Genomic DNA, 143820 nt, shown 5'->3' with positions numbered 1-143820 from the left:
CTTTAGAGAGGTAAGATGCCACATATTATCAGTGGTATCTCACCTCTGTGTAAGGTAGCAGCTCTCAGCTCTCGCTGTGTTCAGAAGTCATCAGAGTAACGAGCCATGAGCTGCTGCAGCACCAAGCTCCTGGCCCGGTCTCTGCCCTGCTGCTTGGTATTTAAAATCCACCCATGCACTGTCTTGGGAACTCACGCTTCTGGCGCTAACCCCTGCTCTAGAGCAAATTTTCGAAGTAAATTGTTTCAACGTTGCTAGTATAATATAAGGATTTGGTAGGCTTTGATCTGAAAGAATGAGCCTGAAAAGATCCATAATCTCAAGAAATTTATTCAGGGTGATTGTCATGTTCTGAAAGATTTAGCACTGTCTCACTAGCAGCCCATGGGCCAGATCCTGCCTTCTGGACACTTGCAGCTACAGCCCTTGTGATGCAGAGGGGAAATAGCTACTTGGTCAGCCTTATCTTAAAAGCCAAATGCTTCTTCCAGTGCCTGGTCAAGTCATAGTGCTTAGTACTAGACCCAGGAGTCTCTTAGGAGGCAGGGGTTGAGCCTGCTTACACTGGCACGTGGCCAGAAAAACCATCACATCAAGGAAATCAGCAGGAGGGATTCCAGAACTGGGATCCAGCCCCATAGCTGATGAGGTTGAGCACCCTGAACTGGCCACTTGCAGTTCCCCACATACCAATGACACAAAAAAGTATACATTTAATTGCTGGAGGAAAGGTCTTAGGGAATGCATGTGGAAATTTGAACTGTACCACAGGGATCAAATAGGGAAACATGGAGAGAAAGTGATCCATGACTTGTCTAATACATAATGCTCTTACTGCACAAACTGCTTCAAGGAAATGGTTTGTAATAGTACAACTAATCCCTACTGCCAGTATGCATCCTTGCAAGTATTAACATAGCAAAACAGTAGCCAAAACATAAAGATCAAGGACACATCAATATTAAAAACTATTTTTAAAAGAGGTAAATTATATTCCCTGACATCATTTTTTATCTTAAATGTATTGCCCTATGTGAAGGAGTCACTGCAAAGAGAAAGGAGATTTATGGCTATATAGGAAAAAGTGCAGGACAAATTGTAGAGGTAAATGAAGAGATTATGTTACCAGAGATATTAGAGCTAAAAATCATACCTCATGAATCAGTGTGCAGGACTGTTGTTGAATTTTCATGTAGCCAGACTGACATCTTGTGGCTTGTGCAGAACATTTAAATGTGCACCTTGGGGGAATTAACCTGTAAATTCTTACGGCATGATAAGAAATAACTTTTTTCAGCAGAACAGTATGTGGCTCCCCCAGCATATTAGTGGTTGCAATCATGAAGTTTATATATAAACTTTCATTTCAGTTTCTGCTTTTGCAGGTACTTGTTAGCCCTAACTCTGTCTTAGCCTAATGGTAGAGCTGCATTTAAAGACAGTCGCTCAAAAAAGTGTTCAACAGTAAAAATTGTAAAATTGGCTCAGCATTCAGGAAATTATACAGATTACTAATAATTGTATGTCCTTGTTACCTTTATTCATTTTTAATATCAGGGTGAAAGTTTATGAAATACAAAAATGGCCCTTTTTGATCAGCTGACATGTACCCTTACATCAGTATTTAGTGACCAGCAGCAACTGCTTATTGAAGAATATGAATATAGTTTGGCCCAAATAAAATTAGAAGGTCTGACTAATCTTCACTTCTCCAGTCTTAATGAGACACCATCCTCACACCAGTTTTAATCCACCCTGACTGCCAAGAACATAAGCTCTTTTCTCTCTTCAGCCTGTAAGGCAAAGAGAGTGGGGAGATCAAGGATGATGTTGGAGCAAGGAAAGGAAGGATTGCTGGGGATCTGTAACAGAGAGGCTAGATAAAAGAATATGCAGGGACAATCAAAGGACACATCCACACTGTGCCAGGGTAGCTGGCACAGATCTTCAAGCTACTGGCAGCCAAGTCAGCAGCGCGTGAAGCCTCCTAACCCTGCTGATTTCAGGGCTGGGCAGCCTAGGCACAGTGCCGAGCTCACCCAGCTACTCGGCTCTGGGCTTGAAGCTATGTCCTCTCCAGCCAGTCACCCAATACCAGAGGGGCTCAAGATGAGTTCTGCGATCTTTGCACCACGCTTCACTTCATGGTGTAGGCTTACTCCAAGCCATCATTACAGGTCAAGCCCAGTAGATGTCTTCAAGGGAAAAGGGCAAGGAAGAGTTAGGAGATGGGATTAAATAAAACAGGGTGAAAATGGAAAGCAAATAAGACAAAACCTGCCAGAAGAAAAGCCAGCCATCCTCTCCTTCCTGCTTTTCATGGCTCCATGGAGGAAAAAAGAAGCTCTCAGGGCCACCCTGCAAAGCTCTGACACTCGACACAGCACTTAATGTCCCTTGTATCTGCCACGTGAATTCTTACAGAAGTGGAAAAAAACGGGGCCTCCCTGTTATGAATAGTTCACAGTTGCTAATACCATATAGACCATGTACTTTAGGAAAGGGTCCTCCAGAGAACAGTTCACAGCAAGACCGTACCTAAAGCTGTGAAGTATCCAGAGTCATCATCTCCCTCTCTTTCCATGGAGGCCGCAGAAGGAGCTGAGAAAGACCTGTCTCCTAACCCAGGACACTTGGGTGACTGCCCTGAACTAAGGGGCAAATGTTCCAACAGCACTTGCAAGACCTTGTAAGCCTGACCGCTGGGCACATACATCCACTGTACGTGCTCAGGCATCCCCCACACCTAGGAGCTGGAAGCTAGATGTGGGTGTAGTCCCCTGATGACAAGGGAAAGAAGCAGAATGCTCTGCCAATAAAAGCTGGATTTTTTTGTTCTTTATTTTTAATGTGAGAGAATAGAAAGGGAGGAATTAATGTCACCGTGCTAAGAGAGGTATTTCTGAGGGCAGAATGGAGCCACATGCCCAAGTAGATCAAATTACTTTGGCTGCAGTTACAGAAAAGCAGCAGCCCGAGCTGGCCTTGAGCAATAAACTCAGCCAAGCCTTTCCCACACAGCTCCACTCATGTACCTCAAACACAGCCTGGATGCAATGTCCTTGCTGTCCCAGCTGGGATCTGCTTTCCATCAACAGCTGACATTCACACCAAATTGTAGAGTTTAATATTTATCCCTAAACACATAAAGCCTGCTAATAAAAATGGACTGGGAACTATTTGGTTACAGTTACTAAGGCACCAATAGGCAAGAGTGGGAGTTCACATCTCTGAGCCTCAGGCTGTTCCCATCCTCCCCGACATGCTGCTCCCAAGCCATTTCTCAGCTTCTTTGCACTTTAAACAAATTCTGCCTCTAAAATGTCCAAAGTCCTCTCACAGGAAGGGCAATGGGTGGGAAAGATGCTCCCTCGACATATTCCCTTCTTTTCCCCACAAGGTGATTCCACCTTCTGGCCCCATAAGGGGGCAAATATTTAATAGCAGGCTATTTAAAAGCAGAGGTGGGGTGCTGTGGGGGTGAGGGGGTACCATGTCTGTATGACCTCTCCCAGCTTTGCCCCACCATTTCCACCATACTTGAGACCACGCCTGTCAGGCACTTGTTTTCCCACTGCCTTTAAAACCACATATAATAGAGGGAAGAAGACTAGCTCACTCCGTTTCTTACTTCCCATTTGTCTTGATATAGGCCCTTAAAATACAAGCATTATCTAAAGACTGAGAGATTCATTCGCCTGTTGGTATTGTTAGGCAGTCGGCAGCGTTTGCAACACAGACGCCCGCGTAGATGGGAAGTGTTCAGTCTTCCAGTCTGTTAAGTCAACACATTTCATGGCTGGTAACAACCACAGAAAATAATTATGAACAGTGACAATGTAATTAATAACTAATTTCAGGACCATTTGGTTCCAATAATGGCAGCTGGCACGCAGGTACGTGGTTACAGCAATCCTCCCCGCAGGCCTTCACAGCTCACCGTATCCAGAGGTATCAAATGACTGCAGACTGCATCAGCTCATCATTAACTATGGTTGCAAGAAATTCTTGAGACATTAACGAAGTTTAGGGACGTATGTATGGAGATCCCTAAACTTCTTTAAAATGAGAGGAGCCATCCCAGCCACAGCTGTCAGCACTGGCGCTGCTGAAGCGGAGACCAGGTCATGCACATGACACTTCACACTAGGGCTTGAAGCTGCATAGGTCAGTTTTAAATGGGATAAATACTCTTGAAGTATTACTGAAGACTCTAAGGACTATGGATGTAAGCACAGCGAAGTTTTCAGGGTGAAGCAATACCTTTTATTAGATCAACTGATAAAACTGGAATAAACAGGCAAGCTATGAAGCACCCTAGCTGAGACCCTTCTGAGCCAAAAGGGGGTTGTGTGCCCCAAAGCTTGTCCAGTTTTTCCCATGTGTATGAGCTAGCCCAACAAAGGGCCATACTTCTCTCTAGAAACCTTCCCTTACTTAGGGGAGACCATCACAGCAACACGATTACCGCTAGTGGCACCAACACAACAACTCAAGATCTTCCCCAGATCTGAAAAACCAGACAAGCTGGCAGACATGCAAGCTCTTTTTCAGAACGATGACTACAAAAAAGGCTTCTGCATGTCTTCCTCTTGCAATGTTTTGAGTTACTGTAACAGGCAATAGAACCTCTCACCACAGGCACCATCTTGCCTAACTAGGCCAGTTTGTGGTAAAGCTTTGTCTTCTTCAACTCCCTTGATAAATATTACAGCACCATGTGGTAGAGATCATAATTTTTAACTGTCCAAACCCATACTACAATTATCTGCAAAAAGACAATGCTATTGAGAACTGACCTCCTCAGCAAAGTCAGTGCCTGTACCTTCTCCAGGAGGCAAAACAGTCCAAGGAAGAGGACAAAGCCTGGTAAACCTGAATTTGGCAAATGCTGACTCTCAGGACTTCATGAAGATGTTTAGATAGGCTTTGCAGGCTCTGAGAAGTAAGCTTGTGGCTGCTGTGTCTAATACTTGTCATATCTAATTATTGTACAGTATTGCACAATTGCCTAAGTGAATTATGTGTTTCCTTTGAGATACCGTGAGCTGTACTGGTCAGCCTAAGGAACAGCGTGCTGGATTTTTGATCAATGAACCATCTGACCAGGTGAGGCTATCCTCTTTCTTGCACTATAAATGTGTACAGATTTTGCCTCACATGGACTTGCAGAACTTAATCTCACACTGGCTCTGGACAAGTGAAGAGGCACAATGAGGATCTTCAGCTTCCTCCAGCATCAAAATACTATGTGTTCTTGGGGAGATCTACCAGCAGTCAGCATCACCCCCATGCAGCTGAAGGAAATCCTTTCAGGGCTGTATCCTTTACAAGCAAAGCTCCGGGGGTCAGACCCAGCCTCCTTTATGTTCCCCAGGTAAGTGGCATTGGTATTTATTGGAGTAGGTTTTCAGCAGCATACACGTGGACTTAATTACGCAGCCCACATTGCCATTAATGACAGCCAAGCACCTAATCCTCCACATGCAGCATGCCGAATATGTTACCCTATGAAACTGCAGCTTCACAGTTATTGTACTTCAGTTTATGCAGTTTCCCTTATGCTGTGCTGATTGGATTTTCATTCTGTGTCCAGGAGCATTCCAGTCCCTCCAGTAGCAAACAATAAATGAATCTTAGGAGGCTCTGGTGTACTTAGGAGGCTCTGGTGAACCTATCAAAAGAGGCAATTTATTTCTGAACTTGGCACTAGGCATGGCGTGCCTTGTAAATGTCAATTTGTGTATGTGTGAGCATCTGACACTACTCAGCAGCACACAGCTGGGGCCAAGAATTTGACTGATTCTGGCTGATTTGCAAGCCTAAAAATATTCTCTTTTATCAATATCCATTTTTTCGCTTATTTGCATGCTAAGAAAATTCTAAGCAGGCAGTGGTTTCATGGATCAATCCACAACAGCTCTGCGGAGACCAAGTACGTGATGACCTGCCATAAACTGTGTGATGACACAGTTAGAACCATTGCATAAGAAGTGGCCCATATATAGGCATACTTTGATTTTCACTGTTTGTCTGTTCTAATGCTGCAGGAATCAGAGACATTTTAATCTCTTTTATTGTTTTGTATTCATTTACATGCAGTGCCCAAAGGCCTCTGGCAAGCAGAGAGAGGGCTATATAAGTCAAATGCATTGTTATTACTGCTGTAGTTCCTATCATGGGCCCAATTCTCTTCCCATTGACGTCAATGGCAAATCTTCCAATAATTTCAGTGAGAGCTAGATTAAGCCAAAAATCTATGATCACACCCTGTTATGTTTTATACCAACAGTACTGTGGGCTCCAGCTGAAAATTTTAGCATTCATTACAGTATGGGAGATACAGGGGGCTCTAAAAGAGGTTTTGATGATAAATGAGTGCATTTACATGGCAAGCTCCTCCATTCGTCATTGGAACATGACAAAGGTGGCTGCCAAAATAAAATCTTCAGAAATACCAAGAAAAAAAATGCAAACTTCTAACTTTTCTTAGAACAAATCAGGGGAGTTATGTAGGTTTATATGACAATTTTGAACCAATCAAGAATTAGCCTGATAAAGCAGTAGAATACTCAAATGACACCATAGGTTTACAGCTTGGGTGTACTATTTTTTCCATTTCAACAGTCCTCTTCATTTGGTGACTCTCAGTACTGCCCTGTCACTTTCAGTTTCACCCACTGAGCCCCTTCATTTCTCTCTTTAATGTTCATTTTCCTTCCTTTCCCTAGTCTTCTCACACTCTTTCCTTCATTTTCGTACTCTCATCTGCTCACTGCTTTCCTTCTGTTTGCTGTCTCTCAGAGGCCTCTCTCTGTGTTATGAAGGAATTCAGCCACTTACAGCCACCCAGCTCTTCACACCTGCAAAGCTTTTTCTCTCTGTTGCCAACTTTTCTCCTTTTTCAACACCAGAGCTGCATGCTGCTTCCAACTCCTACTTTCAGGACTGCTCCCCCTCCCTCCATCTTCTTGATTCAGCTTTTGTTCCTCTTTCTTAGCACTTCGATGTGTCCCCCCTAAATTCATTGTTTTTCACAGTCACCTTTTCCAACATGAAAGTTCAATCATCTGCCTTGTCTGATGGACTCTGCAGCCCATAGATCTGCACTGACACCATTATCCTCTCTTGAAATCCAAAAAATAGGTCAAACCAAGATGGGTAAAAACCCAGCTAAAAGCTCAACATGTGATGGTTAATTAATGGCTCAAAATCAAACCAACAGCCAGTCACAAATGGCATTCCTTGGGGGTTGATGTGAGGTCCAATACTTTTCAACATATTTTTCAATGGTCTGTATAATGGGACTGAATGCCCACACCAAGTTTGTGGATGACACCAAATTGGGAAAAAAGATATGCTGGAAGGAGATGAGCCACCACACAGAGAGACCTCAACAGGCTGGAAGACTGAGCCAGCAAGATTGCTGTTTAATATGAGGTTAAAACAGTAAATGTTTGAGGTTTAATGAAGACAAATGTAGAGTCCTGAAGCTGGGACGGAACAATCCCAAGCAGCAGTACAGGCTGGGGACTGGCTGGCTGGGGAGCAGCTCTGCTGAAAAGGCCCTGGGGGTCTGGGCAGACAGCAAGCTGAGCATGGGCCAGCAGCCTGCCTTGGCAGCAAAGGCAGCAAACTGTGTCCTGGGCTGCATCAACAAGAGTACAGCCAGCAAACCAAAAGATATGATTATTCCTCTCTACTTGGCACTTGTCAGGCCACACCGGGACTATTTCACCCAGTTTTGCTTTCTCTCTGCTCAAAAGAGACACTGAAAAATGGGAGACGGTCTGGTGGATGATAATCACCAGTGATTAGAGTGCTGGAGAACTTGATGTGGAAGGAAAGGTTGAAGGAGTTGAGTTTTTCAGCCAAAAGAAGGTCCATGGGAAATCTAATCACAGTCTTCTAATACCCAAAAGGTCGTTTTAGAGAGGTAGATAGAGGTACAGAGAAGTATTGCCTTCACAGGGATGCACAGCAACAGGACAAGAGGCAATGGGCACAAGTGACCAGGAGAAATGCCACCTAGATATAAGAAAATAATATTCCCTGTGAGAACAATTCAGTATTAGAAATGGTTGCTCAGAGAAGTAGTGGAATCTCCTTCACTGGGAATACTCCAGATTTGGCTTGGCAGGTCTCTGGATAACCAAACCTAAGGCCCCGCTTTCAGAGAAGGAAAGATGATGTCAAGTGGTCCCTTCCAATCTCAGCTTTTCTGTGATTCGGTAAAAGCATGGGCGAAGAGGCACATGTCAAATTCTGGATGTCTCCTCTCAAGGAGGCTTAGAAGCATTAAGAACAAGGCATGCAGGTGATGAGATAGACATAGGACAGGTTCAGTAGATGAAAGTATGTGAAAGCACATGAGGAAGTAACATGAAGGGCAAGGATCTTTGCAGGGTCTCCTCCCTGATGAAAGCAGAGCTGATCTCTGAAAGGAACAGATGAAAAATGGGTGAGCTGTTTTTCACCTTAGCACGGTGACCAGGAAATTCAGCCACAGAGCAAGACACTGCAGGGGTAGATGTTGCACAAGTGATGGTTCCTATCTGAAAGAATCTGTCCACATATAACACAGTAAATGAGACTTATGGACTCTCTGGAGAGTGCCAGAGACTAATATAGTATTAGTCAACACAACAGCACTGGTTGGGAACCAGCTCTGGGAAATGGTAGCTGAACAGTTGAGGGCAGGGATGTGAAGCCTTCAGTCAGTAGCATGTACCACTGGATGGAAACTGAAGCCATCGCACTCTGGAAGCTGTTAAGCTGCCGACAGCCTTTCAGCTCTCATTGTGCTGCTGAAATCTTTCTGGAGCCTGTGGTGATGAAGGCCTGAAGCTTCATCTCTGGTGGCCCTGAGACACCCCTACCACCTTACAGCCAGCAGAGTCATCGTGTGGATTATACATGGGTGTGGGTTAGTGCGGGCCATTTGCTGAAATTTCTAGAGCAGCAAAGGGGATGTGTGTGGGGGGGTCCTATCTGAGAAATGTACACAGGTGTTCAAGTTGTGTGAAATGTTATTCTTTAGGTGTTATTTGGTACTTTTTTACTGGTGGTGTTATGTCTGATTCATGCTGGGTTTTCTTCTCTCTCTCTCTCTCTTTTTTTTTTTTTTTATTCCTGGAAGGTCTGAGATCTGTCCATGCACCAGCAAAAACATCAGGCTGCAAGGCAGGGAAAAGGGAGATTGCATTAATGTTGCATAGTGATACCTCAGAACATGCCACAGGCTCCACACTGCTCTTTGCTCCTCACCACAGTCCTTCAAGGGATAACCTCAACAAGTAAACTAAGCCTACGGAAATGTTAGTTGCATCAAGAGATTTCAGACTGCTGATCAACGAGGACTAGGACTATATCGCATTCGTTGTGTTCAAACACAGGGAGTGCAAAGTGTAGGAGACGGTCAGCAAGGTGTAAGCACATCCCATACCCCATTTTCCTGGCAGACTGCTCGATTTGTGCCACTAAGGAGAACTTATGTCCCTCAAGGAGGAGCTGCAGGATCTGTCTTCACATGTGCTAAAAAGCTTCTGCAAATTTTGGCAGAAGGTTTAATGGCACCATCAGTGCAAGTCAGTGTTAAGTCCAGGCAGACTGCTCTTCCTAACTTTCTGTCTTATTGCTGTGATATGGCTCGTCTGAAATAATCATGCAACATCCACCAACACTGAACAACACAAACCGATCACCCCTGAGGTAATTCCAAAAGCCTGAGGTTTCAGGAAACACATCACTTAAGATACCATGCGATGTCCCTTGCTTTCAAATGAACTACCAAGCATAACTTACTGCACACATGGTCCCAAAATAATCTGTGGGCTTTGAGAAGCAACATCCTGCAGCTTAAGGAAAATTCATAATACCCACATAGACTAACCTGCTGGCTGGAAGAAAACATTTTCAGTACAAACAACTTCAAAACACTGTATTAATGAATTTTGCAATTTGTGCATGATCATCGTCATGCTTTTAACAGGTCCTTCTGGAAAATACAATAGAATAAAGATTATTTGGCATCATATAGGCATATAACAAGATTAACAAGCCTAGTCATTGCAATCCATTTAAGACGTATTTACCCCAAATATTGCTTGTGTTTGTTTTCATAACATTTCTGAGAAGCAGGGAAGTGAATCACAAAGAGTTCAAGTGACTTGCTTAAGTGAAATTACAGCAAAGGAGAGACTTGAACCCTCTTGAGTCCTCTGCTACCCATCCTATGGACCACCCTGCCTTAGCCTCTAAATTATACATGATGTCAACTCTAGCCCATAATAAGAGTCAGTTCCTGCTCTGGAACGCAGATCTGTAAAATTAATATATTTCTGCTGATATTAAGAATCATAAACTTTTTTGCTTCCTGAAGTAGGTATTTACTCTTATTTCTACCCCTTCTAAGTACTGCAAAGCCACATCCATTAAGGAAGAATGAGTAAGACTCTGCTCTGCATCATAGATTGATATGTTTTACTGTTCTGCATCATGAATTAACAGTTTTCTGCATCATGTATCAATATGTTCCAAATCCAAGGCCATAATCCTGTCTCTCCAGACAGCCTCTGGGAGACAGGGAATGAAAAAGATTAACTAGAAACAGAATCTGAAGAACGTGTGCTTGCATAAATACAACGCAAGACACAGTTTGGCTGGTGGAAAGTTATGGTGACAATGAAGAAGTCAAGGAGAATGCAGCTTGGATTTCAAGAAGACCGGAAGCCTGCAGAGCTGGCAGGTGGACAAATATGTCTTATAAACTCAACAAAATTCCATAAAAGCTGCTGTTACATAGATGTGAAACTATATCACACCGTATTTTCTGTGCTATTGTTCAGAGTATGACCTCAGTAGTGTAGAAGGCCTTTCAGCATGTATTTTGTACTCACTTTTTTTTTCTGAAGGAGGAAAAAAAATTCAGATTGCACATGTAAATTTTTAATTTGTCCTTTCAATGCTAGGGGATAAATTCACACTTTCACAGCTGCAGGTTTTGGCCCACAGCTTTTTTTTCTGCATGGCTGAGCTTTTAGGACAGCAGCACATCTGAAAACCCAGTGCAGATTGATAGCAACAGTGGGCAGAAGTGGTGACAACTGCATTTGAATGGGTCATGTACAGTCTTCCTACTGGCACAACAGCAGGCCCATGAGAAAGTCAGAAAAATAAACCAGAGTGTTAAAAAAAATGTATAAAAATTATAGGAGAAAGCACAAGCATTATCCCCCACTCTGTATTGACACTGAGGCCAGCTCCTCCATTAGGGGCACTTCAGTTTTATGTCAGTGAGGGCAGGGGAAGGATGGAAGAAATAAGTATTTATTTGTGTTAACATACAAAGTATGTTGATGACATTTATATCCTTTTTTCTTTATGCTCAATGAATGCAGACTCTTCAGCTTATGGTAATTCCAAGCAGGATATAAATTGCCATCCACATTAAGTTAGGGGCTTAGTCACGGGATTTTACAGCAGATGCTTAGAGCAAGAGACATTTTGAATACTTCATAAACAGTCTTGGAGACATGGAGTTTCCAGCTCCCATCCCAAGAGTAAAGATCTACTGTTCCGACAAGCTAATCAAGTCATGATATTTTTTAATAAAGGTAGCACAGCAATATGGTACATTATGTGGTGGTTTTCTTCTGTGAGTAACCACAAATTGCTACACACCGCCAGTAACCACAAATTGTAAGTACTGCTGCAAGTACTTGCAGTACTAATAGTTCCTTTTAGACTAAAGAACCCTGAAATATTGGGCCGTATAGGCTCAAAAGCCATCTATCTTTTGAGAAGAAGGAAAAGTAACCATCAGATTCAGCCTATAGACACTTAAAGTTTTATTGTACTTTAATCAAAGCTCAATTAGTCACAAGATATATTTAAACAGACTTCAGCAATAAAATGGTTGTCTCAGGCTTGTCTTACACAACCAAAGAGTAAAAGAATAATGTTTTTTTAATGGAAAACATTTTTGTTTGAGTTAAAGAACATTTACAAAATTAACTGCCAAATCACACTCTTTGCAAAGGAAAAATATTTTAATTGGCTTTCACATTTTTCCTGATGAGGCATATTTGTTATCTTTTCCATCCATGCACCTAAAACCGTCCTCTGACTGAAAGGAGTTCTTCAGGTACCATGTTAGTGCTGTCATTGTTATTCTTAGTGCAATATCTGGACTATTGTGGTAGCTCTATAAAATGTTTTCCTGATGGCACACAAATCTTGTCAGCAAATGTACTTCAGTCTGCTCATAGCTGGTGTGTACTACAGATAAATAACTAGTGAATTATACATGTGACTTCATTTAATATTCTTGGTAAACTGTTTATTATGTCTGTGGCTATACACTGCTCTCGCTCTGTCTCCCACTCTTTACTTTGCACAACTTAGTGATTAATGCTTAAAAAAGACAAAACCTCTGCCAGTTTGAACAAATAGTTCTGGGGACTCGATACATCTGGGCACGATTCCAAATTTGAGGAGGCGCCAGTAAACTAATGAAGAATGTTACTGATCTGCTCTAGCCATGCGAAATCAGGATTTCATGTTGTACAAACTATGCAGGGTCAAACACAGTTGACATTTAGCTTCGGAGTCCTCAGGATGTTCCTGGGTGTTGGTGATTCACCAGGTCTGATCCAGTGTCTCAGCTTGCTCCTAGGAAGCACCATGCTGCTAGGTGGGATACTGAAGTCGCAGGTTTTTGAGTCCTTGAGACCAGTAAAAATTCCTATGGTACATTTTTTGTGAGATGAGCTCTGTTAAAATCTGCTGTGCTGGACAAATTCCAGCTCTGAATAATTTATGCCTGCTTGAGCGACCTATAAAAAATTAAGTGTATATGGTTTTATTCTTTGCTTCCAGCACTGGGGCTGGATCCAGGAGCTCCAGACGACTGAGAGGCACAGAGACCTACCAACACAACTGCTAAATACAGTGTTTTGTGAATGAAAGTAAGAGATCTCTCCTGCAGCCTAGGGACAACCAAGTCTTGGTGGGTTTGCAAAGGTTAGGGATGCCAGTTTCTGCAGCCAACAGTACATCCACAAATGATAGTTACCTGGGCCTCTTCAGTCTGGAAAAGACACATCTGAAAGTGAATATGATAGAGGTCTGTGAAACCATGGTATGACACGGAGGGGTTACTTTCTCTTGCAGTATAAGAACTATAAGGCATTAAATGAACCTCATAGGATCCAAGTTCTGAGCAAACCAATGGATGTGTTTTGTCATGCTGTAGATCTGCTTCCCACAGGATGCAGATACTGTGGATGCTAAAATTTTACATGAACCAATGGGCAGCTACAGCAAATGCACAGGTTAAGGGTTTTCTGAATTATACAGAAACCTTATATGATTCAGAAAGCTGGAGGCTGGGAAAATATTAGGTAGAAGTACCATATGTGTAAGCTCTATTCCCATACTCTTCTCCAGTCTCTTTAGGCTCTCTCAGAGGCAGAAAAACTGAAAAAGCTTCATCTTTCGCTTGACAGTATTGCTACTGCCATGACAACCACTTCTGTTCTGGAAAAATAAAACACCCTTCTGCAGCTAGTGGTGCAAACCAGCTCTGTCTGGTTGCAATGTCTGGCACAGGTGAGCACAAGGTTCAAATTCCTCACTGCTACCCTACCTTGCTGATCTGAATTTAATAAAACTCCATGAAATCAGAAGCAGATAGTGAGGAATGGTACTAAAATCTTTCATATGATTATTCACAATGAAACATCAGACACCAGTAAAAGACAGTTTCACGGGAACAACGTGATATATTTCAACTACCTGCTGATCCTGGCATGTAATCTATTTTGCTTTCTATTAGATAGGGCACTTTGATAAGACCCTTCATCCATTTGGTAGCAAACATAGTTGGATATCTAAACAATTACTGGTACATATGCCTGCTTCCATTGATTGGCAGCTTGAGGCCTTCAGCAAGACCTGCCACATCACTTTTTACACATCATCAGTAGATCAGTAAAAACATGTTTTCCAAGTGCAGTGCTGGGTACCTCTGTTCTGTGAGAGCTGCTAGCTGCAGCTGCCAAGGGAGTATTTAGGATGGTAGGCTTTGCCTTAAAAATGTGCAGCTTAAATGCAATGGAAAAGGGGCTGTGAAAAGATATTAAAAATGAACATTGGCAATGGTGTATGGAAAGAGTAATCAAAGTTTATAGATGTCTTTTATTTAATGTGAAACTGAAACCTCTCCAAATCAAAATCATCATCAGAAGTTATTTTTTGAAGAAAAGATACTGTGGTCGGCATCATTTGCTGAGGCCCTAATTCAGCAAAAAGGCTTTCGCATGTGGTTGGTATGTGTTTGCTGACCTGGATCTTCTGTGCAACACCTAGGTTGGGATGGGCAATAAACCCTCCCTTCAGCAGGAGATATTGTAATAAACTGCAGGCAAAGTCTAGGACACTATTACCCTTGTAGGATACCATCACATGGTCTTTATTCAATCTACATCAGATGAATGCCTCATTCGCAAAACCAAATCCTCTTCTTTTGTACATATTAGTCACGCACTGTAAATGAGATGTGGGCCAGAATACTTGCAGAACTGAATCATAATTCAGAGGCATTGAGGTTGGCCAGAAAATCTTATGACTGGGACTTCCTAAATCAGGTGCTTAATTTTGCAACTTGGTGTCTTAGAACTTTTATGAATAACAGGAAATGCTTTAGGGAGTTTATTTAGTTGATTTGGACTTTTTGCCTTTTTCATAAGAAATATGGAATATAAGCTGCTTTCTTGTATCCCTGCACAAATTCCTGCCTGTGCAGCTACTGGTTTCAGATTGTTTCACTAATCAATCCTGAAACCATCCGTGCCTCTTTGTGCCAAATCTTGCATTATGGTACTGGGTGTGGGGAGCTGCAGTACCTTCACAGGGCAACTACAAGGGCAAAACACTGTTTCAGGCTTCTCTGGTGCATGTTCAGTATGTCTTAAGAGCTCTGTACTCTCACCACATCCCTACTGTACTTCATCAGGTGAAGTGGCCCACTCCACCTCAGCACAGCAAATGGGCAGCTCTGTTATCACAGCGTTGGAATGAATGCAGTGCAACGTGCAGGTAGAAACAGAGAGAACAGCAGTATGCAGATAACAAGAGAACAGGCATTTCTCCAACAACAGGACAAGGAATAACTGAAAAACACAAATGCAAGTACAATCTTTCCCAGATGACATAGATGATAAAAAAAAAAACCCAAAGGTCTTAGATGAGTTTGAATGCATGGCAGTGAAGCACTTCATGCTGGAAAATCCCAGTCTGTGTAATTTCTGTTGTGACTTTATGATCTGCTGTTCACCAGTTGTCATTCCCTTGTTTTGATGGGGTGACAAAAGCAAAGGAGGACAAGGATTAAACAAAGTAGAAGGGGAGCAGCAGTACTCAGAGGCAGGGGGAGAGGGAGTGAAATTAGAAGAAAGGGTAGGCTAGTCCAAAGAACAGGGTAGGTATGTGGGACTGCAGACATCAGCAAGCAAAGCAGCACAGGAGGAGTAGACCCGCAGATTGGAACCATTGATGCTGAGGCCCCCATTAGTGAGGTAATAATGACTTAAAAGGACTGTGAGATGGCTGAGCTTTGTTAACTAGGGAACTCATTTCCCAAGCAGCATGGTCTAAATTCAAGTCTCTCCATGGTACTTCTTGCAGGGGAGGTAAATTCAAACCCCATGAGGCAGAGAGGCAGGTCAAGCCTACGTTCACCCTGGTTATCAGATGCCTGGATGAAAGGGAGATGGCACTAGCACTGCCATCAAGCCCATCTCCACAAGTTCTGCAAGCTGGCTCCTTTGTTTCCTTCGTTCCTATTAGACGTGGTCCAGGCAGGAACACGTTGCTCCAATTCTGCTGAATTTTCCACAAAAACCTTTCAGAGATTTTTCAGGTTGGAAAACAAATCAAAGAACTTTGTATTCAGTGCAACCCAAATGACGTTTTCTTCTGACTTTTCAGTTTGCCTGGCTAAACTGTACACTGAGGTATAATCCCTCTAATATGGTATGAGACTCTTAGAACAAGGCCAGCTCTCTTTGTTGTCTGGCCACCCCAGTATCTAGTCGTGGAGGTAAGTTCACACTCCACCTGAAATGAACAGCTTCAGTTGTTCTTCTCTACATGCTTCAGGAGACTGTAATTTGCTTCCTGTGCATCTGCACGGAGATGGATGTGGTTTAGCCTTTATCAAGATCTGAACAGAACCTCCTCCCTTAGCAAAAACCCAGATCAGCTGTATTTAGAAATATGTGGATGAATCACTCTAAGGGCTGTATAAACAAAAGCATTCTTCTTGCAGATTTGAGGCAGGACAACTTGGTAACGTATTTTTGTAGGAATTTAAATCTTCAGTTATTTCTGGAATTCTTATAGCACTGACAATTAAATTCGCAATTCAATAAGTAGTGAATTGTGTCTATTAATTAAAGGCTACAGGTCACTCACTTTGTATCTGCAGTCTAAAGAGTTGCACAAAAACATTTTATTTGGATGTCTTTTTGAAACTTGTTTTCCAAGATAAGAGATCAACTGTTAACAAATCTGAACAGCATTTTTAAACAAAATTTAAGACAAGAAAATAAACTGTTTTTTAAAAAAATAATAGAAGGCCTGATCATAGAGAGGAAAGTCCCTACTTAAACTAGATACAGTAATTAAAATAACAAGCACAAATCCTAGCAATAGAGCAAAGATAAAAAACATTATTTCAGCATCCGCTTTGGAGTGGGCAAGAGAAGACAGTGCTACCTCCATTTTGCAGATGAGAACTATAATGCACAAGGCAGCTGTATGCATTTTCAAAATTCAAATGGAGCCATCTGAGTCGAGGTGAATGCCCAGAATTGCCTGCATCCTCATCATGGGCTGAGTTTGCCTAACTGTGCTACCATTTAAGATTCACGGTACTGACAGAGACCCCTGGGAAAGAGGCCCTCACTGTAACTAGAGGTAGGCACTTGTACCTACACTGCTGCCCACCAGTAGCCAAATCCTAAGCATGTCCTGGCACAGCACTCACTGTTTATTCAGCCAACGTGGCATCTTCCAAAACCACTGCAGAGCATCAAAGGCACGAGGGGAAGGTGCGGATGTAAGCACATGTCCCCCCAAGAACTAGAGTAACACTATCAAATTCTTTCCCATAAACGACTGAGAGCTACCAGAAGTTATAGCTGCTATTAAATATGCACTGATATGGGACCTAGAAATATGTATCAAACCTAACTATCTGTACATGTGATTTATCTGTACATGTGATCATGTATTTCATGTGATTTCAAAGACTGGGGGGGTGCCATTTTTGTCTCTCCTATGAAAGTTAATGCTAATTTATTACAGATTACATGTTGATGTTTACGTGGCAGCAGTCCCAGTATCTCTGCTGACTTTGTTTCACAGGATGACCAAAATATCACCAAATTATCATCCCTGCGGCCACAGAGTGGGCACCTGAAGACTGCAAATTATATTTTCCAAATGCCCCCTAAAAAGCAAGCACTCTTTTGAGTGCCTGCATATACAAAGACATGGCGTGGCAGTGCTGGGTTCCTCTGCCCATCCATGTGTGTCTGCACATCCATCACAGTGTGATTCTGTAGGCTTCATCATATTTAGTTAAATGTGTGTGTGCATTATAGATTTTGATTTATGATAACTACAATTCTGGTTTTAAAAAACTGAAGCATAATCTACCAAAAATTAGATGTTTTTAAGTTATCCATTCTGTTTTAACACCACATTTTTAAGACAAAGAAAACCACTAAATTTATTTTAAACTTAGATTACTACTTTAGCTTCTTTTAAATTCTTGGGGTTTTCTTCTGAGTTTAATGAGCTTAGCAGTGCTTTTACAGAGCAAGTGTTTAACATGTGTTGACCATACAACCAGCAGGATAAGTTCCACTGAAGAAAATTCTTTAAGGTTCCATAAATCAGAAGAGAATTTACAATGTTCTTCTCTAATTGCTGGGAACAGTTTGAATGCAAAAGGAGAACAAAAATATATTAAAACAAAAAGCATGTCTTAATATATTGCAAACAAAAATCTACTGTATTATTGTAGTGAGAACAATTCACTAATTCACTCTCTGTCCAATATCATGGGAGTCCTAAATTCAGATGTTATATGTGGTAGTTCCATGATGCTTTCTGCAAGCTGATTGAGCCAATTGTTTGGGTAAAAAGGAATAGGAAAATAAGGAGAAGCCTCTCACAGCACACTTGCACAACCTTTAATGTCCAGGTCAGAGATAAAATTACCAGACTCCTTACAGCCTCTCAGAAACTCTTTGCTATAAGATTGTATGTAAAAGATGTATATAGGAGAAGACTGCTGGGATTTCAAGAGATTCATGAAGAATGTTTCTTGTAATGCCAAGATAAACTACAAAAGAAATGCATACATGAGAATTAAAAATTTGCTGAAGCAGCACAGCCTAACTGGAATAGGTACAATCACCCATCTTAAAATAATTGTTGTTGTTGCATTAGCACCTGAAACTTAATCAGAAGTTAAACCCTAAACTCCAGATAAGCCTGTCTGCAATATGAGCAAAATACATCTGTGGCTTCAGGCTAGGAGTGTGGTGGAGAAATAAATCTCCATGTGCTTGCAGGTGTTAAAAATCAAAATAACATCCAACGCCCAGCACTTTTGTTTGGAAATCTGTCATGAGCCAAATTTTCACATTTTTTACAGGTTAATTTCTTACTCATTTTGCAGTCACTTGCTGCACGCCACATGCAGCGTTCTGTGAAATAAGCTAACTAATTACAAAGTCCTGAACTAGACTCATACCCATGTTCAGCGCAAAATAAACTTCCTCCTGTTCTGTTCACTTTAAAGCAAGATTTGGAGAACTGAGACAGGATACAGTGAATATGGATTTCTGCAAGACATCAGAGGACTTTCAAGCATACATCTAGTGCTTCCAGATGTGAAGGTTTAAAGCTTGCCCAGTTTTTGAGATATCTTAATTATGTCATCAGTGTCCTCAGAAGTCACCCTGCACACTGTAAACACACTGCCCAGTGGAACATGACTGGCAGGTTGTACTCAAAAGAAAGTTGAACATGAGGTCAAAGGGGGTGTTGGAGGTCAGGATCCGACTGTGACATAAACGTGTGTGGTGCTTACACAATGCCTGTATTCTCCTGACTCTTGTCTGCCTCTGACCAGTGCTATTAGTTACGTCTGTTCATAAAAAACATTGTGCTTGGTTTGCAAAGGCCAATGAATCTTCCTTAAACTCCTCTGTCTGGTGCTCCCTCTCCTCCCTTGTGCTGGTGCTAGAACAGGCTGCAGACTCAAAGCACCAGAACTACACTGGTCACCCAGATACCAGGATGATGAAAGTAATTTTCAAAAATAGGAGGAGGATGCTGGAAGCACAAGCAAAACGTATCAGCTGCAACATGGCAAAGATGGCAGTCTGAGTGACATGGCTCTAGAGGGGACAGACATCATGAGGTAGCTGCACCACAACCTCTGTATCAGACAGGGTTGAAAGGAGCAAGCTGATTAGGAAAAGGAAAATGCCTTGTGGCTTGGTAACTGCGTTTCACAGCATTTATGCTCTAAACTGTCTGTCCGTTTGCCAAAAATCCATCTAAGAAAAAAACCACACTGGCTATTTTCCCTTCGTGATGATCTGTCCTCTGACGGATATCTGTTGTGGGGAGAGAGATGGCTGGTGGAATGAGAGATCCATTTAAGGAGTGAATTGTGCAAAGAATACGCATGGAAAAAAGCAAATGGAAACTGTGCTGTAGGCGTGGGGATGTACTGGTCCCTACCAGTCCTGTGTTTAAAGCAGCAGAGGCCAAAGCCCTGTCTGTATTGCAGTGCATCATTTGCATAAGCTCAAGCTACTTTAAGCATGAACATAACTTCTAGAAGATGTTAGTGCAGTGACTATACCTGTAACGAGTGGGGTTGTCTTTTAGGAGACAGGAATGATTCTCCTAGTGAATTTATCATTTTAGCTGTCATGTTTTCTCTGTTCAAATGTCCTGCCAAACAAAGCACCTGAGGATGTCTGGTGGTACCGTTTGAGGATGTGTGGGTTACTGTGCCATCCTAAAGGCCAAAGCTATTGAAGGGATAATGTCTGTATATTGTGCAGAAGAACAGGGTAGTTCATTTAGGGAAATACCTGTTGAATCTGGAATTCTGTGCCTTGCAAAGCACCAATCTTTGCTTCAGTTAAGAAACAACTGACTAGACATGTGATCATGCAATTCTAAATTTCCTTTTCTTTTTATTTAAAAATTTTTATGGAAACTTGTTGGCACAGATTTTCAGTCTGTAATGCATACCATCATTAATGAGCACAACTGCAGTGGGCTGTAAATAAAGAATCACATTTAGAACATAAATGCAAACAGACTAGCTCTTCCTTCCTCCCTCAAAACCACAAAGTACGACTGGACCCCAAAGCCACTGCCATCTCCATTGATTCATCTGCAAGTGGCTTTGTGTGGATGGCAATAAACACAACAGCACTGGATGGGGATGAAAGCATGAAAGTGGATGCTCTCAGCTCCTCGCAAACCGGAGTGGGCATGCTGTTTGGCTGGCAATTTTTTCTCCCAAGGCATATTAAACAGTCAGGTTTTTTGAAAGCCTCTTTCTCATGTTTAACTGCCATGTCAGTGGCCTCCTCCTTAGCTTTGGCGATGGATCCAGACCTTTTCCAACATTGCAGGGTTCTTTTACAATCCCCAAAAGACATTTTTGTTGCCACACCAAATTGACAACGGAGCTGGTGCTTTGTTCAACTTTCTTGCAGCTTATGGGAGATAGAATTGGGTTACTGCAAAAGTATCTCCACAGTAAAGTTATGTATTGCGACGCATTTGCTTGTTACAGCTCTCAGGCAGTGTTCAAAGTGAACATGTATTATATGGAGAACTGACATTGTAATACATCACTATCAACAAAGGGAATAGACTATTTGGATCCTTGTGTAAACTGGTTATAGGAGACAAAAGCTACAAATAAAAGGATAGAGAACAGGCTTTAGACACCTTGGACAGAAAATTAGGTGGATCAGCACTGATGAGCTAAAATGTTGGATGCTGTTTTAATGAATTGTTTTGAACATCCCAACAGAGAATCCTATTTAATTTAGATGAGCTGAACTTTCAGTGTTTATAATGAAATACTGCTGCAAACATAGGATTTAAAGCAGTGCTTGAAACCAGGCTTTCCTATTCTTCCAGTTAATTCAAAGAGCAATAGTCTCAGGTGTGAAAAAGTAATGGTTTTAACAAGCTATAATCTGATCTTTTTGTGCAATTAATTACATGGCTTCTAGCATGGCACTATTCAGTGCTTTGACAACACAGCTGGCAGTACTTCCTAAAACTATATAATTGAAGAAAATCTGATTATTTCCTGTTTGCTAGCAATGGATGAGTTTAGCTCAAAGTTGTTTAGCAAATGCTTAGTTTCATCTTGTAGCTATAATGTAAAAGTCAGCATAGATTACTTTTTAAATGTAACCGATGCTGCATTTGCAATTGGCAATGACTTGCACATTCTGCACCAGAACATTTCAAAGTATTCACCTTATGGACTAAGCTTTTCAGTATATATTCTCACAGGTTTGGGGTAGGTTTTTTACTTTATTCCTAAGTAGGATGAAAATTCAATTGTTTCACAACTATAAGAAGGTAGGTAAAATTTTCTCCATTGTTAAAATATTCTTTCATATAGAAGTATGGGTTTGATATTTTCTTCTGATGTTTGCTTTTGTTATGTGAGAGGTACGTAGTAGGAGTGCACAGGAAGCTGAAAACATGAGACAAACTTAAGTGAATTTAGAAAGTAACCACATCTCCCTAACTATGTGTTGATCTGTGATCTGAAGTGATTTCGGTTCCCTGCTCTGTCACAGATGTCTTCAGCAACCTGAACTAAGGCCGATCACCTCTTTGGGCCTGAATTTCCCTATTGGTCTCACTGGGCAGTGGTCCTTCCCTGCCTTACCAGCACATGGATAACTCCTACACGCCACAGACTGGGAGAGGTCAAAGTACTATATTAATGAAGACTGTGTGAGTGCTTAAGGAAATGGAAGTACTTTGTATGCTTAGAATTACTGTTCCAAGTTCCCTGGCATAAAAAGGAAGTATGCCTTGAATGTTTTACCCTGCAGTACCCATCAGGATACTTTTTTCATTGCCCAGAAAAGATCCCCTTTTCAAATGAAATAGTGTCAATACAAAAAGCCAAGTTAATATTTTTCATTTAATTGTAGATAGTTACATTTATTATTTAAAATTAAATCCCTCATAAAATCATACAGAAAAGGATTTTAGAATTGTATTGATGCTTTCTCACTACATCTAGATATGATTCCGTTACTGAAATCAGGTTTTAAGATTACATTAGTTTCGAGTGGACAAACTGTGGCACTTTCAACAGTGTTTATTAGACAATTCCTGAAAATATTCTGTATTTAAACTGTCTCTAGTTGATAATGTGTGGAAACTGCAGCACCAAAATTGCTGATTATTTTTTTGAAATCTTGACTTCAAAACGTGAGTTTCCTTTTTGCTTTTAAAATATCATTGACAAGTTCTTATGTATTAATTAATACCTGCAATGTCTGGGGCTTCTTTAAGCATGTATCCTTTTGATTTGTCTTGCTACTAATATTGTAACTAATCAGGAGATACAGTTGTAGAAGATACCCAAAATACTTTGATCTCAGCTGTAAAGACAGCTGAGGCAAGGCAAGATTATTCCTGATCAAATAAGGGACCTTGAAATAGATTCTGTGATGGTGCTACTTAAATGGGAAAGAGCATCGGTTTAAAAAGTGTAACTTAGTGCCAGCTAAAATTATTTTTACGATTCGAAGAATATGTAGCTTTAAATTTCAGGAAAAAATAGACCAAGAATTGCTTCTGCAGTAACTCTTCTGTCACTTCTGCAAGGCTGTAAGACTGCTTTGAAGTTGCAAGAAAAGAAATTTGTATTACTTCATTCATGTTTAATAAGAGACAAAACCAAAAGCAAGCAAGGTAAGTAAGTAGAAATACAGGCAATAACAGTTACATGCAGCCTGGGTAAGAGACCAAAGGTCTACCACAGATTGCCAGCCCAGATTCAGTACTTCAGCATATATGATGCAGGTCCCTGGTACGACACTGCTCCAGCTGGCAGTGGCCACCAGCTCGGAGAGTCTGGGATTTCAGTACACACGATAAAATTTACCTATTGCCCACCTCCTCATTCAGATTTTTTCCAAACTGCTTTGACACATCCGTGCTGCTAATTGTGTGACTGTCTTTGATGGCCCATTTTCAAGTCTACAGCATTCAAGTGTCTTAATTTACAACAGAACAAGATAACAAGCCAATAAAGGATCACATTGTTAGTGTAATCTCACCAGCGCTTACTCGTATTACAATAAATTTAGGAGACTTTGTCCAAGATCATTAAAATATGGTAGGTAGATTATTCTACCTTTTTAAACCCATTTAATGGAAAAGGCTAGCTTCATTCTGCAGGTAGACATTGGTGTTAGTTAAAAAGTTATGTAAATAACCTTTTAACTAAACTGTTCCTAATTGATTGCATGCAAATAAGCACCTTGGGCCAAAAATGTAATGCAGGTTTTCATAGGCAATCTGCACTCACCATAAAATGGTCAGGTTTTCACTCTTACTGACCTCCTGCTGCTCCACCTCATTACGGATGCTCGAACACCCCTGAAAATGAGGCTGCATTTGTCTAGGTAGGCGAATAGAAATGTAGTTGCCCAAACTGATACACCTTAGTCCTAATAATCAGGGTCCTTTCACTACCTACTAAGCCCATAGAATTGCATTTACCAGCATTTTCTAACTTACTGTTACATCATTAGAAGGATGAGTTTTAATTTTAGCTTGGGTTTCATATATATCAAAACGACGCTAAAACCTTCTGGCAGACTGAAGCCTAGCAAAAAGGCACTGTGCTTTCTTCACACAGGGAAGCATCATGAACTATAAAAGTCCACAAAAGAGACTTACTTAGAGAATAATGATAGTAGTATTGGTATACTGATACTAAAATGCGAGTGAAAATATACCGGCGTTTCCAGTGCATAGTCAGAATTAAAATAGCGGAGGCATCTTCCTCCAGAAAGTAACAGCTGTAAGTTGTTTTAGATCTTGGAGGGATGAAGTTAAATTCATCCATTAATGTCTAAAGAAAATGTTAACTTTTTTTTTTTAAATGTTCTGGATAACTTAACATGTGTTACTTATCTCTTTCTCTTCCACGAACCTCATTCTCTGAATGCCGAGATCCACATCCCAACCATTGGAATCGGAAACCTTCAACAACTGTTCAGTTGCAAGCTCTTTTCTACAATTGCACGCTTTATTTTACCTAGGAACATAAAAGGGCTTGGAAAGCACCAGCCTTCTTGTAGAACTGCAGCAATGCTCAGATACAAACATATTCTCCACTACCAGTGTCGTGGTTTAACCCCAGCCAGCAACTAAACACCACGCAGCCGCTCACTCACTCCCCCCCACCCAGTGGGATGGGGGAGAAAATCGGGAGAAGAAGCAAAACCCGTGGGTTGAGATAAGAACGGTTTAATAGAACAGAAAAGAAGAAACTAATAATGATAATGATAACACTAATAAAATGACAACAGCAATAATGAAAGGATTGTAATGTACAAATGATACGCAGTGCAATTGCTCACCACCCGCCGACCGACACCCAGCCAGTCCCCCGAGCGGCGAATCCCTGCCCCCCATTTCCCCGTTTCTGTACTGGATGGGACGTCACATGGTATGGAATACACCGTTGGCCAGTTTGGGTCAGGTGCCCTGGCTGTGTCCTGTGCCAACTTCTTGTGCCCCTCCAGCTTTCTCACTGGCTGGGCATGAGAAGCTGAAAAATCCTTGACATTAGTCTAAACACTACTGAGCAACAACTGAAAACATCAGTGTTATCAACATTCTTCGCTCTGAACTCAAAACATAGCACTGTACCAGCTACTAGGAAGACAGTTAACTCTATCCCAGCTGAAACCAGGACAACCAGGTAGGGTGTTAAAACAACTAAAAAATGGTTGAGTTTTCCTCCATCACCGTTAACTAAGAAAACATAGCTCCAGTTCTTGAAGACTGCAAGCATAGATTTCCAAACAGCTGACACTGTGAAACAGCAAAAGTTGCTTCACACTGATCTATCCTAATGGATACATAGAAAAACCATACATAGTAGAAATTAGCTTTTGTACTCTATTTAAGAGAAATATTGTGCACCTTCTTAATTGTCAGAACTTGCAGGGGTGAGGGACAAGCCAACTGCCGGAGATAGAGGACTTGAGAAAGTGAGCAAAAGCAACAGAGTAAGTCCCCACATCACAAAAGTATCCTGCTGAAGAATTTATGAAAGGCTTGAACTTTTGGGAGAGTCAAGGCAAGGCGGAAAAGCCAGTAGTGTTTGTGTTTTAGAGGCAGATCTTATCAGGACATTGGGTAGTGCTTAAGAAGAAGGGCTGGGACAGTGTTTAAGCCCTATGGAAAGATCTAGGTGAGGTTAAGACCTGGAATAGACTTTAAAAAACTATTATCCAATAACTTCTTATCCCAGGCAATAGTGAGGAAATCCTACAAAACTTGCCTCTCATGTACTGAGACCATAGGGGCTATGCTAACACTAGTATTGCATGAAATACATCTATGATACCGACCTTTATTTCCGTACTCCCAGTCAAATCCCTCACACCATTCTTCATACATAAACCCAAATGCACTCCTAGTAACAATAGGATACATTTATACAATTTAGAAATCTTTGTCTGAAGATACCCGAGAGATCAACTGAAACTTTGAAAAGTATAGCTCTCTGTACACTTCAATGTAAGTAAAACTGGCCTTGCTTGATTAAAAACAATTAGGTTGCGCAATCATTTGGCTCCATGGCTTTTGAAATACACGATGCTGGGCTACATGAGGGGCAGGATGATTCTGAGCTCTAACTGGTCAATCAAGGAACATCGTTTGCTGTTACAAGAGCACCTTCTACTGCCTGCGTAATGGAATTGTGTTAGGAATGCTACATCTTAAAAGATGGGTCCCCCTGAAAACTCAGTCTCATCAGTGCCTTCCTAAGAACTTTTAAAGGGTGATCTCATGTATAATGTGGCAAAGAAAATTATGTAAAAATACAAGACTATTTGTATTTTTAGAAATCAAGATTCTTTGAGCTTTAATTCAAAATCCCTATATTCCCATACTTATACCCTGATTCATACAGATGCCTTCCCCACTTTGTAATAGATTGTACTTACATTGAATTTCTAGGCCCTGTTTCAGTTCATCAAGTACAGCTGTTTGTTAGTACTATTTCCAATTTTCCTGGAGTGGGGTATCACATAGCTCACAAACCACTTATTAATAAAGCAGTAATTTTAATTATGTTTCCAATATTTAGGCATATGAATTTTACGGTCTCAAGGAACAACAGTGTTCTGCCAACTATGCACTAAAGGAACTCCAAACATTGTTTAGCAAAATGCTACTACAACCATCAGATACATTTGGCTATCACAGATTTATCTGCCAGGGAATACTGGAGCTTTTCCTTTTTTCTCTTCTTCTGTTTTTTGTCCTGTATCCTCTTGACAAATCTGCCCAAGTTAATATTGAGTATCCTAGTATCCTCACCTAAATATCTCTTTCAGGGGAAAAATACCTATTCATGAGCTGCATGTTAACTACTACATTAAGCATTTCAATTGCAATATGACACCAGAAAGACGCTGTGATCTTAATAAATCTCCTGGACGCTAAAAGGGATGACTCGGCAATTGAATGCAAAACAATAGCCTACAAAAATCATCCATTAAATCATTCAGTGGTGACAATCTTTTGTGTCTTGCAAAAGACTTGTATACATCATGTTATCTCCAGCCTTTCCATGAGTTAGTTACCTATTTCTCCACCAATATCAGGAACCATTGCCACAAAAAACAGTGCACTGTATAGGCACTTGTGCTAATGGTTAACACTCTCACTGTTCCCTCAGTCACCAAATGATTGCCATTAGGTAAAAGAGAGGCTGTATCCTCTTCAAAATCTGTTCAAGTTTTCTACTGTACCTCATAACTCCCTTCAATTTCATCCTGATGTATTTCCACCTCTGCTCTTGACATTTCCTCTGCAAGATCTCTCTCACACACACCAAGCAATTTTCCCCAATTACACCTGCATTTCCCTTGTAATCTCTTCCTCCAGTGTCCCCTCGCCCACACAGTGTGACATTGTCCCAGGGGAGGCTGGTTTCACCCCCCAGGGACTTCAGGGGATGACTTGCTAAGGCTGCAGAGCCTGAGCTCCTTTCAGAAGGGGACTGGAGGCAACTGCCAGCCAACATTACTGAGCAGCAACTGTAGCAAGAAGAGGATGCTGACTTTTAGAAGGGCCCGGCATCCTGAATCAGTAGAAGACTTTATGGGCCATATCTTGAAGATAGACTTCCACTTACAGAAGATAATACTTTTAAAGACACTGAATTCCAAATGTTTCTTAAAAAAAAGCCACTCAATGTCAGATCCCCCTCTCTGCCAGTTTATATGTAGATAACTTACTCTTTTTAAGGATAAATCTAAGGAATCTTGAAAAATCTAACCCAGGACTCTGTTCCAAATGGCTCCTATTTCAGACACACTGCAAAAAAACAGCCTACACAAAAACTCAAAGAGCTAAAAACTAATACGCATGGCCACCTGCAAACAAGTGAAAAAAAGATTTTTGTTGTCTTAGAAAACCAGCTTGGGACTGGCACTGCAATACATCTATCTGATTCTGGCTTTATTCTGTCATCTTGGAAAGTAAGTCTTGCAGGAGCTGTTCCATGAATATTCTCCCTAACAATATGCATAAGCGCTTGGAGTTTATTGTATTGTTCAGTTAGGATGCAACAAGATAGCCTTGTGTATATACTACTGTCATCCCTTTGACTCACAGTGCCCCAGTGTACATAAGCACTAAATGAGAAGGCTAATGAAATAATTTTCAGGATGAATATTCAGCAGAAATCTTAGCACCTCAGTTTTGCATAATATTTTCCCCAATCAAAATTCAGCCCAGATTAGCTTTTCTCTCTTTTCTAAGACTGTCTGGATAATACCAAATGCTCGCAGTTAAGCTAATTCTGCTCTTGTGCAAGTTAATTCATTTTGACATCATGCTAGACTTGGCATCATTTTGGGGTACATACCACTGGGGACAGGTGGAATTTCAATAATAACTCTTGTCTCCTTGGTTGTGTTATAAAACTAACCTGTGGAATCCAAGCAGATGAAGCAAAAGTGTGCTGAGGTAAATTGTATTTTATAGAGATTGAACTTTTTTATTATTGAGTATATGTCTTAAATCCTATAGACAACAGTAGTTTTACCAATTTTCATGTCATGAATCATACAGAATAGTGATTTGCTTTTATAACACTTACTTCCTTTGCCAACTTCTAAAATTATGTTGTAAGAGCCTGGATATAACAAGAATTTTATAGAACATTTATGGAATAAAAAATTTGAGGAATTACTGCAGTTTGTTTATTTCTTTAAAATGAACTGCAGTATAAAGCTAGTTACACTGTACTTAAAATATTTCCCCATATGCTGTTAATAAGTGGTACTGCTGCATACTACAGTGGTATGAAATGGATGAGGGTGACCATCTGGGGCCATTTCTCACACAAAGGGAAATGGCTGAATAATTTCATTATTTAACATGACTGCCATAATTAGGCAAGATGTAACATAGTCATATAATTACTCCAAATATAGACTTTCTGAGACTTCGAAGAGCTTGGCTGGCTGTTTGTAAAAATAGTTTTATTCCCCCCTCCCACAAGCAGTTTAGCAATATGGGCTAGTGGCCACTACACCCGGTCTATTTTTGCCCCCGTGTGTTTGTGCATTGTGTGTTGACAACTGTAGCATGTTTGTACTACGAACCCTGCTTTGAATGGGGGCTTAAATCTGTTCACGTTTTCTAATGTGAAAGGAATGTTGGCATGGCTAGAGAGAAAAAGAAACCCTTTTAAAAATCTTCCTGCATGAAGAAAGAAACTTTCTCCGCAGCAAATGTGATGTGAATAGAACAGAAGGACTAATTGTTTTCCTCTTGTTCTGGCACGTATGTTGTGAATCGGGTGGGACCATATTTAACTGCAGCATCTATTCAAATTGGTAGCAAATAATTAAGCACTAAATAATAGTTTTATTTGGGAAGGAACTTTTGTACAGCCCTTGCTGTAGATTTCAGCACATACTCCTCAAGTGGAATGCTTTTTCAGAGATTATGCCTTAAAAGACATAATATACATATATACACACAGTGAGCAGACATCTCAAAGCTAGGTACCCTAAGTGACAGACATGGTAACAATCTGTTCCTGAAGGTTACTGCAAGGAGTGATCTTTTTTCTCTGTGTCTTTGGTAGAAACAACGAAAGGAGTCACAGGCTTGAACTGAAATGAAAGCTGTTGAGGATAGGCGTTCTGAAAAGTCCTTTCTAATTTTAAGGAAAATGCAGAAGTGTAGTAGATTTCCTAGAAAACTATGGAGCCTGCATCACAGATATCTTTAAGGACACACCATGTAGGTATGCATCAGGAATGACCACAGTGCTGTTGATCCCGCCTTGGACAGGGGGATGGACTGCCTAATCCCCTCAGGTGGATGGAAGTGGGCATAATGGTAGATTGTAAGCATTTTTCTACTCCCTCACCAGAAAACGGGTCAGAGAAGACCCCTGTACAGGCCTTAACTCTACAGGCCTGTCCAAGACTCGTCTGTGTCAAGTGTTCCACGTAGCTCTGAATCTGCTCAGCAGTATGTGTAGCCCTCCTTCACTACTCTACTCCCTCCACCCTCCACAGCTCTGGTGCACCCAAATTTGCACGTGGTCATCCAGAGAAAGCCCAAAGTTGTGCCACAGTGCTGATGGACCTGCTCTCCCACCATCAGGAGGGGAAGGCTGGGGTACCTATTCTGGATGGATGCTGCTCAGGCTTTTGGCAGGTAATTTTGAGCAAGAGCAGCTAGTCAGAAAATAAAACACATCCCATGTATGTACTGGAAGACAAGGCAATGTATTAGGAATATCCCTACATATCTGCCTCGTACAGGCATCTGCTCTTGTCCACAGCCGGAGGCAGGGATTTGATCCAGGGAGTTGACACTGCCTTCAAGCAAGGACAGGGGCATCTTACCTGGTAGCTGTGCCATGCTACTGCCATCCAGACTGAGCTGTGGTCTTACATGGCAGTGCACACCACGGGCTGCCTCCCCACATGCCGACATGCAGCCAGGGGAGGTTTAGACTGGATATTAGAAAAAAATTCTTTACTGAAAGGGTTGTCAGGCATTAGAACAGGCTGCCCAAGGAAGTGGTGGAGTCATCATCCCTGGAGATGTTAAAAAAATGCGTAGACATGGCACTTCAGGACATGGTTTAGTGGGCATGGTGGTGTTGGGTTGACGGTTGGACTCGATGATCTTAAAGGTCTTTTCCAACCTAAACGATTCTATGATTCTACCTGCAGCACCCGCACACCCATCCCACCACCGCAGTGCAGGAGACAGCATGGCCAGACAGGGCTCCACAGGCAGCAACGGCCCATCAGCGAACACAGCAGCTCTTCTCTACCCGCCCTGCTCGCTGGGAAGGTCCCCCTTGCAGATCCCATCTGTGGGGCACCTGCTGAAAGTGGGAAGGGAAGAAATCCTGCAGCCAGGCTGCTGAGCTCCTGCAAACCTCCAGTCCCTCAAAGCCGAGGGGCGAGCTCGGTGCCATGCTGGCTGTCCATGGCAGAGGACATGCAGGGGCAGGCCAGCACTCCTGCTGCACGTGGCACCAAAGGCGGGCAGCCATGTAACTTGCGCTGGTGGGAATGCAGAGGAGGGCGAGAAAAGAGTTACCATGACTGGCTGCTCTTCCTCAGCCAGCAACTACTGAATACTTGGAAACCCTTCAGCCTGAGCTCGCCTCTCATGTGACTGGCGACAGGGACAGTATCTGCACCGTGCTGCTGCTGGGCATGGCACCGTTCCCCTGGCCATCACCCACCACGTTTGGGGTGAGGAGGAGACTGCCAAGCAGCATCTGTGTAGAGATGTCTAGGGGGGGCTGTATGGGCTCAGTCCCCCAGGAGGGAGCTGGGCACCCAGGCTGGCTGGCCAACACATGGGCTGTCTTTGATGTACACAGCAGTTACGCAGAAAGGCTCTCCTGCAGCCCACATCTCCAGGGGGACTGGAGCCAGACTTGCCATATAGATCCCTGCTCCAGAGCTACAAGCCAAAGGACCCAACTCCTCCATAATCCTCAAGCACTCCCCTCCCACTCCACGTAAAAAAACCTGCACATCTACCAGGAGCACTGGCACAGGACAGTGGTGGATGTGAGTGGCAGGGAGCGGAGATCCTGGAGGATCTCCCAGAGGGATGCAGCCTACACCCTGATTCACACTATCCCCATCAAGGCCTGGCATGCAGCTGATGAGGAGCTTCCAGTTTGGTTTCCTCTAAAGCAATGCCCATTCACACATACTGAAACCACTCCACATGTTGGATCAATGAATGTTAAAACAGAGGCAAGCAGTTAATTTTAAAACTCCTCTACAGCTCCAGAATAAATTGGTAGCATAGATGCAGCAGCCTCAACACACAAATGTCAGGTGCGATTCTCTTTTACTCCTTTGAATATTGTTTCCTATCACACTTTTGCTTTTTCTTTCTGTGAATTCCTCACAGCAAAACATGTTAAGCAAGATGATAATAGCGATAATATGAAACTTACCTGTACTGTTTTGAGCAGGCTGTCAAAGGCTGTTAAACATTACCATTAACAATGAAGAAAAATATCAACATGAAGATTTCCAAACAAAATGTTTTTATTGCAGAGATATCCATTACTTTTATGGCAGGTTTTTGGTGATTTTAGAGCATATTGATGTAGTGCATCTTCTTCTTCTTCCTTTACATGTGCATTGTGCATTTTAACTACACAAAAATAAAATTTGCTTGTAAAGTGAGGCATTCAAAAGTTAAGGAGTATAAAATTTAAATTCACCTAGGCAATTTAATTCAATCCCCTCGTTAATCTATTACAAAGACAGTTATTCCGTCCTGCACCTTCTTCCTTCAATGTGTTTTTTAATTAAAATCATCAAATTGCTTCCATTAATACATAATTACGCATAAAAATCCTTTAAGTAAGGATTTGTAGGGACTTTGGAAAATCTCAGTTGGCATTAAGCTACTTCTGTCAGTACTAAACTTATGCATGTCATATATATTTTGTAACCTGAGCTCTTCACTAATATATTCCTTTTCTGCCAGGAGGAAAGAAAGAAATCTCTGTTGAGATACTGAAACTGTGTATTTCATTGTCTGTTTGTCAAAATAGCTCTCCATTTCTAGAAGTCTTTTCAAGCTAGCTGCTGTTAATCAATAACCAAGTATTTGAGGATGTTTGCTTCAGGTATGGGATAGTGAGACAGAGCTGGAAATGGGCTGAAAGTGTGATGAGCCATGCATAATTTTTTGCTTTTACTTAAATCATTAATGTTTATTACCTGTATTGCTGACATTTCTAAAAATATCACATATTCCAATGTCAGTGTGACACTAGAAAAAATATTTGAAAAAAGAATTTTTAGATAAAATTCATGTTAGTGAAACGTCATAAGGTCAAAAGAGATATGGAGAAAAACCCATTTCAGTTCATGTTACGGATTGGCCAAAACAATGAAGTTCTGTTACTTGCATATTTTCTTATTAAGTTCTTTCAGTCTCCCTGAAAATAAGTAAAAATCTGCATCTTAGCTGGTAATCCATGATGTACATTAAGCTGCCTGGTATATTAAAATGGTGTTGCAGGCTATTTGAGATGGAAAGCGCCTATTCCTTCCTTCATTATTCATCCACTCACTCTTCTTCTTTTCCCAGCAGCCAGGTTGGCTGACCCCTTGAAACTTTCAGCCTCTCATCCCTTGTTATGGCAACCAACTGCCACCTCCAGTGTCCACCACTGTCACCAGAAAACAAGTCCTTAGCTGAATTCAGGTGGTTTTCTGAGCATCCTGCTGCTGACTGAAGATTTCCACCTTTACCTTATCAGATCATGGGGCTTCAAAAGATAAAATCTGTGTCGGTTCCTCACCTGTTCTCTTCCTTCTTCCCCTCCATTACAAGATACTACATTTGCATTAAACCAGACTTTTGACTAACTTCTGAACTTGTCCTTGTTTTATCTCAGTAAAATCCTCTTCAATCTAGAGAAAAGTCAAATTTTTTGTACTTTCATATTATGAAAATGTAGTAGGGAAACTTTCAATATAATGTTAACTTTTTAAAGAGTTTCATGGAATTTTGGATGCAGTTTATGTTGCATGCAAATAGTTCAAAGGGAGGGTTTATAAAGTTATATATAGTGTGTGAAGAAAGATGACTCTTCTCCTTCTCGTTAAAAAGTGCTTTTGCCGTAACAACAGTCCTTATAAAGTAACTGCATTTTGATGCTTTTTCTTCTTTTGGGAAAACCACTCCTTTGCTTGCTCCATCCGCATCTGCACAGAGCCAGAAATTACACTGCAAATAAAACATTTAGTAGCTGTTTATTTCTGTTCCTGGGTTTTTTTGCCTCTCAGACTGGCAGACCTGGGAATGCTGGGAAGACATTGTGATCAATTGTTTAGGGGAAAAAAAAAGCTTGACATCTTTCACCGGTTATCTTCTTAGTTGGTTAAAATACAGCAATTCCACACCTTCTCATCCAATTTTCCTTAGCCAGAACACTGCTGGTAGGCAATGCAGGGCCTAGGTTGGTAGAAAACTGAAACAAGGAAGTCACAAAGAATGGAAGAGGATGGAGGACGCTGTGCAATTTTAAATTAAATAAGATCTTGTCTCCTAGCAAAACCATTTACAAACATGTAATGTTTGTAAACCCAATAATGACTAAGGGCTAAGAACACAGTGGGGTTTTTTGGGTTTGGTGGGGTTTTTTTTCCTATTCTGATGGGTGTCCCATCACTTCTGAGTGAAGAGCAGCCAGCTTCAGAAGACCTGCAGGGAGCCCACCACCATTCCAAGTGGAACAGTGGGTCCACAGTGAAGCAAACCATGCCAAGCCTAGCCTCTGATTGCTACCAGCATGATGCAGAGCCAGGCTGACATTATTCGTCTTGCTGATGACTGGGGAAGTCGTTTTTTCCCTACTCCCCCTGCTATGGCGTGCTGGAGATGCTCATAGACAGATGGAGAATAAGCACCCTTGACCAGGTACGACTTCTTATTGCAGCATTAGTAGCAGGATAAATTTCAAATTTATCTTTAAATAAGATGTGTCTCACATGGCTATCTATTTGTGAGTGGTTTTGGGAGGAGGAACACAGGCTAGGGCTCACTACCTTTTCTTTTTGCGCCAGCATACCCCCAGCGTGGCAGGAGCCCATGGGTCCGAGTGAGAGCACTAGCCCTTGTCCCACTAGTGTGCACCCAAGAGACCAAGCAGACTTCTTCAAAGAAAAGTGTAAACTTGTGCACTTTGTACCCTGCCAGTGTTGAGTTTCACCCAAGAAATGAGTCGTTTCATTCCCGCACCCCTCCTTAGGGCGTGCTGCTGTGCGCCATGCTTCTTTCCAAGTACCACATGCAAGGCAGGAAGTAGTCTGCCAATCAAATGGGTATTTTTATAAAGGATGTTCCATATACCCTATCTGAAGTTATATAGCTTCTGTTCTACAGGAGGGTGGTCTGCACTATAATTAGCCTCCTTGGTCTTTAAAGCCATTAATTTGCCAAGAAAAGTGTCTTTGCTTAAATAAGTTCCACAGACATGAAGTTACATGTCTGAAGTATTCTAGGATGTCTTTCTACTCAAACTCCTGGTTTCTTGTTTGTTCATTTTTGGAGGGAAAAGGAAGTTTAGTTAAGTCCAAATTTAACAGTAAGACCTTTGGCACCCTGAAGTATTTATGTCTGATTTCAGTCATGGGTTTTGTGTTGTTTGTTTGTTTTTCCAGAACTGCCAGTTGAAACAGTTGTAGAAAGGAATATCATATCACTTCTTTTTCTTCCTATTTGTTTCTGTATCTGGAACTCTGATGAAGTTCTTAGTGCTAAGAAAGACAACTCTGGTTTATATACCATCATCACGTGTATAAACATCACATCCTTAGCAGAGACAGAAAAGGGAAAATGGTCTTCAGGAATGAACACTAACATCAGCATTAACTAGAAAAATCTCACCGTCTAATTTTAACTCCATACATGGCTATTTGTACGGTCTTAGGCAAATCACACCTTCTCTCTGCCTTGTAATCTCTATCTATAAGATGTAGCTAAGTGCAAGAGTTAACTATGTGACAGGTGTGTAGGGAAAAATAATTGATGAGCAAAAACCTCCCCACTCATAGCTTCATAAAAGCATTGTTACGATTTGCACCATTTCCAGTGAAAGGAGAATGAATGGTACATTGAAGTATTACATCAAGGCAAAATATTGTATTTGGCATTTAAATTCAAAGTTGATAGCTGTATTAGATATGCCTGAACCAGATAGTCAATGCCAAATGCTACACTTTTTGTATTCTGTAATATTCTTCAATAATTGCTCCAAGACTCATACAGAGAAAACAGCGCACAATGAAGGCTGTTACTAATACTTTGATCAAAGTCGTATGATTTGCCTATCTGATTTTTTAAAGTTTCAAAGCTGGTTTTGCTTTGTTTTCTGTTGCAAGAGTTCTCGATGCAAAGTACCACTTATATATTCGCCACAGCTCCTGAGGTTTGTACATGGGCTATGTAAGTAATAACAATCAAGGTGCAGTAAATTTCCTGAGGATTAATGACCGGCTGGGAGGAGATGAAGGTCAGCAGCATAGCCACAGATCATTAACCCAAGCTGTCATTAATCTCAAGAATTTACCCCACACCAAGGTCAGTATTGTTATTTTAAGCTGGAAATGAAAAAATGATGGCCATATGAATTTTTATTTGATAGGTTTAACTGTAGCATCTAGCATATTTTAGAAAAAATTAATTTTATTTTGGACAATTACATTAGCTAGTCAGACCACCAGCCCACCTTTCAGTGTTTGATTAGTTTTGCTTTCTCTAATATATGTACCGCACTATGACAGGCAGAAAGGATTTATAAAATTTTTCTTCTATGTGTAATTGCTATGGACCTATTAAATAGTGACCTTGTTTACATATCTATTTACAAGTTTTGTTTTCCATCCCAAATTTTATCTCCTAGAGCTTACTGACATCCCTCATAAAATATTTGTTTGACTGAACATCTGTTCAAGTTATTAGAGTTTTGAAAGTGACATTTCAAAAGATTGTTGTTTGTAAAGTGAGGGTATTATAGATAATTAGAGGGTGTCTACAATTTAGGGAGCATTTACTCCCTTTAGAAAGCAGTACTCCCTTTAGAAGAAAACTAAAATGGCAATTTTGATATCTAACTAATATTCACATTTGCATTTATGGTCAACTAGTATTTGAATTAACACTGCCAATTAATCCTTCCAGTAGTTATTAATCCTATTTCTATGTCAATACAGATATGCTGGGCTTAAAAGACTTTAGATTCTCCCTGATTAGGAAGGATCCAGCCATCAGCTCAGTGGCATGCTTCATGAGGGCAGAATCCCCCACACACTTTCCCGAAATAAGTCTCCAAAAAAACCAGGTGCTCCCAGTCTTTGTGTCTAGGCCCCAAAGGTGCCACAGGAGATCAAATGTCCCCCAACTCTTCTGGCACATTCCAATTTACCATTGATATAGGTAACAGTTAAAGAAAAAACATACAGACTCAGCAAAAGGAAAACAAATTGCAATTTATCTTATACAATACAAGAAATATTTAGATCTTTCTAAAGCAAATACAGTTTTCTTTGTTTCAAGGTGGAGCTTGCCTTTTGTTTTATGTTTCTTCTTGCTGGGAAATTTGTCCCTGTGAGTTCCTCCTCAACTTCTCAGCCTTTGCAGTTTTAAATCCGCAGTCTATTAGTTCCCTCTTTGCTCACAGCTGGGGATTTGCTGCTGAAAGGGACCAAACAGATCTATGAGTTCAGTCCTCCAAGTTTACATGCAACTGTGCAATAGACGCAGATCTACAGAGCTTTGACTATGTTTGGCCCAACTCACCACAGATCACTAAATATTTTCCAACATTTCTTACAAACTTTAGCTCCACACTAAGAGACCAAAGCGAGAGTGTGGTGTGCTGCACAAAGAGAGCAGGAGTGACAAGGATCCGTTGCAGCAATTTTACTTGCTCGGCTATATCCTGTTTCCAGCCGAGGTCAATCTGCAACGCTTTGGAGCATGGCTCACCAACCAGGCACCTTGAAGATTTTAATACAATTCTAAATCACCTCATTTATTCTTACTGACAGATGTTATGTCTCTATTTGTAACATATTTTTAATATTTCCTTTAAAATATATTAACAGGTGTGCATGTGAAAAATGGACAGCTTAAGGAGGTTGTTGTTGCTGGACAAAGACTCAATTTGAGTGCAGTCCAATGAAAATGTTACACTATGTAGCCTTACAAGCCAAAAAAAAAAAGTTGCCCAAATCTCACATTCTGATTGTAGATCAGGCTAACTCAGCCAAAAATAAGCTAATCTTCATGCTCCTTCCCACAATATATTTAGTTTCTTCTTTCAGTCATGCTTTTTTTATCTTTTCCTTCTACTTTTCCTTAAAAAAACTAGGAAATGTAATTAAAGCCTTGATATAAAGTTATTGAAAACCTGCAAACCCCATGAAATACAGGACTGCTTCATTATTTATTAAGTGCTAGCAGATGTTTGTTGCTATGGAAAGCCATAGCAAATGTGGATTCCCATCCATAGTCCTTAGCATTAAGTTAGACTGTGTTGGTGGCAGTCTTATCTTGACTGTCTTGTACTGTGATAAGGTCCTTCATTTTGGGCCAAATTTTGCTCTTCTTTTTTTTGACTGAACAATGTATGATTTCAGAAATGATTCTACTAAAGTAGCATTATGTGAATACTTATGACCTGAACTTCTACAATGTATACTCATCAATCATCTACAATATATACAGCTATAGACAACATATATTTTGCATAACATTAGTGTCTTTTTCCTAAGTCTGTCAAGATGCTTTATTTATATAACTCCAAGAAAATATTTTCTCTGAGGTGCCTGATGACATGTTCTATCCAGTACCTACTAAGCTAGCTACATCAACATCCAGTGTTTTTTTAGATAGCTGCCTAACCCCTCTGCTTTTGAAGCATGACTGTAATGGAATATCAAATGTCATTATGATAGACATTTCAATGTTGTTTTGAAGTGAAAATCCTTTTTAATATCTCTTTATTAGATTTTCATACTAAAATACACACAGGGAAAACTGCCACCCAAAACATAATTACATGCAGATTTTGTTTAGTTTAATAGTCACACTTTCCTTTACTGACTGTATGAACACATTAAAATTGTCCAGGAAATAGTATGGATAAAAAGGTGCTGGAAAAATGTTAATAATACATCCAGACAAAAAGAGAGACATAACATCTACAAATGCAAGAACCACAGCCTGCCTAATCTAGTATCAGTGTCCCTGTAGTCAGTATCAGCAGTGTCAGCCAGAAGGTACGCGAAATCTTCTCCAGGGTGGGTGTTTTCCCTGACGTTTTTACAAGCACGTTGTATTATAATGGACTCCCAAGCAAATTTTCAGATGAACAACTGGGAGGACCGGTTCTGTGGTGGAAGGACAAGAAGCAATGGACACAAGCTGAAACAAGACAGGCTCAGGCTGGATATAAAGAACAACATTCTCACCCTGAGTACAGTCAGGTGGTGGAACACGTTGCCAGTGAGTTTATGCAGGCTCCATCTTTGGAGGGTTTCAAAACCTGCCTGGAGAAAGCCCCAGGCAGCCTTGTCTGACGCCAGAGATGGCCCTGCTTTGCATAGGAGGTTAGACCAGAGACCTGAAGCCCCTTCCCACCTGAGTGACTCTTTGATCCTGTAATTACAGGCCTTTTTATAGAAATAGTAAGATTTAAAAAAATCAGCTCAAACCTTCTTACAATGTTTGGTTCTTCTTAGGCCTCTTCATTAAAAATTACTCATTTCAAACTGAATCACTTTGCTTAGTGAGTTTCTCCTGGTATTCCTGGTGTAACCTGCTTCAGCGAGTCAACAGAAAATGACATTTTCTCTACTAATGACTCTCAGTAGTCACTCTTAATGTAGAGTAACCCCATCAGAATTAAAACTAAGTGCATAATGTTTGAATAATCTGTTTAATAAGTCTTACTCTAAATGCCCATTTGTAGACAGCTGCTTTTTATTTGAAGCAAAAGTGTTAGCGTCTTTTATTGCCTGTTCCTTAAATAAATTGCTTCAAACTGTTAGCTTCATTTACGTATTTTGAAAATTAGTTCTATTACTTAATTATATACTGTGAAAAAAATGTATTTCTTGCCTTTAAGTTTTATGAGTTCCTGAGAACTCACTTAAAGTTTCAATTTCTTTCGTTCATACAATGTAGTTTTCAGCATTCACTGCTTTAAAAGCTTCAATCACATTTTATTCTTATTCTTCCCTTCTCTAGCATCATGATATATTCTTTAGGAAGTCAGAGTCTTTCCCTGGCTTCAACAGCTTTCCATCACCCATTTATGAGCTTCTTTACAAAACAAATATACAATTAATATTATTATATATGTGTATAGAAATATATATACACATCATCAAGTAACATATATTACCTGTATGCAATACCATTTTTATATAATGCCATTATAAATATACATATGCTTATATACATCAACACCAATACATATAATAGTATTATAATATTCTCAATTTTATTTTCTCTCCTGTTCTAACCTAAGCTATTTCTATGGTATCTCTTGCATTTGTTAAACAGATTTTCACTGATTTTTTATGAACACTAGAGTAGCTATGACTCTGCTGAAGTCAATAAACTTACAATAATTTAAAATAGGTAAAGATTTAATCTGCTGTGTTTATACCTACTCAGATGCCTACGGTAAGACAAGATTGGTGTTTATTATATTTTTCTCTAACACTGACCAATTTAAATAACCGACTGACTGTAGTGCTGTTGCTTCTCTATACAGTCCTGTACAATGTCAGAACTATTTCAGATAATTTGAGCAATTTGTCAACCTGTTTTTATCCCGGAAATTGAGCACATATTTTTCAATATCATTGTTAAACGTTCTCTAAGCCGAAAAGGAAGGTGTTACCTCTGGCTAGCTCATAGACTTTAATGTTCTATCAAAAGAGGAGAGAAAGATTTAGCAACCACAGAGCTTTCTTAAGGAGATGCAGGAAAAACTGTCCCTCTTGGGATAACTTCTGAATTTATTCAGTCACTTCTGCTTAGCTGTTCAGTAAGTTCTGTTTCACTCCAGTTCCAGTGGACTGACACATATCAAAATTATCCATTATTCATGTAATGAAAATGTCAGTTCAGCCTGAGTTCTGAAACAGGAGAGATTTTTCATCCTTTTTAGAATGCGTTTGCTGAATGTGTATCCTGGAAGATTTTTTCTATTGTATACAGCCTTAGGAGAATGCCCTTCTAGCCAGTATGTTCTTCTCCTGTGTCACATTGCTCTCTGCAGATACATAAATTTCATTCATATTATAATGAAAAAACAACAAAAGTCTCTGTGTTACGTATGCATACATTCAAAACAGCTATTTCTTTGGTAAATTGCTTGCCGTGATCCTACTGATCTTGATTGCATTGCAATTTTGCTATTTGTAATAGATTCCAAATGAACCCCTTACATCTTCCTGTACATGATGGTTCTAGCTAAAATGCACAAGGAATACAGCTACATTTTAGACTATCGTGAGTGCTGCTGACAAACTAACACAGTGATTACAGTAATCCACATTATTTTTAACCTTTTTAAAAAGGACTCCTGATCTTTTACAATTGTCAAGAAGGAATACTGCCTTGTGACTGCGCATCATTTTCCTGTTTTCTCTCTTCCTCTCTGAATTCCCCATTCAAAGTCTTTGGAGACAAAATAAGAAAGCACACTCAAAACTAGCAGCCATGATAAAGACTCCTCTTCAGTATCTGGGCACGCAGGAAGTCAGCAAAACTCTTACCTTGGTAGTTTGTTTGTCAGAAACCAATGCAAGAAAACATTTTTTAACCTCTAAAAACTAACAGTTTAAAATGGCAAGAAAAAGCAGAAATGCCCTGAAAATAGCTGAAGGAGCCAATCTGCCCTCAGGCACATTGTTTTAAGTTCTTGGGGAAATCAGACATCATTCCTACCCACTGAAGGAGGCAATGTTGGTAACCCAGTTATAAAAGAAAGCTCCACTATGATTCTGCTGCTTGAGGTGTTGTGTTTTAAGACGTAAATGTAAACCAAAGGGCTTGATCATCTGTGACTTAAAAATCCCAATTCCATTTTTTGCATTAGCAGTAGGTTTTTCCTAGGTTTCTGGCCTACATCCAGTTAAAACAACTATATATGACTACTTACCTAAACATTCTCTTTCTGCTCAGTTGATTATGGTATTATTCATTTTCTCTCCCGAAGTGTTGAAATACTTTTGTACACCATTAAGAAGTTCCTTGCCTTCTCCCTAGGGTAGCTGCATTTCAATGATGAGTGATGTAATTCTTTCAATAGAATAGTTGGTAATTGGTTTGTAAAGTATAGCATGCGCTCTGGGATCTTTTCAGGAAGGGCTATAAACAAGTATCCATCATTCTTACCTCCTAATATGTCATCCCTGGACCTTTCCTGAGCAGGTCTAAAAATTCCACAGCTGTGATTAAACATTACCATGCCATGGTATATTGAAGCAATGTCATGATGTAAGGGCAAGAATTTTCATCAGTCAGTAGGGATGCAAGAAAGTGAAAAAAGATTCAAGCTATTCATCTTAGAAATACAAAAGAAAGAACAGTGTGTAATAACCAGCATTGACTCATCTGACAGTATCTATGGAGAACTGGGAGTAGAAAAGTTTTATTGGAGTATAAACTCCAAGGTCTGGCTTTTGGTATGGTTAGGGAACTCAATAATATGATTAGAAAGGGAAATGCAATTGTGAAATGTGACACTTAGAAAAAGAAGTTAATTATCCAAAGACTAGAAATGAGTAACATCCAAGTGTTCTTCACATCAACAGTAACATAGTTCTTCACTTAATAGTCAGGGAAGCAGTAAAAAGATGATACTACTTTTGACTTTGCTGAGTAATGAGTACGTTACTTCAAGGATGTCAATTTAATATAATTAAAGGATAAACAAAAGTAGGTCTGTAACTAAAACTCACTATTCTAAAATGACAAGCTTTAATAATTAAGAGAATAATTGAATGAAATAAATCAAACTATGGAAGGGATTTCAGGATGTGACTGTGAAAGATGTCTTAATTGCTTCAGGTCAAAAGGGGATGAAAATATTTGATCGTGGTTAAAGGTGGAAGCATGGGAATGAATGTGTGTGGGAATAGGCTTCAAACCTATTTGGTTAAATAACCATCTCAAGCAAGATATTATGAATATGCAGAGTGTAAAAAAGTAATAGAAAAAAAAAGACTGATCAGTAAAAAACCTGTGTCTTAGAAGCTAGAAAATACAATGTAAAATAAGAATTGTTAAAATCAATTTGAAATAGTCTTAATGAAGACATTAAAACAGAGCAAAAAGGTTCACACACATGTCAAAAAGACAAGACGGAAAGCTGCAGGACCTCTGTACCATTAAGCTGGGATAAAAATTAAGACCAACAGACAGATGATGATTTTGGCCATGATGGCAAAGGCAGTACATCTTGCTACATTACTGCACTGTCTATCTCCATTTTTATACAACAAATGAAGCACAGTGAATCTACTTAGACTCCCATGCAGCTTTTGATGTGATGTCATGTGGAAAAGTATGAACTAAGCTGGAGATGACGGAATTGGCAGAGGGAACATGAGGTGAACAAGAAAATGAATAAAGGTTAGACAGTCATACATCATACTGAAAAGGAATAGTATCAGGTTAGAAGTCGCTAATGGTGACTTCCTGAAATATCAGTCTTGGGGCTGATCTTACTTAATGTTTTTATCAATATCCTTGAAATCACTCTGATGACAACATGAAGTCAGGAGACATCATGCAGGGGGAACAAAATGACCAGAATGTGAGCAACAGGCATGCAAAGTGGATGAGTAAAAACAATAAAACACTACAGAATTCTCGCTTTATAGTCAGTTATTTGGAAACCATTGAGGAAAAACTGAGGAAAACCAGCCAATCACAAAATGGGAAGAAACCATTTCTGTGAGGAAAATGCAACCATGATCCTGGGACGTACCAGGAAAGTTCCAGGAGAGATAATGCAGCCAGTAAATTCTGAAAAGCATCAGTAAGGCATTACCTGGAGTATTTTGAACAAGTCACATTCAGGGTGAAGTCAGACTTGAATCCATACGTGAAAAGTCTAAAAGAGTGGTAAGAGAAATGAAAAGAATGTCTTACAACAGGAACCTTTAAAGAGCACGTCTTATTTACTCAAGCAAAACAAAGGTCAATGAAAGCCTTTCTTTGTCTACAAATCCATCAAGCAAAAACTATGAAATTAACCGCTTAAGCTTACATACTTGCCAGAAGACTAAATGAGTATAAAACCTATCACCACCGCATTTAGGTTGGGAATTACAAGGTTTCTAACCATTAGAGCACTGAAGTGTTATAATGGCTTTTCATTAGAAATATTGATGGCAAGAAACCTAGCTACTTTTAGGAAGATACTTGCTCAGTTTAAGGAAGAGATGATATGATGTGGTTGTCTGCTGGACTACACAGCTAAAGAGATTTCTTCCAGACCTCTCTTAGTGGTTCTGTCTTTGCAGTGATCCTGGTGGCTCCACTTGCTCAAATGCACCAAAACAGGAGCCTTCATGGGTCCATCACAGGTCTATCTCTCTTCCGGGATGCCGAGGGCCAGATACAGCCATGAAATGTTTGAGAAGTTTAAAATGGAGACCTCTGAGGGCTGACAGGCAGCTAGGAAGTTATGGGTTAAGCATCACTGTATGAGAGGAATAGCACTGAATTCCAAATGGGATAAAGCCATACAGCTTAGTTAGTGTAAACAAATGGCTATGATTCCTGTCAAGAACAATTTTTCATCTCCATAAAGCCTAGTTTAATAACATGGCACAGGCACAACTGAAAACAGGAATATTAGCTTTCCAACAATTTCCCAAAACTGAAATAGAATCTGTTTTGGCAAAAACAGTACAGTTGACTACCAAGAAAAACATTTTAGGTAGTTATATAAGCAATAAAAATAAATCTTTTATAAAATTCATCCAGAAAGACTTATAAGTATTAAAAAAACCCCAATAATAATTAACCAGATTTCATGAAGTATGAAGCAGCCAAAAATAATAACCAGTACAGCTGAAGATGGTGAAGTCATTTCTTCTACTGCACTCCAAAGCCCGACCACCTGTAGCGATTAAAAAAAAACATCCAAAGAATTAATTTTCCTAATATGGACACAGTGCAAAACTCTGTCTCTTAACATGACTTCATTTTGCCAAAGTAACGGAATTTTATGCAAGCTTAATGTGGTTTACAAGTACTTGTTCCTCTGGTGCAGCAGCAAATCATTGGGAAGACAGATGAAATGAAGGAGTATCTACCAGATTTCCTTCTGCATTTAAAAAACAGGTATTGTCTCCGGCCAGGCTCCTGCTCACTACTGCCCCCTGAAGCAGCCTATCATGCTCCACTGATGACTGAGGTAATTGAGGAAGAGCAGACAGATTAATGTTAACCTCTGTCAGAACCTGCCATCCTGACACAAACATGATAATCCTACTCGGCATCAGCCAAGGGATTTCCAGTAAAGGAAACCATTAGTATCTTCTCACAGGCTAAGATCTCATTTAGCCTGTATGCGGGTACCATGTTGAAAGACAGAATAACTCCTATCAGAACAGGTTCACGAAACAGCACGATAAGGACATAAATTAGGAGGCAACAACGGTTAATTTTGTTGGTGAAATGAAGGTTGACATAGATTACGACAACACTTCATGTGGGGGAACAAATTAAGAGAAAATAACATTTTAAACTAAAAGGTAACACTAGTACCGGATAAGGTCCATGAATAAATTCACACTGGAAATTGAAGTTTTCTGAACTTCTTAGTTTCTAGAATTGCTTTACATGCTAGGCAGTGGAGCATGAAACCTAAACTGTTTTAAGATAAAGCTTGACGGTTTCATTTCTGTGACAGGACAAAAATGATCCTTCAGTTAAAAAGCTCATCTTTAGATCTCTGATTATTAATCTCTGGATATCTGATTGCACTGACTTACCCCAAAAGATTGGACATAAAGGACACTTGCTTACTACTGACTCATAATAATTCTTTGCATGTATTTCTGGTATGTTATTTATGATTCTCCATAATTTCTGTTGGCTACTTGAAAAGGCATTGGCTTTGGGACTAAAGAGTAGCGTGTTGATTTTACTTGGAAATGTTGAAGGTGGGCCACAGCTAAAAGCAGATGTAAGGCAGGGTGCACTAATACTGAATCTTCAGCTAAATCTTCCAGATACCTGGCTGGTGAGCTGGTGTCCAACACCTGGGCCAGGTAACACCAGTCACCACATCTGTAGTGAGAATGGAATAGTCCCCTGCTGTAAGTCACAGAGATTCAGCTTTTGCTGCTCTTTTTTGTCTCCAGTGTGCAGGCATAGTCCTTTCTCTAAGAGAATTTATCCAAACAAATTCCTTGGTACTGCAGGGACTGAGTATATTGATGACGTAATTTTGTTCCTCACATGGGTGTGTGGAATAGACAAACTATGAACTTTTAGGACAAAGTATCTATTTCACAGTTCTTTGCAACGGAGGGTAAAGGATGAGATGCTCCCATGAAGCCGGAACTCCCTTTCTGTGTTTTCCTATATTCCTATGCAAAGCTGATCTATGGTGGATACAGAAATAAACAGAATAAACCTAGCTTCAAAATGAGTTAGCTGCATTTATGAACGAGCTGCTCAAAAATTGAGTTGTTGTTCTGTAGGAATGGAAGATACCCTCTGTTTTACAGAGACCATTTACAGTTGCAAGTGAAAAATGGAAATTGGTTATCTTTCCCTAGTTCCAGAGCCAAAAATGGAGGCTAGCAAACAAGACACACCTCAACCCTTAAATGCACTTAAGTCAACAAAGATTAATCTACTGGATTATTCGTTTTTTGGGTTTTTTTTAATTCTTTTCCCAATTTCTTTGAAATTATTATAAAAATAATGTTTTGAGATTCTGGCCTGTTTATTAGCATCACCCTTTTCCTTCATTGACCTAGACATGCATCTCACTCTCAGAATTTGAGTGTTCAGTGCATTAGTAATTGAACACAGACGTTTTGTGGGAATTAGAACTCGTACACCTCTCTCTCCTGCTTTTGATCAGAATTTGTTTGCTCATTTGTGTTTTGTTGTGTAGAGCAAATTATTAATCTGATCTGTGCCCTGAAACTTCCCCTCAATTCTTAGTTTTGCAGAGCCTCATTTTTCTTTGAATTCTGGAGTTCACAGAGTTGGACCCAACGATGCTGTCAACTGTTGCTGGCAAAGAATCACAGAAACATATTCTTTCGTAACTGGAAAAAAGAGCTTCATTTAAGTTGAGTATCAACATCAGTCTTTCCCCTGTGTGCTTTGCTGTAGAATTGCCACTTAGAAACCTCCTCAGCACCTCTTCTGTTTGGCTTCCTGCTAACTCACCATGCAAAGGTGGTACTTCTCATGATGGAAAAGCAATTAATTTGGGAAGCTGACACAAAAATACTGACACAAAAGCCAGAGTAGCAGGTCCCTTTCACATCAATCTTCATGGACGGCCAGGCCACCTACTGCAGGGATCGCTGTGCACACTTACACAGATTTAGGGAAGATTTTTAACGTTGGACCAATTGAATCAGCACGATGAAACCCGACGTTGGAATTCCACTGAGAACGGCGGTTTTCACTGGAACTTAACGTCTGAATTTCGCTAACAAGGAGACCAAAGACGCCGCCGAGGCCGCCACCGCCCTAAGGCGTGGCCAACAGCCGTCAGACCCGCGTTCGGGGCGGGGCCAAGCCGGCGCCCTCCCATTGGCGGTGTCAGTGGCGCGAGTGCCGCGGCGCTCCCCTGCCCCCCTCCCCCCCGCCGCAGGTACACGCTTTCCTCTCGCGGCGTCAGAGCGCCGCGCTGGTGCTCTTGGCCCCGCCCCATCCCTCCGCGTCGGGCGGGGGCGTGCCCGCGCATGCGCTCCGCGGGAAGCGATGGCGGCGGCGCCGCCGCCGGCGCTCCCTACCCCGCGGTACGAGCACGTGGGGCCGCAGGGGCCCTTCCGGGATGTGTACGAGCCGGCCGAGGACACCTTCCTGCTGCTGGACGCTCTGGAGCGGGACGCGGCCCGCCTCAGGCAGGCTCGGTAGGCGCGGCGGGGAGGGCACGCTAGGGAGGGGGCGCCGAGCCCCGCGGCGGAGCGCCCCGCGGCCGGGGCCGCAGGCCCCCGAGCGGCCGGTCACCGCGTTTCGGGCCCCGGAGGGAGGTGGGTGGCGCCTTCCCGCCGCGAGCGGGGCGGGCGGAGGCCGTGCCCCCCCCCCCCCCGGGCTGCCCCCGCGGGCGGCGGGCTGAGGGGAGCGCGGCAGGGCTGGGCCGGGCCCGCGGCTCTTCCCGCGGCGGCGTCGGCCCCTGCTCCTTGGCTGCGGGTGGCACCCCGGGGGAGCTGCACCCGCAGCGGCGCGGAGGGCCGATGCCTGCCTCGGTGGCGGCGGCGGCGGCGGCAGCAGTAGCGCGCGTCGGAACGTGGTAAGACGCTGGCGTCCCGGCCCTGAAGAAGCTGTGGGAGTTGCATGGCTGCGCAGGTCGCTGCCCGGTGTCGGTGGCTGTCGTCTCCCGGGCTGAAGTGTGTCTGCGTGACTATAACCGCTCTAGAAATCGCCGAAGGAGTTAATCTTACGAGTGGTTTTATTCTGAAATTGCCTGCCGCTGCTGTTCGTCCGGAGCTGGCTGAAACTCTCCCGAGGCATTCTGCACTCGAGTCCTGCTTTCCTTTCGTGGCTTTGTGGTGATCTTCCGTAACTTCTGTTACTTCAGTCTTGCTGCAATAAACGTGTAATAGATGCTGTAGAAATGTTGCCTGTGCTGCTGAGACCGTGTAGTTAATGGAAACGTTCATGTTAGGCACGGGAGAAACATACATGTCTCCCAAAGTGGCTTGTGATAACCAGGAATTGTCTGTATGGGCACCAGTAGGCCTGGCAGCCGTTACGGAACAGACGACATAGCGTGGGCTTTGAGGGCCGTAGGACCAGCAAGTGTTTAAGCGTGTTTGGGAGAAGGGCAGCAGGTTTCATAATCCTGTCTTGACCGATTCTGTGTCTGTTGCAGGTGCTCTTATACATTACAAATAAAAGTCATCCAAAGTTTTCTCTTGTTAGGGTTGAGATCTGCCTTGAAATCGGATCTGGGTCTGGTGTGGTTTCAACATTTCTAGCTTCTTCCATTATTGGATCCAGTGCACTGTACATGTAAGTATAACAGCACTTAAACTGTTGCATGCAACAATAAATACTTGGCCTTCACATATGTACTTTTCATTTTCACATTTTAAAAACTATTCTTTTCACAAAGAAATATTAGCTCAATTCTACAGCTGTGGAAATCAAAGCAAAGAAAGCCTGAACTATTTACTTCAGGTTCTGTAACAGTTAAGTAGTGGCACGACTAGAATTCCATCTTCCTACTTCTTAGACAAATTGTTAAACTTACACGTGTTTGCTGGTTTGAATCCTAAATTTTAGCCACTGACTAGGCTTACTGAGGTCTGATGACATAACATTAGTTACCTGGGTGTTGGCAGTAACTCAGTTTTATTAGAGACTTGTATGCATATATGCTTATGCAGAGCTAGTGTTGAAAAAGAAATCCTATGCTTCAGCTTTCAGTCAGTCATTAAATCTTCCAGTGTAGTGTTGAATGGTTAAGCTGCTGATACATTGTATTTTACTGGCTGTTTTCTGCTATTTACTTGCAAAGTGAAGGATGCTGGAAAAGATATCTTCATTGAGAGTACATAAATTAGCATGTGGTTCACAGGGTTAAACTTCCAGATACAGTAGCCAGTTAAGGTACACTTTGTAGTATTTTGCTTTTAGATGTACAGATATCAACCCCATGGCAGCTTACTGTACGCTGGAGACAGCTCTGCTTAACAATGTTCACCTTCAGCCAGTCATTACTGACTTGGTAAGTTAGATGTTTCAATAATATCTTCATAGTTTTTGTAATTTTTAATACTTATTAGAGATACTGAAAAATAACCATCAAGTCTAGAACAAACGTTCTCTTAATAAGCATGGATGACAAAAAGAAAACAACAAAATGCCAAAGTGTTTCTGAAAGAAGGGAAAAACAAACTACTCAAGTTCTAAAATTCAAATTTAAGCTTTAAAAACTCATTGAATTGGTTTAAAAAAATAGATGATGTAGTTTGGAAAATGCTGCACAAGGAACCCAGCACTGACCTGACATTATCGTAGCCCTTCCTCTAATGCTATGCAGTTCTTGGTTCTCAGCTCTTTCTGATTTAATTAGGAACTGTGTATGTTGTTACTTTTTATTTCTTACAAAATTTGGTATGGAGAAAAGCCAAGTTTCTCATCTCTTTAGCAACATATTTAAAATTCCCTGAATATGTATGTTTATAAAAGATGATGAAGATAGGCAACAATAAATGTGATCTAAAATGGATGAACAAGTGCTCGTACTTGAGAAATGAACTGTGGTTGTTACAGATTGGCCATCTGGGGTAACAAATATTAACCGATGATAAATGCAAAATTCTTTTATATCTAACTTAAATTCTGAACTGAGCAAGAATAAAGTACTACCTTTGTGTCCGCATATGTGTCTCCTGCTCTTACATAACATAGTCTAAAGACTATTGAAATTGTTCTGCTATGCACAGGTCCTTCTTTTTGATGCTTCTCTTGCACATAGAAAGTCAAGCTTAGTATTCCTGAGTCAGGCTGAAATGCTCAGAACATTCCGTACTATGTAACTGTATTTTTACAAAATGTTTGCATTCTTTATGTTTAAAAAAAAAAAAAACAAAAAAACAACAACAAAAGAATCATGAACTTCATCTATAGGTCAAAGGACTGTCTCCAAGATTAAATGGGAAGGTTGATCTACTGCTATTTAATCCACCATACGTGGTAACACCTTCTGAAGAGGTAGGAAACATTTGAAATACGCAATAAAAATGGCATTTCTACTGTCATAGGAGAGGTGGTAACTCCAATAAGCTCTGGTCTGAAAACTCCAGGGTTTTTTTGAAATTGTAAAGGATATTGTAGGACCAGCACTGTTTTAGTGAAAATTATTTACTAGAGTTGCTTAAAAGACTACATGGGAATAAGGATTGCTAGCTGCTGCTTCTCAATACCTAGTTTCTCCATCAAGTATAAACCATGTAAGACTTTTGTTAGGCATGCTAAGGTGTTCTTATAGAAGACTTTCAATGGAAAATGCATTTGTTCCCTGCAAAATAAATATCCTCTGCTTCTGCAGACTCCTGCTCTCAGAATTCGATCCATGAACACTTAAACAGTTTTCTGGCCACCTTCCACTTGGCGAACAAACTCATGAAACATTACAAGAAAATACATACAAAGCACATGACAAAATGTAGCTCTTTTAATTCAGTTTAAGAATAGAACTTGAAACAAAAGTAGTGTGTTCATCATGTAGGAAGTAGTCTTGAAGTAATTTTATTGCATAAACTAATCTGCTGAATCAAAGTTGTCAGATTTCTAATGGCAGATGCCCAAAGCTAGAGATTATGGTGATGTTTCTCTTATAAGTACCACTGACACTTCTATCATTCTGTATTATGACAATATTTGCTTTCATTCTTCCTAGGTGGAAAGCCGTGGAATAGAGGCATCCTGGGCTGGTGGCAGAAAGGGCAGAGAAGTAATGGATAGAGTTTTTCCATTAGTACCAGACCTACTTTCACCAGGAGGATTATTCTACTTGGTCACAATTAAAGAAAATAATCCAGGTGGTCACTTTCTTTGGATCCTTAAATGTGTCAAACCAGATTTAACACTGTATTAAACAAAATACTGATCACAGCAATGTTCTCTAGGTTATCAAACTTAAGTAAACAAGAAAAAGTAATACATAACATCAGTTGAACCTAACATGCGACAACAGCAACTAATTGAAGATTGACAGCATGTATTGAAATTCATATAGGTGTTCTAGGTCATTCTTTAGAAATGCTGTAGAAGGCTAGAGTGTATCTGCATATTTCGTACAAACCATGGCATCTCTGTGGAGTCCTGTGTTTCTCATCTTTTAAGTTTGTGTGGGTGTCTAATCTATAGAGGGACTTTCACGTAACCTGATGCCTCTTGGAATCCTTTTTCTGAATTCATGCCTTGTGCATCCAGTGTATGGTGAGCTAGACCAAAAAATAGAAGCAAACTTACCAAAACTAAGGACTCCCTAAGCTAGTTTAGAAAATGGCAATATGTAGGTCCTGACGCCAGCAGTTCTGCAAGACTTCAGTTCTAAGTCTGAAAGGTGACTGTACATCTTCTGAACCAAGTAACAAAGCCAGGCCAACCCCTTCTCATGAAAGAGAATGGTGTTGTAAACTTAAAAGGCAAAAGCCTTTAGTTGGAAATGTGATGTCTTTTCATTTTGACATGTGTAGAGAAAAGATTTGGACTTGCTCCTTCTGATCTAATACTTAATGGCTATACATTACCAAGTAGTTTCAAGAAGAAAGACTATTCTTTCACACCTCATTGATAGGCAGCTTTTGGGAGATGGTGCTACAAATTTCAGTTTCTCCTACAAGTTAGCTTCATAACTGAATTGTTCATTGCTATAAATAATACCAAAATACAGAACTTCAGTTAGTAAATTGTAAACTTTATTTGTTCCTGGTGGAAGGCTACTTTGCATAAAAGCTACTGTCTGAAAGAATAAGAAGATACAGTTTATAATCTTTGCTTTATAGCTTATGTTTGGCAGATACATTAGCACTGCCTTTTATAGCTGATTTCTATATAAACTCAGTTGTAACACTGCACTTTCAATTACAGATGAAATTCTGGAAACAATGAAGAAAGGTGGCTTAGAAGGCACACGAGTACTTTCCAGGCAAGCTGGACAAGAGGTGCTTACTATCCTCAAATTTAGGAAGTCTTGATAACTGCTCTTACCCTTCCAGATACTAGGCATGCAGAAGGTTGAACAGAGTACTGAAGCTGTCAAATCAATTTTTAAGCCAAGATTTTCATCCTCTTAAGGTGTATCCTCAGTTACTGACTACTGCAGTGAAACTAAGCAAGACTCTGTATTTATTATGATTATTCTGGATGTTAACTAGCTCTTACCTGCTGTCAGAGGCACAGTTGTCTTCTGGCTTTCTCAGGACAGCTGTGGGGAAACTGAAATACCCTACCTTGCTGCATGTGCACTTAAGCACTAAAGACCTTTTCCTCTATAAATACATATTTGTATATTTGTCATTGTGGCTTATTAAAATAATGTACTTGATATAATTCTTCCTGTTTTAATAGCTAGTCTATATCAAATGAATACTTGGAATCAGTGTTACTCATTTTGATGTAATATCAGGCACTTTACACATCTAAGGCACAATTACTGAGTTTGTTTCTATTGTAAGGAAACAGCATACTTCTGAATACAAAGATGCAGTAAGTGTATCTCGAGAGCTGGGACAAAGGCAAGGTATTACTCTCCTGCAGTCTTCTAGGCAACATGTGGTGACTGTGCTCCCTTTTATGCCATTTTACAAGGAGGGTACTACTATGGAGTACTGTAGATTAGATGAAGAGTTCTCATCCATGAAAAGATATTAAGGGGGGGGGGGAAGCATATGAGATGTTATTAAAAAGGCTAGTTACTGGGTAGCTGAAAACAATGACTGTAAGTAGAGAAGTGGAATAAAAGTCCTCCCTCAAAATTACTATCCAAAATAGGAAGCTATTTCCTGACCACCAGATCCCAACAAAGAGCTTTCCTCTGCAGCCTCCTCCCCCTCCCAGTGCCCACAGAAGGTTCCAATACAGCGTTGCCCCAGTGGCATTGAGACATGTGCTGTGCAGTGGGCACAGTCCTGTGAGGAAGATGTTTTGCTCACGTGCAGCACAAAAGTAGACAGTCTAGTGTGCAGCACCAGTAGTGCTGTCTGGGAGAGTGCTTTCAAAGAAACTGACCTTTAAGGGTTTGTGTCAAGTGATGTTATAAACCATTAGCTAGCTCCTCTATGAGGACTAAGGTCACAGGGGTTTTCTTGTAGGATGCACTGAAAAGACTACTCCATTTAAGACTTCAGAACTAAACTTATGACTCTGTACTTTTCCAGCTTGCGCAAACATTAAAAGTTCTTCCATGTTTTGAGCTGACCACCCAAAAAACTTACCTAGGAGCTTGCAAAAAAAAAAAAAAAAGGAGGTTTTGGAGAGGCAGAATAACACATAAGAAGTGGAGGCACTGTGAGCAGAAACATGTGACTGCAAACCTAGCTAGACAATTTGAGGTATTTTACTGCAAAGGAATGTGGGAAGCTACTTGTGACTCATACTGGTCAAAAGTCAACTTATACTGGTCTGGCATAAGAGTTGTTCCTTATACCATCCTGAAGAAAATACAAAAAGGGTAGGTTTGCAGGAAGTGTGCAATGGTGACTGTTTTACATCCTAAGAGTCCCCATTCCCCAGCTTAGACAGCCAGTGAAGAGCAACACTGCAATTCAATTCAAACACATCTAATGCATCCCCTTCTGTAACTTTTCTGTCAATTTGTTTTTATATAGATAAACATGAATGTGAACACAAATGCACAGTAGGAAGGTTTAAAGGGAAGAAGCAGTCATGTTAAGGATGTTACTTGACATTTTTACTATATACAAGAAATTCTAGTACTTGAAACTACTGAGGCTAAAAAAATGCATTTCATTGACTAAATTGAGGCTAGACTCAGGACTTTGTTGATTCTTACCTTCTGCATAACTTGTCTAAGGAATGTCGAAGTCGAGAAACTGAGAGGAAACCTTGTGGCTGTGAAATAACGTGTTCCCACAGTTTTCCACTGAAGAGTTTAAGCAAAGTTTTGTTCTCAGTTTACCAACTAGTCAATTCTGAGAAGTCATATTTCAATTTGACTGCTTCCTACTTCTAGACCCTTTTTGACTTGATGGCAGACCTTTTGCTAAGCCACACTTTTTTTTGTTGTTGTTACTTTTCCCGTACAAAACTGTAAGGAGAAGAGGTTTTATGCTTAGCAATTTTGCTTTTATGTAGAATCATAGGTTTTGAGGTTATAATCATAGCTGCAGGGCTGTTTGAATGAATCGAAATGCTGTCATCCTTAGACCACTCTAGAAGTTTTATGTTGTTAACCATTTTGGCTAACAAAGTTAGCTTGCTGAGCAAAAGCAGTTACATGAAAGAAGATTTTAAGATTTAGTTAAAACATGTAATAGAATCAAACTACACGTTTATCAAAAGGAAGTTTTAATTAAATCTGTGTAGCTTTTAGTTATAACTAAAGAATTATTTTTAAAAGAGGTAATCAGAGATAAAAGGCAGTCATCTGTCACAGTAGATCACAATGCTCAACAGTGTATGCAGTTTTAAATTATAAAGGACAGAATAATGAAAATCAGAACAAAAAGTATAATAAACCAACATGCTTTCAACAAAGAACGATTGCACTAGACTACCTAACAACTGCATATTTAGACAAGGAAATTATATGCGTCCACTTTAATAAATCATGAGTCAATTCTCCTGGCTTCAGCTGTCTGCTGCAACTTTAGTGGAAGCACTTGTCAAAATGCAATCCAACTAAGAACACAGGTGAGTTCTGTAAGAAGCTATTCCTATTATGCTCCCATCATCCTGCACATACATACACTTAGCGTTTGCCAGGGCACACCTATTCCCTTCTCCTACAAGACCAAAGAAAGCAATGCTTTCTGGAGAGTTTTGGGAAGCATACTCCTGCATTCAATATGCATGAGAATAAGCTGCATGGCAGGTACAGACTTTCTATGTAGTGTCAAACTTACCAGGAAGAAAGCAAAAATTCTGCTCACCCAGACCCCTAGGCACTACTCTATCAGCAAGTACCAGTGTCGAAAGACTTACTGCTGCTTTGCAAGTGCCTGCACTTTGTTCTAGCAGAACCAAAACAAAAGCTCTCCACATGGCTGTTCATAATAGACAATTTGCAAGTTAAGGTCTGCTAGAAGAGTTTAAGATGGTTCTTTTCAAGCAATACCTGGTTAACCACAACTGGCCTTCAAATCAGTTATTGAACTTGCAAAGAAGTAATTTAGAATAATAAAAGTGATGCAACGGAAACAATCCTGGAGTTTTAGTATCAGTAGCTAGGAAACAATACAGCTTGCTCCTTAATCTGTGTTTTCAGCTAGGCCTTTTCAATACCAGTTTTAAATCATTTCCATTCTCTCTTTCTCAAAAAATGTCAAGAAATTTATCCTCTGGAAGCCCAGTGTTACCTGTTAAAAATACAGACTCAAGTTATCAACAGCTAAAAATAATTTCTAGAGCTGTCACCTCAAAAGGGACCAACTTTGAGAAAACAGAATCTAAAAAAAAAAAAAAAAAAGCTGTTGAGGTACAGCCAATTGAATATGCTATAAATTCAGCATCTGAAAATTTATACTATTAATTTCTGAAAGTTTATCACACAGAGGAAGAGACTACAGAGACTGACAAAATTCATTTATTCCCCCCCGTTTATTGACTTTTCAAAGAAATCCACCACAAATACCAAGTTAGAATATATTAGTATGCTACTGCTGTTAAAAAAAAAAAAAAAGCATGAAAAAAAAAAGTATAGTTGAAGACTATTAAATTCTGATACATCTGTCATGTTCACTTAGAGTCCTTATTATTATGGGACCATGGAAGTACAACGTACATTCAAGTGATAGTTAATTTGCCAGCTAACGAAGACGTTAACTGAAATAATGAAAACAAGAATTGATCAGTGCGTATGCCTTCTCTTTAAAAGCCAATCAGCAATAAATAGGTAGTGTTTTTCATTGTCATGCAGGAATGATTGTACTCTCTCTACTTACTTGGGCTTCTGAGTTTTCATGGTTTTAGGGTGCTGGATGGCTGAGGGGTTTTGGGAAAATGAGACTGTTAAAGGTGAAAGCTCAGTTTATAAACATGTTAATTTAGAGCATGCTATGTTTAAATTTTATGCTTTAACAGAAGGTTATCACCCTAGTTCCATGTCTTAATGTCTAACAGCAACAACATTCTTTTTTTCCCCATAAGAGGAACTATTATGAACACACTACAATCAGAAATCAAGTCTTTATACCACCTATGTTAAATTCACCTGTTAAGAGGCATGACCTGGGTTAAGTGCATAACACCACGTTAGAATATACCTAAAATAAGAGGTTTTAATCAACTACGCTGTGGCTTAAACACCACTTTTCAGACATAATTCTGCATTATTTCTGAGTTTTTAATATATCTCAATATCTTTAAAAATATACAAATTTAAATAAATTATTCTTATATATTTCTTTATATCAAAGAAGAATCTTCAAACTTACAAAAAACAGTCCAGAGGTAAATATGTGTCATATCCCACTAGTCAAGCATTTAAAGTAACCAACATTATTTCCAAGTAGTTAGCTTCTTTCAACATACAGTTTGTCTCCTCTTCATTTATATCTTCACTCACAGAAAGAAGAAAGACCGTTTTATTTCAGAAAAATGTCTCTCGACAGAGTGGACAGGTGGACTTGTTGCTGGATGTGAACCATTTGTACTGAAAGAGAAATACAATTGTTTCATATACAAATGCAAGCTGAGCATCAGGAACACTGGTTTATCACCAATAATAACCATTATTTGCCAATGAATATAACTACCAAAACATTAAATATACTTTAAAAAAACCAACAAGAAACAGTAAAAAAAATCCTTTCCACTTGTGTATGTATGCATGTATATATATACACACACATATCACACACACAATACTGAAGTTTTATTCTAAAAAACCTGACACAAAGGAATTCTCATCCAGTCTCATTTTAGAATGAAAAGCTAGTGTTTTTAAAGCAGCAATAATTCCTTCACTGTACAGCCATACAGATGCCAACCTGTCCCAGTATACTCTGTAACCATACAACCAATGCCTATGATGACTTGGATATAGTTAAATGTTAATTATCCAGATCAGCATGGTTTACTTGAAAGCATGCTGCATAAATTAAATTTAACCTTTTCTGTTCCCATATCTGAGCTGATAACAACAAGATGCTGTTGCCACACCCTACGTAGATGTAATGGCTTATGTCTTAGTGAACACAAACCAGATATTATTATCTGTGAAGTGTAGCAACCCCTCTCTCATTACATGCCCTTACAGCTTAGGACAAAATCCATGCAAATAATTTATGAGTTCAGTTAATCCCAGATACTCCAATGACATAACGGAGAATTGCTGGTATTACAATAGAAGTTCCTGGTTCAAACTATAAATGGATATTTTGCCTATTTAAAAAGATTTAGTCTAGGTACTTACCAAGCAAGCTGAATGAAACTTTTTCTTGCATGTTCTGCAAGCTTTTTTAGGAAGAGAATAGTTGGAACCATGAATGACTGAAAAACAGATCATGCAATCTTCAATGCCCTCAAAACGTTTATCCACATTATTTTTCCACAAAGATAAGCCATCCATAATACTTCCATTCTAACAGAGGGAAAAGAGCTGTTAATACTGTAGAATTCCTTCAGAATATTCTTACTGTTATTCACAAGCACATGAAGAAAACAAGCCTGAAGGCTTTACAATCTGAAGTTATATACAATATATGCAGTGAATTATTTATAAAGCCAACACACGAAATACAGATGATACTCTAATCTACAAAAATGCAAGCATTCATCACAATGAAAAGAATGCACTTAGGAGCACTTAAAAGGGGATTTTAAAGTTTTCAATCACTGTTTTGTTTTGTTCTAGCCACAGATGATGCAACTTCAGCAACCACCAATCTTTTAGAGAATTTAATATCCTGGGTTTTAGTTGGTTTTCGGTTTGTTTGGGTGGGTTTTTGGGAGGGGGGTGGTGTCCAAATTATAGTTAGAGATGGCATTGCCACATGGGGCAAACACTGGCCCATGTCTTGAGATCTAAATTTTCAACTTTGGCTATGGATTTAACAGGACTTGTTAGGCTGATAATTTTACCTGTTTCAGCAGCTGGAGAAAAGCAGATGGTAACAGTGACCAATTTTATGAAGTCCTTTGAGATCTACTGATGAGATCCATTACACAGATCTAAATAATAGTGCATTTTTCTATTATCAGGACTCTAAGTTTTCAAAACTAGGGGCTTTCTCTAAACTCACCTGATGTGTAAGATATGTGCTTAACTGTAGCATCCAATTGCGCCATTGCTGTACAGCCACACCAACCCTCTTTCCACTCTCAACTGTTATGGATCCCAGTGGGTAATTTGATGGAAGCTGTATTATTAGTTCAATAAATATATCTTCAACTGAATAGGTAGCAATGACTTCCCGTGCTGCAGACCGAGCTTTTACCTATGAAAAAAAAATGTACATATTAAAAAACTCCAGACATATACACCATCTCCAGTCTTTTTTTATATATATATATATATGTGTGTGTGTCTATATATAAATAAAAGCCATAAATACTTTACTACACGCACTAAATAATTTTCTTGGACCAGGAAAACACTTCTCAAAGAAAACAAAAATCCACTCATATCTTGGCAAACCAAAAAGACACTACCAGCCATTTTTCAATCTACTGATCGATTACATTTTTTAATAAACGAAAAAGTATATTGACAGCAGTATCTTCCACTTACCACCTCAACTTCTCCAACATCATAAAATCCATTCTTTTCTACTTTTTTCCAAACAGAATATTAATAAACATCAATATATCAATACCAAGCTAAATTATGTTTTCATCAGTCATTTAGAACAACAAAAATGCAATCATATAAAACACTGTAATACAGTCTGGTTCCAAGAAGTAATGTTTCTCAAAATGTTTACAAAAACACTAAAGTAAATCAAGAAAAGGTCAAAAAGTCTTACTAACCATCATGCCACTAAGTAACTGTGTGCTATTCTGAACAGAAGTTATTTCCTGTGAAGAAAGCACGCTGCTGACATATTTGCTTGTAAATTTATCTACAACATTGAAGACACGTTTCTCACAGCTATTCCACCAAAGCCTGACCATGGCTGGCAAGTCTTTCAGTGTTATGTGGTAGACAGAGCAGGCCAAGTGCGGAATCTGAGATGACAGGACTCCTGTCCCTAGAAGGGAGAGAAAGGACGTTGAAATATTCTTAACACATTAGTGACAAATGTTGGTTCCTCCACACCACATACAAAAATTTTAATACCAACGTAACTGTGGTAACTGGAACTTCATGTACATGCTCCTTCTATATTTGCTACTATAAGTGCTTGTTTCACTCCGCCTTTCTCCATCAGTCCAGTTTCTTTGTTTCTTAGGCTAATACTTCACAACTGGAAATTCATCTTCTAATATAGAGATGAACTCTACGTGGGCTAACAGAAATCAAGAATAATTTTATATTCTAGAAATTAGAAAATGCTCACTGCAAAGTGAGCAAACAATAAGATGTTTGGAGCACGTTTGAGGTTGCGGTGTTCTATAGAAGTGCATAAAGAGATAAGGGAAATCTTTCCCTTGGGATGTTGTGTTAGTAATTCTTACTAACCCAGATAAATTGTTCTGCAACACACAGTGATGTTCAAGCGAAAAATTAAGAAATGGAAACTCAGTATCCTTGTTTACATCTATACAAGTACATAAAATGACAATTTCAGTGAAGTAACTTTAAAAACATTCTCTTTTTCATATTTCTCAGCTAAAAAAAACAGCATATCTTCTCTCATCATGGTTGATTAACTGGGTCTTCTGAACAGCATGACGAAACAACACAATTTCACATCTCAAGCATTTCAAAAATACGTATTAAAATATATTTTTAATTTGGTTTTATTTATGTATTAAAATAGAAGGAGAAAAAAAAGAAATACCATTTAGCATAAAAAAAAATAATGTCTAGAAGCAATGGAGAAGTCCCAGAATAGGTCACACATTTTTAGTATTTTGGAATCTTTGCATACATTCAGGATTCAGGTAGTAGCAATGTATTCTTTCTGCCTTAAGTGAATAATCTAAGCATTTCCTGTTTTGTTTTTTGTTTCTTGATTTTTCTGATAAACATTTCAATTTTGGTTATGCTTCAAATGGGGAGTGTTAGCAAAAGATTTTTAAACATATGTATGTATTTGTCTCTGTGTGTGTGTATCTATTTTATAAGATTTAAGATTTTCTAAATATGTATTTTTAAGCAGAAAAGCATATTTAAACTTCAGCAATACCAAAACTCTCTCAAATGCACAAATACAATTTTTACTAACCTTTGACATCTAGATGAAGCTCTTCCGTAAAGAAGGTTTTTGTGTCTATATATGGAACTTCCGAAGTTCGCCCAGAAGAGACAGGGTTTTCAGGCATAAGCCTGAACAAGTGATAAAGCAGTTTATTCAGGCTTTTAGTTCTTCTAAGGTATTGTGAGTAGAGAACTCGCAGCTGATAGTGTTACAAAAAAAAAAAAAGCACACACAAAATACAGATGAGACTTAACAAATATAGCTTACCCTGTAAATAATACAAATATCTTCTTTAAAGGAAGAAAAGCAAGACTGTGATTCAGAACAAGTGTTTAGACGAGTGATTTAGTTCTCTGCACCATTTTGAATGATCAGAAGATCATAAAATGTAGCAAGCTTGTTTGAAAATGCAAGAAAGAATCTATTAATGGATCTTAGTTCTTTATTACTCTTAATACTACGATCCTTAACTATTGCAGTGCAGAAATCTAAGTCTATTGATGCTTTCAGAATTCCGCTAATTAGACAAAAACAAGAGGTAGGAAGATATGTAATTAAAAGAATAAAAAGGCTGGATGAAACTTCTAAGAGTCAAACCAAATAAGTATGTTAAGAAATTCAGTTAAAAGGAAAAGACTCTGAGCATATACCTGAGAAGAAGCTGCTTTGAAGAAAGCTAATGTTAACTTCCAAGTGAGAAGATATCCTAGGACAAGGCAGAACTCATCGCTCAGGGGCTGAATAACTGCAAATTCTCCAACTGGAATGCATTCCAGTATGTTTTCTAGCAAGAGTTCTTGCGTGGCCAGGACAGACATAAGAGCTGCTGGAGGTGATCTATGGAAAAATGTTATCTGGCATAGTAAACTCAAAACTCGAGCAGAGCGTTAACTGAATTTATATTTACAGTTTTCCTAGAAAAGTCATGTTAGTAAAGCCATGTATGTAGAACATAAAAGGGGCCTTTTATTACAAGAAAATTTACTTTCAAATTCACACATTAGTGCTAGATTTTAAGATTTTTTTTTTTTCCCCTGAAAGGGACAGTTGGTGTTTTTACCTTTTTCAAGACAAATATAAACTGAATGCTGAACACTTAATCTAAAAGTGGTCTATGGCTGAGCTGATTTAACCTGCATCATGGACAGCTGGTTTGCTTGCTTGCTTTGTTTGTCAAGACACACCAACAAAGGAGCAACTGAACAATGGATCTCCTAATCACTTAATGTGTTGGTTTTGGATTTAAAAGCCTTTTGCAGCTCCAAAGTAAAGAAAGATATTAATCATTGGGCTGAGGTAAAACAAAATTTTTTTTTCTTAAATGGTTACCATATTAGGTCTTCAAACTGTTTATCAGATTCAAGCTGTATAAAACACCCAGGTTAATTTGGAGGCTCAAGACACTGTTCAGCTGGACACATTCTGAATACAGCAGTCCAGCAAAAATCCGTCAAGGTTTTACAATATAAAGCATGTATGTTGCGCTTACTCTAGTAACTGTACTAGAAAACAATTGTAAATACTGTTTCCAGTTTTAGCACAAAGGCAGATTTAACCAATTACATTGAATATTTTCAATATTTATGACCCTACTGTCATAGCCATGTCATTTTTTTTTTTCTTTTAACATCTCCTGATAGACGACTACTCTGCTGCAGATCTCAAGTCTTATAACACATTTTAAAAATATGGAAAACAGTTGTAAAAAAACATGAGGAAAAAATACACACAATGCTAATTCCTCTTCTTCATCCCCATAAGATTTGAGATCTTCATCATCAAATTTAGGCAATTCAGGCATTAATCTGTATAAATATGGAAAAGAAATCGGATTTAATTTTTACGATTTTAATATATCTGATGCATAGTTCTTTGCTTATCAATGTCAACATTGATGATAAGCAATAAAATAATGGCAATTATTCCTTAATAATAATACAGAATCTTTAAGAGACTTGTCACTAGTGCACCGATGGTTTCTGAATAACAGCCAACAAGCACGTAGCCTTGCTCAGTTCTTTTCCAGACCTTTTACGCTTCTTGAGTCATGCTAAAATAAACTTCTCTATCAGAATAAAGCTATTGCAACTTCATGCCTTAGTATATGTGAAAGATAACGTTAGCTTCTTATGCTTAAGCCAGCTGCCTCGCAATCTGCATTTTGAGCAGTCAAATGCACATACTATTTTTCAAATTCTGTATTCTCTCTTTTGGAATTAGAGATATCCAAAAAGTTCATAAGAATACTACACATTTTTATTCACTTTCTTATCTAAATTAGTGAAAATAAAGAGGTCATATTATTTAATGATACTGTCAGACCCAGATCAAACCTGGAATATTTCAGTTTACATTTTAGGATTCTACGAGTGTTCAAATAGGGGCTAAAAATAAATAGCTTTATAGTTATGATACGATAGCTATGTAACTATGGTAGAGAAAATAAAATTGCATCTTCACATACTGTGGTAAAATTTCTCAGTCTACTTTTACAATTAAATTTACTATTCATAGCTTTATATAATGTTCTCCAATACAGAACACAAACTGCCCAGTTAAGGATTTTCTCCCGTAATGGAACATGACTTTGCTAAACATACATCTATAAGCGCATATTCTACAGCACATTTAAAAAAAAAAAAACAAACAAAACAGAGGGGGTAGGAGGTGAGAGAAGTGAAAATTTTTTTGATTCTTACTTATACAACATGTGGTAGACAGAAATCTGTACGGGTCTAGCCTGGAAAAGCAACAATGGAGATAATGTATTTAGTAGAGTCTGGAGTTTATCTGGAAGATTTGTTTTCTGGCCTGCAATAAACTTTGCTGGCAATTTATGGTTCAACAACTGGTCCTTTGAGATGTAAGTTAGAGCTTCGCCCAAAGACGTTAACACAGAGTTCTGAAAAGGGCCTTCAGAAGCATTTTTGGTTTCTCCTATTTAAAATAGAGAAAGACAAGCTGTGATACAGAACGTATGGATGATATAAACAACCATTACTAGGAACAATTCAGACTGCGCTTATCAGAATCCATCTAATCTTAAGAATCACAATGTTAAGTGCAATTACTTTACTAACTAGCATGTAAGTGTTCAAAAAAGTGAGATTTTATAAACTATGTTGACATAATATTCCTATAAAATCAAAAATACAGCCTATCAAGTTGTATTTCAGAATAGCCTGGCAGGTACCACTATTACCCTCCCTGCCATATACTTGCCTGTGACTTTCACCAACAGCGGTAATAGCAAATTGTGAATTCCCTCAGAAAAGAATTCTTTCCATTCACTGATCAAGTTCACAGGAAGGTTTTCAGTAGTTTCAGGAGCTGCAGCTTCAAAGTAAGCACTAAGGGCAGATGCCAAGTCACAACTGACACAAGCAAAAATCTGCACAAGCGGGACATGATAAAGCGAACAGTTTTCACTTGTTGTCTAGGAGGAAAAAATAAGAGGAAGATTTCTTAACCATAAATTTGCTTTAAGGTATCTGTATCACATTCCCTGTCTATAACAGAAAGTGTAATTTCAAAGAAGACTCAATTGCTAAGACCGTTTTAAAATTACTTGGGAGACTCCCTGAAAAAAAAAAAAAAAAAGTTTAAAAATGTAATCTGCACTTTAGTAAGACTTAGTGAAATGAATTTCCAAGTCTCACCAACATTTAGAGTCCTGGATTGCCTCCCTTATATGACCTTCTTTATAATGACAGAAAGAAACTGCCACCAAGTGGATTCAAATAGAAATGTACACAGCTGTAGCTTATCTGTAGCACTTGTGCAGCCAAGTGAGCCAAAACTGGTATGTGAAGTGCTCTCACTTTTCTCTCCCAAACATAAAAGCCATACCAATGTCATACTTGTATTTCCAAACTGTGAAAGGAAATTGACAGTACACTATTGGGAATTGGAATATTATCAAAGGGGCTATCACGAGAATATTTTCTCTCCCCCAACACAGGTCCTTCTTTTTATTTTTAATCTTACTAGTTTTCCCCCAAAAGGAATATCATTAAATATTAAAAATATTCCCAAGCACTTAATCTATACAACAAGTTTTTCACACAAGTTTGTTGTCTGGTGTTTTGGGTTTTTTTTAAATAAAAAAAATACAGTTTTGAGGCACATACAGCATAGGTAAGAAGATTAATCCTGAGACCAAGAAAGGCCACATGGAAGTTTCCAGCCTGCCCTTTTAAGTGTGTGGTGACAGAGGGTACTATAATTAAAAAAAAAAAAAAAAAAAAAAGTAGCTACAGGGTGAGAGATTCTGTATCTTTATTTGATTAATAAAGTAGTCAGCTGTTTACTCTGACTTATTTTCTAACAGTGTTAGAATATAATTTTGATGTTTCATGTGATCAGTTAGATATTGAAATGCAGATACTGCTTTTCATCCAGTTAATTTTTATGTCATGTTAGACTTTAGTCTTAAAGGGATATTATTTTTCAACATAGAGACCTATAGAAGATATATTTGAAAATTATTCTCCAATTACCAATGCCATTACTAAACATCATATTACCTCAAGAGTGAGGTAATTTCATCTCCATATGCAAAAATAAATAGGATATATAGTATCGCTTGTGCTTTTAAGCCACACATGACCTTTGTCAAAGCTTGATGAAAACAGGATTTTTGTGCAATTCTTTTTAACACTGTGTCAAATTTTTGCTAAGCTGAGATGACTATGTCCCTGCCATATGCAGGGAATAATCTAAAAAGGTAAGTACATCAAAAGTGAAGATACAACATTAGCACTCATGTAGTAGGTAGAGTTTATTTTCTTAGTTCCATATTTTGATCGAGATGCTTTTTAAAATAAGTTATCTTTGAAATGCTGAGTACCGAACTATTAATAATATTGATCATTACTCTAAAGTACTAGAAAGTTAACACACACATTAAATGAAACAAAGTTATAACTGTTCAGACCATTGTGTTCTAAAATCTAACAAAGAACCATTAGGAACACTGATTTCCATTCCTCTCGGCAATCCTCATGCATCTTTGTTCAAATTTAATTGCTATGTGGCATAGCTTCTTATTTTACTGTATTGTCCTGATAGCCAGCATTCCACTTTGTAAACAGATAGGTGAACTTTTAACATAAAGCTTTCAAACATTTAGGATGAAGTGTCAATCAGACAGCCCAGTAAGATTATAAAAATTTAGTTATTTTGTAGCCTATTTTTTTAGCCCTCCCCTGCATCAGTCCAGTAGGTTCAGAGGGCATCAGGAATATCCTATTAAAAGCTGCAATGCAATGATTAGTAATAGTCTCTTTCATATTACCTCTAACCAAGCCAGCATGGAGCACATGATAAAGTCCCATTCATTATCGGCCAAAGGAGTTGTGGAATACTTCAACAGCAAGGGAAGGTAACGGATCATCTCTATGTTGAAACCAAGCAACTGAGCACTTGTTTCTTTCAGATTGCTGTAATATAAATACAACTAAAGCTTACATATCTTCATGTTGTACACACAAGTATTTATATTCTTGCCTTCAATCCTCCTCTTTGGACAAATTAGTCTTGCACCAGGCTCTGCCCCATGTGCTTTTGATATTCTGTTTTTCAAAGTTACAATACCAGATTAGCTGCTAAGTCTGAATAAGCCAGTTAACAGGTACAAAACAGATTAACAAAGCTACTTGCTCATTTGCATGTTATACAGATTCCTAAAATTGTATAATTTACATATTTGCTCAAGTAATATACTTATATAAACTATGAAATTTAGCAATTTTAAATCAATGCAAGAAAAACAATCATTTAAGTTACTAATTTCCCTCTAGTGTCCAAATAGTGTACATTATTTTGAGACTTTGTTGCCTGGGTTTTTCTCACCATACTCAAGACAAATGAACCTCAGTATATTTTCACTCCTTGCTGGAAGCTTTCCAAGTTACATTTTCAGGTCCAGAATTTAAAAAAACACACATCTAAGTTCGGTACCCAAGTTTTCTTTCTGCTACCTAAATAGCAATCGGAATTTGGAATTGAATATCCAGCAACACCAACAAAAGTTGGTCAGTTCTGAATGCTTTTGAAAACAATTGACATCTAGGTGCATTAAGAAAGCTTCTAGTTTCCCAGCCTTCAACCACCTGGGTAATTTTCTTCAGTATGAGATATTAGATACTTAAAAGACAGGTATATTAAACTGAGGGATGTGGTTCTACAAAGGCTTAAAAATGTAAAATTAGAGCAGTGGATGGCGACTGTAACTTAAAAATTGATTTTGTTGATTTTGTTTGAGTTAATAACTACCCTGTATTTTTAAAAGTGTTGTTTTAGAAATTAAAAAAAAGTTAAATTATCTCAAAGTTGCACCCACCAGCTAAAGAGAAAGCTGTCCTCATTATCATTTTTCCAAGACATTATGATTTTTAGTATTCCAGGTAGTAGATGACCACAATCAATACTTCTATCATTCAAGCATGAGTTCAAAATGGAAAGACAACCAAACGCTCCTATAACATAATAAAAATATCATACTCAATAAGTCTTAATTATCAAGACAAAACAAACATGAGAATGTGTGTCAATTGGCTGGATCATTGTATTTGAACTTAACATTAATATCATAAGACAATGATAATACCTAAGATAATACCTAATAGATAATACCTAAGTTTTCTTCTTTGAACACTTAATCCAGAGATGACATTGTTAAATCAAAAATACTGTATCCAACCCAAACTTAAAAGAAAAAAAAAACCAAAAAAGAACCCTCAAACCAATAAAAAACTCCTATAAGATTAATTGTTGGTTTATACAATTAACAAAAAGGAAAAATACAAGGTAAGGTTGAAATCTATTTGTGGTACTAAAAATGTAGTTTGCTAAGCAATTATTTGGACAGGTAATTAAGTAAATGTAACTGTGAGTTGTGAATTCCAATATTATTTTAAGAGTGTTAATTTTTACTTTCAGAGTGAAGTACTACTGTTGCATTAGTACTGTTTTCCATTTTTAAGGAAAACTGCATGTATCTAGATTTCTTGGCGAACAAGAACACTTCTTACAAGCATGATGACAAAGAACTGAGTTAAAGTACCATATATGCATAGCAAAAACCAAACAAACAAGAAAGCCACTTTACTTAAGCGGCAGTGCAATGATCTACAAGAACTTTACCAGCACTTTCCTGATCTGGGGGCGGGGAGGGGAGGAATCAAAACTTGAATGGTAAGCCTACAACCTACATCACACTTAATGGGAAAGTCTGGGTATATATTGTCTGCTCAGGAATCCCTAAGAAAATGAGAAGCAGCAGAAAGGAAAATGCAGACCAGGATTACAAACAAAAGCACTCCACAGCAGGGGAGGAACAAGGATTCTTTTTCCCATTTTCTGTTTGAAGTTTCAGACGCATTTGGTTGGTTCACCAGTTCACTCAGAAAGCTGGGAAAGCTTAACTAAGTCCAAAGAGTAAGAGTTAGGGAAACTACCACAGTAGAAAGATTCAAGATTCCTCTCAATTGCTGCATGACACTAACACTGAAAATTTTCACACTTTGAAGACTTCCATTTGAAGAACTCATCTGAATATCTGAGGACGCTGCCAAGGGACAGATGTCCACAGTTTAAAGTCACCAAAGATAGTTTTTTTTCAGTTTAAGTAAGCACAGTCCTGTTAAAAAATACAAAATCAAATATCAAGTTTATATATAGACTGATCAATAAGAGTATGTGCAAGAAAGCACAAAAGCAGTACCGTGAAAAAGAAGAAAGTTCTTTCTTTTAAACAGCATCTAATTCAAACATATAGAAGGACTGTGTGTGAGCATTTCCAAAGAATTTTCTTGAAAAGCAAAAAGTCTGTGAAAATAAAAAGGTTTTCCAAAGGATATTCAAAGCAATATTAGAATTCATCTCAATCACCTCTAAGTAATTTCTCAAAAGCTGCTGGAAGTATATGTACAGCTGTTCTGACTCGGCACACTATATCTCACGCACTGCAAGAACTACTCAAAAATTATACATAAACTGTGAAAGATTTCTTGCTAAAGCATCTAAAGACAAACAGAACACTACCAGTTGACAATGGTAATATTTTTGCATGCTGTGTAAAGCCTAAATGATTAATTGAAAACTTTGATATTTACAGATGTGTTCAAGATAGACCAAACAAGAAATATGGCAATATCAAAATTCTTTTAACAATATCAGCCTAAATCCTTTAGTTCTAGTTTTTTATCAGGCAGTATAGCTTGTACTTCCTTAATAAGACAGAAAACTGCTACGCCAAACAGTCTAGAAGAGATATGCAAACTGAGAAGACATTTCTTTCTAGGAAGAAAGATAATATAATAGTTAACACATTGTATCTAAAAGCAAACATTATTATAAAAGAATGTTCTTAAATTCTAATGAATTGGACTGAGGTAAGAACATACTCACCATCAGTGCTGGAAAGCTCTGTCTGTGTGCATGTCATAAGTTTGGCCACACAGTGGAAGACAAGTTCTTTCTTTTCTTCCTCAATTAAAAAAGGTGATAGACACTGAAGTGTATGCAATCTGCCCTCTGTTAATGGCAGAAACCTATTCACACAAGCAAAACATCAAGAATGAAACAAACCCAAAAATTTAACTGTAAACAAAATGTCAACTGGTTCATAATGATCTAATATCCTACGACGTAACTAGTCCCACACACTAAACTGAGTCTCACTTTTACATACCATACAAATATATTACCAAATTTTCAGTCTTTGGTTGTCATTCATCAGAATCAGTATCATTTAACATTATTAACATTTGCAACAAACTGAAAGTTTATAGGCAGCAGTATTACAATACCCGTCTGTTGTCTTAAAAAGTTGTTTCTTCTCACAGGATACAGTATTTTCCACACGAATCACTTTAGCCATGGTTAAGGACCAGAGTCTTCCATGTTCCTCTGATCTTCAAAGAAGAAGAAATACCCTGGTTAATATATACAGATGCAGAGTTCACAACAAGAGTGTTTGGATTAAATTTGAATCAATACACATAAGGAAATATGGTGGCACTTAATACCATGCAAAATATGAAGACAGTGTTACGGGTTGTTTTACTTGTTCTTACATACCTATCAAATATTGTTTGCTGAAGGCTAGTTGTATTACTAAGTGTACTGAACTTCTCATATGTGATGTGCATTTCTTCCAACATATGATGATATTCCAGAAGCAGATAAGGAGGATTCTCCAATTCTTCAATCCATTGTAATGAGTACAACAGTTCTGCAACTAATCAAACAACAAACGTTTTTGCTTACAAACAACTGATGAATATATTCAGTCCATAAACAAGAAGTTTCAGGTCAAGGTTTTGTTGGGTTTTTTTTTAAAAAGTTTTTAATGCATTAAAAAGATGATATTTACACGCAATCTCAGGTGCTCCAGAGCATGAATTAGATAGCTGCCATTACACCATAAAATACAAGAGAAGAAAAAGCTACAATAATCTATTCCAGATGTTCAGGAAATTTTAAAGCAAATCAAGCATGACAGGAACTCTATTTTTTTTTTTCTTTTTAAATATATATATTTCTTGCAGACAAGGCAATCAAGATCTAAGTCCAAGAAAAAAAAAAACCTAACAAATTTGATGCTAGTAGTTAGCATGTGGTTTCTTCATTAGCTTACAAAGACCTACACTGAACAATTACACTTCTCATCATGGTGAGACTTTTGGAGATAGAATTGTTAATTTGATAATGCTGGCTCTAATTTGAGCATTCTATAAATAAAAGAAAACAATATTCCTCCTGGTGGAATTAAGAAAAATTGCTGCCTCAAAATATCTTTACATTATGGCTAAACACTCAGGACATTTATTTGACGGCATGGATACATACAGTGCCTATTACCCACTCATACCAATACACCATGTGTTTTGGCACTGAACAACTTTGAAGTTCAACATAAATTCAAACTTCTCCAAATTCAAAGTTCTGTTGAGATAGGATGTATATAATCACAAAAGGTCCTAGAAATATAAATGCTATGCCTGTGCATACTTATACTTTTAAAGGAGAACTGAAGGAAAAAAAAAAAAAACAAAACCAACAACAAAAGGTAAAAGGATGACTTCTTATATCTATATGTCAAACTAACTATTCATTTATGATTACCAGTTCAGGTTAATTTACAACTACTACAAAATGAAATTCCTTTAAGTTTTACCATTGTAACTTACTTATATTGTCAATTTTCTTTCTTTCAGCATCATCATTACCATGGACTATACCATTTTCCAATACAAGTAGCACTGTTTTACTTAATAAGGCTGAAGTACACAAATGGCCTGGAAGTTTAGTTGTGCCACACAGCTTAACACATGATCGCAAAGGTTCACAATTCATACTAAGCCTTCCTTCCAAAAGAGGTTTGTGCATCCACTGTAATACATGCATAAAAAGAGTATGAACAAATAATTGACATTTTAATGACGCATAGAAGAGCTATGATCTGTTTAACCTTGAAAATTCAGAATTATTAAAAAATAACCATGAAACATACAAATTAACACCAAAAGCACAATGCTGAGGACCACCCACTCCAGCATATTAAAAAACCTAAATGTACAGCAGTAACTTGAAACTGCATTGCTCCCTCAGAAATAAATATGTATCTTTAGAACTCTATATATTTTACAAGAAATACTAAGGTTAATGAAGATTGGTGGTTGGACAGGAAATTTATGTCCTTCCCCACTTTCCACTCCATGTATGTCAGCATTTTGTTGATCAGATACCACGTTCCTCTGCAGATATCAGTGTCTTTCACAAAATTAATCTTATAGAAGAATTAATTTAAAGATAAGAACACCTTCATGACATGTATTCTGTCAGACAAAATTCCTGCATCATAAAGTAATTTGGTGGTGTTCCATGCAGAAAAGGGTAATTCCATAACTTTTTATTTTCTCCAGTAGTACTGGATGGGGCCATAAATACAGATTTTGTCCTCTGTCATGGACAGAGGCTGAAAAGAACCTTTATGCAGACATACGCATATTCATAACTGCAGTGCCATGTCAAAATAAAGAATGCTTATTACCCTAAAGGACAGAGCCTTGAGGTAAGATTGACTACCACATGCAAGTCCATTACCATTTTCATACCTCAGTGGATAGACACTCGCGCAATTTCCCCCACTCAGTTTTGTTTGGCATGACATGCTCAACATAAGCTCCCACAAGATATCCAGACTGTCCGTCAGCTTCCATAAGCTTAGACAACAAATCACTAACTGCAGAGATCAAAACCTGAAGGCTGAGAAAAGGAGAAAACACTGCAAACAAGTTTGGCACTATCCAATAAAAGCAAGCTGCTTTATTTTACATTGATACAACGCTATATACATTGTATCAATGCTATATAAGTGCTATGCCAATGGTGCTTTAAGAAGTTATGCTCTATGCCACAGTTCCCTCCTCTGACAGACTGAAAAACTCTCAGTAACACAGATGCCAATTAAATAAAGAGTAGTATAGCACTGATCTTAGTTTGTTTTGGAGAACAACTTATTATGAAAGGACATGTACATCACAATTACCTTTTAACGTCCAAAGAGGAAGACTGAATTTGATTCTTGACCCACAGTGCAGATTTACGCAAAAAGGTACTCTGTTTCTGCATACTCCGAAGTTGACGCACAAGTGAACTTACACCAGACATCCAAGTGTGTTTTAATTTACATACAAGTAAATCTACTGTAGGGAAAAGAAAAGAAAAAAAAACAACAAAAAACCAAACAGACAAGCAAAACCACCACGAACAGGTAAACTCAAATCACAACCTACAGCGTACAGCAACGATCACGTCTAAAGGTCCTAGACCAGGAAAAGAATTCTCTATGTGGTTACATGCAATAACTACCAAGGGCAAATATACAGGTTTCTTGTTGTAAAGCAATTTTAAATTAATGCTGACACACAGGTAATATTTATTTGAGAATAAGAGTGATGTTCCTGTTGTCTACTACAATATGTCCATACGGTATTCAAAACTGCAGAACTTTTTAAAATACTGAAATACTGAACATTCACAACATCAATAGCCATTTGCAAAGCAGCAGTGGTTTTCAGGCTAGTGTTGTCCTACTTCACTTTTACAACAACACTGCAACATTTCCTCCTTTGTATCTATCAGTAAAAGCATATACCAATTTATCATTCTCAAATTCTGCATTCAAAGAATATAAGTCAGGTTCTCAGTCTCAAAATGAGACACTGGTGGAGAAGAAGAATGGGTCACAATTTGCCACAGCAACTTGACGAATATAAATAGTTTCAGAACAAACAGATGTATCTTTAATGAAATGATGGCACACATTTTTATAGGATTCCCACACTGCAGAATGAACAAAAAAAAAAAAAAGCAGCTCATTCTTTGTACTTAAACAATTTATGTAACACTCCAGAAAGCGTGGAATATCACAGCCTCAAAGATAGCTGAAGCACAGGGATACTAACATCAAAAAAGCTTAAAATCCTTTTAAAGATGTCCAGGACTTGATGTTCAGTAGTAACTAATGGCATTATAAATTAAAGCATAAATTTTCATATCAGTTACAGCTGCACGTGCTCAATGTCTGTGAACTCAATATTCTATTATATACTTGAATCTGTTTCATGAAAAAGAAGAACTTAAACGTAATCAACTACAAAAAAGTTTGGCTGAAGTTCTTTTTCCAAATTACCTGTTAAGTGCATAGCATCCTGCCTCTGAGCACACAATTGGAAGATGGTAAGCAGCAAATCTTCTGAGGATGGCATCAGCAAACACCCTTTAACTGAGCTGAAAAAGCTTGAGGCTACATCACAGATGAAAGATACTGATGGTTCAGTATTTCCAGCTTCAGAAAGATCCTTAGCTTTAGACAGAGCTGCTTGAAGTTTATCAATAATCTTTTCAACAAAAGTTTCACCAATCAAAGATTCTATTGGGGAGAGGAAAAAGACAGCGTGCTTTGATTACTTGTTAAACATGCTTATTCAAAGACGTTAATAGGTACCGATTTTTTTTTTTTATTTACTAATTTTGAATGCAAAATAAAGTTCAAAGTAGTTTCAGTCTAATGTATACCTAAACTCTCTTTCTTATTCCACAATCATCTAGGATCACCTAGCCAAAATTTCACATTGCCAAGCATCCTTTCTCTAAACCAGCTGAAGCAGCTTTGACAAAAGGTATATAAAATAGAGCAAGTCCAGAGTGATCCCTCCCCTTTTATGCCTTCCTAGCTTCTGGCAATCAATCGTGAGCCAGAGATTACACCTAGACCATTGCATATAATTAACCCAATCAGACCAATCTTCCATGAATATGCTTAGTCCCTTCCTCACTGGATCCAAGTAGGCTAATCCCATTTATCCTCAAACTCCACTCCTGTGGCAATAAGTTCCATTATTTAATTATGAACTTTCCTCAAGCTTGCTATCTCAACATCTGTAAGCAAACTCAGGCTCTTCCATTCAAAGAAACACGGAAAGACTTCTTCCTATTTGCTTTTTCCATACAAATTATGATTTTATGGCTCTCTACCACAAATCCATCCCCAATCATTTCCATTGCAAGCTGAAAAATTCTAGTCTGTTTTATTGCCTCTACAAGCAGAAGCCACTGCATTTGCCTAACCATCTTTCTTTGGGCATATTCTAATACTATCACACCTTTTTTTTCAGAAGTACATAGGTGAACAAGAATACTGCAGTGACCAGAACTACAGGCAGTATTCAAGATAGTGACACACCAGTGCTATAATAATTTTCATTTGTCCTCTGTTCTTTTCACAGCAGTTCCTAATAACCTGTATTCCTTTTTTATGGCTGAGCACCAACCTGCCACTTACAGGGAACGATCACAATGACTGAAGATCTCCTCTGAGTTTTAACAGCTCAGAGCCTATCATTGAATAGATACAGTCCCAACTGTGTTTTTCCCATGTATACTTCTGATATTTATTGGTTTTGAATTTCAATTAGTTAATTTCATTTCAATCAGTTAATCATTCAGTATCACAACACACTGCCACGGCTCCGTGAAGTTTCAGTTTTGATTACTCTGAATAATTTTTCAGAAACAATTATCATCCTTTCAGTATTTATCCTTTTTCCCCTTTAATTGCTATCATCTGTTAGGTTACTGATCCATGAAAGGTCCTTCCATTTACTCCATGAGCTTACCTTGAGAAACTTAGATGAGAGATATCATAAAAAAATCTTTTTGAAAGTCCACATACTCTACTTTGGCCTAAATCACTAAGTCAAGAACTACGATAGCTCCTGAAGGTCTCTTAGACTTCATCCAACATGCTTAAGAACAGGTCACACAGCACCCAGCACAAAACGAGCTCAACAATAGCTCCAGTTCTGGAGCTAAAAAGCAAAGTCACTGGACAATCAGCCCTAGGACACCCCTGACTCACAAGCAAGCAAGTTTGTTGAACTCTCTCTGGAACAGGTTTTCCTGATGCTCCTCTACATCAAAAGTTCCAGTAACAGAAATAATCTTACAACACCTTCAGGATGTACTATCTATGAACATCCACTGCAGTCAACTTGTTGTGTGCCTGTTTGAAACTTGAAAGCACCACAAAAGTGTCCAGCATTCAGATAAACTGAAGTATGTTACCTCAGGGATCAAAGCAAATGCTAAGTTTAACAAAACACAAATGACAAGTTTACATGGAAAACATCAAGAAAATTGAACTCCACTAGAAGCCTGTATCACAGATACCACAAAATGCAAGGAAGAAATGAAATAAGATGTTATTAATAAAAACTAGATTACATATACAGCATGCGTGCACACACGTAGTTTTTTTAAAATACATGAATCTAACTGAAAATGGCTCAAAGCAATTAATAGGCCCTGTAACAAGGCATTACCAATGCACACATAGGTCCATAACCATTGATTTTTTTATATTCTAGTTTTGAAGGTAATTTTCAGATGGTATCATTTAAAAATTAATATTATTTTACAGCACATCAGCTAATAAATCAAACTTAAGTTTTCCAGACTCAGAAATGTGAAATCAGTTCTTTAAACTGACTTTTGTTTAGCAACACAGACCAAAAGAATTGCAATGTTGCTGCTGCAAGTAAGCATTTACAAAATTAAACTGGACACAGTTAATTGGCTCAGGTAAAAAAAAAAAAAAAAAAAAAAGACATACACACAGGTGTCCCCCCCCCCAAAAAGAACCACAAAAAACAACAAACAAAAACAACAAAAAACCCTACAAACAGCACAGAAGAAAGCCTAGATGTTACAAATTGTTACAAATTAAGTATTCTGGAAGATCTCAAATTCCTTTCAACCTTCCACAAAGCACAAGTGCGGTATTTACACCTCACAAACTCCAAAGAATAAATATGCTTACCATTTTTAATGTGTTGTGACAACACTAAGCTCAGGAGTGTCCACCTTTCTGAAGAGGGTGATTCTGACGAGGCTGCCATAGGTTTTAAACTCAGGTGACACAGATCATCTGCCAGCATTACAAGTCTTTCTCCAAGTGTATCTCCTTTCAGCCAGTCAGAGACTAAGGAAAGTTTTGTTGTGCTTGAGCATGCCTGAATCACAAGGAAATAATTCTAATAATCTTTTGAGGGTATTAACTTTTATTACTAACTAAGCATCAGATTAATATGTCAAACCTGCACACACAGAGTAGGAATCATATAACCTGTCATAAACAGTAAGTCTCTAGCTGTTTACGTCTACAACAATCCTTTCAACTTTCTTTTTGGTCAGAGATATTAACTTATGGCTGGTCAGACCTCTACTTTAGAGTGAAACAAGTCACTTCTGAAAGCTCTTCTTTTTCCTTTTCTCCAACTACAGAGCCCAGGGAATGCCTACACTGGAGTTAGAAAGATAAGTTTTGGATGACCAGGTTGGCTGAAATAAAATCTATTTACAGCACCTGAATTTCTCCAAAAAGAAATGGAAGGTCACAAATCAGAAAAACATTATTTTAGTGATAAGCCATTATAAGTTCCAAAATCATAAAAACTAAGGATTCCTAAAATACACAGTATCTGTGAGGAAAGATACTATGGTCAACACACTGGATTGTAAATGAAGCGCTATGAATTCTTGTCCAAAAATCTGTGATACACTTCATATTTTATCCCAGGCAATCACTTAAATGTCAGTCTCTTTATATCCCATGTGAAAAAATGGTATACTATCTTTTACTTGTCAGCACGATGTAAGGGTGATGATACAAATAATCATTTAGATTATTGGTCTAATACCCAACTCCATTCTCTCTAGCTTAGAGGGGATGACCAGAAACAAATCAGGAATCCCTCTGGCTCAAAGAGCAACCAGACCAAAAATAGAAGGGACAAAGATGCTTTTGTTTTGGCATCGTCATTTCACTTAAGACTGTCCGCAAATTTAAATGCGGGTTTAAATGCTGTTAAAACAAACAACACTCTGAAACTATTACTACAAGATCTTCAAACTATGGAAGTTGTTGCTACTTAAATAAAAAAAGTCAAACACACACATGTAACTCTCAAAGATAAAACTATGCAAAACAAGAACAAAAAAAGTCTTAAGAGGTACCTTTTGAATTATCTGGAGAAAAATAATCCATTTCAGATCCATCTGAAAAGGAAAACAAAATTCCACAATTTTAAAAAATTCTTTGCTGAATAAGAAGCATTTAATACCATTTTAACTGTTTGTTTTACAACTTTATTTTCTGCAGGGGATAAGCAGAAGTTGGTAAGTTTCAGTAACAAAGTTATTGATTATATTATTTTTGGCTTCCAAGCCTCTCTCTACCACACAGATCAATAAGGGACTGCATTTATGAAAGGCCACCAATGACTAGTATAAAAGCACACTGTGTAAAGAAGCAAGAACAGAGAAATCCTGATGTTACTTTTTTTTTATTTACACCATATAGAAAGGGACATATGTTATAACCTTTCACCCCACTGTCATATCAACCTTTCCTAAATTTACCTTCCTTACGCTGAACCTATCTGAGTTCATGTAGAATATCTTCCATTGCACAGCCCCAAAATAAAATGATTAACCAATCACAGCCCACAAAAAATAGTCACTTTGATAAAAACTAGTAACAAAATGTACGAGCCATACCTTTGTTAAATCATCAAGAATTATTTTCCTTTCATCATTACTATTGCAACAGTTAAGCACACTGTACAAAACATCAACCAGAAAATGGGTGTCTTTCCTCCAATCTTCTTTCAGCCAAGTTATTAAATTCATGTACAGAAATTGTACAGATGGACTTTCATGATGAGCTTTCATTTCATTTTGGGATTCAGCTTGAGCAGAGCTTGCATCATTTCCCTGCTCTAAAAGTACCTGAAAAACTCTGTTTGAAGAAAAATAGTTGAGCAGGGCAGAGAGAAATTTCAAATGCTGTTCTGACTTCTGTTCATTGACATACACAATACTCAGTTCAGCAAGGTTGCAGACTAAATTCTCCAAAGGTTCTTTCCTTAGAAGTGAACTATGCCACAAGTCAGCCTGCATTTCAGAGTCAATATTTCTCACTTCTGTAAGCCTTCCATTCTCTGTGTTTCTTTCAGATTCATCCTCATCTCTAAATCTGATTTTTAGAGATTTTCTGTTTGGTTTTGTAGCACGCTTTGGATTCTGAAGAATTTCTAGCATACTGGATATGGCAAATAATGATTTCTCATCAGCATCCAATGTATCGACATGAAGTACACACATTTTTAAAAGATGGCCCCAAAAATCTGACAACAGTTTTTTGAAAACTTCATCAGTGCTGTTATCATTGGAGAGTTCTGCTTTAGCTTCCCAGCAGCTCAGTGTTTCTGCTATTTGATAAAATAACGGTCCATTTTGTAACCTGGGCTCCTTAAGTACAGCATCAGTAAGAGGAATTAGCTATAAAGACAAAAAAATTATTAAAGAACGGTGATCCAACTAGATGATCATTTTATTCTTTATAATACCAGGAAATTCTATAATTTTGAAAAACCTTCTGGAAGCAATTCCAAAACCATCAGAATTACTCATGCTTGAACACTTAATAAAAATATACAATTTAAACTGCACAATGAAAGGGATGATATTATAGGAAGGAAAAAATTGACTGAATTCAGTAACATTATTTTTTCCATAAAATCTAGTAAAACTTTCAACAGAGAAGTAAATCCTCACAGAAATTTACATTTTTCCTTAACTTTGAATTATTAAATTTACACAGAACAATATTGAGTATTTCTAACAAATACCTGGTCATATATAAGCATTTGATGAATTCGTCTTTGGTCATCTTCTTCACCTATTTTCTGTAGTATGACAAAGCGCAGACATTCCATAAATGCAGTTATAATTGCTGAACTTTCTGAAGGGCTGGCTATTGCTCGCTCACTTGACAACCTATTGAAAGGTAACATTGGAGGGAGCGCACACTCAGTCATCTATGCTTCTGAGAAACCCAGTATGCACATAACGAATGTTACCTTGGTTATGTTGTTCTCATCCAGAAAACACCAATATGGAGAATACAGAATCATTGATAGCAGTGAAGATCAAAACAATTTCAGTATAATATATTTAAAGGGTCAAAACAATAAATCTAGGCATTTAATATAACTAATATTAAAGTAACTTTTTCATCTAGTTTTAGCATTCATTAAAAAAATATCTATGTAAATAGAGGAAACATATCCAGTCATGTATACTGTCTACTGTTTCAGCTGTTTGTCAAAACTCCTTTGCGATTTTCTACACACACCACAGAGGTTTAGCAAGTGTCACTTTCTGTCATTACAGAAAAAAGGAAAAAAACCTAAAACAAAAAGCCACCAAAAGACAGTTTCATCACAGCCACTTTTGAGTCTGAACAACTGTGATTTGTTTGCTTTTTAAGGAAAATTAGACCACACAAATTACCATACAAATATTACAACCACTTTACTATTTGTAATAAAATCCTATACACTTTTCAAAAGCAGCCCATACATAAATCTCTTCTTCAAGAGCTCTGCTAATGGCCACACCAACATCAATCGAGAATTGGGTTTTGTTTAAATAAGTTACATTTTAGTGCTTCATAAAATACCTTATCTATGCTTTTGAGTACACAATGCACACACACCTATTTAAATTAGATTTGATAGAAAGGTGGTTTTGATGTATTTTAAAGGCAAAAAAATGATAGCAGTTTCAATCCTTTAAAAATCACTATCACAAGAATTAAAGTTCCTGCATATAGGAAATTTCACAATCACAATGCTAATCCCCAATAACCTCTGTAATAATTACACACTGGTGACAAGAGGATGATATCTTCAAAGTCATTCTTAATTCTAAATTAATTTCCCATTTTATAACTTATCATGGAATAAACATGAAACTTTGACAAAAAAAAAAGGTAAGAATGCTTTAGGTAAGGAACAGGTAATAAAATCAAAAAGAAGGCTTAAGGTTTAAGAACACAGGGACAGCCACAAAGGACTAACTCTAGCTTTGGATATTTAAAAATATTTTAAAAATAAGATTTTCAAATATCACAGTGAAAATAGTCTTTTCTTACATAAACAATTAATGTGTATTTAAATATCCTCAAGCCAAATGATACGTTACTTATCTTTAAATGCTTAAACAAGATTAGTTCACCTATTTCCAAATGTAAGAGAGACTGATTTCAAAAAAATAAATAAATAAATTGGTTGTTCATACCCTTGAATTATAGAGCTGAAAAAAGTTCTGAAATATTCCAGCTTTGGTTCTGCAATGCCAGGAGGTACCTTGCTAATGAACGGCAAGAGATTTGGGTATATAACAGTAGCTAGTCCTCGTCCACCTTCTCGAAGCACTGTCCATAGCTTTGGTAAAACTCCCTTTTTGGCATTTACATGACTCCAACAGTCCTACAGAAAGAAATACACTTACTGTAAATTAAATAATAGTATGTTGCCTTGGAAGAACTCCCAAGCTAGACTTTTAATCTAACTCCCTATGTTGTGCCTGAAACAAGTTATTGTAAAATTTAAAATTCACTTGCCAGTATTTTTAAAAATCACTTTCTCCCTATTTCAGCTTGTGAATTTAAAAAGTTAACATGATAAAACCATTTCTGTATTGTTTAAAATCAATAGACCTTCCTTGTTAGCAAACTGCAATTGAAGGCTTCTCTTTACTAATGCTTTAAGGATAATTGTCATGGTTTAACCCCAGCCGGGAACTAAGCACCACGCAGCTGCTCGCTCACTCCCCACCACCCAGTGGGATGGGGGAGAGAATCGGGAAAAGAAGTAAAACTCGTGGGTTGAGACAAGAACAGTTCAATAGAACAGAAAGGAAGAAACTAATAATTATAATAATGACAATAATAAAATGACAATAATAATAAAAGGATTGGAATATGCAAAACAAGTAATGCACAATGCAATTGCTCACCACTCACCAACTGATGCCCAGTTAGTTCCTGAGCAGCGATCCCCCCAGTTTATATACTAGGCATGACGCCACATGGTATGGAATACCCCCTTGGCCAGTTTGGGTCAGCTGCCCTGGCTGTGTCCCCTCCCAACTTCTTGTGCCCCTCTGGCCTTCTTGCTGGCTGGGCATGAGAAGCTGAAAAATCCTTGACTTTATAGTATAAACACTACTGAGCAACAACTGAAAACATCAGTGTATTATCAACATTCTTCTCATACTGAACCTAAAACATAGCACTATACCAGCTACTAGGAAGAAAATTAAATCTATCCCAACCAAAACCAGGACAATGCTTCATAAAAATCATTATTGTAACTGGTCCTGTATTTAATTCTGAGTTCTTATTATCAAGAATAACCAATGATTTCAAAATCCCAACTTTAGAAGCATCACGAACTTCAAAACTCCCCTCAAAAATCTTCTGATGGTTACAAAACACCTTGAAATTTTCCCACACGCCACAAAGTTTTGATTTGATCTGATTTATCATAGTTCCAGATACCTATATTTTAGCAAGCTGAACAAAGATTATTTTTTTTTCCCCGTGAACTGTTACAGTTTATACCAGCAGCTATAAAAGAGATCTGCAGCATTAAACCCTCAAAACATCCCTGTCTATGGCAACACCACTCAACCCGCTAATAAATTCAAAGCTGGTATTTCACTTAAAGAAAAAAAAATTTTGTAGAACCAAGCATTAACTTAGAAGGGGAAACAAACAAACCAAAAATGCACTGCAGGTCATTTTTTTAACCATTTTGTACCAAGAAAAAGGTTTTAAGTATTATTTTACTTATTAGTAACTATATTTAATCGAAGGGATTCAGGTTAATTTAATAAAACTTACAAAACAACTCTGATTTTCAGGCATGCTGGACACCATATATTTGAAAGTTACAGTGAAACCCTAAGGAGGAAGAAGGAGCATGTAGCATTGTTAAGTTCATGTTATTAATCATAAAGAAAACCCAGTCGAGCTGTTCTTCCTAATTCTACACAGAGAACAATGGCACTTGGTCAAAAGTTGAATTCAAGTAAAATATCTGCCCCTTCCATTTCCCACATTACCTCAATAGTGGTGATAGCATAAAGTACAGCTTCCCAAAGAGCAGGACACACCACTGCATCACTGTCATCAATGCTGAGAAGAACAGCAGGGCAAACTCTTGGTGCTTCAGCTTTCACCAGCTCAGGCAAGTACTGGCAAAAAGCAGAAGCCAGCTCAAAGAAAGCTGAGCGAACCTGACATAGGCCATAGAAAAAACAAAATTTTAGTCAAATGACAACACTTTGTCACTACGTGTAGTTTATAACATTCCTTTTAAGGACCCTGTAACTTACAACACACGATCCCCATATTTTATCACATCAGCAAAGGCTTAAATACTATTAAAAATGAAGAAAATAAAGGAATTATTTGATAAGCCTGTTTAAAATATTAAAGTAATTTGTTTATTGATAAAATGGTTATCAAAAATTTTATTTTAATATACTTCTCAAAAGGGATGTTTTCCAAAATGCACCTTAAAACTTAACAAAATACTACCAGAATCAATTCATCACTCCATGCACTATTGCTCTTAGCAGACCAAAGACCAATAAAATGGTTTAAAAAAAATGAAAATCCAAAAGCACTAAGACCACATGCAGTAAGCTGACACAGTTTGTATCTTTTACATGAATTTGAAATGACAGCAGATTGCCAAGTAGATGACAGTGACATGGAAATAACAAATTAGCCTGTTGGACAAATGTTAGAGCAATACTGTCTATTTAAGGCCTAGAAACCTGAAGGCTGTTGCAAACATAATTCAGTGAAGTACAAAGTTCATTCTTGTAGAATACAAGTAATTAATACTTGCTTAGGTTCAGTGTATTATCTTTAACTAAAACCAACCAAAATAAAGAAGAAATTAAAAAGTCACCTGTGGTACATTGTGTTTGCCATATTTCCAAAATTTGTTTTGGGACAGAAGTGGCATTAACTTTTCCTCCAATGAATGCATCTCTCTCTTTGGCAACATGCTAAGCAACTTTTTTAAAGCTAACAAGGAACAGGTCAGAATCCGGAAAAATTTGGCTTCCCTTTCTTCCTCTGGTACAGTTCTCAGAAAACAGAACAAAACAAAGCAAAAAAAAAAATTAAAGTGAACCATAAATAAATCAGTAGGCTTCTCAAACTCTTCTAAACTGTCCAAACTAAACTGTCTTCAGTTTTTCTGTGTTCTTCTTTTGATTTCAGATGCCAGCAATGTAAATATGTAAACTTTCCATAGCTTCTAGCGCTACCAAATTACATTATAAAGTGCTAGAAAAAGAGAGTTTCAAGTCATCTCATCTTCCAGCTATTCAAAAATGCTACTCCTAAAAGAGCTAAAATAAGAATTACACAACTGATAACACTTTCAAAAGCATTTATACTTTAGTCCCAAAGAAAGCTGCTGGTATTTGGACTCAAATAACTATTCTGTCTCTTGAAACAAAACTAAATCCACTACCTCCAAGGACAGAAAGCCCAATACAGACCAAGACTTAAACCATATACATTAAAGCAGGCTAACATACTGGGGGTCACTGAGCGTATCAGGTGTTTCTTTCAGAAGGTGATCTTGAAGTACCTACAAGAAAAAAAAAAAAAATACACATATACACGAGAATCATAATTTATATGTGAATAATATAGTTTATACATCAATTCAGAAACAGCTCTACAATAAAACTTCACAACCTCCGAGTCAAGTCTTTTAAACACATTTTAGACATTCTAATGAACAAGAACAAAATTTAATTGACTCCTGCTGAACATTAGTAGCTGTGGTACTGTTTGAATCAAGACTTCATAATACTTTGTAAGTTGCAGTCCTATGCCAACTTCTGCTAAAAAGCAGCCAAACTGAGACGAAACAAAATGGTTAAGTTTGCATATGATAGGCCAGCAAACTTTTACCTTTTTAAATTCAGTCAATTCAGTTTCATATATGACCGGCAGAAGAGCATTAACTTTGATCAGAACTAGACTTGTAGAGGCTCTCTGAAACACTGCTCAGCATTCTTTAATCCTTTACCACTGCAGCAAAACTACTCCAGCATCATTATTCTATTCTACCTGTCAGCAACATGACGTGATGACTGAGCATCATTACATAGAAATGCACACAAGAAAATTCACTTCATATTCATTCCTCTCGTTCCAGTCATTCTAACCAGAAGCCAAAAAAATAGAGGATATGTCTTTGCCTCAGTGTTCTCTTCACATTAGCAGGAGTGAAGTTTCAGGGAAGAAAGAAATTTAACCATGCAGAACAGATGGGGACAGAAGGAGTTTTAAACTTTTGTTACAAGTTGACATATACTCAACACAAAGCCTTAAAGAAATACAAAAGTATAAACTCACATTAAGAATTTCATCTTTACAGAATACTAAGGCTTCAGGTTGTTTGCCGGAAGGAAAAGCTTTTTCAAAAGCTACTTTTGCAGCAGAAGCAGCAGGGGAGTAAGTGTCACATTGAGCTATCAGCCAGTATCCCATGATACTTTTTAAGTAAGGAGCTAAGTGTTTCTTTACTTTAAGAATCAGTTGCTCAAAAGATTGCTGAGTTGCTTCTCGAACACGGCGATCATGATCCTGTTTAAAAAAAGAAAAAAGAAAAAAAAAAAAGGTCATTGTTTTAAGAAATGTACCTTTGACGCCAGGTACTTCAAAGCAGAAGTGATGACAAAAAAAAAAGCTGTCTCTCAGTTCAGCCATTTTCGCAATGAATTGGGCTACACAGATTTGAAAATATGCAACAACAATGACAAAAAAGTCTTCGTATCTCTAGATGAGGGGAGAGTCCTAACTTAGCAGCACCTTATTCCCAGTGTGTTGTACATTCAAAATTGTAACCTTTTCCTGATATCCCTAACTACAGTTTCTATTTCATACAAGCATTTAACAGAACGACAAGAGGCAAGAGAAACAGAAAGCTCTGAAGACAATTTTTGGATTAAAACGACCATAAACCTACACAAACTGTGCATCGCTATCCATTATTTGTGTATGAATTTACAACATCATGACTTTCTATGCTCCTGGCTTCTGAAATACATACTAGGAATTGCTCTAACGGATCAGAATAGTGATTCATTTTGTCCAATATCACGTTTCCAACAGTAGCCAGTCCAGAATGTCTGCGAGATGTATTAAATACATCAGAAAACTATGGGTTATCTGGCTACACACGGCCTTTTCATGTTGGGGGAGGGGGTTGGGTTTTTTTTTTGGGGGGGGGGGTTAATATTAAGTCTGGTCAGATATTAGTCCTAGATCAAAAGGATTTATTACTATGTTAACTGAACAGTACATTCTCTTTAGCTGTTCTGGAATCCACATAAAAGAACTTTCCATGAGAAGAAATATCGTGTCATCTTTTTAACATAAAGGTCTAACAAAGAGCTACCTCCATCCAGCAAGTACAGCCCAGGCATTAACGGTTCAAGATTCCACCCACTGCCAATACTGAAACACCTCCACAATAAAGAACACTACTTTCCTTCAACTTCATGTTTTTCCTAGAACAAGCCAGTAATTCCAACAAAGTCAGATATATCAATAAACACTGCCTTAGAGGTTTTCACAGGAAGTATCCAGAGAAGTTTTTAATTTAGATACTTTAATACTTACTAGTGAGATTTTACAATAAATTCTTGGCCAGTAAGGAAGAACACCTTTAACTACTTCCACTTCTCTTTCCTTGCACATTGTTCCAAACTCTTGCATAGCCTAAAATCAAGACATCAAGTGCATGATTTAAGAAGTCAGACAGATATGTTCTGCAATTTACCAGCTTCTATCAGACACTTCAACTCCCTTTTTCAAAAACCAATTCATTTCTTGCAGCTGAGCATCTATAGAGTTAATTTTATGAATGCTCCATCAGCACTGCATGATGGACCTTTTTGTAAGACCTCCAAGATACCTTCTGGATTGCAGTTCTAGCAAATTTATCAATATGAAATTAGTACTAGCTACCTTGATATATTCCTCTCCCATCCTTAAGAAAAATGTATTGTTTTCCAATAAAAATTTTTTATGAGGTACAAAGGATACACCTACTTTTAATTTTGTTGTGATATCCCTTTTAGAAAGTTTTCGCAACACCATTCGAAAGTCAGCATCCACAAGGCTGTCTATTTCCTCTGCTCCTTGAACTGCAGGAATGTATCCTAGATCACTCTGAGATGTTCCAAAGCCAATAAACCCAGGCACTGTTCCACGTTCTTTGGCGAGGAGCTCTGCAGCTCGGCCACTGCTAGAAGGCTGACAAAAAACAGGGACCTAAGTCAGTTACCTATTTCAGACACTTTATTTTGTACACATCATGCATTTGAAATAATGATCCTATTTATATTGTATAATTAACCTTCTATTTAAAACAAAGTCTCAGAAAAAAAGGCCACCTATGCTTTAAACATAGAAGTTTGACCTAGAAGATTATTCTTCTCTTTAGAATCAGCATCCCCTTTTCTCATAATCCATGAATGCTTACGGAAAGTTCTATTGGTTTTATACATGTACAAAAAAGCATAACAGAAAAGTCCTTCTGTAAGTGAACAATTTAATAAGAAACCATTTACACCTCCTTCGCTACTTCTGTTTTTACTAGTTCTTCTCATGTTATTGCATATGGACCAATACAGCTCCGCAGGAATGTTCTTTGTATCGTTGGGAAAAACAGGAACACACACAAAACAAAGGATGCTACCAGCAAGAAAGGGGCTGAGAAGCATTTAGAGAAATGGAGCAAAAGGGTACATATGTAATACAGTATAATACCACTCCATTAATACAACAGTGAGTGTTCTGGAGTGCAGCATCTCTTCTAGTTTGCCCCAGTTAAGTCAACACCTTGCTCATCATATCAGTGGCTCGTGTTTATTTCAACCACACTCTTTTGAAAAGACTGCCCCAAAATCGCCTGATGCTTTAATGTTCTCTGTGACACCTTATAGTCCAAATATTATGTCGTTATTTCCTAATGACAGTTGCAGTTATATGAGTTTGTTGCATTTTTTTTAAGTAATGACAGTTTGATGAAGTTCACCATACTTTTCTGGTCTTCTTGAAGTACGTAAGCCACATTTTACCTGACTACTATATCTGCAGTAATCTGTAGTCGTTTTTTCTGCATGTGAAACCTCACCTATAAGGACACGCCTCTTTGTGTTCCCTAGCCTTCTCTAAATACATGCGAAGGAGAAGAGTTGTAAGAATTGCATAACCTGAACACAACGCTTCACCTGCAATTCTCCCATCCTGAGCAAGCACCATATATGACAGTTGTCACACCACTTCAGGCCCGGTGGCAAGACAGAGACACCACAACAGGTGTACTCTAAGACTCTCCACAGAAAAACACACTAAATGTACCCACCGGTACCTTGCCGAACTTACACCCGTGGTGACTTCGCAGTTACACCCTCCTACCCTCGCCCCTCTCTGCAAAACGCGTACAAACGCCCCAGGAAGTTGCAGCCACACTCCCCCCCTAAGGCACCGGCCCAGGCCAACAGTCGCCCCCGAAGCCCGGCGGTGGCCCCGGCCCCAACTACTGCAACCGGGCCCGAAGGCAGCGCCGCCTCCCAGCGGGGAGAGGGCTTTGGCGGCCCACAGCCCCTTTCCCAAGGCACCGGGAGAGGAAGGGCGGCCTTCACCCGCCCGCCGCTGCCGGAAGCCCCGACCCCAAGGCCCAGGCCTGGGCCCGGGCCCCGCCGCCCTCCCCGGCCGGGCCGCCTAGCCGGCCCCGCCGGAGCCATCGGCGGAGGCGGCGCGGGACCCGGGGCCCGCTTACCCTCAGGTTGCCCTTGGTTCGCTGCTTGTTTTTGCCCCCCATGGCGGCGGCGGCGGCGACAGCGACGGTGGCGGGCACCGGCCGTGAAAGAGGAGGCGCGCGGCCGGGGCGGGGGAAAGCGGCACTTCCGGAGGGCGCGGCCAGGCGCGGGGCACTCCCCCTCAGCCCGCGGGGGCCTGCAGGCGGTGGCGGTGGCGTGGCAGGGCGCGGGGGAACCCGCGTCCTCGGGAGGAAAAGTGCAAACGGGCTAAGTAATCGCCAGCGCGTTGTGGTGAAATATAACGTCGGTGTAATTCTAGCTGAAAGAGCCTTAAGCTTTGTACCCATCACCAGAGCTTACAGCGCGGAGACGGGAAGCGTACGCCTTGGGCCCTTTATTAAGCCGTGGTATCGCTGTACTTCTTGTACAAGGAGTTACGGTTTGGCAGGGCTTCTAACAGAGACAGATCTGTGCTTGTCGAATGCCATCACTGCAAAAGGTGTCTGAGTCCCCGCCAGAGATATGAACATCAGGAACTTTACCGGATCTACACAAAAATACTTAACCAACATCAAGCAACCAAAGTCTGCTTTTTATGATGTGTGTCCATTTACATACGGAACCCATAAGCAAAAAAACAAACTAGCATTCGTTGATACAAATTTGTTGAAACCGGACTCAAAAGCATACGCAGCGTAACACACCTTAGGTTAGCGGACTGCCAGCTTGTGAACTCAGTGGGATGAGGATTGTTCTACTGGTTTGGAGTGCACTGTGAGGGAGCCCAATCCTTGGTAAGCTTCAGCTTTTACATGAGTAAACAGACAAGACTCCTCACCTACAGATGTGGTGGAGCCACCACAGTATCTCTCTTACCTGCATACACACTTTTACCTGCGGAAAATTCTTACGCCTCAGAGTAGGCATCCTAGCTCATCCTGTCTGTGCAAAGGCGGCTTTTGTGAACTTGCTCCCTCCCTTTTTATTTTTTTCAAAATAAAACATTAATCTCAGCGCTTAATATACTTTCAGGTAGAAAGCAGAACAAAAGACTGTGACAAGAAAGTCTTCATGTAGTGTATGTAAACAGTAACAAATAAGGTAAACATCACATTTCCTCTCCTGAGATATTCACTTTTCATTTTTGTCTCTTCTTATTCACACATTCATTCACCATAATTCCATCTATTCATTCATCTATAATTTTCTAACTGCCCGGTAGGTTATCAAACATATTTGCTTTCATTGTAATTAGTTAGGTAGATACCCTAAATGTCCTTAAAACCAGAAAGTGTAATAAAGCATTCATTTAGTCATTTTCATTATTCAGGATTTCACTGGATATTTGTTTTCATTGAAAACTGGATTCATCATATATATCACAAATTATTAATTCCCTTTCCAATCAACTGCTGCAGAACAGCTAAGGATCTGTAACAAGGATTAACTTACAAATGAAGGCACTTGGACCTGTGGTGATCTTCAATCCCTTCAATGCCCTTCAACCCCAAAGTACATTTGAAAAATGTCAGCACATCCTTTTTCTTCTAAAAAATGATATAACTGCCCCAAATCCATATGATTTCCTCTGGCACCATGTGCATCAAAACATTTTTCTTCCAAAGTGGAGAACTTTCTTTGTTTCTGAATCTCAGCATGTCCTCCACCTTCCAAAGAAACATCTTCTCTGTGCCGAATGAGAATTCTTTTCCACGTTAATCTTCTTACTCTGAAAGCAAGTAGAGAAATAGGAATCTATCTATAAAATAAAGACTGTTTTAGAAAATACTATGAAATAGCTATTATCACAGAAGTCAATAAATTCCATTTGTACATATATCTTGACAGAGATAATGGTTCCCTAGCTGGTCATAGAAATACTGCTCACGTGCAAACACTCCCATAAGCAGGAGCTTGTTTCTTTGTATCTCCTGAGGATTCAACAAAAACCTTAACATTATTCCTCACAAAGTAATTCATGAAGATGTGGTTTCAATTTCAGTGCTCACTTCTGCCTTGCCTGTGCTAAGAATTCTCATATTCTCGTACTCTCTTAGCTGTTACAATCAAATGACAATGTTCATTTTGTCTGCACCACCCAGAAGTTTAAATGATGGGAGCAGAATAAAACACGAATGTAAAGCAATATAACAGCATACATACCTAACATGACTGGGGTACTGCAATCCATTGGTATACAAGTGAAAGACAGAGGAAGATAAACAGAAATAAATGTGCACCGTGCGGTACTAGTAGCTTTGCTGCAACCAACAGTACAGTGGATATTCAGAGTTGTAAATACATTATGATGAACACGAATACTTCACAGACCTTTACAGGTTGGAAGATGGTTGCATTTCCCACCTTCTGGGCACATACACAACATGAAAAATGTAATAGTCTAACTATTAAAGGCATTTAAGCACAAAGAAAAACTAACCTTGACCAGAACTCTTCACAACTACTTTGTAAACCTTCTACGCAAACAACACCTGGTTTCCCTGGCATGCAAAACCCTGACAGAGCAAGCTCCTTGGCCCAGTCAATAATATTCTTTCTTTTTTGCTTGTTGTAAATGTGGTGACTATAGATCCACAATCGAGTGAACGTGTTGTCTTCTGACTGCATGGCATTTGATGTTGTCACTGAGGAAGACGAACACTCTTTGTCAATGTAAGCAGCGGCATGGTCTTTAACCCATTCCCTTGCACTCAACATGCAGGGCTCACCACTGAAGTTTTGCATCAAATACATTTTTAGATCAGAGTTCAGGTGAATCTGCTGAGAGCGGCTTAATGCCGATGACCTAAAAAAAAGAAAAATACAAATGCAGTTGTAACACGCTTACGATTTAGCATGTCTTTCAAACAGTTTTACTTCAAGCTGCCAAAAAAATCAGGCCATATTTAGATGGTAGGCACTTGCTATTGATATTTAAGTCATATTAGCTATAAAAAGGTCTTAATTAGCATTTAATTGGTGTGCTAACTCTTGAGTTCACATATAGTACTACCAATTTGTAAATCAAAATCAAGGAAAAGGCACTTGAAAAGTAAGTATGGTGGCTGAACTAATTTCCTGTAATACTCAAGGCTACTTCTTTAAACAGAAATGTTCCAATAAAAAATAACAGAAGCCTGGGAGTAACAGGATTTTGACAAGGGAAGAATAAGACCATTGAGTAACTTTTCACTCCTTTACTTAGTGTTAAGCCTTGTCAAAACAGACAACAGTCTCTCTTCTTGAGCATCAGACCTATGAACAGTATCTACATGTAACCCCTCTGTACAGAAGATGGCAAGCCTCCACACTTTTCCCATTTTTCTCACTTATTTGCTGAGGACACCAGAGAAATCATAACCTTGCAGATTTTTCTTCGACACTGTTGTCCATCTGGCTTAATTTGACAGTAAACTATCAAAAAAGGACTGCTTTTTCCTATTATAACTGTATTTATGTAGTACACCATAGTTTCTAAATGTTTTTATTAGCTGTACTTTTAATGCCATACCTCACAGTAATTTCTGGTAGAACAGTTGGATACTTGAATGGTAAAGCACAGGCCATAGAGAATTCCACCTAAAACAAATGAGCAAATGTTCAGTTCGAGTAAGCCCTAAAATCCCACAAAATAAAAATTAAAAAAAGTAGAAAGGTGTTTATGATACCATAGAGGCATTGGTGACCTCTGGCTTTACATTCAGTACAAACTGAACTTTTGAAGATGGCATCTCTGCAGACTCGTTTTCAGCATAGTGTTTCAGTTCTGCTGCAGCCAGCTGGTCAGTCACAACGAACTCTTCCTCATAAGGAAACATGCTAGAGAGTAAATCTAGTTCTGAAATTTGTATCTCAGCTTCTCGGTTACTCATTTCTGTTGTTTCCCAAGCAAAGAGGAAATTAGGGAAGAAAAACAGGGCTTGAATATGGGACAAAGTTCATTAACCACCCCCACGGAAATCACACGAATCCTTGTTAACCAAGCCCATCAAACACGAACTCGTATTCGTCGGGCAGTTAGGAGCAGGAAGGTACTCTGTGACAGCCCACGAGGTTTCCATTGACCTGAGGCGGGACAGGATGTGGTTGGCGGTGGGTCACCAAACCAAGTTCTCTCTCACGGGGCCGCACACCCGGAGAGCAGCCGCCTCTGCTGCTCTGGCGGCCGCAGAGGTGGACGTTAGCGCGCCTGCGCAGCCTCCGCTCACCCGTCGGGCCCCGGCCCCGGCCGGCGGCAGCTCCCCCTCCCCGCACCGGGGGCGGAGCGGGGAGGCGCCAGGTGCCCGCGCATGCGCCGACACGTCCCCGTGCCCGTGCCCCTCACCGCCCTTCCCCTCCGCCGTGCCCTCACGGCCCCACAATGCAACGCGCCGGAAGCGTGGATGGCAGCCGGTGGCCGTCGCCCAACCGCCTGGGGATGAGGTGAAGTTGCCGGGCTGCCCCGAGACGGAGCCATGCGCCACCGAGCTGTTCGCCCCGCGGCAGCGGCAGGTGAGGGACGGAAGCACCCCGGTCCTGTCGTCGCGCTCCTACCACCGCGGCCGCTCTCCTTCCCCCACCCCGGGACTCACTCCTCCAGCGCTCCGCAGCCTCCTTTCCGGCCGGGACGCTCGGCTTTCCCTGTTGCCTGCGGCGCCTGTCAGTGAAGGCGCGGGAGGCGGGCGCGGGCCAATCGGAAGCAGGCGGGGCGGTGCAGCGCGGCGGGGTGCGCGGCGGCGGGGCGAGCGTGTGAGCGGCGGGGCCGGGGAGCACGTGGGCGGCGCGGCCAGGCCCGGCCCGGCCCGGCCCGCGGGACGGGGTGAGTGGGGCGGCCCGGGGCGGGGGGCGGCTGGGGGGCGAGACGGGCCGAGCCGAGCGCCCGGCCGGGCTGTTCCGAGCCCCTGGGCGCACCTGCTCCCCGCCGCTGCCCTCGGGACAGGGAGCGTCGGCTCCCCGCCGGCCACGGGTGTCCGGCGGAGCCTCTGGGGCCCGGCCGGCTGCCTGGGGCGGGCGCCCGCCGCGCCTCGGTGGTTTCGCAGACGTGCCTCTGCGGGCATTTTTCCCGGGTCTCTGTGGGACACAGGTGCACTCTCGGTCGTTTGCGGACAGCTCTATCTTACTTTAAAAAAAAAAAAAAGTAAATACAACGGTCGCTTCATTGCTTTAGCTGTTGGGCTCTGCAGCGCGTTTCCTCGCGTGGGCCGTTCCGTGAAAAAGGCTGGTGAAGAGCCTGTCAGACAAGTCTGTCCAGACACAGCGTGGGTTAAATTAACAGCTACATGTGTTCGTGCTCTCCTGCTTTCCTGGCAGGAGCAAAGTCACTTTAGAAAGGATTTTAACAGTTTAGAGTTGTTCATAAAATATTGTAGCTTTTTGTGGAAAAATGTGCTGTGGAGGGAGTTTGTTGGATGAACTGTTATTTCTTTTTGTGAACAGATTGAATGCTAAGTTGCAAAAGTGGGTAATTCCACTCTTAATGAAGTGGCTGCCTACCTGTCATTTAATGACTGGGTAATCTGTCCTAAAAGCATGCTTCAAAAAGGTTTTTCATACAAAAAGGCCTCTCTGGGTATCGTGCCTAAACTTTTCCCAGCTTAATTTCTCTCTGATTCTCGTGGGCTAGCTTCATTTTTTGGCTGTGACAGCTGCAAGTGGGCAGCTATTCTCTGTGGCTGGTGTGCTGCTGAGCATGAGCTAAGAAATGATTTTGAAAGGACGAATGTTACAAGTCAGGTTTAGCACTGTGCTAACATGTTTGTGTGAAGGATGGACAGCAGGGTTAGGCCAGTCTGCAAAGACTGCGTAAGACTGCAGAGACTTCATTTTGAACCCTTTCAGCTTGCACGTTTTCATTGTACAGCATATGTCAATTTTTTTACTTTATCTGATCTTTTGTGCAATAAGGCACAGGGCCTTACAGGGGCTACAGACTAGAAGCTAAAAATGTCCTACCATATGTGCAGTAGCCAGCTTTTTGAAGGCAAGCACTTGGCTTAGGACTCTGTAGTGGTAGATCACTCTTGTCTAGAAGGGTTTACAGGCATACCAAATATCAGACCCTATCTGAATTATTTGCTTGGTATGTTGGGAAGTTGATGATAAATCTCCCCCAGTGAAGAAATTGAAAAATCGGAACTCCCATTGTCTGTATATTTTCCAATATATTAGCATATTTCCATGTGTCAGACTTCATCAAAGATACAAAGAATTTGCAGTAAGGAAAACTGAAAGATTGTAATTGCAAAAAACTTGAAGATTTAATTGGGACAAAGACAATTCTTTTTCCGAAAATCTCTGTGTTACTAGTTAGTACAAGTCCTAAAGTTTTACAGGATTTTTGATGCTTCAGTTTCCCATCTTGTTCTTTTGTGCAACGCTTTTGATTTAAGATTTTAAATCATTTGGGTTTTATAATTCACACTGTGATCTTGTCTCTACAACGGTTACAATTGTTTCATGTTAATGTATAATTAATTTATTTTCTTTTGAAAATGTCAAATTAAAACAAGTTAATTCATCTCAAGGGACATCTCGGCCATAGAAATAATTCATTGTTTAGCAATGAAGAAGTAAAACCAAAACCTACTTTCTAATTTACTGTTTCTCTTTGCTAGGTCACTGTTGCATGTAAGAAAAATTAACAGACTACAAATATGGGAAAGAAACGCATCAAAGGCAAAACTGCACAGTCTGATGAGACTCTGGATATGGAGTATGTGGGTATGTGTCCTCAGAGAAGTCTGTGGTCCTAATGTTTGTTTTAACCTCACAGAGGCCTTGAAAATTCATTAATGTTAGAAGGCCTTTACACTAGTCACTGACTTTGAAGTCTCATTTACAAAGTGTGTGTTCGTATAATTGAAACTGAAGTCTACCAAGAAATATTAATGTTGCTACTTTTCTAAGTATGCTAGAAAATAATAATCCTGTCTTGAAAACCAGGATTATTTTCTGGTTTTCAGGAAACTCGGACACACAGTTCTTTACTGGTACACAGATCGTGTTGAATCATATAAAATTCCTCAGAATAGGAAGGGTTAGTAGAGTCAGCTGCTAAGCTTGTCATGATAAGTTTAAGTAGCATTTTCCTAATGCAGATTTTGTTGCAGAAGGTTCTCACTCCAGCAAAAAAGATTGTGATTAAAATATTTCTGTGAAACCATTTGTCTTTACACTGGCAACTAACTTGATACCAGCCCTGGACACCTCAGCTCTCCAGTCATAGTGCTTTTCCCTTAAAACCTCTTTTTCTTCCTTGCCTTCGATTCGTTTAGAGAAAATCCCAAATTGTTAGTGTTACCATTCTAGCTGGATCTCACCCCTGTATTGAAATTTTGTTATCTTCTTTACCCTGGTTATTCTAGTTCTTGTGTTTCCTTGTGCTGCATAGCATTCTTTTCTACCACCTTGTCTACCAGGTCACAGATTTTGTCTTTCCCATCTTTTTTGTTGATCCTGACTGGGGAAACAAGTTGAGCCATGCTAATTTAGCTGGAAGAAAGAGCACTTACAGTTTTAGCCGAGAGCCTCAGTGTGATGGCCTGTTTATCTTAAATCCAATTCTATTCTACTTTGGTTTCCTGCTTGTCCTGGTCTTGTGGTAGCTTCTGTCTCCTACGGCTTTTTAGCTGCTTTTAGGGGTTTTGTTTGTTTGTTTGTTTTCTGGAGTCAAGATCAATATCTGCTATGACTGTTCCTCATTTTTCTCCAGCAAAAAAAATCAGTTATGGTGCAATTGCTGATGGCATCGCACTTCTGTGGCTTAAAATAGGCTAGCTTACCCTGACAAAGTCCTGCAAAGCCACAAATGTAAACTAAGACTGATCATAGTGAATAATTCCACTGTATAGTAGCAGCCAATATACAAAAGGTTTATTTAAAAACCACAGTTTTGAAGTTGTAGATGAAGCTTGTGTTTTTTAAAAAGGCTTAAATAATGCATCAAAATATCTGTATTTGGCTCTCCTTGGCTAGCATTTGTACTGTGGTAAAATTCTATAATCTTGGACAGAAACAGAACTGTAGGTACAAAACTTCTGACTGGTTTCAGCTCATTCCAAGAAAAGTTTGCTATCTTGAGGCTGTAATCTAGCATATGGTCCTCAACAAAGACAAATTCAGAGCTGTTATGCTATCTGAGCAGTAAAAATATCTCTGTAGCAAAGGACTTAAGACAGTTGAATTATGTAAACAACTATATAATTCTTCTCAATAGTAGTTTCACAAAAATGTAATTTTTTTTAACATATTAAGTACATACAGTGTTTTTCTTTTAGCATGGGTTTGTTTACTCTGTGCTTTTTGACTCTTGAGGTAATTCTTTGTACTGTCAGATATTTGACCCTGTATTTGCAAATTTAGACGTTTGTAACTGCAAATAGTGAAGAACTGTAGGCTGCTGATGCTAAATGTCTTGGAAACCTACACAGTTAAAAAAAAAATTGTTCCTCATTTTTTATTTGGAAGAACTTGAATCAGTTTGCGTATGCATTGTCTGTCAATAGCAATTTCTCTGTACATGACTTAAGCTTAGAGGCAGCTTCTCTTTGCTCAAGTGTTGGTGTAACCAACAAACTTAAAAATTAAAAAAGAGATAAGACAAACTCCTGATAGTAGCTCATAGCAACAGATGCCTGTTCTCCGTGTAACACTTCTTAGCAGAGTTTGGCTAAATAGATAAGAGTTCACACCAGGCCCAGAAGGTGCAGCTCCAAGTAGGGTGTAGTATTGTAGTGCGAAGTGATAATGGTATAGGTAGGATGACTCTGCCGTTCGTTTTTATCGTAGTCTGCTGCATACTTTCACTGAGGCAGCTCAGCTGGAAGCGTAACCTCCATAATCTCCACTTTTATAGGCCAGCCAGGTGCTGCCTTGGTGACTGGGAACCGTGGCAGTGGGCTGTGGCTGCTCCCTGGGAGGTGTGGGAATCGTAACGCCACAATAATAGAAGCCCACAGCCTGGCACAGTAGGTAGGTTTGTATCCAAAGGTTTTGTCAACTCCTCTGACTAGATGTAGATTTGAGTGATACTTTGGGTTTTTTTGTTGTTTGTTCTTTTTTTTAGTAATGCAGTAATTAAGGATGCAGCAACAATATCCCTGGATTGTGAATGGGGGTAACAAAGGGTTTCTTTCTGATATATGTGCTAAATTGTCAATGTTTCTTTGACTCTAGAAAGGCTATCCTAGCTTCTGGATTGCTGCCTGTGTCTTTGAAGCCTAGAGACATCTGCATTTGTTATGATACCTATATCCTTCTTGTGCTTTTTATTTTGTAGCACCTGTGTGCAAGCATATTCGTAAAGGACTGGAACAAGGTCATCTGAAAAAGGCACTGCTGAACGTGGAATGGCGTGTTTGTCAGGACTGCAAGGCAGACAATAAGACACAAGAGAAATCTGAGGAGGACACTGATGAAAGCCCTTCGATATGGTTATGTCTAAAATGTGGCCACAGGGTATCTCTTGTTTTGTTGTTAATTTGTCTCGATATCTTTCAGTGCCTCATAATATAGTGGAACAAGAGAGCTTCTAATTAAACTCTTATCACTTTTTTTATTTTAAAGGTGGTGCTACATAAATGATTTTGTATATTTTAGTGTGATTAAAAAATGTCTGCTCTGAATTGCAGATTAAGTACTTAGAAGCTTGGCACAAAGGCATTTAGCAGACTTAAGGCTAAAACACAATCTTGAGGACTTACTTTCCTAGAAAGTCCAAATTATTTTGCTAAGAAAATAAAAATTTCTGTTAATGTTCCTAATTTGTGATTTTTACAAAAAGGTCTTATGTTCACATTAGTTTATTGAACTTAGAACTCTGCATGGTGAAGAGGTTTTTGTTCTGTTTCGTTTTTCAAGCTGTTCAAACTGGAATTTGTAAATTAGATGTTCAGTCCCTGAGCAACTTTATGGTTATTCTGCACCCAGTAAGTTACCTTTCTCTCTGCAGAAATAAGTGTCTTGAAATAGAGACCCATCTGTTTATCCTACTTAGTTAACATAATTAAACAGTTTTCATTTTAATACTTTGTTTATACTCTGACTTTATGTATGTTTCATTGATAGTCAACTGGATTTTGTGACACTTCTGGTTATCAACATTATAGGGCTGTGGCAGAAATTCTCAAGAACAGCATGCTTTAAAGCATTATGCAACGCCAAGATCAGATCCCCATTGTTTGGTTCTCAGTTTGGACAACTGGAGTGTGTGGTGAGTTTGTCAGGCAACAGTTATAAGATAGAGCTAGAGGGCAACAGAGGCTGGGATGTAATTTGTGTTTTCTTTTCTCTGTGAATTCTACGATTTATCTCTAGATGTATATGAAGCATTTCCACACACAAAAATCCCAGCAGTCTCTGCTGAGATTTGCTGAATAAGTATTACTTTCTTGTAATATTCGTAACTAGAAACTTCTCATAATTGAAGTTGAAATTGACCATCTAGCAAATGCTGTTGACTTCATATTTTACTGCTTTTGCTTGGTCACAATACTGACACATGGAAACTAATGTTGATATGTAGCTCTAAATCTTAATTTTCAGCCTTAGGAGAAGCTCCTTTCAGATGCGCACACAGTGACAAATTTAATTACTTTTATTTTCTCAATAAATATGGCTTCTTAAAACTATATGTATAGTTAAGAAGCACAGCTGTAGAATTACAAGATGCTACTGGGTCAATCAATACAAATTCCATCTCCCTGGTCATATTTCCTTCTCTTAAAAGGAATAGTGCATTACTATATAAGGGGGAACCTTAATTTTCTAAACTGTGTTCTACAGAAATACTGTGCCTGACTTAGACTTTTAATTTTTCTTAGTAACCTTTTTTTAAACTTAGTATTTGTCATTATGTTCATTTTATGTAACATTATCTCTTTATTTGGCCATATTTAGCACTTTTATGTGTAATGATCAGTATTTTTATTGAACTCTAGAATGGAAATGGACATTATTAATAACGTGTACTACTAATGAAGTAGTAAACTTCTTTTTGTGAATTTAAATTTGTGTTAAAATTACGGTTTTGAAGTGAGTGCTTTACTTTTTCTGTTCTAAAACTTATATAACTTTTAAATCTAAGTACTTGAGAATGAGAGGACATTGTCTAAGCAAGATGTTTTGTTTCCTTCTAGAATCTCTTGGTTGTACAAACTTGCACAAGAAATTATTCAGAGATTGATATATCGGGTATAAATTATTGTTATAAATCAAACCTACAATCAAGAACTGTATTTCACAGTGGGCCTAGTACATAAAAGCAAAAGCAGTTTTGATTAGAATTTATTAATGCTATGAATGTATGAATAAATCTCTCTATGGTGTGCATGCATATGTGGTTGAAATTGGATTTGAATAGTACCTGTAAACAGTTCAAAGAAACATTTTGAACTTGGAGAAAGAGGAGAGTTCTAGTAATTCATTAAGTTCTGCTGGTTTGGGTTTACAACAAGCGCTATTGTATGCGTTTTCAGTACTGGTATGACATAGCAGTTGGATATACTTAACGTTTTTCCCCCGCTAGTCAAACAGCCATCGCTGAACAACTTTTTCTAATCCCTTGATTCCTTGAAGGTTACCTACAAAATTTTTGAGGGATGAAAGGTTATGATGTTAAAATGGCCCATAGAAGTAACTGTCGTTTGTTATTCCAGGAGTGAGAATGACTATTTTTATAATTAACCAGATAGACAAAAAATACATACTTAGGGATCCAAAAGTCAAGCCAATTTTTTTTAATGAGACATGAAGAAATGTGAAAATTGCGGCTAATTCCAGGGATGCTGGAAATTTAAGGAAGCACTTTGCTACAGGCTTCTGCTGCTTTTCATATCAGAAAATAGAGCCTGACTTACGGTAACTGTGAAATCTGCTAAATGCATTTGTGCCTAAGAACTGTAATTGGTGTGTTTCAAAGTGCAGAAGTATTTGCATTCTCTTCAATACCTTTTGTCACCTCTTCAAAGAGCTGATTGGGCAGAACTACAAAATCAGTACATAGAACTCTCCTTCAGCTGTATGTGTTCTGGCAGAATTTTACTCTTACTTGAGCCTTTATCACTGCAGCTTCTCTCACAATTTTGTTTAAAAGAGATTAGTGGCCTAACCACGCACTTCTTTGCTCATAAAGAAACAAATGTTTCTATCAGCAGCGGAAGAGCAAATAAAAGTGTGCAGGATTAATGGAGGACACTGATTTATTTCTTATCCAATTTAAATATAATGAAGTACTTGCTTGGCTAGAATTCTCAGAATATTTTCCCATGCCATAACATTTGTAAGTAATTTTCTTTAGGGCCTGATATCTTAGTTTCTTGATTTTGGTAAAATTTTCCTGCATTTATTTTTCTTGCAACAAGATTTCTAAGAACATCTTTTAAGAGTCTAATTTATATTTGTAAATTGCAACCTCCAGTCACTCAAATCATTTAGTAAAGGTAATTTTTAGACTTCTTGTTTTCTTGATCAGGAATAGATTGAACTCTTCTTTAAGCCTTCTAAATCTTAAAATAAAACTTGTAGTTTTGTAACTTTGTGTAATGAATTGCATCAAACAAGCAAATAGTTTAGGATTTTTAAACAAAAGGAAAAAAATTAATTGTTTTTCTTTGGGGGGGGCGGAGGCAGGTGCTACATATGCGATAATGAAGTTCCATATAGCACTTCAACCCGATTGGGCCAGACTGTGGATTATGTTAGAAAACAAGTTTGTATTGACTCATCATGTACAGGTAAGTAATTATAGTATACATACAGTAAATCAGAAAATCCCTTAAATGTAGGAGACAGTACTGTAAATTTAGAAGGCACGCTAAATTAGATTTAACTTTTGGAGCACCTTATGGTAAAGCAAAAAGCTGATTTCTTCCTTTTTTTTTTTTTTTTTCTTTCTTTGTCAGAATTCTGATAGCAGAAGTAATGTCCTAGCCCGTGGACCTAATTGGACCAGGATTTTGCTCAGTGTCCTCTAAACTTTTACAGACCAGAAATACAATTTTAATGTAACTGTTTTTTTTAAATGTGACGTTCAGTTGTTCTGTGAGTAAGGAATTGACTTTCAGTACTTAGAAGTGCTGTGTTTATTCATCAGTATTGCTCAGTCTGTCTTGATCTGAAGGAGAATTGTCATTGCTTAAGGATCATTTGATTTGATTTTTTTTTTTGTAAGTATTTTTGTAGGTATTTGTGAACGTATCAGCTGGAATGACTAAGTCTCCAGCTGTTGCAGCACATTTCCTAATGGAAGGAGTATACAAGAAGATTTGTCTGCTGGGTCTGTACATTTAGTATAGGTAGTTGCAGTGCATTCAGAACTCTCTAAAATAGCGTGTTCAGCCTGCAGTTTAGCTGCAAAACATGGGTGTTTAAAAGGAAACAAACCCAGCAAAACCCCCTGTTTCCACAATGGCAAAACTGTTTTTATACAAGGCATTTCCACTGGAAAACTTGGAATAATTTGCATATCAAAATAAGTGCTGTAACTCATAGCTATAAAAAATGCCAACACCATCCTACGCTTGGGTGAAATCATAGCCTCCTTGGGAAATAGATCATAACCATCCAGCAATGCCAAGGGGCTGTCTCTGAATATTTGTTCAGGAAGCAGCTGAGGTTTTCCCACAGGGACCAGAATCTTTGAGTGGTTTTGGTCAGTCTTTCCCAGATACGTAGTTTCTCTATATCTGATATTTGAATTTCATACTGGTTGCCAAAATTTTCTTCTCAGGTTTGAGCTGGAAAACAGATCAATACCTGGGTGCGGTTGTCTGTTTCAGGTGTTCCATCTGTTGTCCATCCATCTGTTTCTTGTCCATCTGCAAAGATTGTATTGTCTGTTTTCCTTGCTTCCTCTGAGCTGGTGTTACTTTATTCTAAAGTTAACCTTGGCTCACAGCCCTCTTTATCAGAAATCTAATCAATAGTAGACTGCCGAACTGGCAGAACCAGTGTGGGTGTTAAGCAGTGTGGGTGTTATTCTGAAAATTACCTGGAATTCCCTTACAGTTTTATTAAACAGGTCATCGCAAGTTTGAGCTATACACCAAAGTAATTTTGGGGAAAATGTCTTTAATGTGTCTTGAAGAATATAAACCTTCCAGTTTCATCTGTTTAGGTTCATGAAATGAACATGAGAATGCTTTGACAGTGGGAGGCCTGTACATTTCATTTCAGACAATAGTGCCATGTCAAAAGGGATATTATCTCAGATGCCATCTTGTTGTATAAAGTCCTAACATAGGTGATTTTGCAACAGGAATGAAATTTCAGATAACACATGCAGAGTTTCAGAGGTTGTTGGCATGAATGGCTCGTGGGCCAATTGGCATGTTTAACTTGTGTGCTGATCTGAAATGGCATTTCAGGGGTTTCTTGATTATTTTGTTGTTGTTGTTGGTTTGGTTTGTTTATTTTTTAACTCCTGTTACCTGGACAGTTTAAGAACCTAAACTGGTCGTGTTACATTTATACAATTACAGAACAATTATCATATGTTTAAGTTTTAAACATTGTAGATTACTGCTGCCTATAATAACTTTCCTATCCCATTCCCTGTTACTGGGTTAATATGTGTATTTTTTTTATCATTTCAGTAGAAAAACAAGAAGAGAACAAAGAATTTGAAAATAAAAAAGTAGAGAAAGACAGCAAAAATGAGCAAGAAAAGGAAGTCTCACTTAAAGAAGAGAATTCTCATCCAAGTACTAACTCGGAAGTGACTGTGAAAGGACTTAGTAACTTGGGGAATACATGTTTCTTTAATGCAGTGATGCAGGTATGGTAGTTATTGCTGCTCTTAAAAAAAACTTTGAGTAACAAAAACCCCCAACAAATGACTCCACGAAAACCCCGCCCCCAGTATTTTACAATGACCCAATTAGAATGTTATTTTTATCTGCCAAGAATGATGGGTTCTTTCTAAAAATAGTGTGTTGGCCCAGAGAAATATGAAGAAATGGAGCTGCAAGTTCAGACATGCTCTAAGGGAAAATATGACAAACTGCCTTGTCTTTGACGGACGGTGTCTTTCACTGATGTAGGTTAAGCATGGCAACTTCCTAATTTAGTAAAAAAAAAAAAGAAATAGTCTGGCATATCACCCTTGCTGACCTCTTGAAATATAAGAGATTAATACCCAAAGACTGTGGGTGTTTACTGAAACAAAAATGTCTCTGTCAGCAACAGGAAATCAAATAAAAGTAAATTATTAACAGGATGAGCATATTGCATTGCCATCTTGTGTGTCTTGCTTGGCCAAGAGGTGTTTGGATAGAATAAACTTGCTCTTTCATGTGTATTAAAACTCGTATGTAATCTTGTGCTCTTTGGCTCTTGATACTGAAGCTTTACTCAAACAAAATTCCCACTGTACTTGCAGGTTTTAGTAAACTTTGATTTTCATTTTTTTTTTTAAACATGTTTTAAACGAAGCAAATATGCTTGATTTTAGAAACAGACACTAGTAAACAGACTGCCAAAAGATCAGTCTGTAGAATAGTACATTTAGGGTTTCTGCAATCTAAGGTAATACATAGAGAGGACGCTTGGAAGTCATGTTTGCTGTATGGAGTGTACCTTTAAATGTTAACTCTGTTAGAATTTCCAGAGTGGTAGTCACTGTTCTAGTTCTGTGTTTGGGAAAAATAAATTGCTGCTAGTCTGGTTGCTACAAATTCCATGACCAGTGGAACTCACCTGCCCTTCCTCTTGTTCCCCAGTTACCCATCTTTTTCTTTCTTTTCTGTTCTACAGAATTTATCACAAACTCCAGTCCTGAGGGAGCTGCTTAAAGAAGCTAAAATGCCTGGCACAACAGTTAAGATCGAGTCACCTGAGTTATCCATGGTATATATGCTTTGACCTTCATAATGTTTCTCCCTGCCCTTCCAATCTGTTAAAGGAACAAGCAATATTCATCTCTGAATTTTAAAGCTGTTTCAGCTAAACACTAACAAGATTAAGATGTAAAATCGGTGGGAACTTCACCATAAAGCTACTTCTGAAGTCAACGGAGGTCTTTCTTTCAAAGTAAAAGAGCAGTGATTCAATACTCTTAACTATTAGTTGTCATCAAAGGAGTATTTACATTATGATTAAGTTATTTAAAGGATGAAAATGTGTAACTTTTGCTATGGTCTCACTTGTCTAAATGCAAAATAGGAAACTAGAGCATGTCTGCAGCACTAACTTTAACGCGCCTGTCATTACAGTTAGGGATTTAGATGGGAAAGAAGGGTTGTGCATTTTAAGAAATTGTATTTTTTTTCTAATAAAAGCAAGAAATGCAGAGTTGCAACTAAGCAATAAATAATTAATGATTCTTAGCCCAACGTTTTGGCATCATCTCATGAGAAACCATGTGTTGATTGGTTTTGTCAGATTAACTTACTGCCATTTTGGAATTTTGTGTATTCTATTTTATAATAATGTTTTCAAGAACTGAAGTGTTTTAGATAAGGAAAAACTTACTCCAGAATGTCTGTCACCAAATTAAGGCAAAACAACTTTGTTGCTTTTGTTTAAAACAGGAACCTCAGCTGATAAAACTAGATCAACCAGGTCCTTTGACATTAGCCATGTATCAGTTCCTGACAGAAATGCAAGAGACAAAAAAAGGGGTAGTCACTCCTAAGGAACTTTTTGCTCAGGTTTGTAAAAAGTGAGTATCTGTACAATTGCTTGTCATAGTGAGTATGAAAAAAGTTTTAGTTGTTTAAAAAGAAGGTCAGTTTTCTCCCTTTTTTTTTTTCTTGAGCTCACATCACAGCATATAAAATTTGTATAATACTTAACAAGTTTTGAAAGAAGAGGATAAAGAGGAAAATATAAATGAATAGAAGTAAAATTAAAGATATTCAGTGATGTTCTGATTAGCTAGCTTCATATTTTTAGAAAATACCATCTTAGACACTTGTTGTTTTTATATACATACTTGCTTGAGATTTTGTGGTTTTGTATCTGGTATGAATTGGTTTTACTTTGTCTATCTCTAAGTTCAGTTATACTTTACAATTATTGTCTCATTTAACAGAGCAATACGATTTAAAGGTTATCAGCAGCAAGACAGTCATGAATTGCTTCGTTACTTACTTGATGGAATGAGAGCAGAAGAAATCCAAGTGAGTGCTAATTTCATAGTTGCACATACCTTTCTGCTACATACCCCAGACCAAGACTTTCTCCTCTGCTGAAGGGAGAAAGATCGTTCTTTCTGAGATAAGTCAACCCCTGTAGAGTGGTTTGTGCTGCCCATAGCACTTACTTGAAGCAGATTAGCAACAAAGCTATAAAACTGGGCAGCCTCTAAACAGTGGGGTTGTGAAGGAGCAACCACAGGCATTACTGTTTTCATTTAACAAAACTATTCAAAGAGAGAAGTTTGTTTGTGGCCTATGTGTCTTATATATATTGCACACATTGTTTAGGTTTCTAAGGTAATAATATTTTCTGCCTTTTTGGAAAGCAGCATACTGGTAATTCTTTATGCTTTTCTAGTAAAATTAAGTAGAAGGATTCAATTTTGCTTGCTCTGAATGTCTTCAGTTAATTCAACACTTCTAATATAAATGTCTGTTGTCCTTCAGAAATAGATTGACTTGTTCAAAACTTCTACAGAAGAAGTGGGTTTGAAGTATGTGTAGTCACCCTAAAGATTGTCCTTTTGTCTTAATTTCTGAAATGCCTGAAAGTTCACTTGTAGAAATTTTTTTTTTTTCTTTTTTTTTTTCCAGTTTTAATTTGGGAAAGTATTTCATCCTTAGACTGATTTTTCATACATACTAATTGCAACACTATGGTTGCGAGCTTGTTTCTTGGTTGATTATTTTTTTAAGATCCGCAGGAACTACTTTGTATCTCTACAGGTGTTTGTGTTGTTTGTATTGATTCTCTTAATTGGTGAAGATTAAACTTTTTCCTCCATCTGAAACATTTTGTAAAATGAACTAAACTGAATTAGTTTAGGAAATTTTACAGTGTGTATTTGTTTTGAAAATTTCAGCAAGTAAGTGTTGGAATACTGAAGGCGCTGACTGACTCTAACAAACAAAATGAAGAAGAACTTAAAAAGAAAATTAAAGGTAAAATACATGTTACTGATGTTGTGATAATTTAAAATCTTCTGTTTCATTGAAGTACACAAAGTAATAGTATCAATCAAAAGATACATGTTTAATTGTACAACTTTATGCCATCTGTTGAATATGTGTGTATCTAGAATATAAGGCTCAATGGGTTAGTCTGTTTATTTAAATGTCTTACTGAACTTGGTGGCATTTCCTTCTTAACAGTGTAAGAGAGGGTTGATTCTCTAGACATTATACATTAAAATATGTTTGGGTAGTGTTTAATCATTCAAACATTATGTAAGAAATTAAAATATTAGCACATGCATGTAATGATTTATTCAGTCCTAATAGTCCATTGTTACTTAATAGTAGTATAAAAAAACCCAAACAGTGAACAAAAGAATTTTTAAAGTTTTCAATATGACTTGGGTTAGACGATGAAGAACAAGTTTAAATTCAGACCATGTGCTACACTGAAAATATAACTTGAGGAAATTGGTTTTGTTTGTAGGGCACCTATAAAAGTTGGTGCTTGTTTTTTAGCTTCAGACAGTTGTTTAAGTCCTGAGAGAAAACAGGACTCTTACTGGATGCAGTACTTCTGAGAAAATAGGGAAATGTGTTCGAGAAAGTAGGTAAAGGTGTTGGTTCAGTCAAGCTGTCTTCTGCAAATGTGTTTTCGTCCCTATTCCTTTGATATACAAACGAATCTTAATTTAAGAATCTTGCTGTACTTCCTGAGGAAACCAGAACAGGCCAACACATTCCATCATACATCTTGCATACTGTATTCTCCTTCTTTTTTTAATTTGGTATGCCATAACTAAATTGGTTGCCAGTATATTATATGTAATATTATTAACTTTACTATATACTTTGTCAATTCCCAGAATATGAAAAGAAAAAGGGAATACAAAGCGTTGTAGATCGAATCTTTGGTGGAGAATTAACCAGTACAATTATGTGTGAGGAATGCAGAACTGTAAGTAAACTACCTGCTTTGAATAGCCTAGAGTATAATTTTATGTAATCTGCAGGAGAACCCCAAAGTAACTATATGGAGACATAAGTGAAACTGGAGAGGTTTGCTTCAGTTAATACACTTCTAAGAGTTGACTGGCTGCATACTTTTCAAAGAGGGGCATGGTTTGGCTGGAATCTTTCTTCCCATGTGTTATAAAGCTAATCTTTCAGTTCCTTTCAGAAGCCTTCCAGAAAAAGAGGTCAGCAACAGCAAGCTGCCTCTGCCAGAGGAATTCACTCTCAGATTCCTAGTAAACACCTTCCAGTGCTACAAATTGTAGAGTGAATGAATTGTTCTGCTACCAGCAGTGTGCTGCTGAGGGTCCTTTGCTTTTTCGTCAGATGATTAGGTTAGAAGATGAAGAGAAAGTTTAAATTCAGACCATGTACTACACTGAAAATATAACTTGAGGAAATTGGTTTTGTTTGTAGGGCACCTGTACAAAGTTGGTGCTTGTTTTTTAGCTTCAGACAGTTGTTTTAAGTCCTGAGAGAAAACAGGAACTCTTACTGGATGCAGTACTTTCCCTTTCCCACATTGCAATGACCGTGGGATTGCCAGGAGAACAGTTAAGCAAGAAGGCACTATTGGGATAATGCATCTTGAGAATGAAGTAATTAAGGGTATTAGTGAGTGGGCTAGATGAACGTCCTGACTGATTGCAGATGTCAATCTTATAGGCCCTAAGTTGGGTTCTCACATTCTGGGCCACTAGAAAACTGTAATTTGTAAATTATTTCTGTGGTAATATGACTGCTAGATTTCAGTCAGGGATAGCTGTTTGTGAAGGTAGATTATCAGTGGTTTACATTTGTATGCACAACTGAAAGCATGCACTGAATGCAAACAAGGCTACATACAAGTAAACCTATTGACAGCAAGCCAGCCACTTCCAAAGAAAATTAAATTGGTCTCTTGAATATTCCTTTAAAGGTATCCTTGGTCCACGAGTCTTTCCTTGATTTGTCACTTCCTGTACTGGATGATCAGGTAAGAAATTGTACATGCTTGCTTTTTGGCTTAGTTTTTGTTTGCTTATATGAAAACACCTTTATTATATAATCACTAGGGAATGGATTTATGCATCCTTCTAAATGTCTCTTTTGAAAGTTAAAATTATAAATTTGCCCAGAAAGATAGAGAATAAGATTTTCATGAGAGTCATTCCTGTAAGTTGTGGCTCATAAATTGTCTCTGGAAAATTACTGGTAGTCTGTTGGTGATCTTCCTGCTTTGTCAGTTAATGTTTCTGATGTAGAGATTGGCTTAGGGAATAATCTAGTATGTTCCAGTGTTGTCTCACTATTGTAGAAGGCTGAGTTGCGAAGAACAATGTTTCCCAATTCATCTTCACTGTTGTAAAACTGAACTAAATTGCATGACAGTGATGGGTGTCTAGTGGTTGCTAGAATGCTTTATTTTTTTTTTTTTTTACTCTTTTCATCCATTTTTCTGCGTTGAGTGCAAGAATACTTCTCATAATATTCAGGTTATTGAATAAAGTTAAGAAACGGTAGGATAGTTTGTGAATACTTATTTGATCAATATTAATTTATTTGATTCATCCCTAGACACTCAAAATACTTTATTTGCTTTGTGTTTCATATTGATAGTCTGCATATGTAATATTTCAGATTTGTTACATAGCACTGCTCACACAAAAGCTATTGAGTAAATATGGAAATGAAAACCCCTCAGCCAAAGGGATCATGTGTCTCCTGCAGCAAACAAATTTCATTTTAGCAGAAACAAACAAATTCTGTGGCAGGCAGTTCAGCTGAAAATGTCTCCACTTGTGTAAAATGTTACTCTTCAGTGCATTTAATGAGATTTACATCTGTTAGAGCCAAAGGTAATGTTGCCCCTTTACAGGTTCAGAATTTGGCCCTTGATAGTCTTCCTTTTTCGTACTGTTTCTTTCTGCAAGTCATTGTTTCATGTGGACTCCCTCTGGAGTGAGACACCTCTTTTGTAAACATTAGGGTGGCATAAATGAGTTAGTTGTATGTTACAGTTACTAGAATGTTATATCTTGACCTGAAAACTCACATAACATTTCATCCCTGCAGTTTTCTTTGGAATACTATTTTGTTACTCAGGACAGTAACATCTCTACTTCTGTAGTTGTTTTGTAGCTTTTTGTTTTTTGCAGAAAGTAAAAATCACAAATGAGAGAAACATTAAAAAAAACAAAGAAAAGGAATCTGAAGATGAAGAGGACAAAAACAATGACTGTTATCTTAAGCAGAGAGATGAGCCCCCTGGTACAAGTAAGCACCTTCAGAAAAAAGCAAAGAAACAGGCCAAAAAACAAGCCAAGGTTGGTTTTGATAAGTATTTCACTCTTATTACTGAAGTGCTTGCAACTTCTGGTAAAACAAATTCTTTCTACTTCCTCGGTTTAGATGAAGGAGGAGACAGCTCAAAATTTCTCCTCACTCAAATGCACAACTGAAAAGACCTATTTTATCTGCGTCTTTGCTATTAAGATGTTACATGTTCTGTTAAGAGTTGCTGTGCTAGGAATAAGGTAATATCCAGAGGAATGTGGAATTTTTGTTGCCTGTCCGAAGTAGTATTAATTTGTATCAGGCAGCTGTTCTCCAGTCATTGATTGCAAGAATATTTGCAAAACTTTAGAATACAGGCATAAGAAATTATCAGGAAGATACAAAGGAAATCGTTAGTTGTATTTTGAAGATACTGTGTAACAAGGAGCAGTGGGAACTATATCTGAGTGAGGATAAATTCAGTATTGGTTGAATTGTGATCACCTCTGATCATCAAATCATAGATTTTGCTCCCCCTTCCAACCCTTTGCATCTATGGCATGCTACAAAAACTTTGATACAGTAATTGTAAGAAATGCTAAATATCATGTAAACTTGCTCTGGTTTTTGTATTTTTGTATATTATGTATTCCAATGTACAGAGCCAGCGCCGCCAGCAAAAACTTCAAGGAAAGGTGCTTCGCTTAACAGATATCTGTGCAACTGAACAATCAGAAAAAGACATCGAGTATAACCAAGAATCAGAGGCAGAAATTAACTCTGAAACTCCTGATAGGAAGAAAGAAGAGGAATCATCAAATGATGGCAGAGATCACTGCTTAACTCAAAAAGACTTGAGTGTACAGGGAAGTAGTACAGAATTTCAGAGCATGCATGAAAATACAGGAAAGCCAGAACAAGAGTGTATAGAAAGTGAGTCTCTCATGGATCTCCCTATGGAAGGATTAGATTCTCCTATGAAGTTTGTCAGTGGCCTTGACAACCTATCTTTGAAAGATAAGGGTGATGAAAATAAAGATGAGGAAGAGCTTGCTACTGACTTTTCAAAACTACACTTGGGTGCCAATGATGAATCTGATACAAGTACCTTAGACGACCTTCAAACTGTTCCTGTCAAGACATGTGAAGTATCAACTGAAGATCCAGAAACAGCATTTTGTACTCTTGCAAACAGGGAAGGTCTGAACCCCGAAGAAGGTTCAATACATCACTGTTTGTATCAATTTACCCGTAATGAAAAACTTACTGAGACCAATAAACTACTCTGTGATGTATGTACACAAAGACATTATGGACCAAAGAAGAACATAAAAAGTATGACAAATTACCTTTTAAAAGAAAACTTTAAATATGTCCCTATCTGCTGCTTGGGTGGGTAAGGGGGGAAATGTCCCTAAAGTGGTATTTGTATAACTTTAACTTGGAGCAGTTGAACTAGTATTCAGTGGGTAGGTTGTGAGAACCTCTTTCACGCAGATTAATACAAGTAAGCTCTTAATTGAGCAGCATAGTAGGGTCACAAGGTTGGGTACAAATACTGCAGGACTGAAAAGAGTGAGCAAAGATGAGTGGGTTTGTGTTTGGAGGGAGGGAAAGGGCATTTCAGTCTAAAATTTCATTATGTGGATGATTGTAGGGAGTAGCTGTTTAGCAGGTGACTTTTCTGTTCTTTCCTCAAATGTGAAAATTCTGCTATGACAGTCATAGGGAAATCATGTTGGTGTTTGCTGAAAAAGCCAGTAAAAGCCGCATGCAATTTCTGATTGTGAGAGTTGTAGAGAACAAGCACCGCTTGTGCTGACACTGCTCAGACATGGTGTGAGCAGTTACTTTTGTGATACAGGATCTGCAAGATGGCAGCTGTTGTACAGTTCATCATTTAACGTGATGTTACAAAGGGGAATGTTCAGTTTCTCAGTTGTAGTAGATGACGTTGTAACAGTGTAAATAGTGAAAATTAAAGAAATTCTTGCTGTAACATTTGTTTAGATGTTAATCATTGGTGTTTTCTCTTTTCTGCAGGTGAAAAGAAGTATGTTTATACTAATGCCAAAAAGCAGATGTTAATCTCTCTTGCTCCTCCAATTTTAACTCTTCACTTAAAGAGGTTTCAACAGGTAAGTACCAGGCTGATATTGCAAAAATGTGTATGTATATAGTATCAGTTTAATATGTATGTATGCACATAGTACTAGCTTAATTTAGAACTAATGTTAGCATATTTTCATTTCCTATAAGCCTGTTTTGTTTTGTTTTGTTTTTTCCCAAGGTTTGGAAGGCATTGGTGCAAAGTGTTGGGTTTTGTGGTCTTTGAGGAGTTGGAGTGTGTTTTCCTGAAAGAATATTCCATTAGTTATCTGGAAAACACTGTTCCTTGAGCTTATTTGCTATATATTCACTCGTTATTGTTATCGCTTAGCGTATTCAGCAGTATCTTGGCATTGTTTCCTGCTACTACAGCAGTTCGTGGACTCTTACATTTCAGTACAGATAGAATAGGGTCCCTTACTAAATGGATGTAACAAAATAGGTCAGTAGAATTGAAAAAGAGAGGATTCCAAGCCTTACTGGGGGGGTGGGTGTGGGGAAAGGGATGAATGGAAAGCAATGCAACTTAAGTCTTATTTATAGACACCAAAGTGGCTTACCTTTTTTCCAAGTCGTAGGAAAAATTTTATTTTAGGGCTTCAGCTTTTCCAGAAAGAAAGAGGAAAGGAATCAGGATGGGAGATGGTATTGCCTCTTCTAAATTTAAAGCTGTTCAGTATTTTTGTTAAAATACTTCAAAGATAAGGGAGGTGGCTCTAAGTAGATGAAAAACAATTTCACAGAGAAAATGGAAATGTGTAGCCTATTCCAAGAGACAGTAACATGATTAACAAAATAACATTTGTCATCATCTCCTTTTGTTTTTCCAGTTTGATACTTGGAGATTATTTGAATAAGGGGGGAGTAGAAGTTACATCAGTTTTGATGATATAAAATTAGATCCTTAGGCATATTACAGTATCTGAGAAGCAAGAGATGTCCTTGTAGTTATATAAGTATATTAGAGCTGATTCTTTTTCCACTTCTGCTACCATTAAGTTACCATAAGAGCAAGTTGAAGAGCTGTCTTAACTTGTGCTCCAGTGCAGCACATGAGGGCAAGGAGGTAATGCTGGAAAACCTTGGGCATTGGAGGGGAAAAAAAAAAAAGTTGCTTTTTTCTAATTTTGTCATGTAAAACTAATTTTGTATTGTTGAAACTTTAACCTGAAACATGCAGTAACTTAGCATGCTTTTAATATGCTACATTTTAACGTTATGGGGTTTTCCTCTACTTTGTCTCTTTAAGGCTGGTTTTAATCTACGGAAGGTTAACAGGCATATCAAGTTTCCAGAAGTGATAGACTTGGCTCCTTTCTGTACAGCTAAATGTAAAGTAAGTGGAAAAACAATCAGATTCTCCTTTCCCATGTCTAATGTGCTTTCACAATTAAGCTGCTTAGCAGAATCTTTGTAGAACGCTTGTCAAGCTTCAGTTATTTTGTGTGATAATACAGGATAACTTGCAAGTGCAACTTGTAGTTGAGTCAGCGTACTTCCACTGTTCACAGCTGTAGTGCTTGCATGAATCTGTAATGACCAGCTTCCCTTTCATCAGCAAACAAAGCAAAGCAAAGTGAAGAGTTTACATTCTAGCCTTGTTTAAAACCCCATACCTGAATACCTAAACTTTTGCTTTTATAGAATGTGGCTGAAGGGAATACAGAAGTACTGTACTCTCTCTATGGAGTTGTTGAACATAGTGGAACAATGAGGTCTGGGCACTACACTGCTTATGCTAAAATGAGAAGTATGAACAACCATCTCTCTGATCTTGTCCTTCGAGGACAATCTCCTCAAGGTAAATAAATATTTTACAAGTTATTTCTTACTGTAGAACAGTAATAGGATTGATTGCTTCAGTTCTTTGTAATAACTTTTACTCCTAAATTCTTCTTTTCACAGCTTTAGAAACTGAACCAGTAAATGGGCAGTGGTTCCACATCAGTGATACCCATGTACAAGCTGTGTCTGCATCAAAAGTGCTGAGCTCGCAAGCCTATCTCCTGTTCTATGAGCGACTGCTGTAACTCATCTGAGAAGCCTTCTTTTATGTGCAGCCATCTTCAAGTGGTCTGAAAGAAAGCACAGACTCACAAATTATGTTGTTAAATGTTGGAGCTACTGTATACAACTGCAGGAATATCCTTTATGCTTCTTAAGACACACTGACAAATGGTTAACTTATACTTTTTCCAGTGTTTTCACTAAATAAAAGGTTGGGGTTTTTTTTTTTTCAAAATTACAGCTTTGAGCTTCTATTGAGTAATTTGTGTGTTGGCCCAGACAAGCAACCACTACTTTTAGTTTCCTGCAAGTGCTGTACATCTTAGCAGCTCTTTTGCTCTAAAGGGACCAGCTATGATTTTGAACTATAGTTATCTTGGCTATCATCTGTTCCATGTGTATTTTAGGACAGGGTTCCAAGCATAAGAAGCTGTTTCTTCCTACACATCTCAGAGGTGAAACAAATTCAGCATCAGCTCTCTTTCCACTGTTGGTTTATGTCCAATGGAGGAGCCCTCAGTTTGCAGACTCTCTAGGAATTTTGCATGGGAACCTTACGTGGGTATTTTGGCAAGGCTGAGCGCTCAGCTTGCTCTCCCTTTCACTACAGGCACCCCAGCATAGTCTTTCTGCACTAGAGGAGTAAGAAAACTAGTCCCACAATGACTTGTAACTTTCAAGTTCTCCTCTCCACAGGCTAGGCTTCACATTGTGTTTCATACAAATAAAATCTTGGCTCCTCCATGCTACAGCAGCAGCTGCTTACATTCAGTGCATTTTTCACAACAGCCTTACTAAGAAAATGGGCAGTCTTGTTACCCTTCCTTACAGTCATCAGCAGTAGCACTTGTGCAGCTGACTATATCAGTATGCCAATCCTTCTGAAAACTTGCTGAGTTTATTTTTCAGCCACATGAGCAACTGACTATAAAGTGAGCATTAGTGTAGCTGTTGTATGGCAGCCTTATTTAGGCATAAGATAGTTCCCGACTTGATTTAGCCTTCCACTCCCTTTTGGCTGTGAAACAGAGTAGCACTGGCAAGAGTAATAAAAGGATTAATTATTGAAGTGGCTTGAATTTCAAGTGCAGTTCTCCTTTCCAGCGACTCTGAGACACACAAACTGTTTACTTTCCAAGAAGAATCTTAACCGGGGCTTCAGTTGAAAGATTCTAGCACTCTGCATCACGCTAGCTATCACTGCTCGGTGTTTATTTTTAAGGCCATTAGAATGAGATGCAGTTCACTGTTGTCAGGCTGCCATTTTGAGAGCATGGAGACTCTTGAAGGGTGAGGATGAAATAGATGCATGTAACAAAAATGAATGTAGGCATAGACTACAGACCTGCTGCCATACTTAATTACTTCAATATTCATTTGACTTTTTACACTTGATATTGGGTAAGGAGCACAATTAAGAGCACAAAGAGTGCAACAGTTAGATCATGCTTTCCTGAGGTTATGAGCTCCTTCATCCACTGTACTGGCTGTAGGTGCCCAGGCTCTGGCAGGGTGGGCTGCAGGGCAGCCTCTGTGAGGAGAGGCCGGGGCTGCCCCAAGCCGGACACAGCCGGCTCTGACCAACCCACCGCAGGGCATGGCTGAGCCCCGCAGCCGCCATGGCGGAGCCTCAGGGAAAGCCTGTGTAAGAAAGGGCAAAACGCTGCCTGGCTGTGAGGGGAAAAGTGTGAGAAACAGCCCTGCGGGCACGGAGGGGAGCAGGGTTGGAGGTGCTCCAGGTGCCCCAGCAGGGATCTCCTGGAGAGACCACGCTGGAACAGGCTGCCCCCTGCAGCTCATGGAGATGACCATGCTGGACCTCCACACTGCAGCTGTGGAAGCCCCCAGGCCAAAGCAGGTGGATGTGCGCCTTGAAGGAAGCTGCAGCCTGTGGTGAGGGGCCCAGACTGGAGCAGGTTTTCCTGCCAGAAACTGCAGCCCAGGGAGGACCACACAGGAGCAGTTGTTCCTGATGGACTGTAACCCACAGAGGAGCCCCATGCTGAAGCAGCTCATGAATGACGGTACCACCCTGTGGGAGAGGAAAAGCATGCATACGAAGGAGCAGCAGAGAGGAGCTGTTATGGACTGACCACAACCCCCATTCCCTGCACCATGCGGTAGGGGAAGTGGTAGAGGAGTCTGGAATGAAGGAGTACAGCTGAGCCTGGGAAGAAGGGGAGATGAACAAGGTGTTTTAGTTCTTGTTCTTGTTTCTCACCCTCCAACTCTATTTTTAATTGGCAATAAATTAATTTTCCACATGTTGAATTCATCTTGCCTGTGACAGTAACTAGCAAGTGACCTCCTTGTCTTTATCTCAACCCATCAGCTTTTTCAACTTACTTTCTGACTCTGTCCTGGTAAGTAAGGGGCATCTGACAGCTAGCCAGGGTCAGCCCCCCACACCCACACACTGTCATCCCCACACATGCACCTGCATTATTCACATACTGGGAACAACCAAGTCATGCTAAGTCCAAATAAAATGACAGTTAACATTTTAACAGTGAGTACATTTATTTGAAGTTCTGCACTCCATTGGACACAGTTCATAACTTAAAGGCAATAGAGCAAAACAGTGTGACAGGCTCCAACTGCAATATTAAAAAACTCACATAATCATGTCACTTAAGAAGTACAGTTAAATTGTTCAATCATTTTGGTCTTCATCCCAGTCTTTCCTTCCTGATGGAGGTTTAGGGCCACCAGCTGGTTTTGCCATAATGATCTTGAAGACAATAGGGAAGTAGAAAAAGATAAGGTTAGAATCAGACTCTTACTCCAGCCTTACTTACTCCAGCCCTATGATGCTGACTGTCAACATTCACTGAATTCATGCAGTTTCCCTACTCTGAACCTAAGCCAGTAAATATTATTACCCATCTAACTGAGATATTCACAAATTAATTATTTTTTCTTGAAAATGGCAGAAGCTGAGCCAAAAAAAATGGCTTTTACCTCATTTTTGCATGCAAATTAAGACTTCAGTTAGTCCACAGAAAGTGAGTGCTTAAATAGGCTAATGAGTGACTGGTTTACAGGATGCACACTACAGAAAGCAGAATTATCAGAGCTATTGTTCTGAATTATTGAGTCTAAACATCACACTTCAAAAAGCATAAAGTCCAATAGTCCTACCATGTTAAAGGCTTGTTTTCTGCACTTGCTATAGTGACAAGTAAGGTAAAACTAAAACCGCGCTTGTCATCCCTTCAATGAAAATTTAGTTTTAGGTGTAAAATTTGTTAGCAAAGGCACAAATACAAAATGTAGCAACCAGCACATGTAAGACAGCAGCACTACATGTCCTCAAGAAAGATATCATCTGCCATATGCTTGTCAATATACTCATGCATGCACTCACATACACAGATACCTCTCTCTGCTAGAGAAACAGAGCTTACTGCATACTATTTTTCAGGCTCATCTTTCCAGTCATCCTTATCCCAATGTCCTTGTTGCTTAGGGGCTTTTGGACCGCCTGCTGTTTTTGCCATAATAATCTACAGAAATTTTACATGCAAATATGTTTTTGCTAAAGTCCCACAAGATATATAAAGTTAAGATTTGTCATTAAAATTATAACCTCCGTTTTTCCTAAAAGTTTGATTTTCATGTAAAAACAATATATGAGAGAAGGTTTCTTGTGTTAAATCTTGCTCCTACAGAAGTTAGGATAACTTTCTGGATACAAGTATCAACTGTGAAATCTTAAAAGAAAAGAAACATTAATAGCTCTCCCATGGAAGCAGCAACATTGCAACATTGCCAGCTCTTGAACAAACTGCTTCCCGGCTTTCAGAAATAAACAAACCATGTTTTCAAGTATCCTATTTTTATGCCTTACATGCCTAGAAGATTCACATATTTTGCATTAGTGTTCTGCACGCTGAGTTAAAGGTTTCAGTTCAGCACCCAAGTTACTTGTAAGCTTACCTGATCTACCCTTAGGACAGTTACTGCTGCATTTGTAGCTAGCTTGATACCCCAGGATTTTCCAAGGTATGTGTCTAATACACCAGCTTCCAACATATCCTTCACAGCAGCAGCTTCAGCCTATCAGACAGGGGGAAAAACATTATTCAAAACTTTCTCAGGCTTCTACCTAGCAAATTATTGGGTTTTCAAGGTTACACATTTAGAACAAATTATCACTCTTCTGATCTCATCTTCTCTCTTCAGAAAACCTTCATTCCTAATCCATTAGCAGGAGGACAAAATAAGTAATTACTAAAGGCTTACTCTCCATCACACGTTAGCTCAGTATCTCACTTTACCTCCTACATAAGGCCACTATACTACATTGAATTTAACCGCTTGCTGATGAAAAAAACCCACTTTGGTATTACAATTCTAAGAAGTTATTCTTCTAGACTGTGCAACACAGAGCTTCAGTGATTTCAATTAATCTGTAAATACTTCATACTGATAGAAGTATGTTTAAATATAACCCTGTACTGCAGAGCACCAACTAATGTGAGAGACTATGTACCTCAATATCAAATCCAACATTTTTATTCCCTTCCTGATGCACAGCATAAAGTTTGGAGATGACCTCATTAGCCTTTACTCCAGAGTTTTCTGCCAGTGCTCGAGGAATGGCTTCAAATGCCTCAGCAAACTTCTTGATGGCATACTGGTCAAGCCCAGGACAAGTCTAAAGTGAAGTTGAAAACCACATCAGCATTTCAAAAACCTTAGGGAGGTATTTCCCCCCACATTTTTAATTGATTTATATGCATTAATACACATCTGTATTTTGATATAAAATAATATGTATATATTTTTGTAAGTCACATATATATTTAAGTACATATATGTTTGTGTATATAAAAAGTCAAAAAGCCCATTTGCTATACCTCTCCATAAGATGTGATCTGCTTGGCTAATTCAATCTCTGTTGCACCACCTCCAGGAACAAGACGTTTATCCTGTGAACAGACCATCCCAAAATGCAAAGTTTTGCTTAAAGCATCACATCAATTTTTACTTTCTAGAATTTATATCCTCTATCAAGAAGAATGCAATAGAACTTTATCCCATGCAGACTTACTAAGAATCCGCTTCAGAACAAACATGCATTGTAAGAGAAATTCACCAGAATTTACTCATTCATTCCAAATGTCTTTGAAGAAAAATAGCTTCTTTTGTAAAAAAGAAAATAATAATGCAGTGGGTTTTGTGTCTGAGGTTTTTTTGTTTGTTAGTTTTAAAAAAAGTAATTTCAGCTCTTTGCTTACTAATAATAGAACTCCTAGATTTTCTCATCTTTTCCATTAACTTGTTGGGAAATTTGCAGGAAACCAATCTACTGTACACTAAGTTTAATATGTCAACAGGTATCACAAGGTGTTGAGTGTTTTTGTTTTGTTTTGTTCTTAAATTAAGCATTTTGTATATCCTTTGGCAAACCAACATCACTTAAGAACTCCCAGTCTTTTAAAAAGAAAAGTAATCATCATAGATCAGAAGTTAGGACAACTCCTGGAGACAATCAAATGCAGTGTCTATGGCTGTTTCTGTACTCTAAATCAATGTGCACGTGTTGGTATGTACCAGACATTAAGCGTCAAACAAAAGTTTAACATTTTTTGCATGCCACCTTCTGAGTAAATACACAAACATTTCCTTCTGCACTTAAAAAAAAAAAAAAAAAAAAGGAAAAAAAGAGTATTCAAGTCCACAAAAGCTGTTCAGAAAAAACTCTGAAGAACTGAATTCTTCCATCTATAAAGTGTCTCTGTAGTATGCGGAGGAAGTGTGTCTTGCAAACTAAATTGCTGGTTCACTGGTGACAACCAGTCAGTTCCTCCTGATCCCCAGTGACAAACAAAGCTATCTGGCTTTTATTCTGTGCCTGGTTTCCAAGGAACATTACAAAACATTTAGGGAAATAGTCAACAAAGAGCTGACTGTCATTAGAAAGTGGCAAAACTAATCTATCTTCAAGAACTCACCTCATTACTGGAAAATTGCATGCAGTACATGCTGAGCACCTTCTTTTATGTACACTGTATTCACAAGGATGTCGGCAGCTACCTTCTCTACACAGCCCTCTACACCTCAAAAGGGCTCCTAAGCTAACAATGTAAATATCTGCTACAGCCTTTGTAGCGAATGAGCACAAAGCAAGCCTGAGTCTTGCTTCAAACTGATCCATAGCTCAGTTTTGATAACTGAAGTGTTCTGGTTACTTACCCTTGTGAGTACTTTGAAAGTATTTACACCATCATCCACTGCTCTCTCTATGTCATCCATCAGATTGTCTGTAGACCCACGAATGAGTATAGTAGAAATGGCACCATCCTCCTTTTCTGTTCAGACAGATATGTGCATTACTGAATTAAGTTTGTTAGATGAAAAACACATATGAACATCACACTTCTAGAACAGTAGCATTAGGAGTTCTAAAGAACATACGTACCATGCTTAAACACAACAACTTGCGTATCCCCAACCTCCGACAAATATACACTATCGCAGTGACCCGTTTCTTCTAGAGTAGGGGGAGTCTGGAAAGAAAAACAACAGTTAAGAGATGAACCTGCTCATCAGGTCTCTCTCCCTTCTGCTCCTCATTTGAAAAGTCCATACCAGTCTGGGTAGGGCTGTTGCACCAACAGTTTTGCACAGTCTTCTCAGATCCCACTTTGAATTCAACCTTTAAAAGCAAGTTTCCAGAATAAATGTTAACACATACGATTAAACATTCTCTTAACCTGGAAGCATTTTGTAAACTAATGACATCTATCAAAATTTACTGCATCAAGTTATAAAATCCACTCATCTGTTTTTTCAAGTTATAATTTTCTATTTTCAGGGAAGCCATGCAAATACTATTTTCTAAGAATTTAAAAACAAGTTAAGTAGTTCAAATACATGGAAATTATCAAACTTCATCTTCTAGTGCGTAAGACTTGAACTGATGTTTACAACACCTCTAAAATGATCCTTCTTTGTTATGCAAGAGATTACAGTATCATGCTCCATTTCCAAAGTTCAAACTTTTTGGATACCACCAATAAAGTTACAGCTTTCAATAAAGGACCACTTATTTGTGTGAGACCTGAGAGCTGCTGCTAGTAATTGGACTTTATGATGTGCAGAATGTAATTCAAGGATGTACAAACATGCCTTATTTATAGATACGAAGATTCAAGGTCCACAAAAATGACAGAAAAGTATTAAGAATTAGTTCTTCCATCCATCAATACATTAGTGATGCACGGAGGTGTATCTCATCATTGCTAAAACATCACATGAGAACTGTGACCAGGAGGGAACCATTATGGTTTAGTCTTATATGCCTTTGAAGCCACATCCCTCTTTACTAGATCCACAAATTTTGATATTCTTGATTTCAGTTGTGCTATAAAGGCACTTAAACCAGAATAACAGTATCACATACACAAGTAACTCCCCAATTAGCTGTCTATGTAGAGGTGAAATACTATCAAGAAACATAAGCTACGAAACAACCAAATCACAGCTCAGGTTTTGATCCACTAGAAGACCAAATAGTCTGCAATATTTTCTTTCTAATTCACTTGAGAGGCAAAAGACAATACGGCAAGTACATTTCATAAACCTGGTAGGTCAGATGCTTTTATGCTCTTCTAGTACTTACCTGACTAACATAAGATTGTATTTGTTGGCATAATGAAGTGCCATGTCTGCCACTTTGCCACCTGTTACTACTACATTTGCACCACTATCAGCAATAGCTTTGACTTGCAAATCCATTAGATTTTCTTCTCCCTTACTGAAATTCATCAGTTCTTCAGCATTCTTTATAAGTACAGTGCCCTAGTAAAACACATACACTGTTAACAATTCAGCATTAACTACATGCCTAAAAGTTTTTGACAAATGATTTTGTCTCCCAACCTGTCCATAAACGTCAAGTCATCTTATTTTTAATACTACTGCCACCCTTCCCAGGCAATGGGGAAAACAAGTCCAAAAAAGGGCAATTCTAGCATTTCTAGACAACCTTGAGGTTCAGACATTCCATCACAGTTTGGCTCAAATAACCCAACAAAACCAGTAACAACTCCCCAACCCCAAAAACCCTGTATAGCAAAATTAGGTTCAGACGTTTTCTATCAACTTTTTTAAACTAGTGAACTCAATATTAACAAAAATATCTCAATCACCAAGTGTCAAGAATATTTATAGTTAAGTCTAAAAATAAGAGCACATGAGCATAAATAGCTATCTAATTTATTTTGAGCTTTAACATACCTTAGTTTCAGTTATCATACCATCAAAAGGGCAGGAATACACAGCTATTTTTGCATCTTTGACAGAAGTAACATCTCCTTCAGTTTCTTTTTTAAAAACCATGCCATGCAGTACTGAGGAAGCAGAGATACCAGCACCCTGAAAGGAAAGAAATGGAATGGGGGAATATATCATATCAATAATATGATCATTTACTGTCAGAAAGTTGCATTACCCTTTATGAAAAGCAGTCCTTACATTCATTTGAATGTAGCAACCTAAGTTTTCATTGCAGCATAAAGAAATAAGACTTAAGCTGACTTAGCAACATCAAACATTGTCTTACAGGTTCCCATTTTAAGATTAGTTGGTGGTCCAGATTAAGGCCTGTGACATTCATTTGCTGTGCTCAACTTGTTATTTATTTACTAGCGAGTAAAAAACACAGGGGGAAATTCATACTACACATAAACTTGTTCCAAACCTACATACCATACTGAGGCCTGACAAAAAGAATGCAAGATTAGACCGCTACATTTCCGGCACCCTGCACCTTAGCCTAATCTTATGACTGCTTCTATAACAAAGATGCAATCAACATCCCTGTGTATAATTTAAGTTCATGTATCTGATTTAGGGTAAACTTTCAATATTAATGATTTTTGTTTCTGAAAGCTGCTACTCGGCACTAAACAAGGAACGTAAACACCAATTTCCAAAACTTATTACGCATGCCACAACACAACAGAGATTAGAAAAGACACTTTCAAAGTTCAAAGATCTAAAAATTAACTTTCATTGAACTGTTTACCTTAATAATACAGCAAAGCTAGCTACATGCTAACTTACCACAATTTTGCACACTCTGATATTATCAACGTTGAAATGACCAGAATCAGGAAGAATAGAAACTGTTTGGTGAAGAAAGAAAGAGAAAAAAAAAAAAAAAAAGAATGAATTTGTATTGCTTAATGAATAAAGTAGAACAACGACACCATAAATAATGCCTGGAGTTTTTCTGAAGTACTAAAATGTAATGGTTTGAGATGCCTGCCTACATTTAAGGCAGTTATAATCTGCTAATAACCTGCATCAAGAGAAACAGAAATTTTGTGTTTACAATGTAGTAATCAGAAAGCAATATCTATTCAGGCTGCTCAATTAATTAAGTCCAAATATCCATTTACATTCAAGAGCGAAGTCTGACCCAGAATACTTTGAAAAAACACTTAAACTAGACATGAAAGTATTTTCTTGGAAAACTAAGTGGAGGAAACAACACAACTACAGTCCTGCTTCCATTGTTCTGTGGCTGAGACTAGTAACAGCTTACCTGAAGTGTAATACATCTTCCACATGATAAAAAAGAGGAAGAAAGATGGGGTTCTGCTTTAAAAAGACTAGAAAGCTAGTTCTATAAATGTTTAGTAGAAAACACAGACCTTTCCTGAGCCACAACGTCAATGAAGAGTTCAAAACGAGAAAGAAGGTTATACTCATTTCAGAGGCTAAAGCTTTCCATCCAATTCAACCTGATAAACTAACCATACCTTTTATCTTCCATGAAGACATTAGTAATTATCATAAGCAAACCTATTCAGTTTTTTAGATGCATGCATTCATCTGTTCTTGTCCACTTACCACAGGCCTGAGCAATAAGCTTTGCCAAAAAATGTTCATTGCCATATTGTTTGCTCATCACTGAAGTGTGCAACAAAGATGCCACTTCTTCAACATCTCGAAGGTTCTTTGCAGAACAGCACACCAAATCTGGAAGAATTTCTAGGGCTTTCTTGCAAGCCTTTTCATATCCTTCAATCACCTGTGCAGCAAACAATAAATATTCACTACACCATTTCACTATGCATTCATACTGCTTCCATCTCCTTTTCAAAGGGCCATAAAACACTAACAAATGCAAAAGCTTACAAGGGAAGCAAGCAATCATAACCAGCAAAACATATACTGTTCTTCCATACGTCACTAAAACATTAGTTCAGAAGGAAGCAGACGATTCATAACATGACCCAAGAATACTGACCAATGGCAATCTGAATTCAAGCGATGTGAATTGTAGTAACAATATAACTTGCCTCTGAGACTGATAACCCCATCCTCAGAAGGTCTTCAGCTAACTCCAGAAGAACTCCAGCAAAAACAAGGACAAAGTTTGTTCCATCTCCAACTTCTTGCTCTTGCATGTGGGAAGCCATCACAAGCATTTTTGCAGCAGGATGCTGGACCTTTAAAAGAAGTTACACATCTTAGTTACTAATATCCCACCTAGACTACAGTTCCAGGTTTTTCCTCTGCATCCAGTATAAGCTCTTTTATTTCAAACTGTATCTAGAGATACTAAGAATGTACAAAATTCGAAAAGAAAGCAGCACAGATTATCTTAGTTGGCTAACTTCCCTAACAAGCAAAAGTACAAACATTATGAAAAAAATAAAATAAACTCAGAGAACTGAACATTCCCCCTACAACATGAATTAGGCATCCTTGATACTGGTTCTGTGCTATTTTTACAGGATACAGTGGCTTCATAATCAAGCTCTGCAACAGGAAAGCTGCCTGAAGTTTAGATCTCCAAGCTGAATTCATATGTGTAACATGCAAAATAGATGTCTAAATCACAGTTTAATTCTAGTGTTTTTTCTGCTTAAAGATTGCACTGCTTTCCCTTTCTTTCAAAACAAATGCAATAAAAATGCTGTATTCTTGCATATAACTAAAGCAACTGTCATTTTATCCCAGAAAGTAACATGCAAGACTCATTAGATTAAGTAACTAGTCCGCAGACTATTTTTTAAAAACAGAACTGAGACTTCCACCATTATTCTACTTATACCAAACACTAACACAATGCATTAAGTAAGGAAATAGTTACATTATTTCTATCAGTAAGTATAGAATTCAGTAAAATATTATTTGTGTTGTGATACAAATACAAATTTGATAGAAAAAGTTAGGACAGGTCAGTCTTTCCACACTTTTACTGTATTCACAGGAGGATGCTGCTATATCCTCAAGCTTCTTAAATCCAGTTAATGTATTCTAAGCAGACAGGAGAAAGTGGCAACCACCAACACTGGGAGATTAACACAACAGCTATTTCAGAGTTTTCCAAACACTGTATTGTCTAGACATACCCTCTTCTAAATCTACACTGGTTTGGGGGGGAAAAAAAGTAGGCAATTATTAAGCATCTCCTGCAACTACTTAATATTGCTTTACAAAAGATTTCTACTCCTCACTGTGGATATAGCTCATTGACTTTACTCAAATGCAGTGAAAAATGTAAATGATTTACAAAATGACATACATAAATTATCTGACAGGGTGACATCTATTTCTTTATTAATATTCAGAACCATAGCAGCCCATGAACAGAAACACTAGCTCACAACTGACATCTTCTGGAGCAAGAAAACTTACCTCCAGCTCTCTCAAGATAGTAGCAGCATCATTTGTAACAAAAAGCTTCTCCAGGTGATTGATAACCATTTTGTTCATTCCTAACAAAGGGGAAAAAAAAAATTAAAAATCATTCATTAGGCAAACATCACTTTGTACACAGATACCGTTTCATAACTTTCAGGTGTATCTCACACATTAAAACACTAGCCCTATTTATAATTTAAGAACATAAAAGATTTTTACAAAATGGCACTTTGGAGCGTGTTACATTAAGGAGAAATCAATAGTTTCTGAATAAGCAGTTTTCTCTTCAAAAATATTAGTAAATCATTTAATTAATTGATGCTGGAGAACACCTTTTGTTTTGGTATATCTGACCAGACACGGTATGGTTATGTTCATTATGACTATCTACCAAGTTATTTTCTTTCCCTTAATTTTTGTGGGTCTTCCATATAGCAGTAAGACAGCAAAGAGGACACAGTAACTAGTACAAAAACCTGGCAAAGGCAGGTACATTGTGCATAACTCAAGAGCTAACCAAACAAAGTCTGATCTGTATAGCCACAAAGACTATATTTAGAGTTCTAGAGCAAGTCCAATGTGTCTCCTCAAGAAACAAACCGTTGCTTCTTCAAACAAACAGTCAAGGTAGGTTTAGTCTTCAAACATAACATTTTGCTCAAAAACACTACAAAAATTTTAGGATTTATTTACCATTTGGTCCATAAGCTGTACGGGTGGTTTGAGCAAGTTCTTTGCATGCCTGGATGTTCCTATAGACAGCTTCTTCTAGTCCTGAATAATGCTAAAAAGAAAAATGTTCTGCTCAGAATTAGGCTTTCTAACAAAAAAGAAAGGGATAAACTAGTCATTTCTCATCAAAGCATGAATAATCTACTGAGTCCATGAAAGTTTTTGATTAATTTAGATTTGGTATTTCACTTAAAGTTTAAACAGAAACTAAACCTTACCCAAAGACAGTGAGAAAAAAACTACTGTGTACTCCTTCTCAACTAGGCAGCTCAGCAGGCACGATAAGCTTCTGAACAGAAAATCTGAACAGTGACTCAATTTTCAATATAGTTTGCATCCCTTAAGTCTTCCAAAAAAGTTAGTGGCATGCCAAAGGAAAACAGAAAATAACCAATATCAGATTGAAGAGAGGCAAGGGTTTTGTAAGCATGCGTTTTTGTACAAGCTTCTTTATTCACAACTCTGTATTCCACAAAATTCATTTAACTCACTTGTACGTTCAAACATGTGTGATTTGAAAATTCAGAAGCTGAAAGATTCATAAAATATTTGTGTTTGAGAAGCTGATCAACCTGGCTTCAGTTTGGAAGCCTTAAGAAAAGGAGGTATCCCCAGAAAGGGCAGGGTAAAACGTACTGTGTGGCCCATAAGAGAATGGACAAAAGTACTCTCTAACAATATATAGTCTCTAAAGACAAAACAAACATCTCAAAGTGCCACCTGCTTCCTTGTTTTGTAAAAGTCTGCTCTTGCTATTCTGGCCTTGAATTCTCTATTAGAGAACCAGCATCTAGGCCGCTTTGTTTCCCTGCTCTCCCCGTGCCCCTGGCATGTGCCACTCCTTGTCTCCAAGGAAGATTCTGGGAAAAAAAAAAAAAAAAAAAAAGAGGGCTTTCCGAGTTGCTAACTTCACTGTCCTTTCTATTAAGTAGCAGCAATCAGAAATTTTCTTCCATTTATTTTCCCATGCAATTGAAAAAAAAAAAACCGCCTTGCTTGCTTTCTGTCCACTTTTTCAAAGAAAGCTTCTATCAGGCACAGCCCTTGCCTACTATCAAAATCTTCATTACGTTAATGTTAAATACAATGAAAACGGATTTACGGAAAGGAAATGTATGGAAAATAGTACATTACTCTACAGCGCTGGCCGAGGCACTTTTCTTACGGGCACGGCAGCAGAGAAGGCGTCAAGGAACGTACAGAACAAGCGGGGGACACACATCTGAACAGCTAAACCTACAGGGCCCGGTCGCATTTTGCCGACCACGGCCTACAGAAGCTCTCCGAACGAAACGCCTTCCTGACATCGTCTCCACAGCCGAGGCACGAGCCGGGCACACAGCTCGGGAGGGAGCACCGGCCCCCGGGAACCCACGCAGCACCCCCGCGGCGGCGAGAACCGGGGGCTGCGCCGACGGGCGCGGGCAGCGGCGGCGCCGGCCCCGGCGGAGCCTTCTCGAAGGCCGCGTGCACCAGGCGCCGCCCTCCTCCCTCCACCGCCCCGTGCCCGCGCGCTGAGCGGCGGCGGGGGGGCGGATCCCCGCCCCGCAACGGCCAAAAGCCGGGGGGAACCAAAGCCGGGGGGTGGGAAGCGTGAGGCTCCCCCTGGCCCCGGCGGCCTTCCAGAACCTTCCCCGAGCCGCCGCGCTGAGACTTCCCCCCCTCCCCACCCCATCTTCCTGAGGCAAGAGCGCCTGCCCGGCACCACGCTCACCTTCGCCCCCTCTTTGAGCATCTGGGCGAAGCCCGGAGCCTTGGGGACGTGCAGCGCCATCTCCGCTCCGCACCGGCCAAGCACCGCACCGCGCCGCGCCGTGCAGGGGACGACGGGAGGGGGGGGAGGGGGGGCGCGCAGGCGCGATAAGGCAGCCGAGCTGGCCGCAGGCTAGACAAGTTGCGCCCAGGGAAGGTCGATAGCGGAGCGGGGCGGGGCGGAGCGGGGCGGGGCGCGGCGCGGCGCGGCACAAGGAGATGGCGGCCGGCGGGTGTTCCTGCTTCTCCTCAGAACGGGTGGTGGGAGGCGCGCGGACTTCGGCTCTCGGCTCCGGCGGAGCCCTGCTCTTCAGCCGGGTGGGTTTCCTGAAAGCCGGGTCCCGTAAAACACCATCTCGCCTGACATCTTCCTCTCCCCGCAGTCCCGGCTGAGGCCGCCTAGCCGGCAGCCTGACCGCCGGGTAAAGGCCTCTGAGTTTCTAAAAGAGAGTGAAGATTGATAGAACGGGAAGCATTTAGAGATTGCTGGCTTGAGGGGTGACTGGCTTGTCCTGTGGCTGTGCGTTTTGCTTTAGGTAAACGAAACCAACCAAAGTCGATGGTTCATCTCACTTTTACAGTATTTATGTAACATTTATGGCATTTATTTAAAAGCAAAAGAGCCCAGTTCATGTTTTTCTGAAAGGGGTAAGATAGCATTACTTGATTAATTATACTATGTGCAACTCACCACCTCTTTTTGTCAGGGGTGCCGAGTGGCGGTGGCCTTTCCTAGGAGTTGTCCGTGTAGTAAAGCGATGAGCGGTATTGTGGCGGTGGCTGGTGTTGGCTCCTTCAGAGTCTTTCTTTCACTGTCAAGTTCAGCATACTGTATCCCAGGCATTTCTCCAAGTACATTTAGTGATGCATGTCCCGGAAACAGTGAACAGCCTTCATTGCCACGGATAGCAAAAACTGGTCATAAAACTTTGCAGACTCCAGTTGGGTATTGCATTTAGCACATACCTGACTTGTTCAAATGGAAGCAAAATGTACTGATAGGAAGACTAAGTACAATCAAGTCCTCATTATCCAGGGTAATCTCAAGTAATATGCATGCTACAGGACATGCTGAAGAGTACTTTGGAGGTTTACCTTGACATCTCTACAAGCAGCTGAGAGAGATCAGCTCAGGATCCAGCCAGGAGACAGTGGAGCTGCTTTTATATGGAGCTGCTTTAGGTTTGCTAACTTTTATTAACTTTGCTTCTGTGCCACACAAAATCAAACATACTGATTCAAGACAAGAACTTCAAGGCCCTAGAAATAATACTGCTGCATTAAGGCCACGCGGTATCTGAGCCTGTAACCCAGCAGAGGCTGAGCTGCTCCACCTCTGCATCACAGATAGGCCGCCTGCAAGGTTAATTAAATCCCTTAATATGTGTTGCCTAAGCAACCTCAAGAGGACACACTTGGTTTAGTTTTACTATCCTGTAATTCTTAAAATTCAATCAGTTTTAACTTGTAACACATTGTGGCAGTGTAAAAAAGAGTGGTGATAGAAAGAAAAGCTACATAAAGCACCCTGTGAATGAACTTCAAAAAAACTGTATGCAGTTTTGCTAGAAGTACTTAGAGGCAGATGCCACCTGCAGCAAAGACGGAACCTATTCAGCCCTGACTATCATGACCAAGAGTGTGGGTACTTCCAAATGGAAGTGCTGGGGTTTGGCGTAGGGGCATAACACCATTTATCTTTCTCTTCTCTCTTCCAATGTGTCCGCACCACAGTGCAGCTAGGAAAGAAGGAAATGTTCATCTTGTTCTACAGCCAAGACACCAGAAACTGTATTTTATAAAGCAACTTCTGTAATCTATTGTTAGCCACAGACATCAAAGGAGGTACTTGCTCCCAAGTCAATGCAGAAGAGTTTTCATAGTCATGAGCATGAAGTCGTGGGCAGTATATCAATAGTTGAATACATTCTAGTCAGAGACACTCATTTTAGGGCAGAAAGGAAAGATGGTTCAAGTGGTTAGACTGCTGATCAGTCACTGCAGGATGCGTTTCAACTCTGTGACTAATACCCTGCATGACCTCAGTCAAGTCTATAGTGATTCATCAACACTTAAAAGTTTTGTCATTTTTTTACTGTATATTTTGCATTCTCAATGGAATCACCTGGATGTAGCTACCTCATTGTTGCAGGACTTAACATGAGTGCGTTTTTTCCAGATGGGAAATAGAATGGTTAAATGATGAAATGGCTTCCTGGAAATTTTGCAGTCTTCAACTACGAAGCCCATGGCTCTTTTCCTGTAGGATCCTATCACTTGCCTAGGTGGATTGCCAACCTGGACTTAAATTATGATGCCCCAAACAGTATTGATTTGTATTAAAAAATGTTTCTGAACTCATTGGTATACATTGGTATTATTCTCCTTTCTTGATCTTCACCAAGACAAATAACAGAGGAATCAAGGCAATAGTATGTAGAATGCTAAAGAAATGGAATTTTGCTATTACAAACACTTCTCAAGTTTACATTCATTATAACCTTTCCATAACAAGAAAGGCTGAATTTTTATCTTTTCATAACTTCTGAACTCTGTTCTCTGATTTTTCAGGGATGGCCTCTCCAAAGCACTCGCTTCATCAGAAACTTAGTAAATGTTAGCTCAGAAATTACATCAAGGGTTATTATTGCCTGGCAATGTGGTGTGTTAACCTTGTGAGCATTCATCCTACTAAGAAGGTGACATTCCCGTTCTGAGTCTTCAATAATTAAAATGCTGTTATTTAATTAATCTCTCAAGTGATTATATACAGGAAATGTAGCTGGCATAATGTTGGAACTACAGCAAAAAGCAAAGTCAGCTCACACAGGCCAACAGTAACCATCACAGTATTGCATGGTGCTTCTTGTTAAGTGAACTCTGCTTGAGTAAAATAAGCAATTTGGGGGTGAAAGATTCAACTCTTCTTATTCAGCACTTCAGCTGTCCGGTTCACTCCAGTTTAGGCTTCTTCCTAAGTGTTGATTTTGCTTGGAGAAGTAAATTTACCCATGTTTGTTTCTACTTATAATATTGCAGAGTCATAAAGTCAGTGTTGCTCAATTCCACACTCCAGGTCCAGTATTTTAATCAAGGGACAGTGGCCACAAAGGCAGTCCCATCTCTGGCTGCTTGTTTCACCTATGCATTCTCCTTCCCCTTCTCTCAAATCCTCTCTTGCCAAACATTTGTGCGCCTGTGTGATGAACCAGATTAGGGAAGAGATCTGCATTAAGACTAACCCAAAAGAAGCCTGGCCAGCTTTCAGCTTTCCGGCTCACTACATGGCTGTGCAAAATCTTGGCCTGGCACAAGGAAAGATGAAGGGAGACAGGGCAGCAGTCTCTGTGTGGCAGTGCTGCCTTATGCTATCTTCAAATATTTCTGGAACTGCCCTGTTGGTACAGTGCTTTTATTGAAGCTTATGCTAGCTACATTTTTTAAAGTCAGAATACCACTAAAGCTAAAATACATATGTATGTTTGTGATTATGAATATATACAATATGCATATATATTAATCTGTATTAAACAATCACTAAAACATCTCTTTCTGTTATAATCAGGAGTTACTTGGTACTCACTGGCTAATCATGACTTTGACTTGGCCTTGATCTTTTTTTAGCTACTCGTCTACACCATTTAAATTCTGCACAGACATTGCCATCCTAAAAGACCATCCAAAGGTCAGAGGGTTGGCTATTGGCAGTTGGCTGCCCTTTCACCAGCCAAAATCTATTACTGTACATGTGGAAATCCCCATCTTATCTGTAGGCACATGTTTGTCAAATTCTAGGATGGCAAAATTTTAACAAGATCTTCAGAAGTTCATAAAAAGGACAGAATGTTAATTTCTGTTTGCTTATTCAGCAGTGGGAGCCTGAGCAATTGGAAAAGAAGGGATAGAAAAGTATCATCTGCTGAAGTTGTGAGTGTAACATCTGACTGTGTTTGTCCAACAGCACTGACATCTGGCCAATGAAAAAACGTGAGTGGCATCTTGAGGGAAGCCTGAGGACCATACCTAGTTTGCAGAGAATCATGCTTATACCTGAAACAGAGAATTGTGAACCACATAGGGCTGAACATTCAGGGTGAACATAATTCTCTTAGTAACAGCAGCAGCAGTTACATCAGCTTTTCCCAGATTGTGCTTATCTCACTTGTGACATAATGAGAAGGAGCACTCTCATCAACTGGAGTACTTCTAATCAACTAAGTACTTCTTAGGTCATTGGTCCACAGCTCCTGGGTTAAATGCTACCCTCATCCCAGGCTTATCTCACTTGCTGGTGCAGAGGATTGCAAACCAGACAGGAAAGCAAGATTTTCTTACCATTTGTGTGTTCTTACCTCAGTGTATGTGCTTTCTGCTATAGCTAATCCAGTTAGCTCGAGTCACTGGAAAGCACTTCTGGGGATTTTAGAGCACTATTGCCTTTGCATGGGATCAGTAGATTAAATTGTTTGAAAATGTTGACATATTAAAATAGTGGTGACAGTCTCCAGCTCAGTTAAGGATCCAGTATGTTTGATTCTAACTGCACAAGTGGCAAGAGTTCAGAGGTTCCTCTGAACAAACAAGATTGGAAAAGATGATAGTCTTAGAAAGGAATCGATGCTGTTTGTATTGATTTTGTATTGCAAATACAATCAAGGTATAAAATCATGCTGTGACACTGGTACAGTACAGACCAAAATACAATTCAAGAGCCTCTACTTCATGAGAGAAAGCAAAATTGTTGAGGTCTTTCTGGTTTTGATGTCATAAAAAAGCAAGCATAATTGAGCAAAAATGACATGTCTTCTAGATGGTGAGTTCTGTTTTACATGAGGTCAAATCCAGTATCAGATAAGGGCTAGAGAAACATCTCTCTCTAGTTTTCAAAGTGGTCATGTGGGAACTTTTTTCCAGTGGAGTGCACAGGAGCCTGCAAATACAAGCCAACTGCTTTTGAAAGTTCGCCTGTTCTTGTTGGGGTTGGAAAAATTTATCAGTACCTATATGGATGTGGAAACTTGGAGAACATCAAACTGCTGAGTGAAGGAAATAGGAATTTTAGGCTGTAATTAGAAAAGTGGAAGAGGGTGGCAGGCTCAGCATTGAAGAGATGAAGACTTCTGCAGAAATAGCACCCAAAGGAAGTCATGAAGAGTAAAATAAATAGCAACTGTCCGCAGACTCCTGGAAAAAAAGCTGCTACCACACCTGATTTGCACTTCTTTCAGCTCTGCAGACACTAAAAAGAAAAAATTGTGGCTAAAAGGTAGGGTTCTGAGATCAAGACCACAACTTACGTTGGTTGGCACCTGGGCCACTGAGATCTGTGGTCTTCTTTCTTCACTGTGCCATGCCTTGACGTGGATGCCCAATCTGCAATTTTCTAAGAATGGTCTAAACCAGTACTAGATCTTCAGGACAAAGACAGAGGTTTTTCCAATTTTTAATACTTTGTTTCTCTACCCAAATAATTTTAAAGACCTTGTCCAAGGAACTACAAATTTTGTTTCTCACATTGTTCCCATTCTTATTTGGGGATTAATTTTAGGGTTCTTAATCATGTGTCATCTGAATATACCTGTTAAGAAATCCATTAATTCTCCAGAATTCAGGTCAGTGGGAGTTTTGTGGCCCACCTGTCGCTGAATCAGGCCCAGGGTCTGCAGAGCACTCTCCTGCCAGCACAGAGCATGACCCACCAGCATGACCTGGGGAACTTCTGTGTGTCGCATTATTTCCTGGCTACTCTGTCAGCCCCATATATCTGCCAGCAGCTTGGAAATTGGCCTGAATCCGTGCTTGGTTGTGAATCAAAAGAATTCCAAAGACACCTTTGCACCCCTCATTTCTGCACTGCATAACCTTCCTAACTGTAACTAAGGATCATAGCTCTCACAGTAATGCATAGTCTTTCCTATGTGATTCTTGAAGTGTTTAAAGAAATGTTAAAGAATAAATGCTGTGCACCTCTGCAAAGCAGGAGATACTATACCACACTGTACAAATAAGGGAATCATGCCACAGTGTAGTAAGAGCCAAAGGCCATAGGATGGATTCATGCCAAAAGTTGGGACGATCACACAGGACTTGTTCCCAGTATTGCATGCTAAATTCTGAAAGTGTGTTCTTGTGTCTGAACAGTAGACACATCACCTACTGCCTAAAAAACCTGTTAAGTTGAAGACTGTACCATTGCTATTTAAATTCCACAGTAGAGAAAAATAAAGTAACATATATATATATGAATAAAATATTTATGGACATTTACCAAAGTATCATTTAAGCATGCAGCACACTTTACATATAAAGAATAAGCAGAGAACATTTTGTAATAAACAACTTTAAAACAGGTAATTGTGAATGTACTGGTGTTGTAATACATACAACAAAAGAAAATTTAATGTCCTGGAAGTTTATTTAATAAGAAAATCACCCTAATGTACATTTAATCAGCAGGAACTAATGTTTGTACTGTGCTATGACAATATGTAAAGCTATTGAAATACAGTATTACTTTGTTCACTCAGTTTTGCATGTATTTGCTAAGTATTTGATCTCCAATGCTTTCCATACTACACAACGAATGAGTGAAACCAGAATGAGAGAACTAGGCTGAGGGAAGCAAAAGGATGTTACCAGACATCGAAGTTCCAAGGTGAAGGTGGCAACACCACATCCCTGACTCAGCAGTATCAGTAATTTTCGTTGTTGGCTATCAGCCAGATTTAATTCCAAACCCTGTATTGGGGTTAAGATTCTTGAAACAATAATTGAGCAGTAAAGAAATCTCTGCCTTTTTTGCTTTTGAAGGATAATTGTCCCAACTGTTTTTCATTGATGGTACTGCTTATCTTACCAACTCTGCAGGCTAGGTGTTCATTGCTTAGCAAAGAATAGATTTTATCTGTGTTGCATTTGAGCTTCTTTATTTCTATCATTTTATTTTTTTTAACATAGTACAGTGAATTGAATGTCTAAATGTTTGTTATGCATCTTTATGGTTCAGGTTCTGAGTTCTATTGACTAAAATATGGGCATCAGTAAGCCATGTATGAGATTCACGACAGATTCTCTACTAATAATTTGCTTGCATGAAAATGGTCCAAAACACATATTACAGCATCACATCAGTTATTCTGATCCACTAACAGATGTCCTTGTTGTCAGCCAGCTGGCGAAGAGACAGCAGAAGGCATTAAACCAGTGCTTGAAGTGGGACAATATGTGGCAGCAAGCCATATCACCACTCTCTGACTTTGAACATCAGCATGTTGTGGGTTTAGGAGGGGATCATCTATGTTCCCAGTACCTGCAGAAACAGAGAGAGCAGCTGTCTTGTTTAATCACTTACAAAGGCTTTGGATAGGTTGGCCCAGAAGACACCACCTTCACAGAAAGGAGTGGTGGAAGGCAGAGTGTACAGCATTCCAAACCATACTGCTGTGGTTTTGCTTCATTTGAACTTAATTTGCTTTATTAATAAAAGCAGACATGTGACAATTAGACTTGCTTTGTGCACAAACTCAAAAAAATACAGTGGAATAGGGTTCAGAAAGATATCTTTGGGAAAGACAGGAAACCCAAAGCAGTCATTCAGCAGTGTGTGATTCCATTTATAATGCTTTTGAAAACACAAATGTAACTCCCTTTGCTCTCATCAGTGGTTTGATACCTGCTTTTCAAGACTTCAGTATCCCTGAAATTTGAACTCTCACACTTAGTGGGATACTTCATTGTGCCTCCATGACTCCAATCGTCTACGATACAGTCTAACCAGCAATTTGTCTTCAATCTTGAATTTCTGTTACCACTGGCACGTACAGAACTACAAAAGAAAATGCTCTGATCTGATGAGACTTAAAAAGGATTACAAATTTGAGAGCTAATAATAGATTTTACATACTAGAATCACAGTCCGAGCTGAAACACTGAAATACAGAGTGTATGCTTTTAAGGGTGCCATGTACAGTATTTTTACTGTAAAAAAAAAAAAAGTAAATTCTTATGATTTTACCCACTGATGATGTAGGTTAAGTTACTAGTAATGGTGTGGCTTATTCAGCTAATCTATGCTCAGACTTAGTAATTATAATAAATTATCCCAGGACTGTCAACAGGGTGAAAATAAGGGAACTTTTAGAACAAGTGGGATTACAGTTTTTTTCCTGTTGTATGATATGTGGTTCCAAAAGGTTCCAAATGCCCCAGGAGCTCTCCTGCAGACTTCTCAGCAGTTCTAAAGAAAAGGTTGTTTTCAGTTGTGCATCTATCTCTAGTTGCCTGTGTTAAAGGATTCTAGATATGTGCTTTCAGTGTTCCTCCCTGAAGTCTTGGAGAAAAGAACAAATCCTCTGCATAACAACTTACAGTCTCAAAGGAACCTACTGCTTTAACTTTTTGTGTCTGTTTTTTGGGTTCAGGAGGCTTAAGTGAGGTTATGGTGAAATCTGTGAGTGGTAGTGTGAAGATGAATAGAAAAAACCTTATATTTGGATATTCAGAACTTTAAAAAAAGGCGTTTCATCAGCAAGTGAAATTAGACAATGTTTCTCAATTTTCACTGTTTTGTAATCATTATGACAAATTATGGCTTGTAAAAAAGTTTTAAGAGAACAAATATTTGAAACAGTTTTCTTTTTCATACTTTTTTGCATTTTTTAAATTCAAAAGCAGTCTGTTTTGTCTATATGCCATGGGTTTTGTAACTTTTGAAAGCAATGCTTTAAAATTGGAATGTCATCAACCACTAAGCTGTGGCAATACAAACAATCCAGTTCTAGTAAGCAGCACTGTATTATTGCATTTAACATTTCAAGAATTGTGGCTTTATTAATAGCTAGTTTTGTTTATTTTAAACCACCGTCAATTTATTTATGGCTGTAAAACTGTAGGAACTAAGTGAATGGAATGGGAGTAATTTTCATTTTAGGTATTTCAATAGTAATTTTCTAATTTTGCACTGTGTTTGAAGACTTGGAATACTCAAGTGGCAGACAAGTTGATGATCTAAACTGTAACCTGGAATGTACAATTTTCCCCCAAAAAAGTATGTGCTGCCCCACATATCTTACAGCTTTTCTTATGATGCCATTGATGGCTACTTGAGACTGCAGTCTTATGTTTCATAACATTTCATCCGAAATGGACAGTCACCAGACATAAAGATCTAACTGCTTATCTAAAGGAAAGGTATTCAGGGTATGATGAAGCTTCACACATAGATAGAGATGTTGTATTTTACAAGATGAGAATCTTAAACATTTTTATCAGGAGCCTGTAGTTCAGATAATTTAAAGATCAGTATTCCCTGCTGCCTCTCTGTGAAGGTGGCATTCCTGTCACTCTCACAGAGAATCAGGATTTAGAGCGCTCAAGCAGGAGCTACAGCAGCCTGCATATAGTTTATGGTGTTAAAACAATTAGCTGGTATTGCCAACAGAGCTTTAAAAGAAAGAAAAAAAAGACATTAAAAAAGATTCAGTACAGGTTTAGTTTGGAGATTTGATTTTGTTCTTGGATAACTGTGGATGACCACATAAGGAAAATCGTAGAATCGAAACCAGGATGTCATTAGGGGCTTGCATGAACGTGATATGGGGAAACAAGGTTGTTTTTTGACAAAAATTGCTGTAGCAAAAGCAATTTCTTAAAGTGATTAAGGAGTTTTACATTACTATGCCATACTGGTGAACAGTCAGTATCAAAATAGTCAATAGGTTGCACATGGTGCAACATTATACTATTTTGATCCAGTTCTTGTTCTGTCTTCAAAGGCTGACATGAGATGGATGAATTTCTCAAATGTGTCCTCTAAGGGGCAGCATTGAAGAGCAGGTTTCTCTGTAAGCGGCTGCTTCTATTCATGATATGGAGTAGGTGTGACTAACAAATTAGTGCTTATTCACTGTTGTCTGGAATTACGGGTCTTCAAAGGTAACCAAAATGTTTGAGAGTCATTACTGCCAATCTGTCAAAAATCCTGTAGCAGACATGTTTCAGTTTAAGTGATAAAACCATTGGAATTCTCCCCTGAGGAGTACTCAAAATCATACAAAAAAGTTGGGTATTTTGTTAGGGTTTTTTTTAGTGAGAAACTGATGGCAGAGCCTCTTTGCATTTCTTTCTTCTGAGAAATGTCAATATTATGTCGTTTCTAGAAGCAATATGTCATCTTAACTAATGCTAATTAGATAATATCAAGTCTTTCCTGTCAGTATTGCACTTAAACAGTATTGTGTGGGTGACTTAATATGGGAATATTCTGGAGTATTAATATCACTGGCTTAGTCCTGTATATTAGATCACATGAATATCTGCTTCTTCCTTATTAAAGTCCTGTGATAAGAGGAAGAGTGTGACATTAATAATGACAAAATGGTAGTGCTTGGTCCTTCACTTGCAGTCAGCTTCAGGGGCATGGGTAATCATTTAGGAAGAACAAAGTTCACGTGCTCTTCTTCCCCTCTGAAAAAGAAGCAGTTTACTGTCCTACCCTACTTTGTCTTGTCAGTGTCCCAACAGAAAATTGGTAGAGTCTTGTTTTCTGGGCAGGAGCTGTCCCTCGGTAAGATGGCCTTTGAAATTGCCTTGTATACTTTATTTGCCAAAGTCTTTTTTTTTTTTCCTAGTGTGCCTCTATAAAAAGTTAATATCTTTGGGTTTATAAAAATATAATATCTTTCATTGGAACAAGCAATTTTGGCTGAATTTGGGTTCATGGGGGAAAGTGGCATGAGCATCCATCGTTACAGACCATATCAGAGATGCGCAAGGGTTCCAAACCAACTGTAAATAGGGAGGCAGGTCATAAGTCTGACAGTTTTTTACTTTGTAACCATAATGATTTCTTGTTTAATGTAGTTCATTCTACAGAACAAGATAAATTAATGTACACACATTCTGTCATTGTGTGATAGTCATGTGCCTGATACATCTACTGCACTGCTGAACTGTCTGCTCTGCTTTTGCTGGTTATAATATCATATGTTTTCTCTTCAGGAAGGGAGGGAAGATAAATATCTAGAGGAGGTGTGAAGACTTCCTGGACTATTATAAGCTGCATTTACTAACGGCAATTTTTTGCTAATAAATATTCTAGCATTTATTGTTTCTAAACTTCTCCTTTATGTTTGCAGCTGGCACTATTAACTAAGGCAGTTTTGGTGCTGAACCAGCAGTGAGGTTTCAAGTAAGGGCAGAATACCAGCTGCTGCTGGGGATTTTGCCACATGCTTCTGGATGCTGATTTCTTCCTTAGAGCAGCAAAGCTTCATGAAAGATTGTGTTGACTTGAAAGTCTTGTGTGTGTATCCATGAGAGCATGATGACCTCAGCCATCATCAACAAGTGAGGCTGTAATATCTTGTAGTATCCTCTTCAGGTAAGTTCTTAAGTAAGGTAAGCTAAGCATTCCCTAATGGAATGGCAAGTCCAGTTGAAATGGAGCGATTACTCCACTTTTACATGGATATGAGAGAATTATCTTTCTATCCTAGGACAGTTGGATGTGGTTTAGTGGTACAGTTGGTAAGCAAAATTGATGCATTTGTGTTTAAGTGCTTGCAAGAAAGTGCTGGTGTTTCCAGTTAGCCAGTGCTAGCCAATGCTAACTTTGAACATTCGGCTGCTGATCTCCTAGTGAATTGCTGCACACTGTCTATCCATATCCTCCTTCACCATTCCCTGTTGAGATGACCCACCATTATTCTTCCCATAATTAGTTTCTAAAGGTTATTTCCCTCTCTGCACTGATGTGAGTGAAGCGTATAAGTTTGCACCTGTTGATTTCTGACAATAGTGAGGCTTTTCCAGTAATATTTCTAACTTCAGCTTTCATCTTGTTTTCCATGCAAGAGATACACAAGGGTCTTTGGCAGCATCAAATCTCAAAGGCTTCAGTTTTCCTCCTCTCTCTGGAATTAGCTTCCCATGATTTCTGTCTAGAGTTTGCTGTGGAAGCGATGGAGTTTTTCACCAGTCGGATTTTCAAATGATTCAAGATGCAGTTACTTCCCGATGTTCTTAAGGCAGGTGTAAAAATTGTTGAGTCAACTCCTGTAAATCCACATTACCTTGACTGAGCCAATTTTTTAATTTCTCTGCAACAATCTCCTTCATTAGATCTGTATGATCTGTATAACTGAATTCAGCTATTGCATATCATTTTGCCATTATTTATAAAGTTTCTTATGTGCTATTTTTTAAGCCAGTGCTCAATGTATGTTTCATGCTGGTTTTAATGACTTAGTTTAATCTGATAGTGTTCAGCCATTTGTGAGCGTAGAGCTTGGGCGAAATTACATTATTTTACCTGTGTTAAAATACTACCTAGGCAAGGAGACTGGAGGTAGTATCTAACAACAGTAATGAAGTGCTCTGTTGGCTGCTTCACTTGTCAGGACTTGGGATGTTATGTTGTGAGTGAGGTGCAACAAGATTAAATAATGTATATATTCATCTATACTTTTCCATTATCTGAAAGACAGGAAAGAAGTATTCTTCTCTGGTTCTGGATTTCTGGCTGGGAAAATTGTGATTTGATTACATTCTATTGGATGTTCTTCTGATCACACCTAGGATAACTGCTGCTGTAGTAAAAACCACTTCTCTATCCAGTTCCATGCAGACGTGCAATGGTTCTCCTTATGGACTGCCAGAAGAGATCAGGTCAACAAAGAAATTCTATTTTTGTGGCTGGTGTGAGGGCACTTATTCAATTACCATGGCAGACAAATGGAATATACCATCTAGCTTTTAATATTGGCAAATTCTGAGCCATGCAATCCAAGTGGTATTGGAAGTCCTACAGGTAAAGTGGAGTTAAAGGATGTGACTCACCAATGTTTATGCTTTCAAAATCAATTCTCTGTAGCATGGATCAGCTTCACCCTGATCAGCCCCAATGTCAGTAAAGGGGACCAAATTCCTCCCACAGTGGAATTTTTAACAAATTTTGCTGCAGAAACAAGTTCATCAGAAATTGTCAAAAATGGGATTCTGTTTGTACTTAGAGGAATCTATAAGATGAAGCTTTTGCTCGGTGTGCAGTTTTAGGCAAAGCTTTTTTTTTTTTTCAATTTCTTCTTGGAACATCTTCCATATGCTAGAATATTTAAAGTGTATTTTTAAATAGTGACTGGCAATCTGTGAAACACCATTTTAGCATGAATGAGGTCATGTGCTACTAAAATACTACTTATACTAGGAAACTGAGATGAATTGAAAGTAGCACAGCTAAAAAAGGGTAGGCAACAGGTGTTTTATTAGATAGCAGATATTGGCTTTTTTTACATCTGTAGAATAAGTGATACTTCATCCCAAAAATTGTTACAAATTTGGATGTTTCTACTACTGAATATCAGAAAGTCCCAGTGTTCCTACTATAGAGTATGTTCCTTTAAGGTGTTTTTGATGAATAAAACATGATATCCTCTTCTAGCATATCACCAGTTTCATAATGTGATACAGGATTGAAAGAATTTTGCTTGGGTACCAGGTATCTGATGACTAAGTGTATCCTGGAAAGAAAGCAGGGCAGGCTGTGCTCCTGCACAAAAAAACTGGAGTTATCAGCATTCCATAATTTTCACAGAGGTGACTGTAAGGTGTATATGCAGCCTGTTATAAAGAAGTATTCTTTGTGTTGCAATAAATGGGAGAGTAATTTTCTTAGATACACAGATTTTATTCACCTACTTAGTGAATAAGACAAGTGGAATTTATCTGTACCCAAAATTTACAATGCCTTTGACTATTAATTTGAGCAAGTCACAGAAGTGATTTCAAGACATTGAGTTGCTGGAGCGTGTTCAGAGGAGGGCAACCAAGTTGGTGAGGGGCCTTGAGCACAAGTCTTATGAGGAGCGGCTGAGGGAGCTGGGGTTGTTCAGTCTAGAAAAGAGGAAGCTGAGGGGAGACCTTATCGCTCTCTACAACTACCTGAAAGGGGGTTGTAGTGAGGTGGGTGTTGGTCTCTTCTGTCAGGTGGCTGGAGATAGGACAAGAGGAAATGGCCTCAAGTTGAGGCAAGGGAAATTTAGGTTAGATATTAGGAAAAATTTTTTTACTGAGAGGGTTGTCAAACATTGGAATGGGCTGCCCAGGGAAGTGGTTGAGTCACCATCCCTGGAGATATTAAAAAAGCGAGTGGACAGGGTACTTCAGAACATGGTTTAGGGGGCATGGTTAATGGTTGGACTTGATTATCTTGAAGGTCTTTTCCAACCGAAATGATTCTATGATTCTATGATTCTATAAGTGAAGCATCCTGGACTTCAATTTCCCTGTTGTTTAAAATTGAGATCTTCCCTAGTTTACTGTTATAAACTAATTTAGAGAACCTTTTAAAATGTGCTGTTTAAATCCATAGTGTTGGGAGTTTTAACACCATAGCCCCAATAATAAATAGATGATAAAATGGCTACAGTCAAATCATTCATCCTGATGCTTCAAATTCAGTGTTCTATATACAGAATGCTATAATATGCTCACATTTTAAAAATATGCTATCTTCCATATAATAGTAGTTTCAGGTGACCAATCATTGTGTAAAGCACGGAACTGATATTTAAATGCAAATCAGGGGCCTTTTGGTTTGTGCAGTTTTGGTATCTTAGTACATGATTCACAGCTTTCAGAAGCAGCACACTCCCTGGAAAAGTAGTGTGCATAGTAAGTGAAGTACAGGTGATTCCACCTTCTTTTGTAAAGTGTGTATAATAATACAGATTAACTAGAAACACTGACATTTAAAAAACAAGTATACAATGGATACAAAACATAAAATGATTATGAACTCCATTTGCAAATGCACATACTATTTAAACTGAGTACAACTGAAGTGTCAGTCTGGAAACGTGGTGTCAGAGCCATCTGGAAAAACTATCCCTGGGCTATTCAGACATCATTTCTGTCCAAGACCCTTGCTGTCATGGCTATTGAAGATTTTGCATGTCTAAAGATTTTACATAGAGAGCCTTTTTTAAGCTTTACTGTAGTGGCATGTAATGAAGGCACTCATATCATCTAAATATCATCTGTCCATACAAAGCAGAAGAGGATCTTACCATTTGGGGGAAGCCCTGGCTCCATGGAAACTGAAGCAGAATATGTTTAGTGACTTCACTGGAGCCAGGATTTTCTGTATCTTCAAACAAATACTTTCACAGTAATTGGACCTGGAGCTGGAGATCAATATCAACTGCTGATGGTATTGAGCTGTAGAATGTTATTTGCAATAATGGTTGTGATCAGAGACAAATCTCTCTCCCTCCCCTTCCAAAGGAGACATATAGGGAGGAACCCTCAATCTTTCCAGAAACACATCAAGAGAAGAGAAAATGGTCAGCGTGGTCAGAGGCGCAGTCCTGCTTTTCACTAACTCTTGGAGCCAGAGCCCATAGTCTGCTCTGAAACCACACTGCAGTTAAGAAGACGGCCTCACCAGTTACCTAACTAATGGTGTAGCTGTCTGATAACCCTCCTGGGTCATTGCTGGGGGAAAGGCAGTGTGGGTAGAATATTTTTGCAGTTTAGTCATTTCAAAGTATGAAAAAGGTCTTTTGAGGCCACAAGGGCAACCGCTGGCTTCCTGAGATTTGCACTGATTAGATCAATCCTGGGCTAGGGCCAGAAGGTGAGAGAGTGAGGAAGGATGAAAATTTGGCTTCAGACCTTCACGTCTCTGTCTGTCCTGCAACCTCTCCATATCTCAGCTGAGCCAAGAGAATCTAGCAATGTGCCTGTGCAGGAGATCTGAGTTAGAGAAACCTTTTCCATTCGGAATTGAAAAATATAAAATATACCTTCAAAATACATTTTGAAATATAAAAGGAGGAGAACCCCCTTTTCAAGCACAGAACAATAAATATCAAGATTCTGTATAATCATTCCATAACTGTTCTCCACTTTTCTCCATTTGTTCTAATGACTGTGATAGCAGTCAATCAAAGAAGTCATGTAGGCAGTACATGTGCGTGACACAGCTACAGAAAATAAAAGTTTAAGCTGAAGAAATTAATCTCTCTTGTGATACTTCAAGATTTATCTATTAATTGCTTGCCTGTGGTTTCAAAACTGACAAAAGCTATCCAAAATCACAAGAGGAAATCCTCTGAGTTCAGTCATATCTCTGATTTAGTCAGCTTCAGCTATCACTGCCATCACCAGCTCATCTATAAATACATCTGCTTTCACAGTGTACACATTCTGAAAATTTGCCGTTGCCTCCTCAGAAGTGCAGGGCTATCATCTGCTATTAGACA

The 143820-nt window shown here is 38.8% G+C and overlaps 5 protein-coding genes across 16 annotated transcripts; 2 read left to right on the top strand and 3 right to left on the bottom strand.

The window, feature by feature from the left end:
* The first annotated feature begins 47394 nt into the window (after window positions 1-47394).
* Window positions 47395-53055, top strand: N6AMT1 (N-6 adenine-specific DNA methyltransferase 1). Of its 3 annotated transcripts, none has more exons than XM_052793933.1 (6): window positions 47395-47564; window positions 48586-48675; window positions 49303-49393; window positions 50299-50382; window positions 51071-51212; window positions 52267-53055. In XM_052793933.1, exons 1-6 carry the CDS (start codon window positions 47422-47424, stop codon window positions 52371-52373), a joined length of 657 nt encoding a protein of 218 aa, XP_052649893.1. In that variant the 5' UTR covers window positions 47395-47421; the 3' UTR covers window positions 52374-53055. The 3 variants fall into 3 exon arrangements, with proteins under 3 accessions (XP_052649893.1, XP_052649892.1, XP_052649894.1); XM_052793932.1 differs by having other exon boundaries at window positions 47395-47573; XM_052793934.1 differs by lacking the exon at window positions 50299-50382 and having other exon boundaries at window positions 47395-47573.
* Window positions 53056-54002: 947 nt separating this feature from the next.
* Window positions 54003-88093, bottom strand: LTN1 (listerin E3 ubiquitin protein ligase 1). 4 transcript variants are annotated; one of them, XR_008236178.1, is made up of 31 exons: window positions 87971-88093; window positions 86236-86439; window positions 85804-85902; window positions 84535-84765; window positions 83706-83758; window positions 83066-83246; window positions 82209-82382; window positions 80379-80569; window positions 78926-79073; window positions 77793-78575; window positions 77250-77291; window positions 76054-76246; window positions 73366-73605; window positions 72220-72373; window positions 71786-71936; window positions 70859-71060; window positions 69747-69906; window positions 69476-69580; window positions 69075-69217; window positions 67006-67141; window positions 65959-66103; window positions 63885-64098; window positions 63362-63599; window positions 62393-62467; window positions 61313-61499; window positions 60690-60861; window positions 59329-59549; window positions 58602-58796; window positions 57773-57940; window positions 56793-57010; window positions 54003-55715 (listed from the first exon to the last, which is right to left on the bottom strand). XR_008236178.1 is itself a non-coding variant. In XM_052793929.1 (30 exons), exons 1-30 carry the CDS (start codon window positions 88010-88012, stop codon window positions 56948-56950), a joined length of 5310 nt encoding a protein of 1769 aa, XP_052649889.1. In that variant the 5' UTR covers window positions 88013-88093; the 3' UTR covers window positions 55938-56947. The 4 variants fall into 4 exon arrangements, 3 of the variants coding, with proteins under 3 accessions (XP_052649889.1, XP_052649890.1, XP_052649891.1); XM_052793929.1 differs by lacking the exon at window positions 54003-55715 and having other exon boundaries at window positions 55938-57010; XM_052793930.1 differs by lacking the exon at window positions 54003-55715 and having other exon boundaries at window positions 55938-57010; window positions 57773-57849.
* A 483-nt stretch (window positions 88094-88576) lies between these two features.
* On the bottom strand, window positions 88577-92169 carry RWDD2B (RWD domain containing 2B). The gene is made up of 4 exons (XM_052793813.1): window positions 91619-92169; window positions 91462-91529; window positions 90391-90756; window positions 88577-89679 (listed from the first exon to the last, which is right to left on the bottom strand). The coding sequence occupies exons 1-4, from the start codon at window positions 91820-91822 to the stop codon at window positions 89442-89444; spliced, it is 876 nt and encodes a 291-aa protein (XP_052649773.1). The 5' UTR covers window positions 91823-92169; the 3' UTR covers window positions 88577-89441.
* Window positions 92170-92310: 141 nt separating this feature from the next.
* On the top strand, window positions 92311-113629 carry USP16 (ubiquitin specific peptidase 16). 4 transcript variants are annotated; one of them, XM_052793806.1, is made up of 18 exons: window positions 92311-92441; window positions 94544-94649; window positions 97207-97385; window positions 98036-98139; window positions 100557-100660; window positions 102524-102702; window positions 103680-103772; window positions 104456-104586; window positions 104959-105046; window positions 105928-106006; window positions 106885-106976; window positions 107952-108008; window positions 109171-109338; window positions 109951-110623; window positions 111332-111426; window positions 112647-112733; window positions 113042-113198; window positions 113303-113629. In XM_052793806.1, the coding sequence occupies exons 2-18, from the start codon at window positions 94583-94585 to the stop codon at window positions 113425-113427; spliced, it is 2478 nt and encodes an 825-aa protein (XP_052649766.1). In that variant the 5' UTR covers window positions 92311-92441; window positions 94544-94582; the 3' UTR covers window positions 113428-113629. The 4 variants fall into 4 exon arrangements, with proteins under 4 accessions (XP_052649766.1, XP_052649764.1, XP_052649765.1 ...); XM_052793804.1 differs by having other exon boundaries at window positions 102521-102702; XM_052793805.1 differs by lacking the exon at window positions 92311-92441 and adding an exon at window positions 92668-92748 and having other exon boundaries at window positions 102521-102702.
* Window positions 113630-115899: 2270 nt separating this feature from the next.
* On the bottom strand, window positions 115900-127633 carry CCT8 (chaperonin containing TCP1 subunit 8). 4 transcript variants are annotated; one of them, XM_052793811.1, is made up of 16 exons: window positions 127521-127633; window positions 125768-125858; window positions 125069-125148; window positions 123724-123873; window positions 123272-123452; window positions 122480-122541; window positions 121652-121789; window positions 121035-121213; window positions 120002-120068; window positions 119832-119919; window positions 119606-119721; window positions 118267-118338; window positions 117900-118064; window positions 117344-117463; window positions 116784-116910; window positions 115900-116135 (listed from the first exon to the last, which is right to left on the bottom strand). In XM_052793811.1, the coding sequence occupies exons 1-15, from the start codon at window positions 127578-127580 to the stop codon at window positions 116818-116820; spliced, it is 1662 nt and encodes a 553-aa protein (XP_052649771.1). In that variant the 5' UTR covers window positions 127581-127633; the 3' UTR covers window positions 115900-116135; window positions 116784-116817. The 4 variants fall into 4 exon arrangements, with proteins under 4 accessions (XP_052649771.1, XP_052649769.1, XP_052649770.1 ...); XM_052793809.1 differs by having other exon boundaries at window positions 116812-116910; XM_052793810.1 differs by having other exon boundaries at window positions 116819-116910.
* Window positions 127634-143820: the final 16187 nt, after the last annotated feature.

This window comes from Harpia harpyja, chromosome 8, assembly GCF_026419915.1.
Source record: "Harpia harpyja isolate bHarHar1 chromosome 8, bHarHar1 primary haplotype, whole genome shotgun sequence".
NCBI classification, from domain to species: domain Eukaryota; kingdom Metazoa; phylum Chordata; class Aves; order Accipitriformes; family Accipitridae; genus Harpia; species Harpia harpyja.
Note: the sequence above shows the minus strand (reverse complement) of the source record. Positions and strands in the feature narration are given on the sequence as shown.

Excerpts from the sequence above, each read along its gene's own strand:
- CCT8 (XM_052793811.1), bottom strand. The coding sequence starts at position 127,580 with ATGGCGCTGCACGTCCCCAAGGCTCCGGGCTTCGCCCAGATGCTCAAA. Across the intron at positions 121,214-121,651 it reads GTATGATAACTGAAACTAAG|GGCACTGTACTTATAAAGAA; the intron begins GTATGTTAAAGC and ends GTGTTTTACTAG. Across the intron at positions 116,911-117,343 it reads CTGTCCTAAGGGTAGATCAG|ATTATTATGGCAAAAACAGC; the intron begins GTAAGCTTACAA and ends AAATTTCTGTAG.
- USP16 (XM_052793804.1), top strand. The coding sequence starts at position 94,583 with ATGGGAAAGAAACGCATCAAAGGCAAAACTGCACAGTCTGATGAGACT. Across the intron at positions 98,140-100,556 it reads TTGGACAACTGGAGTGTGTG|GTGCTACATATGCGATAATG; the intron begins GTGAGTTTGTCA and ends GGGCGGAGGCAG. Across the intron at positions 100,661-102,520 it reads TATTGACTCATCATGTACAG|TAGAAAAACAAGAAGAGAAC; the intron begins GTAAGTAATTAT and ends TTATCATTTCAG.
- N6AMT1 (XM_052793932.1), top strand. The coding sequence starts at position 47,422 with ATGGCGGCGGCGCCGCCGCCGGCGCTCCCTACCCCGCGGTACGAGCAC. Across the intron at positions 47,574-48,585 it reads GCCCGCCTCAGGCAGGCTCG|GGTTGAGATCTGCCTTGAAA; the intron begins GTAGGCGCGGCG and ends TTCTCTTGTTAG. Across the intron at positions 49,394-50,298 it reads AGCCAGTCATTACTGACTTG|GTCAAAGGACTGTCTCCAAG; the intron begins GTAAGTTAGATG and ends CTTCATCTATAG.
- LTN1 (XM_052793929.1), bottom strand. The coding sequence starts at position 88,012 with ATGGGGGGCAAAAACAAGCAGCGAACCAAGGGCAACCTGAGG. Across the intron at positions 76,247-77,249 it reads TTCTCCAGATAATTCAAAAG|GCATGCTCAAGCACAACAAA; the intron begins GTACCTCTTAAG and ends CTTGTGATTCAG. Across the intron at positions 57,011-57,772 it reads AGTTTCATTCAGCTTGCTTG|TACAAATGGTTCACATCCAG; the intron begins GTAAGTACCTAG and ends TTTCTCTTTCAG.
- RWDD2B (XM_052793813.1), bottom strand. The coding sequence starts at position 91,822 with ATGAGTAACCGAGAAGCTGAGATACAAATTTCAGAACTAGATTTACTC. Across the intron at positions 90,757-91,461 it reads CTACCAGAAATTACTGTGAG|GTCATCGGCATTAAGCCGCT; the intron begins GTATGGCATTAA and ends TCTTTTTTTTAG. Across the intron at positions 89,680-90,390 it reads TGTGAAGAGTTCTGGTCAAG|AGTAAGAAGATTAACGTGGA; the intron begins GTTAGTTTTTCT and ends ACTTGCTTTCAG.